Source organism: Thamnophis sirtalis, unplaced genomic scaffold, assembly GCF_051295495.1.
Source record: "Thamnophis sirtalis isolate CommonGarterSnake01/CBP01778 unplaced genomic scaffold, rThaSir2_p1.2 scaffold_7, whole genome shotgun sequence".
Classification (NCBI taxonomy): Eukaryota; Metazoa; Chordata; class Lepidosauria; order Squamata; family Natricidae; genus Thamnophis; species Thamnophis sirtalis.
The window spans coordinates 12,815,200-12,959,378 of NW_028261387.1; the positions used below are offsets into that span (position 1 = coordinate 12,815,200).

Consider the following 144,179-nt stretch of genomic DNA (forward strand, 5'->3'; position numbering starts at 1 on the left):
TTATTGGCCAAGTGTGATTGGATACGTCTTTGAATGTTGAATGTTTATTTTATTTATATGCCGCCCTTTTCCCCGAGGGAGACTCAGGGCGGCTCACAACTCAAACCAGGGAAGGGGGATACCAAACAAAAATTAAAAACGACACAAAACAACAATACATAATTAAAAACACACAGCAGTCATACCAATTCGAGACGGGGGCAACAGTTCTTTAGCTCCAGGCCTGTCGGGACAGCCAGGTTTTAAGGGCTTTGAGGAAGGTCTGGAGGGTGGTGAGGGTTCGAATCTCCACGGGGAGTTCGTTCCAGAGGGTCGGAGCAGCCACAGAGAAGGCTCTCCTCCGGGTAGTCGCCAGTCGACACTGGCCGGCGGATGAAATTCAGAGGAGGCCTAATCTGTGGGATCTAATCGGTCTAGTGGAGGTAATTGGCTGTATATGATGCATATGCTCTCAGTGTACATAAAAATTTTTTTTTGTCAAGAATCATAAGATAAAACACTTAATCAGGAAACAATTTCAATATGAATTATATTGGGTTTTTATCTTTGTAAGCGGCCCGGTGTCACCCAAACCCATATATAAATTTATTTATTTTTTATATTTAAGAAAATATAAGTTTTCTAAAATCAAATAAAAAAAAACGCCCGGAAAACAGCAACAAAATCGAATACGCTCCTCCTGAGAAACGCTGAGGCCGAACCACCTCCCATCCGCAGGCGGGAAAAAAGCAAAACTTCCCCCCTTCGGTTCGGCTCCGGGGCCCTTCCAGGAGGGCATCCCTCGCTCCCATTCCTCCCCACGTGGGGAAGGACCAGCTTTCCTAAAACTGCAAGGATCACGTGGACTCCAGGTGACGTAGCGGGGCCTCCGCCCGGAGATCTACCGTAGGGAAAAAAAACCTTTTTCTTGCCTCGGTTAAAATTCCGGCCATCCAGATGTGGCCCGAGTTTTAAAAAAAAAAAACCTAACAGTTCCTGGGCCGGTGAATAGGTTCGGAATAGGTTTATACGAGGGTCTTCGTCGCCATCAGTTACTACGCCATTCCAGAAAGCCACGCCCTTTGTCGTCCCCCCCCCTCCTTTCAATATGACTAGTGACTTCAAGCGGGACTATAATTCGCGCCGGGATTGGGATTAAAGACGGTAAGGTAGACTAGGCCAAGGGGGTCGTGGGGGGGACGGGGATTGTGAGGAGCGCGGCCTTCCTCAGGCTCCCCTGGGCCTTTTGTGTCGAAACCCACGCCGGGAATTTCGTGAATTAACATGGCGCGCCTCCGGCTGAGAGGAGAAGCCCCCCCCCCTCCTCTCACTGCCCCCCCCCCACACACACACTAGGCCGGCACGCTCGTTTCCCGCCGGCGCTGCGGTTTGTTCCCGCCGCCATTTGGAGGCCAAGGCGCTCCACGGCCGCGACGGCAAATCCCCCCCCAAAAAACCTCACCTTCCCCGTAATCCATGGCGACGACGGCCCTCGGGGGTTTTCTAAGCGCGGTTTAGAAGTGGCGTCGCTCTACGCGCGGCGTTCGCGAGTTCCCTGTGACGTAGCTTCCGCTCGAGCGACGTAGAGGAGCACGGCGCGCCACGTGCGGCTTCTGAGCACGCTTAATGGCTACGTCAAAAAAAAAAAAAACTCTGAGCCGTTGAAAGGCGAGAGAGAGGGGGTGGGGCGAGCACGAGCAGGTTTCAATCGCTAGAGATAACAGCAGCTGTAGGAAGATTGGCCGGGAAGGAAAACCGAGTAGGAACCGCTTTCTTGATCGCCCCCTAGTGGTCTGATATTTATACGCATGCATGTTAAGACTCCTGGTATCGGAATTGTGGACAATGAGATGTTGTGCAACATGTGTTTGTTGTTTTTTTTGCATAGAGAAAATTACAGAAGGTCAGGGTGGCAAGGGTGAGATCTGTTTGAACTCTCCCATAAAAAAAGTCCTAAAAAAAGTTTTGTCAAAATGGACAGTGATTAGTGTGTGTGTTTGTGTGTGTGTGTGTGTGTGTGTGTCTGTGTGTCTGTGTGTCTGTGTGTACGTATCTGTGTGTCAGTGGTGGAAACTGCAGGTATATTAATTATGTCTTCTGCCAACCTAGCAGTTCGAAAGCATGTAAAAATGCAAGTAGAAATATAGGGGCCACCTTTGGTGGAAGGTAACAGCGTTCCATGCGCCTTTGGTGTTTAGTCCTGCCAGATACATGACTACAGCGACGACTTCAGACAGCACTGGCTCTTCGGCTTTGAAACGGAGATGAGCACCGCCCCCTAGAGTCAGGAACGACTAGCGCTTTTGTGCGAGGGGAACCTTTACATTTATATATTACACTTCCCCTTTAGAGCAGACAACAAAATTTCATTTTTAATGCGGGCAGGCGTGCTCGCAGTAAAAAAAGTGACAGTTATCTTAAAACTTGTGTTGGAAGAAATGTCCTTCTGGGTTCAGCTCCAAGTGGGGAAAAAGACACTGGGGACATGGAGGCTGCTTGGAAAGATGGTTTTAATGGCTTGAGTCCTGAACAGAAAAGGTGATCACATGCTTCAATGTTAGTGGAGAAGAAGAGAAGGAAGGAAGAGAAGCTGAGTCCCTGGTTTTATGCCCTCTCTGGCCTTTCTTCTTGAGCTTGTATTCTGATTGATTGTCAGACTCCCATGGGCCCATGCAGGGGCAACTCTCTAGGCTGCATTTTGAATCCAGGTTTGGTTGAGCTCTCAGATGCCATGTGGCTAGTTGGGTAAAGGGCCAATATTATCATGCCTTAATCCCATCTCACTTTGGAGCTGAAGGGGAGAACTCTTTATTATGTAAAGTGGACTAGCTCAGGCTTTAATGGCTCATTGACAAAGGGGGATGGGCAGGAAACTGCAGGCAGCTATTCTGTCTTTTAAAACATGTTTCTTCCTTTTCACATCAAGAGAAATATTCTGCCTTTTCAATATTTCCTAGGATATTTCATTTTTTTCTGGGAGAGGGCTGGGTGATAACTTCCTACACTTGGTAAGAGAGAATTGATTGATTTTTTTTTAAAAAAAGAAATGTCTAAAAATATGCATTTATGCATCTCATATTCCACCCAAATTTCAAGGGTTACTTCGGTGGTGTTCAATCACTTGTACAGATGTCACAGGTGAGATTCCATGTAGTGCATGAGGGACAGTTGAATTGAATTGAATTGAATTTATTGCACTTATATGCCACCCTATTCCCGGAGGGACTCAGGGCGGCTCACAATCCAAAGGTAGGGGATACAGACAAGGGGAAAACAACGACAAACAACTACAAAAGGAATTTAAAAAAACAATCAACAGCCACACAATTCGAGCGGGGGCGGGAACTCGTCAGCCCCAGGCCTGTCGGAAAAGCCAGGTTTTAAGGGCTTTGCGGAAAGCCTGAAGGGTGGTGAGGGTCCGAATCTCCACGGGGAGCTCGTTCCAGACATTTTAAGTTTTAAAACTTAGCATAGATCACTTTTATGCATTCATCACATTTGTATACTGTAGCTGCCCATCTCACAATCATGCATGTAAAGGTATAAACATTCCTGGAGAAAGGGGCTTTTTGTTCCTACTTTGGTGGATCCAGGTTATTTGCTTATTTAATAGTTTTTATATGCCACTCAATCTATCCAGGATCTGGCAGCACAGGATTCAAAGTACAATATCATAAAAACCAGATTGTATTAAAGTAATATATTCAAGTACGTTTGATGGCCACCAAGCAGAGATAAAGGTAAAGTTCGCCTCACACATACTTGCTAGTCGTTCCTGATTCTAGGGGGCACTGCTCATCTCTGTTTCAAAGCCGAAGAGCCAGCGCTGTCCGAAGACGTCTCCGTGGTCATGTGGCCAGCATGACTAAACACCGAAGGCGCATGGAATGCTGTTACCTTCCTACCAAAGTTGGTTCCTATTTTTTCTACTTGCATTTTTACATGCTTTCGAAGTGCTAGGTTGGCAGAAGCTGGGACAAATAACGGGAGCTCACACTGTTATGTGGCGCTAGGGATTTGAACTGCCAAAGTGCCAACCTTTCTGATTGACAAGCTCAGCGCCTTAGCCACTGAGCCACCGTGTCCCTCCCACCAAGCAGAACAATGGACCAAAAACTCACTTTTCTGTTGCTTTTTATAAATTACTGATGAAATGTAAACAATAAAAGGAGCATACAACCTTATTTGGTGTAGGCTGATTTTATAGTTTATATAATAACCTTGAAGGAGTATTTCTCTTTCCTACTGTTAATAAATTACCAGTCAATTATTTTAGCTAATGTTAAAAATAAAGTTTTCTCTTAGTTGAATATGATTCTTGTAACAACATGTGTACTTTTCCTGGAAATACAATGGAATTGATTTGTTCATGGATGTTTTTCAACTTCCCTGTCTAGGTAAGTATTAACCAGCTCAAACCTATTTAAATTCCAAGCTCAGACAAGGTCAATCATTTGCTGTCACTTAAAGTTAGAAACATATTGATGAAAGAAATGTCCTTCTGGGTTCAGCTCCAAGTGGGGAAGAAGACACTGGAGACATGGAGGCTGCTTGGAAAGATGGTTTGTTGTTGGACAAGACCACATGGCTTGAGCCCTGAATAGAAAAGATGATCACATACTTCAATGTTGGTGGAGAAGAAGAGAAGGGCTGAGGGAGGGGCTTGCTAGGCTTTTTATAACCTGTTCAGTCCCACCTCTCTGTTTCCTGTTCCTATGTAAGAAATGTATTCTGATTGGTTGTCAGACTCCCATGGGGCCATTCAGGGGCTACTCTCTAGGCTGTGTTTTGAATCCAGGTATGGATGAGCTCTCAGATGCCATGTGCTCAGCTGAGTAAATTTCCAACATTATCATGCCTTTACTCCCATCCCCCCTGGGGCTGCAGTGGAGGAGTCTTTATTATGTAAAGTGGACTAGCCTGGCCTTCTCAATGGCCTATTGACAAAGTGGGGATGAGCAGGAAGCTACAGGCTACTATTCTGTCTTTTAAAACATGTTTCTTTTCATATCCAGAGAAATATTCTGCCTTTTCAATATTTCCTAGGATATTTCATTTTTCTGGGAGAGGGCTGGATGATAACTTCCCACAATATAAACTGCTGGATTTTGTATCATTTGGGGTCAAAGCACAATACCTTTTAGGATGAAACATGAAAAAAAAATTATTCAAAAAAATTTACATTAGATCAAGATATTCATGCAAATATAATTTGTGAGAGCGTTCAGAAAATGTTTATTACCCCAATTCTCTTCCCAATGCTCCTATTTTGCCATGACATTCCTTTTTCCTAAGCTTTTCTACCACAGCCTCTAATCCTTTTTTCCCATTTCTAAAGGCACTGTGCAAAAAAGCAAGGTTTTTTGTGTCATCTTTTTTTAATGTTCTTCTAAAGTTCCTGGTTTTAATACATCCAATTATGCCGTGCTTTAATAGGATCAACTAAAATGTAATGTTTTCAGCCAGCTTTTGAATTATCCAGAATTCTTGTTTAAGTTTGGTGTGAAAACAGTAGGGAAGGAGAACAACAGAATATGTCATAAAACACTGGGATCTGGAAGTAGGAAAGTGAGATTTGCATTCAAACTATTGATTGGAAGAAAGGGTGGAATGTATTTCATAAATTAAACGAGGGGCCAGAATTTTGCTAGCTGATTCTTATTTCTTGGAGATATTTGTCAGAAATGGTGTAAGGTCTCCTGCTTGGGCAGGGGGTTGGACTAGATGACCTACAAGGTCCCTTCCAACCCTGTTAATCTGTATGATCTGTACGAGATAGTATTTGGTATTGGTATTTGGTATTTATAGCTCTCTGACTTGCCTTTTCGCTGGATTTTAGCACCTTGCTTTTCAGTGCCATACATTCATGCAAGAAATTTGTTACTTATGACCGAAGTGTGGAGATGCATGTTGATCTTGCATCAGTGGTGGGTTTCAAAAAAATTTGGAACCTCTTCGGTAGGTGTGGCCTGCTTTGTGGGAGTGGCTTGCCAGCCATGTGACTGGGTGGGAGTGGCTTGCCAGCCCTGTGATCAGATGGGAGTGGCTTGGCAGTCATGTGACTGGGTGGGAGTGGCTTGGCAGTCATGTGACTGGATGGGAGTGGCTTGCTGGCCATGTGATGAGATGGGAGTGGCTTGCCAGCCATGTGACCAGGTGGGAGTAGCTTGGCAGTCATGTGACCAGGTGGGAGTGGCTTGGCAGTCATGTGACTGGATGGGAGTGGCTTGCTGGCCCTGTGATGAGGTGGGAGTGGCTTGCCAGCCATGTGACTGGGTGGGAGTGACCAAGACAATGTCACTGAATTTTTTGCCCCAATGAATGAACTACAAAAAGATATAAAAAAGGAAATTTATTATTTTGTGCACTTACTACTTTTATATTCCGGATGGGCGGGGCTGAGTGAGCGAGGGGGCGGGGCCGGTTCCACCAGTGGAACCGGTTCTAAACGGCTCGCTAGATTTCTGGAACTTCCTCTAGCGAACCGGTGAGAACCGGCAGGAACCCACCCCTGTCTTGCATTGAAATGATGATAATGGAATATAACTTAAGACACCAGCAAAATGTGGGATAACCACCAAAGAGGAACAAAGCCTTGATACATTCTGTAAAGGTAGTCTTCTCTTAACTAAGATAATTGGGAATACAATTTCAGTTACTAAGTGATTCGGTCATAAAGTATGGTGTCACACGACCATATCACTTAGTGACAGCAATCCCAACATTCCCTTTTCTATTGTTAAATGGGTTCCAGGTGAGTTGCAAGCATACCGGCAGGCAGGTAAATGGCTGTTGCCTGGTGAGTAAGAATGCAAGTGACTTACAGGAGCAACTTGCAAATGGTTGCAAATGGTGATAACAATAGTAATAGCACTTAGACTTATATAGCACTTCACAATGCCTTACAGAGCTCTCTCTATGCAGTTTACAGAATCAGCATATTGCCCCCAACAGTGACTGTGGGATGCTGTAAGTGCAAGCCCATTGCAAAGCATGCAGATCATGATCATATGACCACAGCTGCTGGAACAGCTGGATCTTCAAGGACTGGTCAGAAGTACCACACATTCCATGTTGTAACTATGATCATTCAACGAGGAGCTGCTAAGTTGAGGACTACTACCTGTAACTCCCGGCTGCCATGAAGTAGTCATAGTGTAGCATAGAAACAAGCCAGAGAAAGTAGCCATAATATAGCTAAATATAAAGTATGTAAAAGTATTTTGCCACCCTACTTCCTGATGCAATAAAACAGATCTAATAGGCAGGGAAGGACTTTTCGTGACCCGTCAAAAGCGCGGAGGACAAAATCGCGCTCGACGAAAGCGCGCATTTGACGTCATCACAGCGCGATGAAAAAAATTAAAAATTGAAATAAAATTAAAATTAAAGCAAGCCGATTCACATAAAGGTAAGGGTTAGGTTTAGGGTTAGGTTAAGGGTTAGGGTTAGGTTTAGAGCGTTAGGGTTACGTTTAGCGTTAGGTTAAGGGTTAGCGTTAGGTTTAGCGTTAGGTTAAGGGTTACGTTTAGGGTTAGATTTAGGGTTAGGTTTAGGGTTAGGTTTGGGGGGGTTAGGGTAAGGTTTTCACTTTATTTTTACATTTTTCGATCACAGCGCGATGTTTTTGTCGCGCTGTGATGACGTCAAATGCGCGCTTTCGTCGAGCGCGATTTTGTCCTCCGCGGTTTTGTGCTGGAACCGGATTTTTCTGTCCTCAAGAGCTCATCTGGGGCTCCAGGAGCCAGGATGGATAAAATAAGTATGATACTTAAGGAAAAGTCCATCTTCCTTTTTTATTCCATGGGAAGTAAATTTAACTGAAAAGATGGTATCTGGCCACGGATTATTCCGTTAGCTTCATGGCTGAAGAAACATTTAATTCTAAGTCCCCCAGCTCTTCAAACATTCTATTACAATCAGGCCTCGTGGCTCAAACTTATCCTCCCTAAGACCCTGATGGCGAATCTATGACATGCATGTCACAGGTGGCACGCCATGTCATGTTTGGTAACACGCCAGGCCTCCTCTGGAAGTCACATGAGAAGCCCCATGTCTGCTTTTTAGAAGCTTCCAAAAAAAACCGGCAAAGCATACATCCCTGCTTCTCTGGGGGGGGCTACAAGGCAACACAACATTCTGTGAAATTTCCAGACCTCGTGTGACCTGGAGTTGCCTCAGATGGGCATTTTGAAAAATATTTGCAATTATGTATTTATCGATTAAATAATGCATCATTTATTTTAGCACTTCTTTTTTATGAATTCTTCCTCTTTTTGCCCTGGAGGGGTAGTAGGAGTGAAACACCAGCTGGGTTAAGATAGGCATTTTATGAATTCATAACACACCAAGCAGGAAAGATTTGATTTGAGCCTCAGAGTCTCAGCCTCACACTGGTATCAGCCTGTTGTAATATAGTTGCAGAGCCACGCTGAATCACACAGGAGAAAACAAACTCCTAAAACTCCATAACATCCTGATAGTGCATAACATAACATTCTGAGATGTGCCCTACCATTGACGTCCAGGATTTGACCATATATAGACAGAACTTCTCTGAGTAGTAGATTAGAAATTGTACTTTTACAGGCTGTTTTTAAGCACATGCTGATTGCTCCTCCTGCCTTTGTCCTATCTCAATAAAAGGGGCTACCAGACCCCCAATCTGGGTCGTTGCTCCATCCCGAGAAAGGTTGTGTCCTGTCTTTTCTCAACACCTCATGGACGACCCACGGGAACATCACATCAGCCGTTTCATTTTAAGACAGGTACAGCCAGAGTTTGTTTCCATGCTGTGGCCAAAGGACATGACAACAATTAGATGGCCATGGAGAAAAAGCGTAGTTGCGCTTTGTATTTTCATGGAAGTTCAGGGCCACACTTCTCCCAGAAGGACACACAGCATCTTGTCTCTTTGCTTTCCACATAGCAGTTAAAAGTTTTTTTTATTATTATTATTCTGTTATACTATTGGTGATAATACCACGTTTCCCTGAAAATAAGACAGGTTCTTATTTTCTTTTGCCCTCCCCTCCCTCAAAATAAGTGCTAGCCTTATTTTTGGGGAGGTCTTATTATTTTTGAGGTGCAGGAGGCAGCGAGCGTGGTCATCTCATGGCTGCTGTATTGCAATAGTTTTGGGGAGGGCTTATTTTTGGGGGAGGTCTTATTTTTAGGGAAACAGGGTACATTGATTGGCATGTACTCACTGCTGTGATTTTTAATCTGCTGTAGGTTTTTTTCCTCTATCTTGTTCTGCATAAGCCATCAGAATGGGAATAGTCTACACAGATAGTATTATAAAAAGATATCCACTGTATTGCTACTTAATGTGCATCCATATGTTTTGGGGGGGAGGGGTATACATACATACATACATACATACATACATACATACATACATATATATATATATATATATACATATACATATACACATACACACACACAAATATAACAAAGGCAACAGTAAAAAACATTGGGTTTCTGTCGTGATGGACTCTTGTGACGAGCCGATTGACAGATGATGGAAGCAGTTAGCTTCCTCCCATAATTGGGGCTTACCAGGGGTTGTAAAAATCTAATAGATACCTTTCACCCTGGCTTCGCTGATAACAGATAAGAGCCTGTGGCCTAATGGCTAAGACGTCTGCCTAACATGTAATATAGCCCAGGTTCAAATCCCAGTAAGGGTATAGCTAGCTGATGAGAGCTAAATAGCTTGAAATAGATGTATACTAGTCTCCCTTTATTTATTTATCAGCACAAATAAAAAAACATTATATATATATATATATATATATATATATATATATATATATGTATATGTATATGTATATGTATATGTATATGTATATGTATATGTATATGTATATGTATATGTATATGTATATGTATATGTATATGTATATGTATATGTATATGTATATGTATATGTATATGTATATGTATATGTATATGTATATGTATATGTATATGTATATGTATATGTATGTATGTATGTATGTATATATATTCACCTATTTTTAAATTTCCTTATATATATGCACACATGCGCACAGCTATAAAAGGAAATTAAAAATAAAGCAAATTTAACAAACATTTAAATATCTTAAAAAATATAGTGCAGTAAAAAGAATAATGTTTGCTTTTTAAAAAAACTATAGATTTCTATCTCTCCTTTCTGTACATTTGCTAATTTGCAATATCTGTATTCAGTGGTTATATTTACCACGCTTTGTATTGTGTTATTGTTTTTAAGCTTTATGCTGCCCAGAATCAAACTGAGTGGCATTGATTTATAAACCTTACTACTAAATATGTAAGTCCATTTTAAATGTCTTTTAAAAAAACATCTGCTTTACTCCAGTAAACTATATTGTTCTTTCAACAGTATGTTTTATTTTTTTTTAATCGTATGTATTTTAAGTTGTTTTTACTACTACTTAAATGGCTGAGCTGGGCTATTTCAAAAGCAATAGCAATAGCAGTTAGACTTATACACCACTTCATAGGGCTTTCAGTCCTCTCTAAGCGGTTTACAGAGTCAGCATATTGCCCCCAACAACAATCCGGGTCCTCATTTTACCCACCTCGGAAGGATGGAAGGCTGAGTCAACCCTGAGCCGGTGAGATTTGAACAGCCGAACTGCAGAACTGCAGTCAGCTGAAGTAGTCTGCGGTGCTGCATTTAACCACTGCGCCACCTCGGCTCTCTTTCAGATTCTTTCATGTAATGCAGGTAAAATGTATTGACCGATGATAAGATTGCTCTTTATTTTTGTTCCTGGAGCATTATTAGAAATAGCCTTAGCATATCCTTATTTCTGTATTTGCATGCATATTTGTGTCTCAGGTTTGGATTCCCTCTTCGAAAACTAGGGCATGATAATATTTGCGTGCCTTGCAGAATTGTTGTTATAGTTAAAAGCAATTGAGGATACCATGCTTCATGGTCTTGAAAGCACTGTACAGTTCTTAACATGCTGTCACTGCCAGCAGTATTATGTGCTGTTAACTATGAGGGAAAAGGTTGTGAGATATGGCACGCAAAGACACAGGTTTATAGTTTAATCTAGGGCTGTGCAGGTCACCATAAAGAACAAGCTGTCTGTTCCACTTGGAATGCAGAAGTGTGATTACCAGCAATTCAGAAGTTGCTCAGCAATGGGAAAACTAGCTGGAGGAACACATTGGCACATGATGCACCCTGCGGGACAAGAACCGGTTCCATCACCCCAGCAACAGGGCAAGGACATCTGCAGGCTTTGATATTTAGTGTTGCGCTCTTAGATAAGCAGAAAGTTGTGGGGAGGAAGTGACTAGAAACAGTTTTTGTGGTCAGATAGAGAGCGTTGCAGGTGTATGGCCCGAGACAAAAGAAACAGTGAGAAAATGTTGTTTTAGCTTTAAAAAGTATTAGGGGGTTACTACTATGTGCAAGAAGCAGTTTGGTGGGAAAATACTGTCCACTTTTTTGTCTCCCCACAGGACCTCAGATGCAAAAAGCAGAGAAGAAAAAAATAGTTAAGAAGAACAAAAAAAACACACAGAGACACACACACAAAACCCAGAACACATAACAGTACTAGGCAGGAGAAATAATCTAAACCACAAGGGACTCAGCCAAAACGTTTGCTTTGTTTATAACAAAAGCAAAGGGTTTTTATTAGTTTAGTTTAGTTTAGTTTATTATATTTCTATGCCGCCCTATTCCCCGGAGGGGACTCAGGGCAGCTCACAACCAAGTCAAGGAGGGGGGGGGGTACAAATAAGAAAAAAAGAACACGAACAAAACAATACCACAATTTAAAACACTCAACAACCATACCATTTGAGGGAGGACAAAAACTCATTAGCCCCAGGCCTGTCGGAACAGCCAAGTTTTAAGGGCTTTGCGGAAGGCCTGGAGGGTGGTGAGGGTCTGAATCTCCACGGGGAGCTCGTTCCAAAGGGCCGGAGCAGCCACAGAGAAGGCTCTCCTCCGGGTAGTCGCCAGTCAGCATTGGCCAGTGGATGGAATTCAGAGGAGGCCTAATCTGTGGGATCTAATCGGTCTGTTGGAGGTTCAACAGTACAATCTTGTGCTCAGCTTACCAATAAAAGCTTACCATTTTGATCAATAATCCAGTTACTGATCAAAGTGGTGGTGCAGTTTTTGAAGTGGGAACTATCTAAATCTACTGCGGTCTAAACCAGCTTGAGCAATTAAAGTTGGAATGGCGGTTTTTGAATGAACAGATATACAAGCAAAGATCAGAAATAATTTCTTCCATTGCAAAATGATGCTAAAAATGATCTGTGTTGACAGATTGATAAGAACAATTGCTGCACACCAAATACATGTTGATGATACAAAAATCCAAAACATGAATTTTATCACTGTTGCCTTTCCCTCAACTTAACATTCAGTGGAATTATTTGCGGTTTGTAGCTGATCTAATTGAGGAGTCTATCCTCTTTACTAAGGATAAAGGCAGGCGTTAACTAAGGGTGTGTTGTGATTGCAGATATAGGCAGGCCTTGCTGAAAGCGGCACAGACTTGTGATATTGTTGAAGCCACATTTGCTAGTTTTGGAAAGATAATCCTCGTTCCCTCCCCTTGAGGCCTCTGTCCTCTACTTCACTTTCTTTGGTTTTCCAAAATACACAAGGAAGAACAAGGTTAGCCTCATAAAGCAAAAGAAGATATTTATCTACATTATGCAGCTTGGTAAAATCAATGTGCGTATTGGAACATAAGCAAAAGCTTAGATTTTTGTATTCAGACAACAGTGGATGGGTGTGTGTCCCTGTGGGTCTATGTCTTTCTGTGTGCAGCTGTATTATGTATCCGAGATGAATGACATTTTGATCCTGAAAAAAATCAAGGTGAAAAGTGAATGCCTGTGGCAATGTGGAGAACCCACGTTGAAACTAAGCATGGAAAGTATTGGAATGCACATTCCCAGCAGGGTCTGTGACCATGTGGACATCATTATTCTCACACGAACATTTAGGAACCCTTGGCTGTCCTTAAACCAGATGAGTAAACACTTTTCAAATGTTAAGAAAATGTATATGTAATCCAGTGGTGGGTTTCAAACAACTTTAGAACCTCTTCTGTAGGTGTGGCCTGCTTTGTGGGAGTGGCTTGCAGGCCATGTGACCCGGTGGGAGTGGCTTGCCAGCCATGTCACTGGGTGGGCATGACCAACTTGTAAAATGTGGTGAAACTCACTTTAACAATGCTCTTGCTTAGCAACCTAAATGTTGGCTCAGAAACTCTGGCATTTGAAGCACGCAAGTCTTAAAGCTGTCAAGTTACAAGACCCTTGCGCCCCTAACCATTAAGAAAAAAAAAAACCCTGGGGTGTTCAAACTTGACAGCTTTAAGACTAGTGGACTTCAACTCCCAGAATTCCTCCTCCAGTCATGTTGGCTCAGGAACTCTGGCATTGAAGTGTGCAAGTCTTAAAGCTGTCAAGTTACAAGACCCTTGCGCCCCTAACCCTTTAGAAAAAAAAACCTAGGGGTGTTCAAACTTGACAGCTTTAAGACTTGTGGACTTCAACTCCCAGAATTCCTCCTCTCGCTCTTCATCTTGATGGTGTGCGGACGGGCAGGGGGAGGGAGCTGGTTCTAAACGGCACTGTAGATTTGTGGAACCTCTTCTATAGAAGAGATTAGAACTGTCAGGAACCCACCCCTGATGTAATCGTAACGTCCCACCCTGTCTATGACTTGTGAAATGAGCAGTCCTTTGTCCGGACCAGTTCTTGGGAATGTCTCATGTTCTTTTCTCCATCACACCAAGTTTCTCGAGATCCATAGCATCCCCTTTTGTATTTTAGTTAAGCCAAAGATGCATCAAGGGGATCACCTGCTTCCTAGAAGCATTGGGTTTAAACCAAGGGTGTCAAACTCAAGGCCTGTGGGCTTAAATGTGGCCCGCGGGGCTGGCCTGGAAATAGGAAAGGACTGGCCTGCCGTGCCTCTTGCAGCCAAAACGGTGCGGGCGTGGGGGATGCACGTGCCCCCATGCCCCATTTTGGTCAGCAATGTGCTGCAGGAGGCGTCCTGGTTTAAACTGATATGGAATTGATTTCTTTATTCTTGCTAGCTTTAAAAAAACATCCATATCAAAGTTTTTAAGCGTGGCACGACATAACCACGGTAGACTAAAGCGCGCCGACAACACCGCGGTGCTAAAACCGCGATGTCAAAAGCGCTCCCACAACAGCGCGCCCACAACAGCGCGCCGACAGAAGCACAATTTCACTTAAGGTAAGGTTTAGGGTTAGGTTTTGGGTTAGGTTTAGGGTTAGGTTTAGGGTAGGTTTAGGGTTATTTTTAGGGTTATGTTACAGCGTGCTTCTGTCAGCGCGCTGTTGTCGGTGCGCTGTTGTCGCGCGGTTTTGACGGTGCGGTTTTGTCACCGCGCTTTAGTCACACGCGTTTTAGTCTACCGCGGTTTTGTGGTGGAACCGTTTTTAAGAGCATTGCCTTTTTAAAAACATTGCATATGCTCTGTGAAGAAACAGTTCATGCACACACCCTGAAAACAAGTTTTATTTATTCTACTTTAATCCTATTTTTTCTGTTGATAACAACCACGGGTTTATTGTTTTGAGGGTACAGCTCAACACGTCAGACCAAACATTTCGACTGAAGAATTGAGAAACCATAACAACGCTCAACGGGCTTTGCGAAGGTAGCCTCATTGGATTCCTTATCTGACACTGACATGCAGAGTTTTACAATGCGATTGAGCCATACCAAAGCTGGAGCGTTGTTTTGCCCTGTGCTACTCCTCTTTTGCAGCCAAATTCAACAGGAACGTTCAAGTTTCAACACTATAGTTAAACAACAATTTGGTGTTTGGCTGCTATGAATCACAATCAAGGTTCCAGGAGAAACAGGAGACATGCAGCTGGGCATAAATCCCCATTTTTCTGAACACATGGTGAGAGAGGTCTTATTCTATCTAGGAGAATGAATTTAATTCCTTTAAAGAAGTGATCCTTGCAAAGAGAGAATTATTAGAAACCACACAAACAAAATTCCTGCGAGGCATCTTAGCTGCACCCAATGGAACTCCAAATGCCCAGTTAAGAGACAGGCATGCCTCAAATTCAGGTAAGAGCCTGGAAGATGATGGTCATTTATTGGCTTAAAATGTATTTCTTTCCAGAGGGACTGTCCCCACTAGTGTTGACTGACAATTTCCCTTCCCCTTGGAAACAGGCAATTGATCACAAGCTGAGCTCTTATGGGCTCTCACCATTATTCTTAATGTCCCTAGGCTTTGAGCAAGCAAAGCAAGTAGTAATTAATAGAATGAGGGACATGGAGTTCCAAGAAGAACTAAATAGGTTGCCTCTCCACAGCAGGGACAGAAACAAACAGGGTGTGTGGGAATCGGCAAGATATCTAAATGACCTGATCTCCCCAAAACAAAGAATAGCTTTCTTCAGAGCCAGATTTAACATTCTTCCTTCAGCACTCCTCCAGGGCAGGTATAAGAGAACGCCTATAGCAGAACGGGTTTGTATATGTGGTAAAGGAGAAGTGGAAGATAATTCACATGTTCTATTACCCTGCGAGCTATACAGAGCTTGTAGGTCTGCATATATTCTCCCCTTATTAGAGAGATTGCCAGGGAGGGCAGACCATTTTTATCTAGGCTTTCTCCTCCAGGACACTAACCCGGTTACCACATATGCACTGGCAAAGTTCTGTGCTGCTGCAATGTCCATAAGAAAAAAAATGGAAGTATAGTACCATCTTGTACCAATTATCTGGACATACCTCTAACAATCTTTGGACCATTATGTTATTATCCACTTTTAATGTCAATACTTTTCAATTATATTTTAATGTTAGTATTTTTTAATATAGTGGAAAAACTAATGCGCATTGCTGGTCCTTGACCGTAATAAAGATTTTACTTACTTACCTTTAAAGAAGTGCTAGCTGGGGATTTCTGGGAGTTGAAGTACACACATCTTAAAGCTGCCAGATTTAAAAAAAACACTGCTTTAAAACATTTCGCGGCAAATAGCCTTCACCTTTTCTTGGTATAGCAAAAATAGCTACTACCACAGTTTGATTATGGAGAGTATGCCGAAGCACGTCTTTAGTCAGTTTTAAATTTTTCCATTGTTCAGCTGATTCGTTGGAAGAGTCTGGCTTCTAATGTAGGTAGTCCTTGACTTACAACACATTCAATTAGTGACCATTCAAAGTTACGACAACACTGAAAAAAGTGACTTATGACTGTTTTTCACACTTATGACGGTTGCAGCATCCCCCTGGTCATGTGTTCCAAATTCAGAGGCTTGGGAACTGCCTCACATTTATGACTGTTGTAGTGTCCCGGGGTCATGTGATCCCCTTTTGCAACCTTCTGACTAGCAAAGTCAATGAGAAAACTAGACTCACTTAACAACCATGTTGTTCATTTAACAACCGCAGTGATTATTGACAACTGTGGTGAAAAGATCGTAAAATAAAGCAAAATTCATTGAACGCTTAGCACTTAGCAACAAAGATTTTGGGCTCAATTGTGGTCGTAAGTCGAGGACTACCTGTATTTTTAAAAAAAGGCCAATGCACATTTTTCACATCTGTGATTTGAGAAACATCGACCATGTCTGTCTCACTTTATTTAAATAAACATTTTTTTAAAAAAAAAATTCTAAATCTAAGAATTTCCAAGTTTTTCTTGCAGAGCAATTGTTTCAGCTCCTCCCATCATTTTCTTTTGCTCTTTTCTAGCTTAGATAAAGGTAAAGGTTCCCCTCGCACATATGTGCTAGCCGTTCCTGAACCTAGGGGGTGGTGCTCATCTCCATTTCAAAGCCGAAGAGCCAGCGCTGTCCGAAGACATCTCCGTGGTCATGTGGCCGGCATTACTAAATGCCGAAGGAGCACGGGACGCTGTTACCTTCCCACCAAAGGTGGTCCCTATTTTTCTACTTGCATTTTTACATGCTTTCAAACTGCTGGGTTGGCAGAAGCTGGGACAAGTAACGGGAGCTCACTCCATTACGCGGCGCTAGGGATTCGAACCGCCGAACTGCCGACCTTTCTGATTGACAAGCTCTGCATCTTAGCCACTGAGCCACCACGTCCCCTTTTCTAGTTTATGAAGATGTGAAAACTAAAATGGTACAGAGTGTTCCTAGAGAGCCCGCTGGGGGTATCTGCAGTTTGTAGGGCCGGTTTGGTATAGTGGTTAAAGTCATCAGGCTAGAAACCAGGAATCCGAGAGGTCTAGTCCCACCTTAGGCATGAGAGTGACTTTGGGCCAGTCACTCTCAGCCAACCCACCTCACAGGCAGTGCCGGATTTTCCTATAGGCTAACTAGGCTTCAGCCTAGGGCCTCAAGATCAAGAGGGGCCTACATTCAAATTGTTAGCAAAATTAAAATTACACTATTCTACAAACAGTGAACACTAAAACACTGAACCGAAAATAAGGAGAAATTCTACGCATATGGCTAATAAACAAACATAAAAATGTATTGGTTAAGATCGTTCCAGCGCCGCGGCAGTTGGGGAGCCCGCCCACGTTCCCGGCACCGGTGGTCAGGTGAGGCGCGGCCGCTCCCAGTAGCCGCCCCGTCAATGCGGAGCCCACCAGCGGCCAGGCAGGTGAGGGCGAGGGGCCGAGCCGGGCAGCTGAGCGCAGCAGGGGAGGCGGCTGGCCTCGCTGCCTTTGCCGCAGAGCAGAGCCACCCTCCGTCGGGAGGCCAGCTATATATATTGATATATATTGATATATCACAGTAATGATGTATTTTATTGTCTTTCATGTAATTTACAAACTTAAAAATGGGAGGTGAAAGGGCCTCATAAGTGGAATAGCCTAGGGCCTCTTTTCTTCTAAATCCGGCCCTGCTCACAGGGTTGTGCTGTTGTGAGGAAAATAGGAGAAGGATGGAGTATGTTTCCTCCCTTATTTATAAAAATAAAGGCAGGTTGCACATAAAAAATAAAAGCGTATCAATTCTTTAAATGGAACTCACCTTTCCACTGTTGCCAGTCTAAATTGCTTGTTTCAACTGGTACTGCGCGGATTTGTGGAGACAGGTCCAGAGGAACCCTGTAAGATCCATATTCAGATAGGCTCAACATTTGCAATCCAGAAGAATCAAACTTCCCACAACTATCCAGGCATCTTTTCTAATCCTCATATACGTTCAGGCTTGTTTTATATTCAGGGTAGTCCTTCTGTTGTAAAAAGGTTAGAGAATACAACCTGAGGGGATTGGAAATGATGCTATGGCTGCTTCCTTAGGCCTTCATTTAAAAGGCGCCAACTGGGGACACAGCTATTAATTGCTGGATGCAAGGACAACACCTCCCAATTCTGTACAGGCAGACAAGTTTCCACTTGATTTGGACGGCAAGTAAAAGGCTGGGAATTCTGATTTGGAGGACATCTGCGCAGATCAAGCTAAGCCACTCCTTTTATACATTGTTTTTCTGCTTATCTTTCTGTCAAAATGCAAAGAAAGGAGGAGGAGGAGGAGGAGGTAGGAAAGAAGGAGTGAAATTATGACTTTTAGAGAAGATCTTCAGTTGTTCCTTTCCTACAGCTGGTTGAAACAGAGGCTATTCTGCGAAGAATCCCATGGCAGTTGCTACAGGTGAAATTGGTTGACCTGCAGAAACCCGTGACCCGTCAAAAGCGCGGAGGACAAAATCGCGCTCGACGAAAGCGCGCATGTGACGTCATCACAGCGCGACAAAAAAAATTAAAAATTGAAATAAAATTAAAATTAAAGCAAGCCGATTCACATAAAGGTAAGGGTTAGGTTAAGGGTTAGGGTTAGGGTTAGGTTAAGGGTTAGGGTCAGGTTTAGAGCATTAGCGTTAGGTTTAGCGTTAGGTTAAGGGTTAGCGTTAGGTTGTTCGTTACGTTAACGGTTAGGTTTAGGGTTAGATTTAGGGTTAGGTTAAGGGTTAGGTTTAGGGTTAGGTTTAGGGTTAGGTTTGGGGGGGTTAGGGGAAGGTTTTAGCTTTATTTTTACATTTTTCGATCACAGCGCGATGTTTTCGTCGCGCTGTGATGACGTCAAATGCGCGCTTTCGTCGAGCGTGATTTTGTCCTCCGCGATTTTGTGGTGGAACCGCAGAAACCAATTACGTTGTACAGCCCGAAGATTGGGGTAGATGGAAACTGAGACGCCTAGAGACTAAGGAGGCTCTGCTCCAACCAATAGAATAGTTTTGAACAAAATAACTAACCGTTCCACTATTTGACTGAATACAGACAGGACCACAATTGCGCCCCAAATCTCTGTTGCTCAGTGAGACATTTGTGAAATGGGTTTTGTCCCATTTTACAATTTTCCGTACCCCAGTTGTTAAGTTAAACACTGCCGTTGTTTAGTTCAGTAACACGGCTGTTAAATGAATCTGGCTTCCCTGTTGACTTGGCTGGCACAAAATAGGATCGCTTGACTCCGGGACACTGCAACCATCCTAAATATGAGTCAGCGGATGAATTTGGATCACATGATCAAAGGGGGATGCCGCAACAGTCATAACTGTGAAAAACTTAAGATTTTAAGTGTGAAAAGCGTAAGTCTTTAATCATTTTTTTTTCCAGTGACTTTTGAACGGTCACTAACAGTTGTAAGTTGAGGACTATCTGCACTACATTCCTTCCAGTGGTGGGTTTCAAAATTTTTTTGAACCTACTCTGTGGGTGTGGCCTCCTTTGTGGGTGTGGCCTCCTTGCCAGCCATGTGACCTGGTGGGAGTGGCTTGCCAGCCATGTGTTCTCTCTCTCTCTCTCTCTCCCTCTGTCTCTCTCTCTCTCTTTCCTTCCTTTTGTCTCTCTGTCCCTTTTTCCTTTTTTTCTTTCATCTCTCTCACTTTTTCTTTCCTTTTTTCTTTTTTTATTTCTTTCCTTCTTCCTTTCTTTCTCTTTCTCTCTCTCTGTGAGTCTCTGTGTGTGTGTGTGTCTCTGTGTGTGTGTGTGTGTGTGTGTGTGTCAGTGATGGGTTTCAAAAAATTTTGGAACCTCTTCTGTAGGTGTGGCCTGCTTTCCGGGTCCATTGGTGGAACCTCTTCTAACCGGTTCGGTAGATTTGATGAACCGGTTCTACCGAACTGGTGCGAACTGGTAGGAACCCACCTCTGATTCCTTCATACTTCTTTTTTTTTTGGTCCAGGCCAAAGCCATTCCTTTTGTCATCTAGTTGGGAATTCTGGGAAGTGCAATTCCCAGGTTAGGAAAGACTGGCCTAGAGAAACCTACTAGTATTTCAACCCCCAATTTTGTACAAGAAAAGCTTGGGGTAAATTGTAACAGGCTCCCCACTTTCCAAGGGCAGACTCTGGATTCTTCAAGGCTGGTGAACAGAATGCATTCGTGTCTGGGAGCTACCTTTCCGCAGCTGATGGTAATTGTACCCCACAGAACAGCTTAGCAATTAGTTGCCCTTTTCGAATTAAGTCGTGCTAAAACTTCCAATTAGGCAGATTATCCAAAGAGAAACAAACTGCTTCAGCAGACCCTGGATTTTTTGTCACTCAAATTAAGCATGCCGCAATATAACTTTTTTATTATACAACTTTTAGAATGTTCACTAACACCAGGTATGATTTTTCCCCCCGACACAATCTTGGTTCTAGAAGGTCCTGCCAGGCACCAGTACACACACACACACAATATATACCATACTTTTTGGAGTATAAGACGCACTTCCCCCCTCCCCCAAAAGTGGGTGAAAATTTAGGTGTGTCTTATAGACCGAATACGGGCCCATTTTGGGGCTCCCAAATCCTCTGTGCGTCGCGTTTCACCCTCCCCAGCCACCAGAACAGTGGTGGGTCCCTAATGGTTTGACCTGGTTCTGCCAAACTGGTAGTGGTTTGGCGGCCTGGGTCTCGGGAACTGGCAACAACCCATGCACCTGAACCAGTTCTCTGGGTGCCGCCGTAAGTACCATATTGTTTTTTGCTTCTGCGCATGCGCAAAGCAAATTTTATTGCGCTGCGCATGCATGCACAGCAGGCAACAAGCACGCATGTGCAAAGCGTGTGCACGGTGCGGCCATGAACAAACCAGCAGTAGCGATTGCCGGAACCCACTCCTGCTCCAGAAGCATTCTGTATGCCAAAAATAGACGCGTTTTTGGTGAAAACAGGATGCGCAGAGGGCTCAGGAGGCCAAAAATGGGCCTATTTTTGGTCTGCAAACTTCTTCTGGGGGCCGGGGAGGGCGAAAACATAATGCATGGAGGCCAAAAACTATTTTTTTCTTGTTTTCTTCCTCTAAATCTAGGTGCGTCTTATAATCCGAAAAATGAAGTATATATTGGTACCTGGCAAGATCTTCCAGAACCACTTAAAATTGATTTCATCCCATTTTCATATTAAAATCTTATTCTCCAGTTGTGTATCTAAGACCTTTTCCTCCTACACTCATTAAGCACTAACAATTTGATCACAGTTCTGAGAAGTCTCTAGAGAATTGCAGGTGGCTTTGAGGACTCGACTCAGATTTTATTCCATAGTTAGGAAAACATCCTTTGGTGAAATGGGCAGCTTATAAGACAGACAGACTGATAATAAACCCTCTCAAGTGATTTCCATTTGTAAGCTCATTAAACATGAGAACTGGAAAAGCAAGGACATCAGCCCGCCAAACAAACGTAAGGTTTGCCCACTTTATCATATTCCCTACAGCTACCTATGGTTGTGAAAGTTGGACCTTTTAAAAATGAGACAGTGAAAATCGACTCTTTTGAGTTGTGGTGCTGGAGAAGTCTCCTGCATATTCCTTGGACAGCACAGGTGGCTAACAAGCAAGTACTAAATGGCCTAAAAGGAGACTGAAAGCAAATCACAAAACTTTGTCTCATTTATTTTGGCCATATTATGCGGTAAATTCACTGGAGAAAGCAATTATATTTGGGTGAGTTAGCAATAAAAGGAAACTAAGCCACCAAAGAATACGGTGGCTGTATAGGTCTAGGACAATTCATTTTGCCACGGCCATCTCACCATAGTAGTCTCACCATGGCCACCTTACCACGGGACCACTGGTTGCTGTGGCCAACTTGCTATGGGACAACTCGCCACTCAAAATTCCACAAGGGATAACTCAACGCAATAAACGTTATTCTCTACAGTTTCTTTGTCCTGTGTCCCATGTTGGCCACGCTGAGGTGTTCCTGTAGTGACTTGGCTGCATCGAAACAGCCAGGGTGAATTGTCCCTGTGCGACATCGTGTGGTGAAATGGCCACAATGATTTGGCCACAGTAAATTGTCCCCATTTTGTAGCTGTACACCATCAAAGAGGACGCCAGCCAGAGCATGGAAAAATTCGAAGAAGTAGTGCAAGATCAGAAGATGTGAAGAGACTTGCCCATAGAATCACCAAGAGCCGAACACAACTGAGTGCTCCAACAATAGCAATAGCAATAGCAGTTCGACTTATATACCGCTTCATAGGGCTTTCAGCCCTCTCTAAGCAGTTTACAGAGTCAGCATATTGCCCCCACAGTCTGGGTCCTCATTTCACCCACCTCGGAAGGATGGAAGGCTGAGTCAACCTTTGAGCCGGTGAGATTTGAACCGCCGAACTGCAGTTAGCAGTCAGCTGAAGTGGCCTGCAGTACTGCACTCTAACCACTGCGACACCTCGGCTCTTGCAACCCTCCAAAAGGATGCAAATGACCAGCTGTCTGCAAGGAATATAAATCCTTCTATTCCCCACCATCCTGTCAGAGCTGAAGGAGCTTCTTGGATGTTAAGCAAAACGTCTTCAAATGAAAAAACAAGAAAGTCCAGTTGCCTCTTGAAAAAATACCTTCGGGATACAACTAAATGGATAACATCATCATCAACAACGTTATAACAGGGCTGGGCATTCGCTTTTTCTGTCAATATCCTCTGGAATAATCTGCTTGGCCTGGGCACGGCCAGGCACCCAAGTGGGATCAGCCGATTCCCCCTCCCTTTGGCTGACCTGCTTTCTCTCCTTCCTCAGCCAGCTGCTAGCTAAGGAGTAAATTACTTACAATTCTACAAATGGTTTTTGGAATTAAATCCAGGGGCTGCTTGTCACACCTAAGCTTTTAGCTCTACATTAGAAGCAGGAAAAATAAGATTCTTTCCTGTTTGGGAGGAGAGAAAAAAACATTAGGGCTGATGGACTATGCATTTAATAATTGGGTTGATTAAATGATAGCTGGATTAGAGCCAGATAATAGCCCCGGAAAGACTTAAGAGGATGGGCTGTAGTGTTCCGTGTTGGGAGCATATGGTCTGCAAAATGGAAATGCATCCTAGCTCAAATCCTTGGCATCAATTCAATTTAAAGGATTAGGTTGCAAGTGATTGCAAACCCTTCCTTTGTCTGAAGCCCTAGAGAATTGCAGAAATTGTCAGAAAAGACGACACTGTAATATATGGAGAAATAGCGTGACTAAGCCTGTGTTTAGATATGCGACAAAACATTTTGAATCAAATCATATTAAAGTCATACCTCTACCCACGGCAATAGTTCAGCAGTTCCCCTGTCACAAACTCATTTATTTATTAAATGGGAGGCAGAACCTGCCAAGGAGAAGGCATATTAAGCCTATTTTGTTTTGGCATTAAGCCAGCAGGGTTGCGAAGGTTAAAATTCTGGCCTTAAACTTGCTGCAACAAACCCAAAAGCTAATTAGATGACTTCAGGGGGGGAAAAAAACGAGGCAGAGAAAGCTCTGAGCTCTTTGACAAAAAGTAGAATTCAAATGTGAATCGTGTAACTGCCTCTCACATTACAACAATTAACAGTGGCAAAAGTTAGACCAAAAGATTGCTTACCTTTAGACTAAACCATTTTGATAGCAACTTTTCTCAAGGAGACATCTTAGAGCTATCAGTCAAAAAGCACCACACACATTTCTATATCAGTATGGTCAGTTGCACAGTTAGCCTGATGTTTAGTCTGGATTTGGCATTTTTGTCCATCTAGCGCAGTGGTAGTCAACCTGGTCCCTATCACCCACTAGTGGGTGTTCCAGCTTTCATGGTGGACGATAGGGGTTTGCTATAACTCTGCTTTATAAATTTTATAAAGTAAATTTACTTCCCTACTTTATAAATCACCATTACTGTGGAACCGGTGGGCAGTTAGAAAATTTTACTACTAACGGAGATACAAAAATGGACAGTAGGTATAAAAAGGTTGACTACCCCTGATCTAGCGTGTCCTTCCCAACAATAGCACTTAGCCTTATATACCACTTCAGAGTGCTTTACAGCCCTCTCTAAGCAATTTACAGAGTCAGCCTATTGCCCCCAACAATCTGGGTCCTATTTTACCCAACTCGGAAGGATGGAAGGCCGAGTCAAACTTGAGCCTGGTGAGATTCGATCTGCCAAATTGCTGGCAGCCGGTGATCAGCAGTAGTAGTGCCTGCAGTACTGCACTCTTACCACTGTGCCATCGCGGCTGGGATAGGCAATGTTTGATGGTCTTAAAGGTATCACCTGTTCCAAGTAAAGCTGCCTTTTGCAGTTGATTGATGGGGATTTTGTCATTGTTGATGGTGGTCAAATGGTGTCCAGTTGTTTTCTGAATTGCACTCAAGATGCTTATTACTGTTGGTACTATCTTTGCTTTTTTTTGTTACAGTCATTCTATACTGGCGAATACCTGTAGCTCAGGTGTAGGATGAGGAATAAGGTTCATTTGTGGATTGGTTTTTGAACATTTCATTACCAGGATAGGTAACATCTTCAGCAGAGTTTAGGGGATGTCTATGTCAATGTTCTTCTGTTTATAAAGACTTTAGGGGGCAAGTGAGGGTCTCACTTGATACACTCACAACTGAAGCCCTTATAAACATAAAAACACCAACACTGACACTCCTAAACTCCACTGAAGATGTTAGCTGTCCTGGTAATGAAATGTTTGGAAACCAACCCAAAAGCTCCGAGAATGAACCTTCATCTTCAGGTCTTTGTATTCTGTGATTTAATCCAGTTCATTCTCTTCTGCTGCCTTCTCCAGATACTACCATGTCCACGATCGGAATTCTCTAAATGTCAGATTTCATCCAAGAGCCAGTTTGGCCTAGCGGTTAAGGCACCCGGATAAAAAGTGGGAGACCCTGGGTTCAAGTCCCACCTTAGCCATGAAAGCCAACTAGGTGACTTTTGGGCCAGTCATTCTCAGACCAACACAGCTTACAAGGTTGTTGTTGTTGTGAGGAAAATAGGAAGAAGGTGTTGGATATTTTCACCGCCTTGAGTTCTTTGTCAAAATGATAAAGGAGGGATAAATAAAATGAAATAAATGAAATACAAACACCGACCTCAAGCATCAGAAGTAGTGTGTGCGTGTGATCCTCCATATCCTACTAAACTATCAACATCCCGGCTTTAACTAGCTAGGGCTAATGAAAATTGAAATGAGGGAGTTTTCTCTCCTCTCATACAGAAGAAGAAAACTACTTGTAACAATAGCCACACTGCAAAGAAGTTTTAGCAGCAGGAGACAGGGCAGGGTGGATAGAAGATTGAATTCAAGTATCCAGTGATGGAATTTGCAACGAAGGTTCTCTTGTTTAGCTTATATCACGGGTGGCTTTGTTTGGTTTGAGGCCTTTGAATCAGTATTGATTCCTAGCAAATATAGAGCAGTTCATACATTTTCTTGACATCTTTGGAACGGCTTCATTTCATTTCATTTTCATTTTCACTTTATTTGTATGCCGCCCTTTTCCCTGGGGGGACTCAGGGCGGCTCACAGTTCAAAAGGGGGAGGGGAAGGACAAACAATTTACAACATGGAGACACTACATACAATGCTTGCCATTGCATCCTTCCTAAGGCTGAGAGAAAGCGACTGGTTCAAAGTCAGCCAGCTGACTTAGTGTCTAAGACGGGACTAAAATTTACAGTCTCCCTGTTTCTTGCCTTAATCGCACCACCAAATGGACTCTCTATGCCACAATGGCTTGTATAAATCAAATGGAATGGTGGGGAAATTGTAGACAATCCCGCTTTTTCTTTGGAGGAATAGATACATTAACTAATCATAAAGAGAATGGGAATCTGTTTTAAATGCCACAGGTATGATAAATTTTAAATTTTAAGGATTCTTTTTTACTACATGTAGCTTTCCTTTCGTTGCCATGTACATTGTTTTGCCTGCTGTAAAGACAGTAGGGGTAGAATTTCATATAACAATTTCAAATAATAATTTTGTTATTTTGCAGTGAGAGCTGTAGTTTTTTTCTGGAACAAGTAGCAATAAGACAAAACTCGGGCAAGGAAGCAAACTTGTAAGAACGGAGTGCTCATTGTAAACCTTCTCCTCAAAAATAGGTCATCGTGCAGATAGTGGATTTGGAGGGGGGAAAAAACTTCTATAAGTTACATCAAGCCTGTAGTCTTATTTTTTTCAGGGAAGCATTTTGAGATCTCAGAATGGGCCAATCAACTGTTTAACTGGCAGGTACAGCAAATTGGTGAAGGATTTATCATAGGTCAAAACAGGAGCCTGATTCTAGATTAGGTTCTGCTCCAATGACATGTATAATTACAGTAAACAGTCTTTAAGAGTTCTGTGGAATTAGGTGGCGCTTCCAGCTTCATTTCTCTTAAAGGAATGCTGTTCAGTTTTGCAGATACTTCTTTAGAAATCCTTTCAAGTAACCGCGTATTCTGAGGTCATGGAAAAATACTCATGAGATGCGGGCCATTGTGTGCAAGTCATAGTTGATTGCGCAAAGGACTGGTTCACATGTCTTCCAGCACTTCTTGTCACTTCTTCATGGATTTTCAGGGAGCGCAGTAGGAGTCCAGAATAACACAGCAAGAGACTCAGAAGCAACCTTGCCCTAGCTTGCAACTCTGCTACACTTTTACAGCTGCTCTCTACTTTCTGGAAGCAACTGTTATCCAGGGTGTGAATATGGGATTTATGTAAAATCTCCAGTGTTTTGTGGGAAAGAATAATTTGGTCACAGCTCCAGCATTTTCATCTGTGAAATGGGGTGGGGGGGGAACTGGATTTTAATTGCTGTGTTCTGTACATTTCTTCCTCTGGCCCTCTTAACTGAAATGTTTTCCTGCACCCGCCGGGAATGACTTCTAGCAAATGGCATGATATTGCCTCTTGGTAGGTCCTTGATTTTAAATAGCAACAGAGCAGCGCAAAGCAAAAGAAACTAGCAGCTGCGAATAATAATTAAAGGGCCACATGATAAGACTTTTTATTTATTTATTTATGGTAACTGACCAGCTTACATAAGACAACAACTGAAGTAGTAAACAAGCCAAGCACGGATTGAGTTTGAGCGCTAACGCTGCATCTGATTTGGCTGCTGCTGATCAGAGAGCTGCTCTTTAACTGATGTTTATTTAGATTTTTTTTTTAGATTTTATTTAGCATTTATAGGCCGCTTCCCCCCCCCCCTTTTGTGATGGTGGCTGTGGTCCAGATGTGCAAAGGTGTTTCTGAGCGCCACTGAAAATGCAATGCCCACGGTCACATCTCTATGTATTGAAATGCAAGCTCATTATCATCAGGCATGTGCTCCGGCATCCCTTATTTTCATAGCATGTCTTTTCCCAGATGATTCCTTCTATTCCGATAGAGGGATTTGCTTCCTCAATTAGATTTGAATTATCACAGGAAAGTCGGTGTCTTTTGATTCGCTTTCTCCCAAGCATCCTCTTTCTTCTGCAGGTCCAGCTGTCTTTGTTGCCATATTGTAAATGGACAAATCAGCAGTATTTATATTGCAGGCATATTTGTTTTACGGCAGGGGTGTCCAACCTTGGCAACTTTTAAGACGGGTAAACTTCAACTCCCAGAATTCCCCAGCCAGCCCACAACTTGTTGAAGTCTACCGGTCTTAAAGTTGCTAAGGTTGGATACTCCTATAATGGGGAGTATAATGGAAGACAAACTCATTTAACCAGGAACCTCTGTGATTTCTTTGCCCTTGGTACCTGTGCCAAAGTGGCTTTTATATCTAAACTACTATGGCAACAATATTCTGCTGGCTGAAAATGCTTTCTCCGTGTGGTCGGGCAGAATGTTGAGTTCATTCATACTGATTTCTACCTGAGGGGTTAAAAGAGGGAGAAACCAGGGCTACCAATGCACAACTGCCTGCTTTGAAGAAATTCCACGTTGTTTTGCAAAGACACTCGAAGCGCGCTTCTTGATGATGTACATTCTGTATCATTTGATAAAGCAAGAATTCTTCCACACGCTGCTAGCACTGCAGAGCATAAATATTATCTGCCACTGGCCTAGTCAAGCCTTACTGGTTTACTTTAACCATTATGCAATTTGTTTCACTTCTTTTTAAAGATTTTCTGGATTTTAAATTTTTTTACAAGTCATTTCTATTTCCTGATTTAGAGCAAAAGCTAAGGCAATTTTAAAAAACTTTTCATGTGTAATGATATCCCTAAAACAAGAAACATCTATTTTAAATAGTCTTAAGAGGCATTTAGCAGAGAAAGATTAGGACATTTTAGTATTTTTTCAAAGTGAAGGATGGTAAATGAAAACAATTCTTTTAGTATCTACTAATTACCTATTGAGGGCAGATGAAAACTAAATTGAATTACTTACTATTGAATTATCTATAAATTTTCCTTGTTGATCAATAAGAATAATACTTGCTTGAATTATCACTCCAAATTTATCAAGTAAAGAAATATCTGGCCTTTAACACAACGCTAAATGAACAGAGCCGTTTGAAATTATTTATAGTAAGAAAAGGTCACCAATTTAATCATGTACGTTAAGCAGGCAAGCAATTTGTAAACATTCAAAAGCGGCAGCATCCATGTTACAAACATAAGGGAAACAAAAATCAAGATTGTTTTAACGATTCCCCAACCCTTCTTTGCCATCCCAAAATTTTTGGAAGTGATGTTTAAAAATACTACAAACACCAAAGGAGATTCTACCGGGCTTAACAGTCCTTTCTTACAAAAAGAAAAAAAGTTCCAAATTTTCAACACGACATTTTATTAGTGTGCTCTTTAATATGATCTATATTGGTCACCAAGTTCGAGCTCTGTTTAAATCCCATTAGCAAAGGGAATGCTTGTATCTTGATTCAATGCTTCTTTCACTTCTGAGGACAATGTGTCAAAAAGATGATCTTCTACAATTAGTCCACTTTTCCTGAGAAGCCGACACTGGCCCAAAGTAGCTGGCAGACGGTCTAAACAATTCCCCTTCAGCTCTAAGTTAGTTAGTTGCAACAGCTGGCCAATTTTTTCTGGAATTGAGGTGATGCAATTTTGCCCCAAACTCAAAGTTCTCAACTTGGAGCACTTAAACAGTTGCTTTGGCAAAACTTCCACTTTATTTCCTGTGATATGCAAGTGCTGGAGATTTTGAAGCAACCCTATTTCCACAGGAATCACCGCGATGGAGTTGTAGCTTACATCCAAGCATCTGAGTTTTTGTAAACTGAATACTGCAACAGGTAAGGATTCGAGTTTATTATTGGAGAGATAAAGCGACTCCAAGTTTTTAACATGGGTAATGGAAGAAGGAATGTTAACTATTTTATTGTGCCACAATTTCAGACAAGTTAGTCTTTTTAAATGTTGGAAGCTGATGACTTCTTCAATTGTGCGTATGCTGTTTGACTTTAGGTCTAGCTCCTGCAAGTTAGTGAGACTAAAAATGGCATGGGGAATACGTTCCAGTTCACAGTTCTGCAGCTCTAATTCTGCTACATTCATCATTTTCTTAAGGCTATTCAGTACAAAAAGCTTGGTACCATCATTGTGAATGACCAGCTTGGTTAGATGTGGTGCTACATCTGTGATGTTAGATGGAATTTTGGTCAAATTGCTTTTCACATAGAGAATCTTAAGGTGCCTTAATTCTCTAAGCGATTCAAGTCCTATCATTTTATTGTTTTCAGAATTCAAGTTGCCTACCAAATACAACTCTCGGAGATTTTTAAGTAAGTATACCCAAGCTGGTATCTCTGCAACATCAGTAAATTTCACATGCAGGCATCTCAGGTGGTCCCGAAGAAAACTGAAGGCTGTCTGCTCCACCTTGGCAGGGCAATGATAGAGATGTAGCTCTTGAAGGTTAGTCATCTGGGATATTTTAGCAGGGATTTTTGCTTCAGGAATCAGCTCAAGCTTTAACACATCTAAATCCGTCAAGTCAAAAACCGCATCCGGGACTCCCGACAGCATGAAAAGATGTAATTCTTGCTTATCCTGAGCATTGCGAGAAACGTGTTGCCTCAATTTCTCAAAAGTCCATTCGTGGTTCAAACTTATTTCCCTCAGTTTATTTTCACTGACCTCTGACAGAAATACACCAAACCTCTTGGAGTATAGCTGATCGTACTGGTCAACCATGTGCAAGAGAAAAGCAAAATCATTCTTAACATCTGGAATATCGCTGAAACTGCTCTCCTCTCTAACTTTTTCAAAAGAGTACTCCTTGAGGGGTAACCGAAACAACCAGAAGAGAGTGTACAGACAGACAAAACCATAGACACAGATGAGAGAAATATAACTAATAAGCAACTTTTTTAACATGTAAGCCATATTGTGGGTGCATTCAAATTCTTGGTAGCCAGTCAGATGTTCCACTTTGGGCATGCAAATATGCTCAAAGCTGATTTCATTGACAAAATTTGCTGTGTAGCAGAGAATAAATATGAATTTTACAGTTTTGATGACAGTCTGAACAACGTAGAGTTTATAAATCAAATCGCTGTCCTCCACGTGGGCCCGGAATTTCCGTACTTTTTCAAAGAGTGCTTTGGCTTGCTCCCCATCTTTTTTGTCCAAAATGGTCATACCCGGGACTTCAATAACTGGCTTTTCTGCTGAAAACTTGAAACCAGTCTTGTTTATCATGGGGGTACTGGCATTTGGACTTCCTTCATCACTACTAGTTGAGACATGCTTTGGCAGGGACTGGGCTCCAGTTAGTCTCTGTTTATTCTCCTCAGAGTCCTCACATGCCGTTTCAGACAACGCTTTTGTAGTCCAAGGGGATTCAAAGCATTTTCCTAAAATAGAGACAAAATGCTCAATTTTTGAGCAGGTTTTGGGGTATTTAAACCAAAAATTGCTACTGACCATCAAAATAATTGTGTGTATAAGAGCTAGGTAGGGAAAGTACTTTGAATACCAAGGAAGAGCCACATGATAACACATCTGGTTAATGAAAACATATTGCTGATAATCCAAGTTAGTCTTACGGCCCAGGAAATCTTTCTGTTCCTTCTTTACTTCCTGACTTGCAGCAGTTGAGTGTAATGGGGGATAGTCAGTTGTACGTACATCAGGCGTAGTGACAGGTGTCGTGTCAAGAGATACAGCCATGGATGCCTGTTTGTCTTTGTCCTGAATAGTTTCGGATTCTGGCATATTTGTAGCTTTGGCACTTCCCAAGGAGCTGGGTTGCATTTTCGCACTGACAGCAGACTGTAACACAGGCAAACAAACCACCTGATCTTTGGTCAACTGCATGGTTCCAGCAAAAATGGCAACCATTAGCATTACAACTGCCAGATAATCCATAAATACATCCCACCATGGTTTCAGAATTCGGTAAGTTGGCTGTATGTCATTCAGAGATGCAACTTCTGCAAGGGTAAACATTCCTGTAACAAAACAGAAATTCCTGTTATTCACTGCTGAGAAGCACAATAATAATGTATGCATTTCTTTATTTTTAAATTCTATTTTTCCTCCTTATTTTAATTTCAATTTTATCTCTTATAAATGGTGGACAGCAGTCACTTTTAAAATATAAACGGTGGACAATAGCTACTATTAAATATAAAACAAAATATATTTTAAGGTCTCTCAAGCTGTATTGACAAAAAAATTAAGACTATGGCATATGTTCCTTGAATGTATTTTAACATTTTAGTAGATGTTTTAGGGTTACCATCTTTATTTAATAGTTTAGGACAGATATGAAAGAAAATAATACAGAGCAAATGAGAATCTTCAATCAGAATCAATCTAATAGTAATGGGTGGGTTACACAATAATAATCTCTTATAAATTATAACCATTAATAGTATTATTACATCAGAGCAGTAGTCCATTAAAAAGGGACAGTAAGCAGTATATACTGGTTTTATTTTTCCAACTTCATGTATACTTATCCATTCCAATATGGATATATTGCTATATTCCTGTTTCCAAACACTGAACATTTCTTATGGTAAGGAAAAACCAATCTAATGTAATGGACAGGCGATGCTTCAATGCTATTAAATAATTAGCAGATGTAAATCCTCCCTTTAATCTTTTCCCATAAGGTAGGCATTATACTCAATGTTTTATGGTCTATCCAATAACCTGCAGGCTGATTTTAGGATTGATTGTCTCAAAACCAAAACAATCAAAGTTTGCTTTGAACTGCCAAAGAAATTATGTTTCTTTGGAATACTGGAAGGCCTAGAGAAGCAGGAGGGCAGAATTAATGTAATTCAGCATATTTTTCTGTGTGAGTTAAACACATCTTTACTCCAGTCCACTGAAATAAAAGAGAATCAAAATGTTTTCATGATCATGAACTTGAATGACGTAACTGCCCTGTCCATGTTTAGCTCAATCCTAAATCGTTTAATGAAAAAAACAATTCCCTAAATTCAGTGTGAGTTTATTTCCAAATAAGAAGGAGACAATTGGAGTCTCGATGTCTTCTGAGTTGCAACTATGATATACCGGTAAATATGAAACACAAGTTCTGAAAATGCCAATTATCAGAAATTAGCTACTTGATACAATCAAATCTTTGCAATAATGTAGGCTAACCTAATCATGACCTTACAAGAAATTCATTAAAACCAGCCTTGCTAGCAGTTTAAGAGCTCTAGACAATCCAAGAAAGAAGCATAATGTAATTTAGTTATTCTTTGTAAAGCCTTCAAGTAATAATGCTCATAAACAGGTTTTGCTTCCTCGCCCATGCTTGCCTCCAGCTGTGCAGCCCGGTTCCTAACAGGCCACGGACCAACACCGGTCCATGGCCTAGAGGTTGGGTCCCCTGCTACAATTAATAAATCAGAATGTAGCATTTTACTACTTGCTGGTTTACAACAGTGTAAATAAAAAAACATGCCAAAAACCACATGTCATATAGGCAGAACTGATAAAAGTTGGGAAGGTCACTAATCATAAGCCAGCATTCTCCAAATCATACACATACCTGACTTTTACATGCAGTAGGTGAGACTAGGGAAAAATTAAAGGTATACAGTTATTTTTCATGTTTACTGCCTAAATAACCATCAGTTTTAAGGCTGCATTATTGAACCTAGTGTAAATGGGTAAATATAGTTAAGACTTAATTGTTAATGCTGTAAAAATGCAAAACTTTGAAACCAGGAGGAAAAAACTAAAAATTATTATTTCATTATTCAAATTAGATATATTTACACGTGTAGATTTTAAGCACAATGAATTCAATTTACTATGGACTGCTGTTGGAAGAAATGTCCTTCTGGGTTCAGCTCCAAGTGGGGAAAAAGACACTAGAGACATGGAGGCTGCTTGGAAAGATGGTTTTAATAGTGGACAGGACCACAGGGCTTGAGTCCTGAACAGAAAAGGTGATCACATGCTTCAATGTTGGTAGAGAAGAGAAGGGAGGAAGAAAAGCTGAGTCCCTGGTTTTATGCCCTCTCTGGCCTTTGATCTTGAGCTTGTATTCTGATTGGTTGTCAGACTCCCTTAGGCCCATGCAGGGGCAACTCTCTAGGCTGCGTTTTGAATCCAGGTTTGGTTGAATTCTCAGATGCCATGTGGCGAGTTGGGTAAAGGGCCAATATTATCATGCCTTAATCCCATCACTCTGGAGCTGAAGAGGAGAAGTCTTTATTATGTAAAGTAGACTAGCTCAGGCTTTAATGGCTCATTGACAAAGGGGGATGGGCAGGAAGCTGCAGGCAGCTATTCTGCCTTTTAAAACATGTTTCTTCCTTTTCACATCCAGAGAAATATTCCGCCTTTTCAATATTTCCTAGGATATTTCATTTTTTTCTGGGAGAGGGCTGGGTGATAACTTCCTACACTGCAAAAATCTGCCTGTTCACTAGATGCTAGCAAATAGCTTGTTTTTTTGCATCTCCTTGTTGCCACCTAATGGTGGTCCAAAGTTTTGCAGCCCACATTTCATGATAGCATTTCCCCCCCTCTTTCACTCAAACAGATTAAGCTTCCATCTCCCACTGTCAATATGTGGAAAAGTCAAGATCACCTAAGGAACAAAACTGTGATTTAAGTAAATCAACAGCAGAAGCTCAGAACTTTAGATCTAAAGGCCAGAAATATTTTTCAGAAGTCTTGGCAATAGTTCAGAAAACAGCTCCAAAACTTGCTAAGAAAGTAAATTTTCTTATATGACAAAAAAGAGAGTTCACGTAGAGCAGGGCGGTCAAACCTGCAGCGTGTGGACCAGATGCGTCACACATTGGCCACGCCCATGCCTGGTTTAGCAGAGGGGGGTAAAATCATGATATGTCACAAGACGATGCTGTGATGAAAGCGAGTTTGACACCCCTGATGTCGAGTAATATTTATTAAATATATTGTAAACTGTTCAATAAGTTAACTATATTTAACTTAAACAAGGATTTTGTTCTGGATCTAACCACATCTTTTTCCTGTCTCTAGTTATTTTAACTGTATTTGTAGCACCAGGTATTCTACAATGTTTGAAATGCAGAAATGTGGTGGTATTATATATGCAATTCAGTATGCCAGGACTGCAAGTGTGGAAAATAGGATTAAAAATGCTTACTAATTTATTCTCAGGAGTTATGTAAAGAATGTTTCAATTTAAAGAGAACAATAGCCTAGAAGCTACGTTTCAATGAACTATGTCAGTTCTAAATGGCTCTTTTCTTCACAAACTTCCCTATACATAATGAACTGATTTACCATTGCAAATCATGCTTTAGACATATTAGATGTTCATTTAAAGGAGTTACAGTTATTCCTCGGTTAACAACAAGGTAACTGGGGCCAGAATTTCCATTGGTAAGTGGTGTAGTTATAAAGCACAACGTTGCTGGAATGTAATCCTGCACACCTCATTGCTATTGTTAAGCGAGGATCCTGGGTTGTTAAGCAACTCCCAGGTAGTTGCAAGCAGGCCTGCAGGCAGGTAAGGCATAGTGGTGCCTGGAGAGGCTTCTGTTGGGTAGGGGTAGGTGTGCAAGTGGCCTGAGAGGCTTAGCAAGATTATAGACGGGTGCCTAGTGCAACGTGGGGGAGGATGCAAGTGCCTTACTGACGTAACTTTCAACTTTTCCTGCTGATTTCCCCATTGGCTTTGCTTGCGGAAAGCCAGCAGGGAACCTCACAAATAGCAATAGCATTTAGACTTATATACCGCTTTACAGCCCTCTCTAAGCGATTTTACAGAGTCAGCATATTGCCCCCAACAATGTGGGTCCTCATGGAAGGATGGAAGGCTGAGTCAACCTTGAGCCTGGTAAGATTTGAACTGCCAAATTGCAGGCAGCAGAAGTAGCCTGCAGTACTGCATTCTAACCACTGAGCCACCGTGGTGACTATGTGGTCGCAGGACACTGTAATCATAAATGCAAGTTGCCAAGTGCCTAGATCCCAATTACATGACTCTGAGCGTGCTGTCACCACCACAACTTCAAGGGCCAGTCATAACTTGGAATAGCTGCTCGGCAAAGACTGCTTGTATTAAGGAATGCTTGCAAAACAAACACACTGCCTCAAGATTGGTATGTACTTAGCAAGCCAGTTTAGTCTGGTATATTAAATTCTGTATATATTGGTAATAACCTGTACAGGCTGGAAAACATTTAATATCTCATGACTTTCTATGATTTTTGGCAGGGATTGTGCATAATCACCTCTCCAATGAAGGAATAATAACATGCATTTTGAGTATAATTAGGTGAAAACCTGGGCTTTTATTATGATCAGAAAAGTTACCGTTGCAAACAAAACACACCGGCTTCAAAAAATCCAGTAAAAGAAAATATCCAGGGAACACTATACTCAGTCAGCTAAAGTAATTATTCCAGTTAAAATAGATTTGTTTCACATAAAGAACCTTCCAGCTGTTCTTGTATTTTCTAGGACACCTTTTCATCTTCACTTATCCACAGGGCACTTTAAAAGTAAGAAAAATAGGTATATTCTTTTCTCAGAATCCGAAGAATTGTTGTGCTTCAGGAACAGATGCAACAAAAACCTTATCAATATCCCCAAATTATTATTTCCTATAATTATACTGTATCTTCATCATTCCTCTATAAAGGATCTTAACCTGGTAAACAAATCAATTTGATGAGGGATTTGAACCCAGGAATTCTTGCTCTTAGGTTGATGCACTCTGCACTTCTGCTTAAAAACAGCCCAGTTTTAAAACAGAACTGCATCCTCGTTTTATATGAAACTAATTAAATACTTAACTGGTGCTAACTTTATACAATATAGCTGGGAGGAAAAAACCCCAGGAGTTTTTATGTTTAGAAACAGAAGTATGTTGGAATAACGGAATCACTAACTATTTATGTTATGTTAGATATTAGACTATCTGCTTCTAAAATGAAGAAGGTAAATTGCTCTGGGACTTTAGAATTCAAAAAGGCAAGCATCTGCCACACAACACTCCAGATTTAACCATGGTTTATAAAAAAGATAAAAACATCTGGATAGTGGATGTGGCATTTCCCGGAGACAACAGAAGAGAAGACAAAGTAGTGGAGAAAATCACAAAATACAAAGATCTTCAAATAGATGTAGAATGATTGTGACAAAAGAAAGCAAAAGTAGAACCAATAGTAACAGGCACCTTGCACCTTGGGTACAATCCCAAAACTTCAGGAGCACTACTCGAATACCATCAACATTGACAAAATCACCATCACCCAACTGCAAAAAGCAGCTTTTACTTGAAACAGCTTACATCCTGTTATGATACCTTTTGCTCCATCAAACAACATCTACCTATCCCAGGTTCTGGGGAAGGACTCAATAGGTGGATAAAAATGCCAAATCCAATCTGAACATCTGGCTGACTGTGTGACCAACCATAAGAGTAATAATAATAAGTTGGTGCTGACAGTGTTACAGAATTGCTGTGACTAAACACAGAAATTATGAAACTGCTTCCTTGGTTCATTTTACTTCCAAATTCTAAAAAACATTTTATGAAAAGCTGCTGTTGATCACTTTTCATTGAAATGTGGAACAAATTCATCAAAGCTGCTTGAAGAATTTATTGAAATAAATGTGTTTGAAAGCACTTCAAAGTACTCATTTTATTACCGTGTAATTCTTATTTGCTCTGAGAAAAGGAACTGTGCAGAGATTTTTCTTTGAATGGCTGGCCCCTATACAAGGCAAAGACAAGGTTGTTTTCTTTTACTAGGGGATCATATTCTTTCAAGAGTAATCTGGTGGGGCCACGTAGTGGGCAGAGCATAAGCAAACACTGCTTAAGCTCAGAGTAAAAATGAGTGCGGAAGCCTTCTTTTCTAAACTCTTTTTTCTGGGACAATATTTTTCTCTTCTCTTCTAAACATCTTGCTGTATAGAAGACACAATGCTTATCAAAGGTCTGAACTGTTTTCCTGCAGTGCTTTTAAAATTAGACCAAGGGCTCCAGGATAAATTTATCCCCAACTATTACAAAAACAAGGACAGCTCGCTCTTTCAATCTTTTGCTATTTTCAAGAGTAAAATAAAGCACCAATTGCTACTAAATGTATCTGAGCTGTGGCATTAGTTCTATTTGTCTGCAGTTCTAACAATAAAACCAGCAGCATATTAAAAGAGATAATCAATTTACTTTGTGTATTGATAACAAAGCTATGTAAATGTATTAGGAAAAATGCCAACATAATTCAGTTATATCAGAACTTGTAATAGGAACAGGGGAGGATAAATGGAAAGAAAAGTATCTTTCTTAATTGAGGTTTTGAAGTTCAAAAGCAATTGTATGCAGATAAGAGAGTCAGGTCAGAAGAAGTGTCACAACACATCTACTAAAGTAATCCTACAAACTCATTTGCAGTCTTGGGTTACTCCAGAAAGATAAGCATTATTAAGTCTGAACAGTTAAATTTCTCCTAACCAAATGCTTAGAAAATTCCTCATAACGCTACCTCCAAGAGACTAAACCCTTTAATGACCAAGCTGACATACACAGATTTCACATGACAAGTTATTGGATTACTCAATGGAATGGAGGAGAGATGACTTTGCATGAAAATAAACCTATGGATATTCAATTAATATGTTACTCTGTGGCTGTGGGCAATAGGTTTCCCATATAAGTGCATCTTTTTGAAGGAAAGTTTTATTTTCGAAGCATTGAATGTATTGTCCTGTCAATAAGTGTCATTTTATCCATATCTGCACGTGCAGTATATGCAGAAATCTATGCTCTATGGGCCCACTGAAAAACATAAGCAAAGTTAATACTTTCATCCACATCAATAATTCTAACATGGATACACATCATTTTTTTTAAAACTGTAACAATGAAGAATTTTAATTCTCATATTTCTACAATTATTCAAGGTTTATCTCCATCTCTACATAACAAAGTAGAAAATACAATAGCAACTCATGAAGAATAAATATTAATTTAAGCAGTACTCTATAAAGATATTTGGGAAAATACGTAGGTCTTATCTACTCTGTATGGCCACATGAGTCAGCTCTCGAGATTACTATCCTTCCTTTTATTTTGAGTCATTCCATATTTCTTGTACAGCATTGTTTTAGTAAACTGTGAAATCTGAAATTTTATTCTCCAAGGTACCTGAGGGTACAACGAGAAGCAATGGGTGGAAACTAATCAAGGAGAGAAGCAACTTAGAACTGAGGAGAAATTTCCTGACAGTTAGAACAATTAATCAGTGGAACAGCTTGCCTCCAGAAGTTGTGAATGCCCCCAACACTGGAAGTCTTTAAGAAGATGTTGGATAGTCATTTGTCTGAAACGGTATAGGGTTTCTTGCCTAGGCAGGAGGTTGGACTAGAAGATCTCCAAGGTTCCTTCCAACTCTGCTATTGTATTTCAGTACAAAATTAACTAGACAGCTGCTAAACTGGACAGAAGAGGATAAAGGAAATACTAAAATTATCACATATATTATTAAATAGGTGGGATTGGATTTGTCTAATTCTACCACCCCACTTATCTTAATGCCGAATGACAACCTAAAAAAATACAGTTATAAATATTCTTAAATTAGCATTTCCCTTTGGACTTTCAAATTTATTCTATTCTGATTAGAATCATAAATGCATATCCAGAATTGGTCCATGGTTCAAAGATGAATATGACAATTAGTCCTATTGCAGAGCATTGTTGTCTCCAAGTTACATGAGACAATTTTCCTGTTCTGTTTAATCATGGATGGATCATTTATAGAGGCAAAGCATAAAGTGATGTCAGTCTGTATCGGAACCCTTCTATTGGAAGAGTTTCTCTCTCCATACAGTACAGATTGAATCTTGAACCAATCCATCTAAGGAAAACGGCCAAGTCCTGGAGCTGTCAATGCAGAAGAGAAAAAGACATCCAAGAAAACAGAATGTGCAAACACAGCAATTTAAGAGATTAAAGTCCAATATAATCACTCTTCATCAACTTTGTAAGGAAAAGTAGTTGCTTATGTTCTACTGAAATAGCTTTTAGAAAGAAAGTATGACACTAAAGCAGTTTCTAGTTCTGCATCTCTTGTATTGCAATTTTGAATGTATTTTCCTTCTTCCTCACAAATAACCATTCCCAAGATTTGAAAAATGAAAAACATAGACATACCTAAAATGAAACATTTTGATTACTGTGCCTAATAGTGAATTACTTGTAAAATATTTCCTTCAGGTGTTACGTATGCACCATTTTGTCTGAACATCTAAAATAGCTTGTAAATATCATCAGCTTACTACCGCCCGGGCCCTATGGAATGATCTCCCCGTAGAGATCCGGACCCTCACTACTCTTCCGGCCTTCCATAAAGCCACTAAGACCTGGCTGTTCCGGCAGGCCTGGGGCTGTTGATCAGCATCCAGCCCCATTTTAAGTGTATGTTTGTTGTGTAATTTTAAAATGATTATGTCTCTATTTTTAATTTTTTAATTTTTAATCCCCTTGTTGTCTGTAAGCCGCCCAGAGTCCCCTGGGAGTGGGCGGCATACAAATACCAATAAACTTCAAACTTCAACTATGAAAGCCTATCAACTTTTTCCACTCTATACAATTACAGAAAAAAGTAAATATTTTAGTTTTTGTTTGAACAGGTGTTAAAATGCAACCAGGGAATCAAAGAAACCCTTTGGGATTGAATTAAATCTTTTCTGGAAATATTATAAAAGCGAGGAACGAGGAACTATCCTGCCATTTGGTTAGGACCAGAACGATGGCAACCGCATAAGAAGGGAGTGAATAGACAGAGAAGCAGAGGAAATCGGATACTTGTTACTATTGCTGACAACCCAAAGAGGAAGGCAACGTGAAACTGGCAGGGAGGGTGAGCTGGAAAGAAGAAAGCGCCGGGAGAGAGGCTATTTTTGCAGCTCAATTTTGCCGAAAAGAACTGGAGCAAAGAATTTCAAAGCAGTGATTCAACTTCCTTACAAGAGCTTATCTACATAAATTCATTATTTCTACATTAATCATTCTATTTTTTTTTTAAAAAAAGAAAGAAGACATTTTTAATTCTCTGTCATCACAAGTATTTAAAAACATTTTAAGTAGAGCTGGCATTAATCAGCCTATCCCACAATTTAAAGACAACAGTATGATGCAGTGCATTTTTTTTCAAATGAAAGCACACCAGGGAAAATTCTCATCTGCACACTTTTCCTTTTCCTTTGTCCATAAACTATAGATATCCATGATCATACAAAGGAGATTTTGCCTGCCTTGTACTCACAGGACTTTCCTATTTTATACCATAAATGACCAGTTAAGATAAAGTATTTTCATTGCATGTGATTCAAATGTGTTATTTCAAAAGTAATCCTGCTAATCCCTACATTTGTAGGTATTAAAATTAAAATACATATTAGTTTAGCCAGTATTCTGAATGATGGAAACATGATGGTACGGAGGCCCAGAAAGGTTGTGGAATCCGTTTAGTTATACTCAGATCGCTATGAATACTTGCTAGACTTTTGGTTACAACTGGAAGGACAACAACAGATCAATGACAGATTAAAAAAAATACCATCCTCCTAAGCTAATTTGTCACTCATTAATTGCTACATGAACTGCACTTTGGACCAGAGCAAAAAATAGTAACTGGTGAGGCAGCAGTAATCTTATATTGAACAGAGAAACTGGGAGGTATACTCTCATCTACAAAAGCAGCTACATTTATTTAAACAGCTTCTGGAGAAAGTGTCTTTCAGAAGAACCTAATTCTATTTTCTTTTTCTAACTTTTATAGGTTTTGTTGGATCTCTGAATGGCAGGTATACTTAAAATCAGTTTGAAAGCAAATAGTTTTCCATGATGACTTCTACTTCAAGCGGTTAGCACCAAATTTGTAACTGGATAAGGCTTCTTTTGAGTCAAGATCAACTATTGGTGAATCTATGATCAGACACTTACCCCTTCCTTGACAAAAGTATGGAAATGGTTAATCATTGTCATTTTTCCATGTTCTTCCATTTCCCAGCCTAGCCTACAGTTTTGCTACCAGACAATGTCAGGCATAAGCTATCCACTTTCTTCAATTTCAGTTGTAATCTTTTATTTTGGGGTCGACATTCCAAATAAGTTGATCTTTTCTTAGTGTTAGTCAATACTGACCTATCTGGGACGGCCACACTAAAACAAGAGTTTTCTTGTAATTCTTTATTACTTCTGGTCCCACAAAATATTCACGTCTCAACATGGTTATCATTCTTACTTATAACTAGCCAGTGACCATAATATAAACCAACAACTCATCAGAAACGACTATAACACATTTAAGCAAAGAAGGGCCATCAACTATAGTTAAGGAGCTATATGGAGTGGAGACAAAATAGCAGCAATCCAGACTGGGTTATTTATTCAGCTTTTTACAAAACAAAGCTCAGCCAAAGACATAAAAGTACAGAACCCAATTAGCTGGCTTTTACAAGATACAGTGAGCAACGAGGCATCGATATTTTAAACTAATTTGTTGTGTGAATTCAGCCAATATGCTTAACTTATAGTAAAAATAATGAGTTAGTTGGGCGAATTATGGATTGGCTATCTATGGGTAAGCATGCTGTGAATAAGAATTCATTTATCTTACTTTGCTAGACTTACCCAAAAGGAAATCAATTTAAAAAATGAAATTAGATTACCCAAGGTGAACTTTATAAAAGCTGTATGTTGTTTATTTATTTATTTATTTACATTTTAAAATGAGAGTGTAAGCCATTTTTCCTTGGGGAGACGGGAGACTGATAGAGACTGCTCTCTCTTGCCACACTAAAATGCTTTAAAGAATAAATGGAGTGTGATCTCTTTTTCCCCCCATATAAATTTCTATATTCCAATCTATATATCTAAAGGACCATAATAGATTCTGTTTACTAAAGTTCCCCCGCTACCAAATAGTGTGGCAAGAGGGGGCAGTCTCTATAGCAGCCTCCCGTCTATGAAACATCCAAACTCCCTCCATAGCTTACAGTCTCACTTTAAAATATAAATAAATAACATATAAATAATGACCTTCCAGGCACTGGTTAAAACCTGGCTTTTTCATATGGCTTTTAGAATTGTGGACCCACAGGCATATATTTAAGTAAGAATATGGTGGGCCTCAAGGGAAACATAAATGTACAGAGTGGTAGTTGTGAGACCTACACTATTTAATGGTGCTGTTTGAAATGTGTTTAAATGTCTTCTAGTCTCTGCGTACAGTAGCTTTGTTCAAATATTAAGATCCAAGAAAGTTTAATTCAAGTTTCTACTTGATTATAAATTATAGTCTGCAGATGGTCTGGACAAGTCCTTAGGTGTTTTAAGAAAATCTGAGAACTGGTGAAATTACTAGAGAAGGAAATGGTATAAAACCCTAAAGAAAAGCAAATGAAGTACAGTGCTACTTAACTGATTATAGATTAATATACAGAGTGTCATTCCCTTGATTATATGTCTTGTTCTAACTATATTTCATTCTGCATAAAATAAAATACCTCAAAGGAAACAGAATTATAATCAAATAGTTAAATAGTCCAACATATCCTGGATTTTAACACATCTTTTAAAGTGCTATTTGATTTTTTTACATTAAAAATCTGCTTATCAATTCTTTGCTAATGCAAAGCATCATTTCTGCTTATTTTACCTCATTTTCTCAGATTTTCTTTCTCTAAATGAATGCATACAATTTGTATACAAGAATAAAAAATGGATTGAAAGAACACAAGCATTTTTTTCATCAAATCTTCTATATGATAGGATGCAACTTATAGAAGAGGACAACAAGCCTGAAGAGGCTACATGATCAAATATATGGAAATATTAAACTATCAGATGTATTTCATTAAAAGATTTCTAGTATTTCACACTTTTTTCCAATATAGTGGTGCAAACTGGAGTTAAATACAATAATAGCAAGTTTTTAAAAGCTCAGGCGTTTTAAAAACAAAGTTTTATAGATATAAGTGGACATTTTCATCAAATCAGGTAGAAAAAAATCAGGTTAGTATATTTCAACTAATTTTTTATTTGATTAGAAACGCTTAGCCCTAAAGAATGCATAACGCAATTCTAATCCCATAATAATGAATTGTTAGTCAGAATATACTAGAAAGCCAGTGGTGGTAGTCCCATATTACTGTTTTCTTAGCTCAAATAGCAAAAGCACACATATGAAAGATGCAATCTATTTACTGAATATATTTTGTATTCAGTAGCTTCTGCAGTGTTTATTTTTATTTACATTAGCAAAAGACCAAAAGTATGAATGCAAATATAACCGAAATAAACTAGCTATTACATTAATTAGTGCTCAATAAACTTATGTTTTTTAAAAGTTGGACAGTCTATAAAATTTGGTTGGTCACTGGCAGGAAAAAAAATGATGGACCAGATCGAAGAGAGTTCTTAATGAAAAATATTGAGTCATTATATACTCAGTACTCAAAAAAATGTATGTCACATCTCAATTATATTGTAACAGATTACTACAGCTATAAGGAAACATACTAGGCATGAACACAATCTTTCTTTTAACAGAAAACAGGGATGAAAACATGCTCCAGTACAGTGGAGTGGTTCTCTCTTATCAAGTCGTGTTTCTTTTCTGGTATCATATTCCTCAGAGCTAAGAGTGACAATAATTTGACTCTCGGTGCTGCAGAGAATTGTACATAGGTTCAATCCAACATCATGATGCTCCAGTCAAGTAAGGAACTCAGAATGGATGCTTAGGCTTCTTGATAAATCTTTGTGCATACCCACAATATATCCTCATAACTCTGTTCTTTCCAGAGGGATTCTTAGGCTCTTTATAGATTTAAAGTGGAATTTCTAAAGGTTTTACTTCTACACATTAAGAAGCAGAAACAAGAAAAATGTTTCAACTACTATTATAATAAAAAAGGATAGTTTACGTCCGCTCAATAAAGGGAATAAATTTGCAATATAAAATATCTTTCAAGATGTAAGAATCTTGAAAGATACTTTATATTGCAAATTTATTCCCTTTATTGAGCGGACGTTTCTTTAATTTTACAACTCATCGCATCACATCTTTAAAAGAATTTCTTTAAAAATAATATTGCATTAAAGGAAAAAGAGCCCTTCTAAATATCTATCAGAATTCTGATTAACAAAACAAAAACAAAAAAATAAATTGGAAAAAAACATAAAAAACAAAAGCACATAAATTATTCTGCAGTTATTTTCATTTCCTTAGCACTAAATCAGTGATGGGATTCAAAATTATTTACTACCAGTTCAGTGAGCGGGTTTGGTGGGCATGGCTTGGCTTGGTGGGCGTGGCAGGGGAAGGATACTGTAAAATCTCCATTCCCTCCCGATCAGTTGGGAGGCAGAGAATAGATGGGGGTGGGGCCAGCCAGAGGTGGTATTTACCCGTTCTCCAAACTACTCAAAATTTCCGCTACTGGCTCTCCAGAACTGGTGACAACCTCTGCACTAAATCCAAGTTTATTTCTTACTCAAATATCTGCAGGTTTTACAAAATGCCTTCAGAAGTGTTCCAGGGGCTCTTCTAGATCTTTATCACCTTTCTTATTGTATCTCCTTAATATACTACAGGTAAAAAAGCAGCATCTACATCTTCTGGCTAACCTGCAGCTCAGGCACATAATCAAGCAGAGAATCAGTCCGCAGTGTTTTCTTCTCCTGGCAACAATTCTTGTAAGCACATGTTACTCACTGAAACATGTTCCTGCAAGCAAGGATTTAACACTCCATATAAACTAACAGAACAACAGTTGTCACTGAATGAGTTTTTGAGAGTTCTTTAAAGGGTATTTAGTTCTTTTCTATGAAAAAGATGAAAACAGTACATATAGTCCTCAACTTACAACAGTTCGCTTAGTGACCATTTGAAGTTACAATGGCACTGAAAAAAGTGACTTATGAAGTGTTGCAGCACTTAACTGTGTTAGTGATTTAATAACTGCAGTGATTCACTTAACAAAAGTGGCAAGAAAAGTCATAAAATGGGACAAAACTCACTTAGCTAATTTCTCACTTAGCAATGTAAATTTTGGGCTCAATTGTGGTCGTAGGTTGAGGACTACAGGTACCTGTATTCGGACAGATTCAGTTGTTAATGGAATCTGGCTTCCCCATTGACTTTGCTTGTCAGACATTTGCAAGAGGATCACGGGACCTTCGGACAAAGCAACGATCATGAATATGAACCAGTTGCCAAGCATCTGAATTTTGATCACATGATCATAGGGATGGCTACTAAGGTTGTATCTCTGAAAAATGGTCATAAGTAACATTTTTCAGTGCCGTTGTAACTTTGAATGGTCACTAAATGAACTGTTGTGAGTTGAGGACTAACTGCATGTTGCATGTATGTTGTTTAACATACAGATGAAACCAAGTAATTCTTCTATATAAAATATTTCTAATTATTATGAGTTATTAATTCATTTTCTGTACAAGACCACAGCAAATTAAATTGTAGGATGACTGATATATATTCCTGGTGATTTTTTGCACTTTCCTCAGTTTCTTCTTTTACGAAAACAATGCAGATGTTTACAGAGTCCTTAATATTTAGAATAGTACTTGGTTAAGGTTTGAGAAAGGAACTGAGTAGATACCAAGGCATTTGATAAAATGGATGAGAGCTGATGCTTTTCCTACTGTCCCTCACATCTGTCATAGTACTAATTTTGGACTCTAGTAGTAGCACAGCTGCAATGCATCTCGATCCCATTCATATAATCTTACTTGGTAAAGGGTTGGAAGCTGAGCAGTTGTGTTATTCAATATGATTAAAGATGACCAATTTTTATCTACCATAATATTCCTGAGCTTAAAAAAATGGTGACCTGCACCAATCAGATGTGAAAAAATATGTAGAGACCAGTGGTGGGTTGCTAACCAGTTTCCTACTGGTTCGCTCATGTGTGCGCAAACCTTCTGCACATGCTCAGAAGCATCCAGGTGGGTGGGCGGAGCCTCCCACCGCCGTCATTACCAGTTTGGCCGAACCAGGCTGAACTGAGAGCAACCCACCTGGATCCAAAGCTTTATTGCCAGGTTGCTCAACGAATAACTGGAAAACTGGTAACTGAAGCAACGCTGCTGGGGAACACACATACCAGATACTTTGGGGAAAGGTATACAAAGGGCCCTGACTGCTTTTTAGAAGCCCAGATCCTGAAGATGAAACTCAAATACTTTGGCCCCCAAATGAGAAGGAGGGACTCACTGGAGAAGAGTCTGATGCTAGAAAAGATTGAGGGCAAAAGAAGAAGGAGACAACAGAGAATGATGTGGCTGGATGGAGTCATTGAAGCAGCAGATGTGAGCTTAAATGGACTCCAGAGGATGGTAGAAGGCCCGAGTAATGTTGTCCATGGGGTCGTGATAGGTCAGACATGACTTCACAACTAACAACAACAACATACCAAGGGCCATTTGCCAAGGATCCTCAAAAACCAGGCCTTCAAAAATGAGAACCATAAGTTGAAAATGAACTTGACTGACTTTGACTGCAAATTGTGTACATTCTGTAGGCTACGTGACTTACGTTGCAAACCAACTGCACATTGCAACTGCTTTTCAAAAAACAACAACATATTTCATCGCCACTCTTCAGATGAAAAGGGCTGAATGTTTACATAAGTAATTGTACACTAAAGTATAGAAATCCATTAGATTGTTTCCCATCAGAAAAACATTGCAGAACAGCACAGGTTTATATATACTGTATGTTCGAGTTCTCAGGATTCAAGGGCAAAAACTAGAGGTTCAGGAACATATCTACAATGAAGCAAAGCAGATCCCAGTGGCACTTGTGCTATATTCCAATCCATACTCACAAAAAGTTGCAAGACTCAATGAAAGATGTAGAGATCATATTGCCATGATGATAAATACAGCTAATTAATTCAAAATCAGCTTTAATGTCAAATGCTTCAAGAAAAACAGACAACGGGCACTGAAAACCTGGAAGTATTTTCCTCCAGTCTGGTATATCTAAAGGTCCTGGACTGCAGTGACCCTCATCCTCCTCAGCACATATATTTCAAGGATGCTCGTTCACAAAAGAGTTCTCTTCTACCTTGTATAGCTTCAAAACATTCCATATTATATATAATCTACTACTTCCAATATATATATTTTCAAAAACCCTAATAAATACCAAGGAATGTATTATTCAACTTACTCAAAATCTTAATTATGAGTTGATTGTGTAAATGTTCAAGATTTGATTGTGTAAATGTTCAAGATTTAAATGTGGATGTTCTTGAAGACTATTAACATCATTTCCACTGTCCTTAAGCTTTGTAGTTTATAATCATTACAAAACTAAAAAAGTATATGTAATATTTATCAAATTTATCACAGCGGTCTCCATAAAAGGAAAAAAATATCCCATTCAAACTCAATTTTTGTGTAGCTAATTGCATTACAAAGAACAAGTATATCAGTGCCTATTATAGATGTTGCCTCACACCCTTAAGTATAATGATTATTTTCAAATTTGTTTATTGGAACTAATAATTAACAATTACAACAAAACTAATAAATCTCCATAACTCATTTGTTGTCAGAATACTATGATTTTAGAGGTTTGGGTAAATAATAATGTTAAAGGTAAATTAAAGCATTATGAAAATTTCTTCAGCAACTTGATATCAACAGAGGAAAGGAAAATATAACAAAATTAAAATTAGTGTTAATCTCAAGAGTTCCAACATCTGTGAGCACATTCCAAAACTGGCCATACCATCTCCTTTTAAGATAACTGGCAGAAAATGCTAATTAACCATGATAAAAATCTGATGATCAATTTATTTATTATTAGAAGGAACAGAAAAGACAAATCTAAACAAAACCATAATTGGGACCAACAATTGGGTCATTAAGCGAAGTGGATACTAAAAACTGCCACTGGGCTTATGATCTTATGTCTTTTGCTTTACAAACTTAACAAAGGTCATAAATGCGAGGACTGGTCACAAATCTACCTTGTTATCACATATCTGTGAACGGTTGCTAAATGAAGACTACCTTACCTTCCATTCACGCCCACATTCCCAAGTACACGCATACACACGCTAGTGAGAGAAAGAGGCTTTGTATTCTTATATTCCACCATTACCCTAGTGGTAGAAAATATTGCCATTTTTAAACCGCTGAGATCCTGAAGAACAACCAACAACCAACCAAGATGTAGGTGAGGTGAGCTCGTCCTTGTAGTTTCTTATGACTAAGGATTATGTGGTTAGAGATAAGATTGCCCTCGGCCGCCATTATGCTACTGTACCATTATGCTGTTGTTTTATTCTTCTTCTGGTTTCTTGATCTTGTGTTCAAGAAGAACGAGAAGCAAGGCTGTGTAAAATCAATATAATCGATCAATAAATGATTGCCCCAGCTTATCCCTCTCAATCTTACCCTCCTTCATCATTGTTCCTCAGCAAGAAAACACAGTTGCTGACAAAATTAGTTAGGCCCAACGGAGTAACCACTCTTGCCAACCATAGAGTTCTGCAAACTCTATGATGGCAACAGAATCTGCCACCTGCAGGCTCAGAGTTTTGCAAAGCTGAATCCCAGCATCTTCTGATGCTCTCAGAATGCTTAATTATGGCTGCAGCGGGGAAGGGGGGGGAGGGAAAGGGGGTGCAAAAACAGGATATTGAGAATTGCGTGAAATCTAGTGGGTTCCTTTCCTAGATGTGCGGTACAAGGACGCCGATTTTCTCCAGCCAGCATAATCATTTCAGATGGAAATAGTAGAAATGTTGAGAGACGATGTTTGGGAAAGTTTACATACAGTTGCTCTGCTGTCATTACTCCATCTCTCTGCCTTCCTTTCCCTTTGATCTCATAGAGCTATGGTTTAAAAAGTCCAGACACAAAGCCAAAACCTATTGGATTCCAGATGCGTTTTATATTGTTTTATTTTCTTGATGTACACACCCAGTCTTTATTTTGCATCTCTCAAGGCAATTAATGTTCCCTCTTCCTATGGAATCCTGTGAGGTGGGTTGAGCTGAGCAAAAGTGAGTAGCCTAAAGTCACCCGGCTGGCTTTCCTGCCTAAGGGAGGACTAAAACTTACTGAAACTCCAAGCAATACTGTTTATTCTGAGCTAAAGAACTGAAATCTCTTCATGTAAACAAGTCAAGAGGTTAATTGGAGGCTGCTGGAGTCATGACTCAACTGTTTCATCTCCAGATATCTCATTCTGTCAATGGAATTGAGGTCACCATCTTGAATACAGCGTTCCCTGCAAAGAAAATAGTCGTGAAAAAATAGTTGTGGGCTAATGATATGCAGTACATGGTTCCACAACAAGTAAAAGGTAGCTCTAGATGCACTATATAGAACACCATTTCTGTCAACACTAGATCTCATGTTTTCTTTACTCTTGCTTCATTTTCTGAAAGTTAACTGTTGGCTCCTATTAATGTCTTTCTTAGTGAGAGATTACACAACCTATTTTTTTAAGGAATAGAAATAACATTAAAGATTTATCAAGGACACTTTATTCAAGGGGAGAAAACACTACACATACATCAATTATTATTTTTGGGCCATAAGTCAAAGAAAATCCTTTAAAATTTCATTTGTTTTAATGGAATATACACTGGTAAGGTTACTGTATATACTCGAGTATAAGCCTAGTTTTTCAGCCCACTTTTTGGGCTGAAAAAAGCCGCCTCGGCTTATACTCGAGTCAGTGAAAAATTTGCCCGAAATGGAGGAGAAAAAGGGGCGGGGCCATGCCGCTGGGTGACACTCGTGAATGGCCCAGTGCCCCTGTGAGTTTCCCCTCCCTCTGTGTCAGTTTGCCGCGCAGCGCGCACCACACCATCCCCCCTCTTCACGTTCTAATGTAATGCAGGGCTGTCTTACGATTCCCCTTCCTCCCCCTCCTGCCGCTCTGCAACGATGTCCCACCTCCTCCTTGTTATGGCAAGCAGCCACATAGCGATGTCCCACCTCCTCTGGTACAGTGATCCAATGATAGGAATCACTGTGCCGTGTGTCATAGGAGGCGGGACATCGCTCCCGCGGGCTGCACGGGACATCATCATCACAGCGGGACATCAGCATCATGAGGTGAGTGAAGTATTTCATTGAATACACCGCTAGTTTACTGTTTTTCTTTGAAATAAATATTCAAAAACATTATTGGTATCTATTTTTATTTTTGAAATTTACCGGTAGCTGCTGCATTTCCCACCCTAGGCTTATACTCGAGTCAATAACTTTTCCAGTTTTTTGTGGTAAAATTAGGTGCCTCGGCTTATATTCGGGTCGGCCTATACTCGAGTATATACGGTACTCCCACTACAGTTAATATACAAAGTGCTTCAAAAACAGACAAAGCAATGCATAGGTTTCTATACTTTTAGGAACCTTAAGTAAGATTGTCAAAGATTTTTATCTGAACTGCACAAAGAACAGACTTGTTTGTTCCCCAGTGAATTCTGGGGGCAGGAGTTACAAAACACTCTGATCTTATCTGTTTGGAACAACAGCAATATTACTAGCTTGCTCACTAATTTATCTGTCTACTGAATAAGTCTGTCCCCATACAGAGTTCCTGTTTCCAATATTTATTTTAAAAGATGAGCCATTCATTCCAATTCACTTTTTGAACTACACTAATAGCTTACCGTATATACTCGAGTATAGGCCGACCCGAATATAAACCGAGGCACCTAATTTTACCACAAAAAACTGGAAAAGTTATTGACTCGAGTATAAGCCTAGGGTGGGAAATGCAGCAGCTACCGATAAATTTCAAAAATAAAAATAGATACCAATAATGCCATTGCCCATTGAATAACATATACAGCCTGCCTGTGCCCATTAAATATACAGTAGCCATTGTAAAAATTTGCTCTGCATAACAAATTATCATCACACAATACCGGTGTATTCAATGAAATACTTCACTCACCTCATGATGATGATGTCCCGCCTCCTATGACACACGGCACAGTGATTCCTATCATTGGATCACTGTACCAGAGGAGGTGGGACATCGCTATGTGGCTGCTTGCCATAACAAGGAGGAGGTGGGACATCGTTGCAGAGCGGCAGGAGGGGGAGGAAGGGGAATCGTAAGACAGCCCTGCATTACATTAGAACGTGAGGAGGGGGGATGGTGCGGTGCACGCTGCGCGGCAAACTGACACAGAGGGAGGGGAAACTCAGGGGCGCTGGGCCATTCACAAGCGTCACCCAGCGGCATGGCCCCGCCCCCTTTTTCTCCTCCATTTCGGGCAAATTTTTCATTGACTCGAGTATAAGCCGAGGCGGCTTTTTTCTGCTCAAAAAGTGGGCTGAAAAACTAGGCTTATACTTGAGTATATACAGTAAGTGTTTTGTCTTATTTTTCAGTTTCTTGTCCTTTTAATCTATTTCTAAATTAAATGCATACATTATTTATTTTTTGAAAGCTTATCAAATGTATCAAGGAGAAGAGTTGACCGACATTTCATTGATTTATCTGAAAGAACGGCTATTTGAGTTTTCACAGCTGTAATTGTAAGGTTGGAAACTTTTCAGAGTTCAGATGTGGGACCACTGACCCCATTGTGTAAAGGGGCACATTCAAAAAGAAAGTGAGCCCATGATATAAAAGTGGGACAGGACAAAAACTATATTTAATTTAATGTAAATTTATTTGACATTAAGTTCCATTAAATAAAGTTAATATGATTCCCCCCAGACATGTTTTATTCAACCTGCCATATTAAAAATGAAGCTTGGTAAGCAATTTTTGGAGGATGCATGTGACTCTGTGACCTCAGTTAATATAAACTTTAATTCAAAAATAATTATATATACAAAAAGAGTTGTAAAATCAAAAAGAAATCAATCAAAGCTTTCAGGGTAGGGGGGATATTATAGATCAGTGTTTCTCAACCTTGGCAACTTGAAGATGTCCGGACTTCAACTCCTAGAATTCCCCAGCCAGCGAATGCTGGCTGGGGAATTCTGGGAGTTGAAGTCCGGACATCTTCAAGTTGCCAAGGTTGAGAAACACTGTTACAGATCAACACTTTTCAGCTGTATTGGCCAGGATTAGATGTGCTGTAATTCAATATATTTGGGAAATGTATACTTGAGGAATCCTGCCAGATTTATAATCCTTTCACTTCTTACGTAGTTCCTTTTAATCAGCAAGGTTGCCTTGGATCTGAATTCTCTAAGATGGAGAATCTGTCAAAGGTTTGTTTTTGTTGCCTTGAGTAAAGCAGATTTACAAATGATTTTTTAAAAAAGCTTCCACAAAATCCAGCCCTTGCTTCTAAAACCCTTAAACATTTTTAATCACTGCTGCAAATGTTATATAGCTCGTCCCTAACATAATGCAGATCCAGAAATTTCACTGCTGTTATTGACAGTGATAAATAATTCACTATTATATAATTTTATATTAAAAGCAATTATATTTTCCACTGCTTTTGCACTTCAGAGAGAGCGTAAACGGCAGCTATTATTCACTATGAAATGCACATTTTTTTCAGTTCTGAGAACAATATTGCACACATCCATTTATTAACAATAATGTTTTATATTTAATGCATCACTGAATAATTAAGATTGTACGGAAGACCTAACTTGATGGATTAGACACAAGACCTACTATTAAAAGATTCTGATCTGAAAAAAAAGTGGTTAGCTGGAACGTATTTGTAAAGCCAGAAAAATTTCAGGTCCTGAGTCTGCTTTTGAAAACAAATCCATCAGCAGAAATATCTGATTAGACTTTGTCCTTAGATTTTTCCTGCGATAGCATTTTCATTGTATTGGTTGCCTATAAATTTTAACAAGCTCTATGCACTCTCCCCCCACGTATGCCCACGTGACCCCCCCACGCGACCCCCTCTTTTGGCGGGTGATGACACAGTGGACCCATTTTTCGTCCTCCACAGGCTCCAGAGGCCTCCCTCCGCCTCCCGCAGGCCCGTTTTCCAACTTCCAGTTTGAGCATTGGGCTGTTTTTCGGTCTCCTGAAGCTTCCAGGGGGCAAAAAATGGCCCAAAGTGCAACCCAAAAGTTCAGGAACAGACTTCCGGGTTGCCCGTTGGGCTGTTTTTCTCCCTCCAGAGGCTTCAGGAGGCTTCCCTGAAGCCTCTGGAGGGCAAAAAACAGCCCAATGCGTAAACCTGAAGTCTGTTCCTGAACCACGCTGGGCGGTTTTTCACCCTCTGGAAGCTTCCCCAAAGCCTCCAGAGGGTGAAAAATGGCCGAAAATCATGACTGAAATCAGCTGGCCAATGTGTGCATGCGCGCTGGAACTGACAGGGCAACGCTTCACGTGCCCTCAGAAATGGCTCCACATGCCATAGGTTCACCATCACAGTCTTAGATTCTGGAAACTGCAGGCTCCTGATTTAATCATTCTTAAGTTATATCAGTCCAATGGGTAATCTATACTCTTTTGCTCTGCATTTAGAGCAAAAAGTTGCTGAAGAGTTGAACCCAAAGGTGCTTTTTCAAAAGACAACTGGACTTCCTGGTTTATCTTTGAAGATATTTCCCTTCTCATCCAAGCTTCTTCAGCTCTGGAAAAGCACCTTTGGGACAACCATGATCTGGATGATTGAGAATCTCCATAGACATTAAGAGTCAAACATTTCATGTTTATAAGGTCACCAGCTATTAATCTAAAAAATAAAATAAAATTAAAGCCACTATACTACTGTTCTAGCTTTTCTTCCTTAATTTATGTTTTTGGTAACAATAAAAATAATAGAAGCAGTTGGATAAATGTAAGGCATAAAAGCAGCAACAACAGGACTCTTGCAAAATGCTGTTAATGTGACCAGGTAATTATACAACAAGGAAATCCCTTGTGTGACCTGGCAACATTTATTAATAAGGATATGATTACATTAAAAAAAGAAACAAGCGAGTCACCATCCCTGTCACCTGAAAGTTTAATTTCTATACAGAATAGAGACAAAATAAATTTTTCTTAATAGTATGGAAGGTTTTCAGGAAACCTATCTCAATAGTGCACAATTTAAGAGGTCTTGTGGAAGTGCAACCACCCAAACACTCAAAAAGAGTTGCCAAAACCTTTCCGTTGTGATTTTAAATATGTCAGAAAATCATTCACTACCTTAACAGGGCAATATAAAACAAAAACACATAATTCAGTTCCGTGACCCGACAAATGCGCGAACGTCAAAAGCGCGCCGACAAAACCGCAGCGCTAAAACCGCGATGTCAAAAGCGCGCCGACAACAGCGCGCCGACAGAAGCACGATTTAAGTTAAGGTAAGGTTTAGGGTAGGTTTAGGGTTAGGTTTAGGGTTAGGTTTAGGGTTAGGTTTAGGGTTTGGTTTAGGGTTAGGGTTACAGCGCGCTTCTGTCGGCGCGCTGTTGTCGGCACGCTTCAGCGCTCATTCGTCAGCGCGGTTTAGTCAGGCGCGCTTTTGTCGTTCGCGCATTTGTGGTGGAACCATTCAGTTCTTTCCACAAACTCCTTTTAGATTTTTTTTTTAGACTCAAACATTTTAGCTTTTGTCAATTATGAAGAGGTATTTTCAAAAGTGAGAGCCAGTTAGGGGTAGTGGCTAAGGTACCAGACCAAAAATTATGAGTCTGTAAATTCGAGTCTCATTTTAATCACAATACCATCTGGTTGGCTTTGATCTAGTTTCTCTCACCCTAAGAAGGAGGTAATGGCAATCAGCTTCTGAAATCTTGCCAAGAAAAATGCAGGCAGTTGCCAAAGTTCAATAATGACTCAAAGGCACACGCACGCGCACACAGACACAATCAATAGTGCAAGGTTAGCAACAAAAACAATAGAACACAACAATCATCAAAGTCTGCAAAAAAAAGAAGTCTAATTTCTAATTCTATCTTAGTTTGAGTAATGATTTTTCATGCAAGCAATAGCTTTGACTTCCACAGGTATGCTTCCTCTGACAGTTCATTATGATTCATGACACAAAATGGGGGGAAAAAAGATTTCATGTCCTACAGCACCCAGCTGTTCTCCCACAAAAAACACCCTTCAAGCCAAATCAGAAGTCCAAAGATGCTTTCATTTCTCCTTGGTTTTACTATATTGTTAACATGCAAATACACCTGCCATGCACTCAAGAATCTTTTATTCAAAACCAAAGAAATATAAATAAAAGAATTACTTTGTGAGAGTGTTTTATAAAAGAATGCGGTGTTTCAGAAAGGAAGTTTTTTTTAAGCATGATACAGAAAATAATATTTTCTCCGGCCATCATAAACAAAACAAATTTGATATTGAAGCTTACACACACTGAGAGGGCTCTCGGGTGGAATAATTTATTCAGACTGAAATTAAATTTAAATTTTTATCTTTGTGTATTGTTATGTTCATCTTTTTATCCCCTGTCTGTACCCCCTTCCCTGACTTGAATTGTGAGCCGCCCTGAGTCCCCTTCGGGGAAAAGGACGGCATATAAATGTAATAAATCCAATCCAATCCAATCGTTTGATGTATAACAAAGTTTTATTCTAATAGAACCCAACATATCTATTATAGCCAACTGCTTTTGTTTGACAGTAACCAAACAAGGCATTAAATGATTAGTTATCTAACCCATTATTGATCCCGAATTTGCTGCTGGTAGGAATTCTAGTTTCTTGTTTTCAAAATTGGGCTTCACTTTCATTCACTATATTTTCCATGCATTTATATCACAAAGTCCCACAGTCTTAAGGCTGCAGTCAGTCTTGAGAGCTCATGTTACGCATCCTTGGCTGGAATTAAAGCCTAAACTTCCATCAAGCCAACAGTATTACTTTACTCAGCTACAGTGTTGTCAATTTCAGATAAATTAACTGACTTATTATGCTGACTTATTAATGTGGCTATTTTTGCAAAGAAGCATTTTTTTCTTACAGTTAGTCAATACAGTCTATTCGTTGCAAACAGCTCCTCTTCTGGATTATGGTAACTTAAGGCACATATTTCTTTTCCATCAAGTGCCTGGTTGAGATTGCTTTGCACCTTCAACAGCTTTTAGGACTCTCTGAGATTGAACGGCATCTTTTAAAAAAGGGGGATCTAAGGAAGCAAAAGTTTATGAAGGATATTGGGGGGGATGTCTAAATCTCTGGCAAGTGATATATGGAAATAATCTTTGTACAAGGGAAAACCTTGATACTAGATAGCAAAAATATCTTTCTGCTGTGCCAGTACCAATTGCAAGCTTAGGGTTGGTTATGTTGAAAGGTGTCATTTATGCTGAAATATAAAGGTAGTTCTCGAGTTACGACCACAACTGAGTCAAAATTTCCAATACTGAGCCCGGTAGTTGTTAAGTGAGTTTTGCCTCATTTAGTGTTAAGCAAATCGCTGCAATTAAGTGAATTGTGCTGTCGTTAAGCTTTCCCCATTGATTTTGCTTTTTGGAAGCCATCTGGAAAGGTTGCAAATGGTAACCACCTGATCCCAGGACAAGGCAACTATCATAAATAATGATTTAATTATGCCCAAATTTAATCACGTGACCATGTTACAACAGTCATTAAGTGTGGAAAATGGTTATAAGTCACTTTTTCAGTGCTGTTGTTACTTTGAACAGTCACTAAATGAATGGTTATAAGTTGAGGACTATCTGTAATGGTTATAAGTTGAGGATTACCTTTAATCATTTAACCTAACGGCAATAGGAAAGACCAGGAGAAAGCTTTTTCCTGAGAAGGTGTTGTTCCTGAGAAGGTATGCCATGCATTTGAAATTCCCTTCACTTGTTCCTATCCAAGACAATCTCAGACATTTTTTTTAATTATTCTGATATTTTCATTCCCTTCTGTATTTAATTTACAACTTGAGTTGTGCACATGAAACATCTGCAACAGACAACAGTGGAATGCAGTGTCCCAGACTCACTAGGCAGAAAAGGTCTCTTGGCAGAGACACAATGACGTTCATGAATTCATGCGAACTGCAATTCTACAGAATTATAAGCTTAATAGAATTAAAATTGATCGTTACAGGGTGCCAAGTTTTATTTTCCAGCTACAAAACATGGGCAACATTATACATTGGTGGGCTTTGGCAGCTAAGCAGAATTAGAATGGACTCTTGCATATGCCAAGTTTTAGTTTCTTCTAGTTACAAAACTTAGGCAGCATTAAACTTTGGTGGGCTTTGTCACAAGAAAACGATATGAAATGCATATTAATCATACAAATCTATGCATTCCACATTCAAACAATTTCTCCAATTTGTCCATGAACTGCATTAAAATTGAATTAAAATTCATTTTTGTACCATAACATTTGAGTTCCTTATACATAGAATAGAATAGAGTAGAATAGGATAGGATAGGAAAGGATAGGATAGGATAGGATAACAAAGTTGGAAAGGACCTTGGAGGTCTTCTAGTCCAACCCCCTGCTTAGGCAGGAAATCCTACACCACTTCAGACAAATGGATATCCAACATCTTGAAAACATTTTATTCACAATTTGAAGCATTCACAGCTTCTGGAGGCAAGTTGTTCCACTAATTAATTGTTCTAATTGTCAGGGAATTTCTGCTTAGTTCCAAGTTGTCTCTCTCCTTGATTTGTTTCCACCCATTGCTTCTTGTCCTATCCTCAAGTGCTTTGGAGTATAGCTTGACTCACTCTTTTTTGCGATAACCCCTGAGATATCAGAATACTGCTGTCATGTCCCCTCTAGTCCTTCTTTTCATTAAACTAGACATACCCAGTTCCTGCAACCGTTCTTCATACGTTTTAGCCTCCAGTCCCCTAATCAACTTTGCTGCTTTTTTTTTGCACCCGAGTCTCAACATCTTTTTTACATCGTGGCGACCAAAACTGAATGCGGTATTCCAAGTGTGGCCTTACCAAGGCATTATAAAGTGGTATTATCATATCACGTGATCTTGATTCTGTCCCTCTGTTTATGCAACCTAGAATGTGTGTGTGTATTCCATACTCATATTCCATACTTGCGGGTTTTTTTTTTAACCAATTGTAAGGCAGGTATATCAAAGTGTCCAACTGGGAAAGGAATTCCATAGAAACATTGGGTTAGAAAGGAGCTGGAAGGATTTTTAATCCAAACTGCCGTCCTTTCTACGGAAGGACGTTACAAATTATGTTCACAACTCAAGAGAATAATTAATATGAGCTTCTCTGACTGCAAGACTAATAGGAATCATTTTTACATACTAGCAGTACTGTCTTTTGATTCTGCCAAAGGCATGGAAATCAAAGAAAGATTATATGGAGGAAAAACAAAGGCGGACTCTACAAGTTTACAGAATGCTTTCAAGATGTCAAGTATCATAACAGCCTGCTGAATTTGTATCAAACACTGCCGTATTGTCATAAAATTATTTGGTTAAGCAAGCTGTGGTTTTCAAGCCGTAATTTATGGCTTCCCATGTCTTGTGTATCCAACCATTGTGGTTCAGTTCATAAATCACAGTAAAGCAAACTATGGCATAACTTTATTCACAACTAGGCCACTAGCTCTTATTCCTAGAAATAATCAGTCCCTTGATTTCTTGTTAGGGTTTTTGTCCCACCTTCCAGTTAGAACCATTCTGTAATGTTTTGTCCTCCCAGTTTCACAACAAGCATCCCTCCATTGGTGTTCTGACCTAGGTTTCACAAGAGCATGAAACAAACTCCTCGTCCCGACAAAAACTCCTTTTATTAACTTACTGTGAATGACAGTTGGTCTTACCTGAACTGTTATTTTCGGGGTTGTTTGCAGGATGGTCCAGAGTTGGTATTATTGGCCTTGAGACTGAAGCCACGCCTCTGAGCTCCTCTCTTCTGACTCCAGTTTCAATGCAGTGTGCGCTCCCAAGATCCTGAAAACAAGTCACGAAGGAGACACCTCCACTCCCAATACTGGGTGGGAACTGGACCATCCTGCAAACAACCCCGAAAATAACACTTCAGGTAAGACTAAGTGTCATTGGTCTTACTGGCAGGATGGTCCAGAGATGGGACATACCCAAGTTGCCATCCCATGGGGTGGGCCGTCACTGATCAGACAGGATCCGTTGAAGTACCCTGCGGCCGAACGCCACGTCAGAGGATGCGAAGGCATCCAGCCTCTAGTGCCGGATGAAAGGCGACAGGGAGGCCCACGTCACTGCCCTGCAGATATCTTCTATAGGGGCCTGGGAGGCGCAGGCCACTGACGTGGCCATACTCCTTGTGGAATGTGCCATGATATTGACCAGCACTGGCAAGTTTTGTGCCTCATAGCCGAGGGTGATAGCCAAACCAATCCAGCAACTAATGGTAGAAGAGGACCCCCTCTTCCCTAACGACAAGGGTTGGAACGATACAAACAGAGCCTCAGACCTCCGGAACTCAGCTGTCCACTTCAAGTAAATCCGCAATGCCCATCTTACGTCTAAGCAGTGCCACCTGTCCTCCTGCTCTCTGAATGGGCCTGGACAAAAGTCCTAAAGAGAGCCGAGGTGGCGCAGTGGTTAGGGTGCAGTACTGCAGGCCACTTCAGCTGACTGTTATCTGCAGTTCAGCGGTTCTAATCTCACCGGCTCAAGGTTGACTCAGCCTTCCATCCTTCCGAGGTGGGTGAAATGAGGACCCGGATTGTTGGGGGCGATATGCTGACTCTGTAAACCGCTTAGAGAGGGCTGAAAGCCCTATGAAGCGGTATAATAGTCTAACTGCTATTGCTATTGCTAAAGGACTACCTCCTGCGCACGGTGGAAAACTGAATTAACCTTAGGCAGGAATGCCGTGTCAAGGCATAACACTACCCTGTTGCTGTGGAACACACAGAGATCCTCCCTGGAAGAGAGGGCCCCCAGTTTGGAAACGTGCCTAGCCGAGGTGATCGCCACCAAAAACACAACCTTACAAGTGAGTAGCTTTTGGCTGACCGTCCGCAATGGTTCAAAAGGCTCAGCCATGAAGGCCTGTAACACTGCGGGGAAGTGCCACATAGGAAACCTATGGACTGGTAGAGAACGTAGATGGGACACCCCCTTGAGGAACCTTTTAACTAAGGGCAAACAAGACAACGGAGTGGAACCCTCCCCAGGAATTACCATAGCTAGTGTCGCCAAATGTCTCTTGACAGTTGCCAGGGACAGGCCCTTATCCAAGCCATCCTGGATGAATTCCAGTACCTGAGGAACCATAGCCCTGGAAGGGGCCACATGGGCAGACTGACACGAGGAAACGAACGTCACCCAGGTAGAATCATAAATCCGGTTGGTTGACTGTCTGCGGGAAACCTTGATGGTCCTGATCACTCTCTGGGATAGGTGGGCGCCTCTCAGGCACTCCCGCTCAATCTCCATGCGGCTCGAAGTGGGATCTGTCCCAATTGAATCCCGTCGGACTGCCTATCTGATCTGCTGGGAGGGTACCTGTTCTGGTGAGTTTCCTGTTCCTGTGGTCGCTGTGTAGACCTGCGATAATAGGTTGTGGTCCTCTGCTTCACCTTCTTAGTCGATGTCGGTAGCACCTTCTTGTTGTTCTTGTCCTCCACCAGGATTGGGTCAATAATTTTTAATCTCTTCTGGCCAAAGACTGAATTGAAACTGGAGTCAGAAGGGAGGAGCTCAGAGGCGTGGCTTCAGCTTCAACCCAGTCTCGAGGCCAATTGGCTGTGATAATACCATCTCTGGACCATCCTGCAAACCCACTCTGGAAAATTCTGCTCATTCACATCCAGCAAAGTCTTTCAAGGGAGGATTTACAGTCACAGACCTTATCTGGCTTGGAGAGCTGACAGACCGATATCTGCAAAACTTGGCAAGGAGATTGGAGAGACACGAACCAATTGTCTCCTGCTAACTCCGCTCCCCTTTTGCTCCTCTTTGATTTCCTCTGGGAGGGGCCATTCATCATCCACCTGTAGCCTTACTCCCAAGTCGACCTCTGTTCTTTAGCTGTTCCCTTCGTCTGGCAACTCTGCACATGCGCACACTGGGAACAGGCTCCAGCTGTTCGTCTGACTCTGATAACTGGCATACGGCTCTGGCCCCCTTTCTGCCTCCGACACAGAGCCCTCATCAGAGGCTTTCCCAGATGCAAGAATTGGCCCATGTTCCTCCCCAACCACTTGAGAGACTGCCTACTGCCAATTACCTCCACTAGGCCGATACGATCCCATAGATTAGGCCTCCTCCGAATTCCATCAGCCGGCCAATGTCGGCTGGCAACTACCCGGAGGAGAGCCTTCTCGGTGGCTGCTCCGACAAACTGGAACGAGCTCCCCGTGGAGATTCGTACCCTCACCACCCTCCAGGCCTTCCGCGTAGCCCTTAAGTCCTGGCTGTCCCGACAGGCCTGGGGCTAAAGATTTTAACCCCACTCAAATTGTATGACTGTTGTTTTTAATGATGTATTGTTTTCTCATGTTTGTGACTTGTTTGTCCTCCCTCCCCTTGAGTTGTGAGCCGCCCTGAGTTCCCCCAGGGAAGAGGGCGGCATACAAATAAAGCATCTCAATCTCTCAATCTCAATCTCTCCTCACTATCTGAATCTGCTGCCAGCTCTGCTGGCCATTGGCGTGCCACAATAATTGGCCAACCTCAGAGAGAATGACTGGCTGAAGTTTACCCACTGAATTCTGAAGAGGGATTTGGATCTTCCCAGAGTTATGTTCACTACTTTCATTACCACACCACATTGTGGTGGGGGATTTTCCAGACATTTTCAGGAGGGTGGAACATATTGTTCAATACATTGATACTAGAGTCTGCTAAATATTTATATGCCTATTTTAAAGATCTACTGATGTCTTTTATAACACTAGAAATAGGCTAATGACTCAACCCAGTATCTTATATCTGCAATCTTTTATAGCCAAATTTAGAAGCATTCCATCTCCATCCCAAAAATATATCCCTACGGTTTTTATTTTAACACCTGAAAAAACGTGTCAGCACTTTAGCAGAAAAATGTTAGCATAGTGGATGCTGCATATATCTTGGAATTAGAAAATTGTAAAATATACGCTAGAAAACCCGGTGTGAATTTCATTCAAGCAACAGGCAGGGAGTAGCTGTTGATTAGCTTTCTTTCGCAAGATGAAATGGTTAAATAATTACATAAATCCTCTTTGGCAAAGTCAATACAGAGGGCAAATGTAGTCTCCAAATGTCAAATGCTTGTTCTTTCATCATCATCCTGTAGTCTTGTAACAGTTTGGAAATAAGCTGTTTGGACAGGCAAAAATTGTTGTGATACCGTAAGAGAAAAAACGAAACAAAATTTCTCCCGCAAGAAGAATTCAAGAAGAAGAAGGCTTTTAAGATGTCTTTTTTTTTCCAAAAGTTTTTTTTCCCCTGTTATATGAAGAGAAAGGAACATGAAGTATCTAGAACTAATCTGGTTCTTCCAGTTTTTGTCAGGCACACAAGTTAAAGAGAAGCCTTACTTTAATTATTTCAATATTTTCTGCTGTGGCTGGAGATACACTGTCCCTTGAACACAGCAAATTCTTCATTTCATTGATTGACGAGCTGAAAACAATTTTTTTCATAACTACATAAGACTGCGCAATCCTTTCAACTTCAATCAAAGACAATATTCATAGAAGTGCTTGACCTTTTCAGCAAACAGGAACACTTTGCTACTGATTGCAGAATGAAGCTGAGAAAGATCAAGCCAGACACCTTTGAAACATCATTTTAAAGCTTTGTTGAATATTTGAAGCTCTGATTAGATCTCAGATTTAAACAATTATACATTTAGGAGAGGGGGGAGAAAATTGCTGGACTTGAGAAATGTTGCGACAATGATTAATTTTTGAAACAATTGCTTTATTTTTTAAAAAAGGAGAAAGCTTCGAAAAGGTTCAAGGATTCACATTTGAAATGAATTTTTGAAACCCCTATTACTGCTTATGCGATTACAACAGAAAGAGTTGTCATAAAGAGGCTTTTGATCTTGCTGGAATCTGTTCCTCAAAGCCTGTCTGACAGTATGAGTTAATATTCAAAAGGCAAGCTCACCAGGCTGAATTAATTCTCACCCAAATCCCTATCAAAAAATACTGGCAAATTAAAGACTGTTTTTTCAGAATACCAGCGAGATTATTTTTCATGTTTGGGGGGGGGGGGGGAACACACACAAAAAAACCTTTCTCATAATAATATCTACATCTTGACCAAAAGAAAACAGCAAAGATCAGCAAGTTCCATGAAGATATGGACAACCTTATGATTCTTGACGAATGTATCTTGTCTTTTTATGTATACTGAGAGAATACGCATCAGAGACAAATTCCTTGTGTGTCCAATCACACTTGGCCAATAAAGAATTCTATTCTATTCCGTTCTATTCTATTATTTTTATTTATTATTATTATTATTTATTGGTTTTGTATGCCGCCCACTCTCGGAAGACTCTGGGCGGCTTACAATAAAAAGGGAAGGGGGATATAAAAATAAAAACAACAATTTTAAAATTACAACAATATTCATAACTTAGAAGTAGGGTAGTAAGGGTCTGGATCTTGATGGGGAGATCGTTCCAGAGGGCCGGAGCAGCTACAGAGAAGGCCCTCCCCCGGGGGGTCGCCAGCTGACATTGACCGGCAGATGGAATCCGGAGAAGGCCCAATCTGTGCGATCTAATAGGTCTCTGGGGGGTAATTGACAGGAGGCGGTCTCTCAGGTAGCCAGGTCCGATGCCATGTAGGGCTTTAAAAGTAATGACTAGCACCTTGAAGCATGTCCGGAGACCAATAGGAAGCCAGTGCAGCTCGCGGAGGATAGGTGTAACGTGGGTGTACCTAGGTGTACCCATAATTGCTCGCGCGGCTGCATTCTGGACTAACTGGAGTCTTCAAACACTCTTCAAGGGCAGCCCCATGTAGAGCGTTATTCTATTCTATTCTACTCTATTCTCATCCTTGCCATTTCTATCTACTGTGCTTCACTCTGGTTCAGACTACAGGTCCCACCTGTAGAGGATCTCCTTTACTGGAGTCCGAATCACCCTTAAAGCTTTACCTGGAGCAATGAATAGGAAGAACCTGACAGATTCAAAAAGGTCTCACAACGCTAAAGCATATCCGCTGAGACCAGCAATTGTTTTGCTACCCTTTCAAGGAATATTGTTAAAAATGTCTTTAAAAATTCAAGGGTATTTCTTAAAAGCCTGCCCAGATTATGGAATTATTGTAATCTAACTTGAATCATAGTTGCTCACTATTCAATTGTTACTACCTTGTTTCCCTGAAAATAAGTCCTCCCCGGATAACCAGTCCAATTGAGCTTTTGAGTGCTAAAATAAGCCCTCCCCCGAAAATTAGCCCTCCCCAAAAATATTACAACATAGCAGCAGTCATGAGGTGAACCACGCTCACCGCCTCCTGCACCTCAAAAATAATAACTCTCTCCCAAAATAAGACCCACGAGCTTATTTCGGGGGGGGGGAAAGAAAATAAGACCCTGTCTTATTATCAGGGAAACACGATCACATTATGATCCTTGCATTGGTTTCGTTTCGCGTTTCTCTCCCCGTATCAATTTCCTTTTGTGCTGTACCTTTCAGTAAAACTCCTGAAACTCAACCCCAGTGAGGTTAGAAGGGACTGAGGATCTATTGGCTTGTTCATAGTGCAAAATAAAACGTAAACAATATGGTAGGATTAAGCTCTTGCTGCAGTGGAAGAGTAAGGCATAAACAAACTGAGTGACTGGCTGAGTAAAATAGTAGCTTAATAGAGACTGCATCTCTTCTCAAATGCCAAGAAGATTCCTAAGACATGAATGGCCCCGATGTTTACATGAAAGCTCTGTTTATTTGTTTGATCTGTGGCAAATGAAAGGTCTAGCTGTACGTTTTATCTAAGATGCACACATACTGTATAAGCACCATTTGATATTATCAGTCGTCAACAGATACATCCTGAGATTGAAACAGACAAAAACTTTGCATTTCAGGTAAAGGAGAGGAAAGAACCAGAAATTATTCAAAAGAACACACAATTCAGAGAGAAGAGACTTACAATACAACTCTATCTGCCTATTTCTATTTGTGATTTTCTTGCTTTATTTCTTATAAACTGAAAGATGGCTATTGTTAAATTATTAGAGAACCACATGCAATTCAAGGGGTAAAAGGGCTCGAAATAGTAATAAAGCCATCATAGCCATTGATTAAAAAAAATCCAGTTTGGTAGGCATCACAGTCCTACCTTAAGCATGAAGTCCTTCAGCCAGTTGCCGTATTTCAGCCCAACCCACTTCACAGGGTTGTTGTTATGGGGAAAATAGGAGGAGGAAGGTGTGAGTCATTTGTAAAAAAAATAATAAAGGCCAGATACTAATAACTATACAAATATAAATATATACCTAAATACATAAGTAAATAAATATTTAGGATTAAATTTAGCATGAAACACCAAACATGAGAGAAAGAAGTCTACCTTGCACTGTGTATAGGACCAGGATTTTTACTCGACAAACGTTTTTCAGGGGGTCAACTTTTCTTCTTGAATGAATAAGATAAAGGGATCATTTTGCTCATGAGGCAAAGACAATAATTTAGGAAAAGAAAAATAGATAACATTTATCCTGGGAAAAGCATCAAAGTACACTACAGGAAATGAAGGATAGGGAAGTAATAGTTGAATGTCATTCAGTCTGGGCAGCCAAAATTATTGCTGAACACACTTCCTGGAAATACTGGGAGGGCTTATATCCGGTGGCTCCTAAGCTGGCAGCTGCTGTCCTGGAACAAATATCTAGGAGCCTTTTAATAAAGCTAAGCTTGATCTGAAATCTCTGTAATTTGCGGGATGGAATTTGCATCTCCCAGTTGTGGATTTGAATCTTCAGTGACACAAACTGGTTACTTGTCACGTTGCTTGTCTTTCAGGAGTGTTGGAGACAAACTCATATTAGTAGCAATAGCACTTAAGACTTATATACCGCTTCATAGTTCTTTACAGCTTCTCTAAGGGGTTTACAGATTTACTCCCATATTACTCCATATTACTCCCAACGATCTGGATCCTCGTTTCATTTACCTCAGAAGGATGGAAGGCTAAGTCAACCTTGAGCAGGTCTGGATCGAACAGCTTGACCATTTTTTGGACTCGGAGTTTTCTTCTTCAGCAATCTAAGTTAACTTACTGTAAATGGACGAAGTAAATAAGGGATTCTTTTGATCAATCCACTTTCTTTTTATTTGTATTAAATAATAAAGTAAAGATAGAGATAGAGGTCTGCACCGTCAGCAAGCTTTGCCTAGGCGCAAGATCTGCAGTCTCGTTTTTTAAAAGATCTCTTCCTGGCAACTTTTGGTGGTAAAAGTTGGAACTGAATATTCTGTAGCTGCTCCAGAAGAAAAAACTGTTCTGTCTATATGGAGCCCAGGGAATTGGGTTTCCTGCTATTGTAAGTGGATTGGTCCATTATATTTTCATCCTGCGAGTCCCAATTCAACACATCATATCTATTTGGAGAATACCCAGCCATGGTTTATTAATAATTACTTTCAAAATAAGGGTGGGATATACATAAACAAAAATAAATAAACCTTTTTTTCTTTTTAAGTCCCACGAAGAGCTAAAAGAAAGTTGGAAAAAAAGAACTGGTGTCATTTAGGTTGTGGTGGTGGATGTACAAGAAAGTAGGAATAAATTGGGGATAGTTGCATAGCACACTGCAGAAAATGGTGATATAGATCAAATGGAAGTCCGTCTGAGGGACAGCTGTGCAACTTTCTAATTATTCTTATGAGACAAGAATCAAAGGATAAAAATGAGGCAATACAAATAAAGCAACTCAGAGACCAAAGAATGAAAGAGAACTGTGACAATATTGTGAGTCACTTCTTATCAGAATATCTGTTTCAAATGAAACCATATATGTGAAAGTCTATTCATGTATGTATACAGATCTAAATGAAGCAAAAAGCATGGTTAATTTAATTGTTTACAATGGAAGATTCAGAGGAGTTGTGAAGGATAGAAAATGAACCAAACCATTATTTACAGTGTCAAGAGTGTATCAGAGCTGCTTGAAACACGATGGCTAGATAAATGTTTAAATAAATAAAATCATAGAAGGAAAGAAATTAAAGTGAAAGCAGAACAACGGCAGGAAGAAAACGTATAAATTCTGCATGAAAGAGTATCAAAAGGATGGATTAATCTCCCAACAGGCTGAATGGAAAGCAGACATAAGAAAAAAAGGAAGGAGCAGCTGCTTGGAACAGAGTGAAAAGACTTGTGTTACAAACTGCTATAGAAGTGTATGGAGTTACATTAGTGGGAACTTTGAAATAGAATGCTGGGATTGGAACAAGAGGCTATGGAGGAGAAAAAAGTGTGTTTAACAGAATGACTGCTACCAAAACTCTTTTAAAAAAAAAGACATTGTATACTTCAAAGAGAGGGGAAGGAAGATATAGTCAAAGAGTGCAAAAATGCAGAAAAATATAAATATGTATAAATATGGCTGTGGATATATATATGGGGCATACCAGGGGTTGTGACTTTAAATATATACCTTTCTCCCTGGCTCAGCTGATAACGGATCAGAGCCTGTGGCCTAATGGCTAAGACGTCTGCAGGTTCGAATCCCAGTAAGGGTATGGCTAGCTGATGAGAGCTAAATAGTATGGCTAGCTGATGTATGGCTAGCTGATGAGAGCTAAATAGTTTGAAATAGATCTATACTAGTCTCCCTTTATTTATTTATCAGCACAAATAAAACACACACACACACACACACACACACACACACACATATATGCTTGTTTGTTTGTTTGTTTGTTTTCTGAGGTTTTCGCGGGTGTTAGTATGTAGGTCTTTGGTTATTCGGATTTTCTCCCGCGTAAAATTGGAAGTGTCTTGGTGACACTGGGGGGGGGGGGGCTTCTGGTGTCATTCCTCGTGTTAGGGACACACCCACACAGCATGAACAAACGAGATGATACCTCCTGCCTACCAGCCATTTGGAAACCCGCCCTTATTGACAAACTAGTCCCTAACACGAGGAATGACACCAGACCTACACTCACAAGAGCCACACAGGATGCCACTTTAAACTCCTCCAATCCTTACATGAAGCACAAACCCCCAACCAATCAGAACACACCTCCACCCAATCAGAACATAGCCAAGCTCCCACCCAATCAGCTCAACCCCCCCACTGGCAGTTAAAAGGAAGAAACAGCTGAGATCTCACATTGCTCCTGGAAGCACGAAGCCGAGCAAACAAGGCTGAAGATGACGAATGAGACTTCGTCGAAATGTCGCCAAGACACTTCGAATTTTACGTGGGAAAAAACCCAAATAACCAAAGATATATATATATACGTATGTATGTATGTATGTATGTATGTATGTATATGTATATATACATGTACATGTATATATATGCACTTTTATAATGCAGATGACTGGTTTTTGAGTGAAAGCCAAAAAGTTAGTTTATGTGATATACAAAGGATGATATGAAATTCATTTGTCAAAGACCAATGCAAATCTGTTTGACAAGAAAAACTGTCATAAAACAGCTATACATAAATGACAAAAATAAGTGCAAATACAGGTAATCCTTATTTGGCGACTAACTTGTTTAGTGACCATTCACAGTTGCAATGGTGACGAAAAGTTAACTTTGCAGCCAATCCTCACATTATGATGTCCATGTGTCTATAAAGGAAAGGTGAAATAACAACATAAATGAAGTCATGGCTTCACTTTGCAACCTCTTTGCTTAACTACCGAGTTGCTGGTCCCAACTATGGATGCTAAATAAAGACTACCTGTAGTTGAATTTGTGTAGCCAGGCAGCATATTTATTAAAGATAGGAAATAAATGGGAAAATGTACACGTCCCAATACCGATAAAGAAGTAATGGATAAAATTGGTGTTCTGCTCCTGCTACCTAGCAGTTTAAAAGCATTCAAATGCGAGTACATTAATAGGTACCACTTTGGTGGGAAGGTAACAGTGTTCCTTGCACCTCTGGCATATAGCCATGCTGGCTACATGACCACAGAAATTGTCTTTGGACCAGGCTGGCTCTCTCGGCCAAGAAATGGAGATAAGCACCATGCTCTAAAATCAGGCAAGGAAACCTTTATCTTTAATTGCCAGGGATGAGTGACTGTTTAAAAAAAAGACAATGGTTGTGTATTACCAAGGTCATCCACACATTCCCCAGTACAGTAACCCATTTCTGCTACAAGATACTTTACAGATAGTCCTTGACTTACAACAGTTCATTTAGTGACTGTCCAAAGTTACAATGGACCTGAATAAAGTGATCTAGGACCGTTTTTCACAGTTACAACCTTTCCAGCATCCCCATGATCATGTGATCAAAATTCAGATGCTTGGAAGCTGGTTCTTATTTATGACCGTTGTGTCACAGAGTCACGTCATCCCCTTTTGCCACCTTCTGACAAGCAAAGTGGGGAAGCCAGATTCACTTAACAACCAGGTTATTAACTTATCAACTGCAGTGATTCACTCAACAACTGAGGGACGAAAGGTCATATAATAGGGCAAAATTAATTTAACCAATGTCTCACTTAACAACACAAATGTTGGGCTCAATTGTGGTCATTAAGCCAAGGACTTCCTGTATTTTTACCCTTCTGTATACCAGCCCCATTCTGCCCATTTTGTTACAGAAAACTGAGGACTGGTATATGGAAGGATAAAAATAAACCCAGTGTAGCAGAAATGGGCGTAAAGGAATGTGTGAATGACCTTGGGGAAAGAGGGAAAGAGATGCCACCTCGGAAACAATCAGATAAGAGAGGCTGGGGCCCCCAGTGGCTTCCTGGTGAGACAATGAAATTTAAGAAGAATTCGTCTTAATTGATGAAGCAGTTAAAATTAGTGGCAGGAAATTTGTTCTTTCAGACTTGCCAGATTCTGTTAATGTAAGTCTTACCATAAACTAGAATTAGTTCTTCTAGTCATGTTTCAGGTCTGGCTTACCTACAAGGGCTAACAGTTACTTAAAGGTTTATCATAAACCATGAAGAGACCAGAGTCAAAAAAGAACGTACCGTATATACTTGAGTATAAGCCGAGTTTTTCAGCCCACTTTTTGGGCTGATAAAAGCCGCCTCGGCTTATACTCGAGTCAGTGAAAAATTTGCCCGAAATAGAGGAGAAAAAGGGGTGAGGCCATGCCGCTGGGTGACGCTCGTGAATGGCCCGGCGCCCCTGTAAGTTTCCCCTCCCTCTGTGTCAGTTTGCCGCGCAGCGCGCACCGCACCATCCCCCCTCCTCACGTTCTAATGTAATGCAGGGCTGTCTTACGATTCCCCTTCCTCCCCCTCCTGCCGCTCTGCAACGATGTCCCACCTCCTCCTTGTTATGGCAAGCAGCCACATAGCGATGTCCCACCTCCTCTGGTACAGTGATCCAATGATAGGAATCACTGTGCCGTGTGTCATAGGAGGAGGGACATCGCTCCCGCGGCTGCACGGGACATCATCATCACAGCGGGACATCAGCATCATGAGGTGAGTGAAGTATTTCATTGAATACACCGCTAGTTTACTGTTTTTCTTTGAAATAAATATTCAAAAACATTATTGGTATCTATTTTTATTTTTGAAATTTACCGGTAGCTGCTGCATTTCCCACCCTAGGCTTATACTTGAGTCAATTTTCCAGTTTTTTGTGGTAAAATTAGGTGCCTTGGCTTATATTCGGGTCGGCCTATACTCGAGTATATACGGTATGTTGAAAAAAAGGTTGATTGAGTGCAAACCTGAATTAACAGTGGAAAGAAATATCTCTCTACGATGACCTCACCTCAGAGAGTTGTTGTTGTAGGAAAATAGGCAGAAGCAGCATTAGGTATGTTCACTGCCTTGAATTATTTATAAAAGTAATAAAGAGTGTGTGTGTGTGTGTGTTCTCAACTTACAACCATTCATTTAAGGATGGTTCAAAGTTACAATGGTGCTGAAAAAATGTGACTTATGACCAGTTCTTACATTTATGACCACATTGCCATAGTCATAAGATCAAACTTCAACTGCGTGGCAAGTTAGCAACCATCATGTATTTACAATGGTTGCAGCGTCCCGGGCAGAGGTGGTATTCAGCAGGTTCTGACCAGTTCTGGAGAACCAGTAGCAGAAATTTTGAGTAGTTCGGAGGACCGGTAAATATCACCTCTGACTCGCTCTACCCCCATCTCTTCTCTGCCTCCCAAGTTCCAGCTGATCGGGAAGTAATGGAGATTTTACAGTATCCTTCTCTTGCCATGTCCACCAAGCCATGTCACGCCTACCAAGCCACGCCCACAGAATCAGTAGTAAAATATTTTGAGTCCCACCACTGGTCCCGGAGTCCTGGGATTGTCATTTGCAACCTTCCTAAGGACCTTCTAACAAGTAAAGCCAATGGAGGAAGCCAGATTTTGTTAATGATTGCATGATTCACTTCACCGTTATAGTAATTTGCTTAACAATCATGGCAAAAAAGGTTAGGAGATATGAGTCACTTAACAACTGCCTTCCTTAGCAGGGGACATTTTGGGCTCAAAAGTCAAAGACTACCTGTGTGTCTGTATGTGTGCATCTGTGTATATTCCACCTTTATTATTATTTTTTTAACTAAACAATTGTATAAATATGTCAAGGCCCTGGTATACCTAATACTCCTTCCGCCTCCTATTTTCCCCTATGAGGTTAGTTGGTCGGAGAGAGAGTGATTGATCCAAAGTCACCCAGCCTGCTTTCATGGCCAAGTGGGAACAGAGCTCACAATCTCCTGGTTTCTAGCCTAATTCCTTAACCACTAGACCAAACTGACACTCTCTCTAAAAATATAATATAAGGCTAATTCTATAGAAGGAATGAGTAACGATTGAATCACAACATAAATATGTGAAAGAGGCGTCAACGGCTTCAGAGGAAGACAAAAATCATGAAAACTAAGTAGACAGAACAGATGAAATCTTAAAAATAAATGAGAAAGTTGAAGAGCAAAAATCAAAGTATGAATTGCATAAAGATGTGGTAGAAGTAAGGATGATTTGCATGAATAGAAAAGTACAGAGAGTTTCAGTGCATGTCAGTGTATTTAATAATTTACACTTCTTTTGCTTTTGCTTACTTCATTTTCAAAATAGGTGCACTGTGTTCTGATTCCCTCCCTCGTTGAGTCTCTTCTATCTACTATCTTGTATTTATATACCTAATTTTGGATAGATAATTTTTTGAGGAAAGGACCTATCCTTCTGTATCATCTCCAATCTCGCACTTGTCCGTAACATTACATCAATAATACTAAACAGCTTCACTGTGGCAATTGGTGCTAACTTCTGTGTCCTCATATTGGACCTGGCATGATTATGGGGAAACTGATGGCTTTGGGAAATCATATATGGATGTTTAACAAAGTCCACACTGCCAGTTTGGCACTCCTGATCACGGCTTCTTCTCAGACATGGCATAATAAAAGTTGAAAGTCAGGATTTAGAACAGATCTCCAGGTACAAGCAGGCTTGCTTGAAACCTCAGAAAAATATTCTTCTCCTTTTATAAGGGGGGAAACAGTCAGTGCATGTTTATAATTGGGAATTTAAATATATTATAAACATGATGATCTTTTGTTTCCCCAGTCCCAATTTATATTCAAATCACAGTCTCATCACAATTGAAGAAGTTAAGAAGGATAGAGTTACATTGATCTTTTTCCGCGCTAGCCAAAATCGGGGTGATAAAATCGCAGCGTTAAAGCCGCGACGTCATCACTGCGCATCATCACCGCCGCGACAACAGCGCGGCAACAGAAGGGCGCTTTAAAACGGCGCCGCAGCAGAAAGCCGACTTCAATTAAGGTAAGAGTTAGGATTAGGTTTAGGGGTTTGTTTTAGGGTTTGTTTTAGGGTTAGGTTTAGGGTTAGGGTTAGGTTTAGGGTTAGGTTTAGGGTTAGGTTTAGGGTTAGGTTTAGGGTTAGGTTTAGGGTTAGATTTAGGTTTAGGGTTAGGTTTAGGGTTAGGTTTAGGGTACTGAGTGCTTGGGAATGCGCGATTTTGCCCTCCGCGATTATGTCATCGCGGTAGGGTCGCGTTTTTCCTTAGCGCTTAGAACGGCGCGAATTAGTCTTCGCGCTTATGTCTCCGCGGATAAGGGCTTCACGGATTTGTGGTGGAACCATCTTTTTCACTCTCCTGTTCCAAACATTTCTGCATAAATGCTCGAAACAAATAAGATGATTTAATCAATTATTGATATAGGAAGGGTGCATTTTATTTAACGGCTATAAGTAACTGAACCTTATAGATTCCTACTCCAAACAAAATACATTTAAATAGCAAAAGAGGATTCCAATGTACAAAACACTGTCCTAGACAGTTTTTATAATTTAATAGAATACTTTTATACCAATACAGGTAGTCATTGACTTACATTATTTCATTTAGTGACTGTTCGAAGTTACAATGGCACTGGAAAAAGTGATTTATGGCCATTTATCATCCTTAGGACCATTGCAGTATCGCCATACTTGGAAACATGCTCATGTTTATGACAATTCCAGTGTCCCAGGGTGATGTGATCACCTTTTGCGACCTTATGGCAAGCAAAATCATTGGGGAAGCCAGATTCACTTAACAACCGTGTTACTAACTTAACAACTACAGTGATTCACTTAATAACTGTGGTAAGAAAGATCATAAAATGGGACAAAAATCACTTAACAAATGTCTTGTTTAGCATGGAAATTTTGGCCTCAATTGTGGTTGTAAGTCAAGGACTTCCTGTATTAGCACTTTGATGATACTGGGGGTTTTCACACAACGACATTACTCAGTAATGTAAGCAAAGTGTTCTGCAACATAAAGCTATAAATCAATGTTTGGAAACCACACTGCTTGGATTCATATCGTACCAGGTCCAAACCGAACAAGCCCCATTAAGATTAATCATAATGTATGGATCCAAGAATGGACAGAATGTTCCAAGCAGATTCTTCCATTATAATTAATGAAATTAATGTATGTCTGTCCTGTTCAAGATAAGGTATAACGTTGCCAAAGTTGCTTCTAGAAATAGAGTTAAAACTATAACATATGAACAAGGCCTCTAAGATTTATTATTTGACAGAGAAAGATCTTGCTGATGGACTCATTTTCACCTCTATTCCTCTTTTTTGTTATTAACAACAAAGTCTATGGCAGGGTATATTTATATATTTACAAAATATATAGCAGCTATATCTTCTGCTAACCTCCTTTGAGTTTTTTGAATGAATGGCAGACAGTAAAACAAGCAATCATTTAAAATAAAAAAAAATAGAACATGTTTAAATTATGGCTAGCACCGGACAGACAGAAGACAGTAGAAATGCCCCTGTTCTATGGGTTAAAACTTGCAAAACTAACTCTGCCCCTTTTCTTCATCTTGCGTCATATATTATGAAACTTCTAGTCATGTAACTCAGGATGAAAACAATAGAGGGAAAGACAAGGAAGAAAAAAATGAGCAATGAATGGGAGGGAACTTTCTACTTTTCACTAGTTTCAATTGTTATTTGTTGAGGTTTCCCCCCCACCCCCAACCCCCCTTCTTACAAGACCTGGACAAAGAAAAAAGAAAACACATTGCATAAACTGTAGAGCTATATTTCAAATTAGAGTTTTCACAAGCCATTGAGCAAAACCCAACATTATACAAACTGAAGTCTTTTAAGGTTAAGAAACTTAATCCTTCCTTCCTTTCTTCTGCCTGTTCCCTAATCGGGGGGGGGGGGGTGTTCCCCAAATCTTCATAGTTAGTTGTGAAGTCATGAAGATATAAGAAAACTCCCCTGCTAATGGGAGCAATTATATCAATAGAAGGCTTTGGCTGGCTTCTTAAGTCTTCTTCCCATGACAATACATCTAAACGTTTATACTAGATTATATAGGTAATCCTTGATTTACGGCCACAATTAGAACCAGAACTTATCGATAAGCAATGCAGAGAATCAGCGTGTCACCACACTCAACTTTATCACCTTTTTTTTGCCATGGTCTTTAAGTGAATCCAACTTCCGCCCTTGAGGCCAGCTGGGCAGGTTGCAAATGGGCATCCCGTAACCCCTGGGATGCTGCAACCATCATAAACACATGCCTGTGTTAAGTGCAAGGACCAGTTGTAGGTCATTTTTTTTCAATGCCAGCATAACTTCACAAGGTTGGTAAATGAAGGGTCATAACTTGAAGACTACCTATAATCTACGTTCACGTAGATGAAACTGAAATTATTAATGGCCTGTGTTTAGCCACACATAAGAAGCATTCAGAAAAACACTGAGTAATTAGCTTTTAAAACAATGCATTAATTAGCATTCCAAACCCGAAAGTATGTATTTCTTTTGAAACTACTAGAATTACAACCTTTAACAATAGGGCAACTGAGATACATATCAATGCTTTTGAAATAGCAAACAATTTCTGCTTTGTTTGAAACTCTTCTATGAGCCCACTCTTAAAAAAATCTTCAATAGACTTTGTATGCTTGGATATAAGACTATTACAGCCTTCTGAATGAATCGCAGTTATTCATATATATGCATGCCTTATATTTACATGCATGTATGCAAACACATACACAATGCACATAAAGTTGCCTAGGTTAAACGTTCTGCTAATACGCCTCCCCTTAAATTTTAATGATCCTTATGGTAAACTGCAAGGTGTCTCAGAAAGGATACTAAAACACATAGCTCATTGGTCACAAAATTCTTATCTTTATAACGCATGTTATCATCTCTTCCACTCACAATTAAAAAGTATATGAAGATGAAAATGTGATAACGTGTCGCAATCTGACCACATCATCAAGATTAGTTTTAACCTTCTCCTAACCTTCTTTAAGGTAAGTCTTTAGTCTTCTTTCTGCAATTCAGAGGCATCAGAAGTCACATCGGCTGTGGCATTCCCTAATCTTTCACCAGGACTTATACCTAAACAGCGTCTGGGCTACCTGTACAACACAACCATTTTAATGTAACCCAAATGCTGAACTTAAATCAGAATTGTTTCAGACATTTCCAAACAAAAATAGCTCAACGGGTTTACAATCAGCTCTCTTTTTATTCCTATAACCTGGCAGCCATTTCTGTTCAGTAGGCGACTTGCCTACAATATACAATGGATGCTTCGGCATCTTGAGCTGGTTGCTTTAGCTTATCTTCAGATGTGATAGCAACAATATCAGCTAAAGGCAGAAATTCTCAGCAGTTTTTGAAACAACTGCATTTCTTCAGTATCACTGAAAACTAGTGCAGAAACAAACAGTTTAATAATACATGAATGTTACTAAAGTGGTTTGCCTTGTGTCAGGCAAACTTCCAACTAAGCTACCCTGTTCCCCCCAAAATAAGACCTCCCCAGATAATAAGTCCAATTGAGCTTTTGAGCGCATGCGCTAAAATAAGCCCTCTTCTGAAAATAAGCCCTCCCTGAAATTATTGCAACACAGAAGCAGCCATGAGCTGACCCCACTTGCCACCTCCTGCACTTCAAAAATAGTAAGACCTTCCCGAAAATAAGGCCAAGTGCTTATTTTGGGAGTCAAAAGAAAATAAGACCCTGTCTTATTTTCGGGAAAGCACAGCACATATTTAACAAATAAAAATGCAATGCAAGGACAAATTAAGAATTCCTTTCCTGAAGAAAGGCATTCCTCAAGGGCACCATGAGTTGATCAGAGAAGTGTCTTGATTCCGACTTGCATATTTACAAGAATCTCACCAGACTAACTTACTCTCTAGAGCAGGGGTGTCAAACTCTATTTCATTGAGGGACGTCTCAGGATTGTGTTTGACCTCGGGGGGGGGGGTGTAGCCAGCTCGACGTCACTCGTATTGGGGGCACCTGTGGTGGCCCAAAAGCTCTGCCAGAGAAAATGGGCTCTCAAGCTCCATTTTCGGCTGCACCAACTTCCTGCAAGCCTCTGATAGTGAAAACGGAGTTCGGAAACCCGTTTTCGTGTCCGGCCGTCCCATGCTCTGTTTTCACTGGCAGAGGCAATAAATGCCAGTCCTTCGCTGTTTCCAGGGCGGCCCCACAGCCCAGTTCTAAGCACCCCATGGGCCAGATCCAGCCCCCCAGGACTTGAGTTTGACACTCCTGCTCTAGAGAAGAACCAAATAACCCCTTCAGGGATATAAGGAAAGTCAGGTCTTCCATCACTTCTTTTCCTTCAGGGATTTCATGCTAGCCAAACTCTTAATTTGAGCCAAGGTGGCGCAGTGGTTAAATACAGCACTGCAGGCTACTGCTAGATCAGCAGTTCAGCGGTTCAAATCTCACCGGCTCAGGGTTGACTCAGCCTTCCATCCTTCTGAGGTGGGTAAAATGAGGACCCAGATTGTTGTTGGGGGCAATAGGCTGACTCTCTGTAAACCGCTTAGAGAGGGCTGAAAGGCCTATGAAGCGGTATATAAGTCTACTGCTATTAATTTCACCCACCACTTCAGAAGACTCCATCACATCTACCACCTATTAACTCAACTAAAAAAGACTTTTAAAAACTGCAATTTTTTTTTAAAAAAAGGCAAGAAAGCAATAATAGCACATTCTCTGCGCCAGCAATCCTGCTGAAGGGTTAGATACAATTTTGTGGAATGTTTGACATAGAATAACAATGCACGTTGATGGAAATAAAATTATGGACTCTGATTCCATTCAAGAAAAGAAAAAAAAATGTTGAAGGCTGAAAATTGAAAGCATAACACTCAAAAACTTGAGGAGAAAAAAAAAATCCTCCAAGAAGGCAACTTTTTGAAACAAAACGCTAACAAAATCAGATGATGAAGTGTACCATAGGGGGCGCCAGAATATGTTTTTGCCAAAACGTCTGAAGACAGCCCTGCTTAAAGACGAATTGCATCATGCAAAATACACAGTAACTATAAATATGAATAAATGCTTCCTTATATCCCTGGTTTCAATGAAAATATAATTCTACGAACAAAATAGAAACAACACGTTTGAAAACCTGGAAAGCTGAAGAAAGCAAAACAAACAAAAGCAAGATAAGATGCTAGAAGCATTCACCTACTTTTCCTCTTTTCTATTTGACAATAACCTTACCCCCCACCCACCCACACACAAAATTTAAATATATTTATGCAGCTGTCTCTTTAGATGTAAACTTTTATACTGTAAAATCCTTTAAATGTTAAGATTGTATGCATGCATATAATGCTTTAAATGTTAAATTATCCACCTGTCCATCCGTCCATCGGCCTAACTATCCCCCAGTATCTGAAATGTTGAACCTGGCAATTTTATTCAGGGGTTTTATTCAGGATTATCCTAGTTCTCTCTAACCCAAGGCCTCATTAAAAAGCCAAATCAAGATATAAACACAGGTAGTCCTCAATTTACAACAGTTCACTTAGCGACCATTCTGTCAAGTGCAGGGGAAATCAGACGATTCGGGGCAGTTCAAAGCTTAAGCTCTCTACAAGAATCTGAACTACTAATAGTCAAGAGAAATTGGGAAATGCAAGAGTTAAGAAAGGAATTCACGTTGGGCTGGACTTAGATTTCTTGTGGGCCTGCAGGGACTCATCACTGATGACACACTTGACCCCTCCCTCAGGGTCAGTCTGGTCATCTCTTACATACTCAAAATTACCGTATTTTTCAGAGTATAAGATGCACCGAAGTATAAGATACACCAAGGTTTTGAAGAGGCAAATAAAAAAAAAGTTTTTGCACTCTGCAAACCTCCCAAAAATGGCCCAGTTTTTGCAAAAACGGGCCCTCTTTTTTTTTTCAAAAAAAGAGCATGATTAGCCTTTAGGAGGCTTGTAGAGTGCTCCTAGGGAGTGCGGGGACCCAAAAAGCTATGCATGGCCATTTTGGTAAAGGGGGTGGGGTTTCGGGAGGCAAAAAATGCTGTATTCAGTGTATAAGACGGACCCAGATTTTCAGCCTCTTTTTTGAGGAGAAAGGTGCGTCTTATACTCCGAAAAATACGGTACAATGGCACTTTAAAAAGTGACTTATAATTGATTTTCACACTTAAAACCAGATTTTCACACTTAAAATCAGACCACTTCATTGAACTGGTAGCAGAAATAGCGGGTGCCCCCCCTCTGCCCCTATGGCATCCCATTTAGGCCTTTTTTTTAGCCAAAAGCGCATGCGCGGATCCTGTTAAAATCTCAGAAATAAATGCCGTAAAGTTTTATCTAAGGTCTATCATCAGAGACAATATAGATTCATGCATTACATTATGCCATGCTTTCTTTCAGGCATCACCTGTAAAAATAGTTATAATGGCCTAATTCGCATGTAAATTATAGTTAATGTACTACATGGGCTGGCTTCACATCTGAAACAAGCCACATATGAGCTCAGGATGATCCATGAACATAATTACTGTCCATTCTTAGTTGGAGACCAGAGGGTGGAAGAATCATCCCTAAGGGTTCAAGAGTTAAGTTCAAAGAACTACGCTTATGCATAATAACACAACATTCTGTAACTGAGATGAACACGAAGGGGGTAATTACATTTTTTAGAACTTTCTGGTAACATGCAAGTTATTCTGATAATCTGATAAGCCTTGAAAAGAGCAGGAAGAATGTAATGAACTCTTCTACTAAACAAAATATTTTGTCAGGCAGGTTGGATAACTATACCCTATTCTACTGTCTGCAACAGGGGTGTCAAACTCAAGGCCCTGGGGCCGGATCCAACCCTCAAGGTGCTTAGATCTGGCCTGCGGGGCCTCTCTGGAAACAACGAAGGACTGGCCTGCGGTGCCTCTGTCAGCAAAAATGGAGCTCGGGAGGGCTGTGCACGAGTCTCTCCAGCTCTGTTTTTGGCTGCGACAGCCTCCTGCAACTCACTGCCAGGGAAAACAGAGCTCAGTTTTCACTGGCAGGGTGCTTGAGCCACCACAGGTGTCTCCAACATGAGTGATGTCGAGCTGGCCACGCCCACCCTGGCCACACCCACCTGCCCCCCCCCCAAGGTCCAAAACAACCCTGATGCGGCCCTCAATGAAATTGAGTTTGACACCCCTGGTCTACAACTCAGATGGGTACTACCAAGATAAGCCTGAGAAATTACTGAGGGCTAGATTTAGCTCTGTAGAACTTTCCCAGGATATTCTAATCAACAGCTTGAGTGCAATGGGGATTCAAAATGTCATCATTGCCCTGTATTTTTTACCACCAAATTCTCCAGGAATTTCCCTCACTCCAAGAATTTTCCAACCTCAGTCCCACTAATGGCATTAAAAATTTTTTTCCTGAGAGTAAATATGAAGGAAAAAGGAATGCACCACCTTTTTCTAGACTTCCCTGCCAGAAATGAATAACAGAACTGCGTAAAACCAAATATGGCCTTAGAAGAAAAATTAAGGCATAGGACAGATAGTTCAAAGGACATAGATATAAAATGTCTCAAAAAATGAAATTACTACAGAGGCCAAAGTTAAACAATTTTTTTAAAAAAATTGGGTTCTATCAAACTGAAATAGAAAATAACGTTTTTTTCCAAGACAGGGAAAAGGATTGATTTTGGCTATTCCTTCTGACAGGAATGGTCGCCTATCCCTTGAACAAGATACAGGTTTTCAGGGAACAGATTTGCCATCAAACTATCTAGCTTGGTGTTTGGAGAAAGAGTTGGTATGTTAGTTCCTACAATGTAGGCCTCAGATATCTAAGGATGGAATAACTATTCATAAATACTATACCCAACTCACTCTTCCTACTAAGAGTGGTAAGCCTTGATATCATTTTCATTTAACCTGTGACAAATCCAACCAACAGCTTTCTTTTTAGACACGGCAAACTCAAAACAGTCTCGACCATTTTCGCCATATTCTGCACCGACTAGCGGAATACACATTCCTGAACCAGAGAATGTCAAACATCTGCTTTTATCTTCCAGAAGGGATTGAGGTAGAGGATAAGCAACTTGAACTCACTTTCAGAAGTACTGAGTATCTCATGGCTGCAGCCTAAACCAGCAAGAATTCCAGCTCCAAGCTAATCTGGAGAGGAGATTATAACATTAGTATTTTATTAACAGAGCAAAAAGAAAAAAAAGGAACTCAAGAGCACTCAAGAGGGAATACAACATATTTACTTGGACCAAGTTTTTGTGCACTTACTATTAGCTTGCTAGGTTGACTTATTTATTGACTTATTTATTAAATAAAACCGACTGGCTGAATACCGCACAATTATTAAAGTCAGAGAAAAGAATAACCCAATCATACAATTAAAAATATTTAACCTGTATGACGCCTGCTTATCAATACATCAACAACTCTCAAAACAAAAGCCATTGTTGCAAAGGGCTATACTGTTACACACATCAGTTAAGCAAGATAAAAGTAGACAGGCAGGCAGGCAATCACCTTTCTTCATTTATATTTCAATGGGAAAATGGGACAGCTTTTCCCCCCCACCAAAGGCCTTGATATTTTTTGTATCAACTATGTTCTTCTTACTCTGCCAGGCTGAGAAAGCAGCTTGCAAAAAGGGGGACATGAACAGTCCTTGCATCAATCGTGGTGGAGGCTTCCCACCAACCACACACACAACCACACACACACACGCGCACACACACACACACACACACACACACACATACATATATTGGTCATTCCTTAGGGATCATATCCAAGGATCCCTATAAAACCAGGATTTTACACGAGGAAAGGGGGTGTATTTTCTATCCTGCACGTTGCCCCCCCCTTCAATGCCAAAGACAGTGATTGATACACTCCCCACCTTTTGTTTCCAAAGCCCCCAAGCGCATCGCACACACATGTCACCGAGAGCTTCCCTTCCCGTTAGGACAGGATGCACGCTGGACAATCCCAGCTCTCCCCAAACCCATCTCAATGGCTGAGCCGAAAGAACTTCCAACACCGGAAACCTTCGTCGTCCTCCTCTCAACGTCCCCCCCGAAAGGCGGCTCTCACTCCAACACCCTAGCCCGGCCGGATGGCATTTCCTTCCAACTGATCGAAGGCTGAACTTACTGCCAAAGAGGGAGGAGATGTGACAAAGGCGACCGCAGGCCCTTCCCTCTCTTTTTTCTTTTCTTTCTTTCTTTCTACGGTTACAAAAATAAAAAAAAGGATCCAGGAGAGCAAAGCCACCATCCACCCCTCAGTTGCGCCTGCTCTCCTTGGGGAAACCGCTCTCGCAGTCCGGCGTCAATTCAATTCCCCTCCTCCAGCGCCTCCCCGGCTAAAGCCGGTTTTGCTCTGATGCTCCTACTTTTCGGTCTGCTTCGTGAGCGGCTCCACCATTGTCTGCTCCGGGCTCCCCGGGATCGCGCGAGACACCAGCAGCTCAGGTGGCCCCGGCGAGCGAACAAAGAGCCACCGGCGCTCGTAGGCTGGAATAAGCCGGTCCCCGGAAAAAAGCCCCACTCTGGGCTCTGGGAAGCCCCGACCGAAGAAAACAACGTGCCTTTTACCCCCGCCCTTCGTCTCTTCCCCCTCCCTCCCTCCCTCCCAACCAGACTTGTCAACTGCGCATTTGCGCCGAGGCTGCCGTTGAGCAAGCAGGCAAGCTGGGGCCAGGCGGGCACGCACTGTATATATATACATTAATATGCATGTATATAGACATGCTCGCTATTCAGGCTCCGGGGTCGGGGAAGGGGGGGGGGTGGCGAGACTAGTCCGTACCTGACCGAGCCGCGCTCTTTTCTACTCCTCCTGCCTTGCTGAAAGCTGCGGTTTCCTGGAGGATCGGGGGAAGCCGAAGGCAGCGGCGGCGGCGGCGGCGGCGAGCCCGAGATGATCACTCAGTCATTGTGGTCGGTCCTGCAGAGACGCTTGGGGGTCTCCTAGAAGAGAAGAGAAGCAAAGGGTGCGCTGTCGGGCTTTCCACGGCAGCGCGGACGCTTCTACGGCGAACCTCCATTTTCTCCCTCTTTTCCCATTTAGCCCCCCTTCCTAGCCAACCGGGTTCCCCTCCCTTGTCCCCGAACGCGAGAACCTTGCCTGATCTTCCTTCTCACCCCGATCCAGCGCCGAGCTTTTTGAGATGGGCACCCGCGATTCTCTTGCAAAGTCTGCAAAGTTTCCCCTCGCTTGGCGGCGCCGCTTCTCAGCTCTCTGGATCGCCAACGCAGGCTGATTCACCTCGGCACCTTGCTAGCTGGTATGAGGCGGGAACTAGGAACCTTCGACGTATTACAGTGAAGGGCTTTTTTTCTCTCCCTCCGTTCAACCGGCTCCCCGTTTTGTATAAAACGCGAGATCCGGACTCTGCGTCCAAGTATCTGCCTGCATTATTGTTTTTTTAAAGGGGGGAGGAATTCAACCGTTCCCCAGGCGGGATTAATCGTCCGCCTGCTAGAGCCAAAAGGGGGTGAAACTTCACGCCGCGGAAACGCTCCGCTCGGTCCCCATCCACGCGCGAGCCAGAACGGACTTTATCCACTCTGGATATTTTCATCCCAGACTCCAGCACTCAAAAACGGCGCTTTCTCTCTGGTTTATCTTCGAGGTGAAGATGGTTGTCTATGGAGATTCTCAGTCATCCAGGTCATGGTTGTCCCAAAGGGTTTTTTTTTTTCCAAAAGGCAACTGGACTTTTTGGTTTTCCTCCGAAGACGTTTCGCTTCTCACCCAAGAAGCGAAACGTCTTCAGAGAAAAACAAGATTCAGAGCTGAAGAAGCTTCTTAGATGAGAAGCAAAACCTCTTCAAAGAAAATCAGAAAGTCCAGTTGCCTCCTGAAAAAGCACCTTCCCCCCCCCCAAGGAGGAGCCGAGGTGGCGCAGTGGTTAAATGCAGCACTGCAGGCTACTTCAGCTGACTGCAGTTCAGCAGTTCGGCTGTTCAAATCCCACCAGGCTCAAGGTTGACTCAGCCTTCCATCCTTCCGAGGTGGAGGACCCGGATTGTTGTTGGGGGCAATATGCTGACTCTGTAAACCACTTAGAGAGGGCTGAAAGCCCTATGAAGCGGTATATAAGTCTAACTATTGCTATTGCTATTGCTATTGAAGGCTTTGAATGTTACCCTACTAGAAACCCCTCCCCTGTGGCCACAGATCTGAAGGTGGTTTAGCATGGGTTTAGCATGGGTTCAAAGCGGACACATTAATCACAACAGACTGAGTTAAAATGGAAATAAGCAACTCGAAATAAGTGTTGTTATTATTATATTATCTATATGCTGTGATCCTCTTGCTCTCCCTGCCATCTACAGCTTATCTCAGAAACAGTTGCTATTCTACTCCTCCTCAAGGTTATCCATTCCTCCAATATTGTGGACAAGATAAGGCTATGGGCAGGAAGTTTTACTGATATACAGGGGAACAACGCAACATTAACTACACTTCCTGTTTGTTGGGCGCAACTTGGGAGCTCTGGTGTTTACTGGATCCATGAGAGAAAGTCAAATCTACTTGAATACTTTGGAAATTAATGTGCTTGTGCCATGCAAGCAACCAGAGCCAAGTCCTCCACTCCACACACGTGCTAGTCGTTCCTGACTCTAGGGGGCGGTGCTCATCTCCATTTCAAAGCTGAAGAGCCAGCGCTGTCCGAAGACGTCTCTGTGGCCCTGTGGCCGGGATGACTAAATGCCAAAAACACACGGAACGCTGTTACCTTCCCACCAAAGGTGTTTCCTATTTTTCTACTTGCATTTTTTACATGCTTTCAAACTGCTAGGTTGGCAGAAGCTGGGAGAAGTAACGGGAGCTCACTCCGTTATGCAGCGCTAGGGATTCGAACAGCCAAACTGCCGACCTTTCTGATCGACAAGCTCAGCATCTTAGCCACTGAGCCACCGCATCCCTTTTCCTCCACTGGTTAGGAATATCTGTTTTATAAAGTCCCTTCTTTGGCACCTTTTTTCTTCCCAAATAACAAACTGCAGAATTGGGAAAGAGACAATGTGGTTTAGCCCTTCTAATGTTGGATTAAATCAGGACAACCCAGGTTTTAGTCTGCCCTCTAATACACGCTAGTCTGCTCCCTCTAGAGGGAAGCAGCTCAGGGGGCGCCTTTGTCTAAGGAGAAGAATAAAAGAAAACACTCTATATCTTCAACTCCTTTATACTGTACAATATACATGTGTTTGTTCTGAGAAGAGGGAATGTGCCTTCAGGCCATTGTTGACTCCTGGTGACTATCTGGACAAGTTGCTGCAGTTTTCTTGGCAAGATTTTGGAAGTGGGTTGCCAGTGCCTCCTTAATAACTGGCCTAATGTCACCCAGTTGTGCCTAAGGTGGAACTAGAACTCACAACCTCCCAGTTTACCAAAATGGTAGGCTAAACATAATACTGTATTTTTGGGAGTATAAGATGCACCTTTTCCCCCCCAAAAAGAGGGTGAAAATCTGGGTCCATCTTATACACTGAATACAGCACTTTTGGCCTCCTGAAACTCCACCCTGCGTGTCCCATTTTTCACAAAAATGGACGCACAGAGGGTTTGGGAAGCCTGTAGCATGCTCCTGGGGGCCAGAGATGGCAAAAAAAATAATAATTAGCTTTTCAAAATCTTGGTACGTCTTATAGTCCGAAAAATACGGTAGTCTGCACAAGTACTTGTGCTATACTATACTGCATTGCCTAGATGTAGTCTTCAACTTACAACTGTTATTGGACCTAGAATTACAATGATAAGCTGTTCCCATACTCAAGCAGGTCACTAGGTAACTGCACCTGACTTCATTCTTTTTTCCCTTTTTATTTATTTATTTATTTGTCTTGTATGCCGCCCACTCCCGGAGGACTCCGGGCAGCTCACAAAAGACAAGGGAAAGGGGGAAAATGAGACAAAAACAACATATTAAAAACAAAACCAACATTCACAATTTCCATGGAGGTAAATGCTTCTCAGCCCCCCCCCCCCCAGCCTACTGGAACAGCCAGGACTTGATGGCTTTGCGGAAGGCCGGGAGGGTAGTAAGGGTCTGGATCTCCACAGGGAGCTCGTTCCAGAGGGCCGGAGCTGCAACAGAGAAGGCTCTCCCCCGGGGAGTCGCCAGCCAACATTGGCTGGCAGATGGAATCCGGAGGAGACCTAACTTGTGCGATCTAATTGGTCTGAGAGAGGTAATCGGCAGGAGGCGGTCTCTCAGGTACCCAGGTCCGATGCCATGTAGGGCTTTATAGGTAGCGACCAGCACCTTGAAGCGGATTCGGAGACTAATAGGTAGCCAGCAACTGTGAAGCAAATCCATTGTTGGCAAGCAGAAGCATTGGTTTCCGCAAAAAAAGTGTCATAAATTGTGGTCATATGACCACAAACAACTGTAAAAGTTGGGGACTATCTGTATATTTTTCCTACTCTGATACATCTTCCTACAGGAACTGGCTGGATACATCTGATACTGTATGGCTGTGCATACAGGGAAAATGCCTTCACAAGATTTTCCAGAGTTGCCACGTTGTTGAAACATCTAAAATGTTCCAGCTTTTACTCTCAGCCCTAAGATGTGCATAATGTGCAATTATTCCTTTAATCCAAGTTGGTCTGTTTCTGAACCAGAAGCCAGACTTTCCTTTTATAACATAGATATTTATCACTTTTTAAACATTTCTTGTCTTCTTTACTAATTAAATATAATTTTAAAAGCAGCAGGGTTTTTCACTATAGTGGGCGGTGCATAATGAGTGGATAGTTCAAGACCAATGAAGTGATACAAACATTCATAAAGTCCATTTAGCATTGTTTAAATATCTCACTATTGCCATGACTGTGAACCAGTTTTACTTTAGTGATCTTTGCATCATAAAAAGATTCTGGATACAATCCTATCCAACCTGTAGGGGAGCAAAGTCTATAATTGGGCACCTAAACTGACTGGAATATATCAAGAGAGCAAGAAACGGGAAGTTTAACTAGTTTTAAATCTGCTTTGTTCATTCCAATGGAGTAGGAAAAAAAGGCTCACACAGCTATTATCTAGGACTAGCAAAAGGAAGTCTGTTCAATTGAAGACTCCTCTAACATCCACCATTCTGTTTGCCGTGACCCGTCAAAACCGCGGTCCACTAAAGCACGCCCGATTAAAGCGCGTACGTGACGTCATCAGCAGCACGACAAATACGACCGCGGAGAAAAAAGGGCGCTTTAAAAAGCGCTTTTAAAGCAAGCCGATTCACATAAAGGTAAGGGTTAGGGTTAGGTTTAGGGTTACGTTAAGCGTTAGGGTTAGGTTTAGGTTTAGGTTAAGAGTTAGCGTTAGGTTTAGCGTTAGGTTAAGGGTTAGGTATAGGGTTAGGTTTAGGGTTAGGTTAAGGGTTAGGGTTAGGGTATAGGGTTAGGTTTGGGGGGGTTAGGTTTAGATTTACGCGTTAATTTTAAGTTTACCGATCACAGCGTGCTGTTTTCGTCGCGCTGTGATGACGTCATGTACGCGCTTTCATCAAGCGCGCTGTAGTCTACCATGGTTTTGTGGTGGAACCCTGTTTGCTAGAGTTTCTGCTCTTCTACTCCACATTATTCTAACAGATTAACAGAGTTGTAAGGGACCTTGCAGATCATCTAGTCCAACCCCCTGCCGAAGCAAGACCCTACATCTGCCTCTACATAGGATAGAACTCACAACCAAGCAAGATCTTACTCTTCTTGAGAGATGAGCAGTTGTTTCTACACAATCATAACTCTCAGAGTAGAAGGCCTTGAGATCTAGACACGGTTGCTGTGCATTCATCAGGGTTGAACCCCACTGTCTTCTAGCACAATGTTACCTGGTTTGGTAGTGAAGTGCCTGCAAGAAAACAACCAAGTGCAGAGAATACCAAGGACTCCACAGTTCAACTCTGTGCTACAAATAATCTGTTGGGATTTGCATCTGCTACCCATTCTCCAAGCAGGAAGACTCGATAAACCCTCCAGTCGTAACAACTGCACAGTTGTATCTGGTAATGTGGAAAATGGATACTTGTACTTTTTTGTGTGTATGCCATCAAAACCCACAGAGAACTGTACTTTCTCTCATTCCATGAGAATGAACTGGGGGGGGGGGGGTTAAATGCAGAACAACAAACTGTTTGCTGTAAATTCTACCCCTTTTATAAGTGCATAAGAGACATTGCATATGTATCTCCAAAACGCAGACTTACAGGATTCTTTATTGGCCAAGTGATTGGACACACAAGGAATTTGTCTCCGGTAAATATACTCTCAGAGTACATACAAGCAACAAGTAATAAATCATGGTCATAATCAACATAAAAATACATTTATTGTGCATCATAAGATACAACACTTAAATGATAATCATAGGATACTACATAAGCAACCAACAATACTAAATAAAACAATATAAATCGTAAGATATAAGCAACAAAGTTATAGTCATAAGAAGATAAGGAGATAGGTAATAGGAAAGATGAGTATAATAACAATAATACAGCCCTACCAGGTAGCTTGACAGTATTATGGGAATTGTTTAGCAGAGTGATGGCATGGGGAAAAAACTATCCTTGTGTCTAGTTGTTCTGGTGTGAAATGCCCCATAGCGTCGTCTTGAGGTTAAGAAGTTGAAACAGTTTAAGTCTAGGATGTGACGTGGCACGACATAACCGCAAATGTCAAAAGCACGCCGACATAACCGCGGCGCTAAAACCGCAATGTCAAAAGCGCGCCGACAACAGCGCACCGACAGAAGTGCGATTTAAGTTAAGGTAAGGGTTAGGGTTAGGGTTATGTTTAGGGTTATTTTTAGGGTTAGGTTTAGGGTTATTTTTAGGGTTATGTTACAGCACGCTTCTGTCGGCGCGCTGTTGTCGGCGCGCTTCAGCGCTCATTCGTCTCCACGGTTTTGACGGCGCGGTTTTGTCACCGCGCTTTAGTCACACATGCTTTTCTCGTACGCGCATTTGTGGTGGAACCAGGATGTGAGGGGTCTGTAGATATTTTCACAACCCTCTTTCTGGCTCATGCAGTATACAGGTCCTCAACGGAAGGCAGACTGGTAGCAAATGTTTTTTCTGCAGTTCTAACTATCCATTGAAGTCTGTGTCTGTCTGTCTGTCTTGTTTGGTTGCAGAGCCAAACCAGACAGTTATGGAGGTGCAGATGACAGACTCCATAATTCTTTTGTAGAACTGTATCAGCAGCTCCTTGTCGCAGAAAGAACATTCATTCTTTGGGACAAGTAACAGGAGCTCACTCTGTTACGCAGCACTAGGGATTCGAACCGCCGAACTGCCGACCTTTCTCATTAACAAGCTCAGCATCTTAGCCACTGAGCCACTGCCTCCCTTTTGATGTACATGCAACATGTACAGCACCACAATTCCATACGCTTCCCTAGGCAGAGAGGGACCCGGAGGAAGACTATCCCATTAAGTAAGTCCCATGCCCACAGCTTGAGATATATGGACTAGATACAAATTTTCAGTAGAACTGGGATTCTACAGGGGAAAAGATTCCTGATGCTATTTGACAACAGAGAATCCTACAATTGGTCATTGATGCACCCCTCCCTCCAAAAATAACCCCGGTATTCTTTGAAGAGGAATCCTTTATTCATCCTTTCTCATGAAAACTGTTTTATTTCATTTTCATTTTCATTTTGTACAATCACTTATATACTGTGCAATTAAGAAAACAATAAACACAACTCATCTTCTATTCCACCATAGAAAACCAACACTTCAATCCTCCATGCACCCTTTCTTCTCCCCCTCCAACTTTCATTTCTCCCCTCCAACATTCCCCTCTTCTACTTCCCCTCCCCCTCAGACATTCCTTTCTCCCCTTCCCTCCATCTCACCCTCCTTACATTCCCCTCTCACTCCCTCTCTACTTCTCCCTCTTCTTTCCCTCTACTCCTCGCTTCGGTGTATTTCTACTATTCATTAATCTATTCGATTTATATTTTATACTAAAGTTGAAAGAAAAGGAAAAAAAAGGAAAATAAAAGGAAAAGAGAAAAAAAAGAAAAAAAAGCAGCAGTATACAAGTGCATTCTTATTGTTTTGGAAATTGAAACTATATTTCCCCCCTCCCCCCTCCCCCCATTAAACCCCCCTCCCTAGCCCCCTTCCGACTTCCCAGATCCCATACCCGGCATAGCTTTTTATCAAACACAGTCTAGAGTATATTAAAACCTAATAGATTAAAAATTATTCATCCTTTCAGCAGAGAGTAAGATTTGTGCGCTGCTTACTGGTATTCCCATCGTCCATTCACCAGTTAGTTTTTTTTAATGAGATTGAACCTCTCAGGATTCATATTTATGTAATCATCAAAAAAAAAAGTAAGCAGTTCCACTCTTATATAATGGCTTTAAGTTCACATCTGACTTGCTGAGGTTATAAGTGAATCTTCTAATCTTTTGGCTCTCTGCAATATCAGCAATTACGTGGCTTAATTCCATAGTTAGCAGGACTTTGTGAAACGTTCTTGCGAGTTGTTCAGACAGTAAGGGATTCATTTTTTTTTTCCAAATCACTGCATGAGATTCTTGCTGAACATTTTTCATCAATTGAGAGTGATGGAACGAAAGTTTTAAGTAAATCAGAAAAGCTGCAATATAAGGTTATTGCTCTCGTGAAAAAAGAACGAAATTAAGCTGACCACTGAAGAGAAAGCACTGACTGTACAGCAGTTATTTGTTTAGCTGTTTAACAGATTTTCTTTGTTGAAGAAGGATTAGCTACTGAAAACACACAAAAGTTAGCCTCATAGAAGACTTCTAACACCACCTTCCTCACTAACAAAAGTTATTAAAAGGCACTCTATACCACTCTAGATCTGATGAAACGAACCAGTTCAAAAATGCTACGCATTTTAATACAAGTGGTCCTTGACTTACAACCACAATTGAACCCCAAATTTCTGTTGCTAAGCGAGATGGTTGTTAAGTGGGTTTTGGCCCATTTTACCATTTTTATTCATTTTTCTTGCCACAGTTGTTAAATGAATGACTGCAGTAATTAAGTTAGTAACCCAGTTGTTAAGTGAATCTGGCATCCTCCGTTGACTTTGCTTGTCAGGAGGTCGTAAAAGGGGATCACGTGATGCTGGGACACTGCAGCTGTCGTAAATACATGGTAATTGGTAAGTGTCCAAATTTTGATCACATGACCACGAGGATGCTGCAGTTAAGTGTGAAAAAGAGCCATAAATCACTTTTTTCAGTGCTATTAAAGGAACTGTTGTAAGCCGAAGGCTACTGTGAAAGTTATCACCTGGAAAAACTACTACCTGTTTTTTGCCTATTAAATCAAATATAGAATTATAGGGACATGGTGGCTCAGTGGCTAAGATGCTCAGCTTGTTGATCAGAAAGTTTGGCTGTTCGAATCCCTAGCAGATTTGATTGAGTGAGCTCCCGTTACTTGTCCCAGCTTCTGCCAACCTAGCAGTTCAAAAGCACGTAAAAATGCAAGTAGAAAAATAGGTACCGCCTTGGGTGGGAAGGTAACAGCGTTCCGTGTGCCTTCGGCGTTTAGTCATGACCACATGACCACGGAGACGTCTTCGAACAGCACTGGCTCTTCGGCTTTGAAATGAAGATGAGCACCGCCCCCCCTAGAGTCGGGAACGACTAGCACATATGTGTGAGGGGGATCTTTACCTTTACCTAGAATTGTATACCTGATTAGACTAACAAGGTTTCCTTCTGCAACATAAAAATATAACTTCTGAATTCCATTAAGTTTTGATGTATCAAGAGTGAAATAATTATCTATCCGCTCATTCTGTACCACGTCTAGTTTCCAACATCAAGAAGAACAAACATCAGGTACACGCATGGAAGATTTTGCCTCTTCAAGAATATTGTTTTCCATTTTTAGAAGATAAGAAACTAACAAGCATCCATGATAGCTTGGCATGCCCCCGTTCTGCAGATACAGTGATGATGGCTAAGAACAGCTCTGTTTGCTTTCACTGCTGTCACTGAACAGGACATCAGGATCCATTCTAAAGTCTATATCAGGTCTAGCTATTGTTCCAAGTGCTATTGCTATTTATCATTTTTACCTTCAACCGATTAAAATAGCGTGACCCGTCAAAAGCGCGTTCCACAAAAGCGCGGTCGACGAAATCGCGTATGTGACGTCATCACAACGCGACAAAAAAGATCGAAAAATTGAAATAAAAATTAAATTACAGCAAGCCGATTCACATAAAGGTAAGGGTTAGGTTAAGGGTTAGGGTTAGGGTTAGGTTAAGGGTTAGGGTTAGAGCGTTAGCGTTACGTTTAGCGTTAGGTTAAGGGTTAGCGTTAGGTTTTTCGTTACGTTAAGGGTTAGGTTTAGGGTTAGGTTAAGGGTTAGGTTTAGGGTTAGGTTTAGGGTTAGGTTTGGGGGGGTTAGGGGAAGGTTTTAGCTTTATTTTTACATTTTTCGATCTTTTTCGATCTTTTTCGTTGCGCTGTGATGACGTCACATACGCGCTTTCGTCTACCGCGATTTTGTCGTCCGCGGTTTTGTGGTAGAACCTAAAATAGCCCTGTAAACCAGTGGTAATTATTATGCAATAAGATGGCTAAATTGTTACATATCTCTTTCAAGAGCTATATCTGGAAAAGAACAGAATGGTTGTGTGTGCGTGAAGCTCATATAAATCCTTTGCCTAAGTACCTTCAGATGCAATCGGAGAGACTCGCCATGCAAAACACATAAAAGCAGCTCATATGAACAACCCAGGTCCATGCTGTTCAAAAGCTTTTTATTGCAGTTCTTCCCATTAGATAAATAGTCATGGGCCAATATTATTTGAGGCTCAACCAATTTGGGGACAAAAGTCTTTGGGTTAAAACAGCAGGAGGAAGAAAACCCAAGAGATTCATGTTTGAAAGCTATCTGGAACAATAGTTCCGTGGAGTGAAATGTTTGTATATCGAGGTTTATACAAATCGGGTGGTTTTCAAAATAGCAGCTTTTTTTTTTTTTTTTGTAGTGGCCAGGCAGAAGGTATGGAAATTTCAATGTAAATGACATACTTCTTTTTAAAATCAATATATGCAATGAATTGCTGGTTAGGGCGAGGTAATTGCCATGGGTAGCAATTAAAAGTGCTGACTGCTTTAGGAGACGATCTTTATTTGAAACTGGATAGAAAAAGAGTACAGCCTTGCCAGTCTGCTAACTGATCTGTGTGTTTTTGTATCAGATTACCCTTCCGGGCTGCTTAACTGGTTTGGGATTTGGAAGCAACTGTTTTATTATTCTATACAGTTCATTTGAGGCTGGACTAGACGCCTATGGGGTCATTGGCCAGGAGAACGTCCCAGAGTTCTAACTTAACCTTCCAGAAATTTAATTTTTCTGTTGAACTGCTGTGAGAACTAGTGGAGGATTTAACCAAATGTTAATAAAAATTTCCATATAAATATAAATTTCATATAAACATAGGTGCATAATTACATAATTAAATCCATGCCTTTTAGAAGGAAGCTGCTTAAATTCTGAACTGCTGCCTTTTAGTGACAATGGACTGAAATAGAGAGAAGAACCTAACATGGAATCCGGATAAATTAATGATGTTTTTAATCATTCATGGAACAGATTCAGTTTCTCTTAGATGGATTTGCCCACCTGTGGAGGCTTGGTAAGCAGATAAGTCAGTCTCTCTCTCTCTCTCTCTCTCTCTCCTCTCTCTCTCTCTCTCCCTCCCTCTCTCCCTCTCTCTCTCTCTCCTCTCTCTCTCTCTCTCTCACACACACACACACCAATTCGCTTAGGAGATCTATGAGTCTATTCTATAAGGCAGAGATTGATAAGGTAGATATCCTGTAAGTTCTATGAAACTATTCTGTAAGATACTCTCATTCTCATAAAAAATGTGATGAGGTGAGCAGCAAAAATGGAAGATTCAGTGAAATTATCTGTGGCCCCAGAGTCTAGTTAATTTGACAAAAACAAATATGTAATAGTTTTCACTTAAGAGATATGCTGTAGCTAGTCCTAGCAATTTTCTTTTCTTTTTAATTTGTTCTCCAGGCATGTTGTTTTATGTATTCCTAATTAACAATGCAAATTTTTGAAATGGCCACTTCATAAATACAAGAACAAAAAATACCCGCTGCATATGCGTTTTGGAAAAGACAATATTTTCTATTAACCAAAGGATGTGGAAATATGTATTAATATGGCATGGGTTTTGTGATGTCTTATACTGACTGTATTGTATTAATCATATTATAGTAATGAACTCATGACTATTGGTAAGTATAAAATGTTTCTTTGCTCCATAGTTTGTATTTTTAACAGTTTTAATTCCCCCCACCTTAAAGTTGAAGATTATCTTTTTAATGCATGAATTACGATAATTAAATTTTAAAAAAAGATGAAATAATATTAAAATATGTTGAAATTTGGTATTCATTCAATATTTCTGGGATACCATTATAACTAACAACCTGTTATTAAAATAAACATTCAAAATTATCCTGGTTAGCTACTTTTTAATCTTCTTTGCTATAATGATTTTGAATCTTCTTACTTTAATAATATTGGGCTCTATGATTCAGTGGCATTTTACATGAAGTTAATAGGTAATTTGTTCTGGAAAAGATATATAGACCAATATTTTTTGGCTAGGTATCTCTTATCAGATTATGTTTTATGAAATAATATAAAAAAATGGATCTGAGATTTAACATTAACAAACTTGTTAAAATAATTATGTGTTTAACTACTCTTCTGAAATAAATGTGATAAATAGAGAATAGCTAGGATTTCCTGGGAAAATTTGTAGTTGGGGCAGAGAATATTCAGATTACATTATCTTCAAGTATTGAATTCCATTATGAAATTAGGAACCTTTAAATAGAACAGGGCTAGATCATTCTTAACATTTTCTGCTGTAGGACATGTGATAATCCCAGATTTTTTAGCAATGTGTGTTTCCCATTAAGCACTGAAGCTCTTGGGATTGCCTTCTGAAGCCAGCTGGAAATGCCTATAGAAAATGTTCCCAGCCACAAACTCTATTTTTCTTTATTAATGCACAAATTAGAATGTATCATGTAATTAGAGCATTTATTACATAAGTTATTTATCAGATCATCAACAAAATTAAAGTTATTACCTTGAGGGTAATATTAGAACAAATAACTGAAAATGGATATCTGGCTTTTTCATTAAATGGGAATTACTTATTCTGTATTCCTGCTTTCCTGTGACCAAAGGAGGAGATCCAAAACTATTGAGGTGGTGGCTCCTCCCCTAGAAAGCCAATCAAGTCCAAAATCTAGATGCACCCATCCAGATCACACTAGAGGGGCAGAAGAATCCTTCAACCTCTTACAATGCCCACCAGTCAGCTGCCAATGTGTTTTCAAAACAAAGTGGAAATGGGAAAAAAAATGTAAGCTTCCCTGCCATACCATTGCATCAGGGGTGGGTTTCTCACCCCGTTCCAACCGGTTCGGTTGGAACGGGGCTGGCGGCGTCCTCGTGCACGCGCGCAGTACACACATGCGTACTAGCATCTGTGCGATGCTCCAGCTGCTCCTGGAGGATCGCGCAGGCGCTGTATGCGTCCTGCACATGCGTGGAAGCACAGAACTCGTCAAAACCGGGTAAGAAACACGGGCGGGCGGGTAGACCCTTCGGCGTTCCCGGAAGTTACTTACTTCCAGGTTCGCTGACCAACCGGTTCGCGGGGACCACCACGAACCGCCTGAAACCCACCCCTGCATTGCATGGTTGCACTAGGAATGGGAGACCAAGATTTTAGGCCTGGAAGTTGCCTAAGCCACTCATCCTCTCTTACAGGATTTTGGTTATGGAAAAAAAAAAGTCTTGCATTGTACTTTGATATAAGGGCATACCAAATAAAAAATACCAGGCACTATATATGGAGATAAATGAAACTAATAGTTTTTTTAGTTTATTTTCAACGCACAGATCCCAGAAAGAGGTGCACGAAGTGCCCTTGGTTAGACCAAGAGGAATACAGCATAAATATCATTTGCAATTATGGACTTACGATCATAATGGAGCCCAAAATTTATGTTGCTAAGTAAGACATTGGTTAAGGGAGCTTTGCCCCCATTTTACGATCTTTCGTGCCACAGTTGTTAAGTGAATCACTGCAGTTGTTAAATTAGTAACATGGCTGTTAAGTGAATCTGGCTTCCCCGTTGACTTTGACAGAAGGTCGCAAAAGGGGGTCACATGACCCTGGGTGAACGCAACCCCCTGATAAATATGAACCAGTTGCCAAGCATCTGAATTTTTATCATGTGACCTTGGGAATGCTGCTGCAACAGCCATAAATGGGAAAACCTGTCATAACTTTTTTCAATGCCATTATAACTTTGAACAGTCACTAATAAATTATTGTAAGTCCAGGACTTCCCATATTTCTCTCTTTTCTGTAGGAGCACATGAGATGCTTTTCAGAAAATCGAAGTGTAGTTTCAATACAAAAGAGGACCTGAATTTCAACAAACTCTTTGCTACAAAGCGTCATTTGCTAAAGAGAAATATTCATTTGTAATACCTGGAAAACAGGGGGATAGTCAATTTCTGTAGTCACTGGACAGTTTCAAATATTAGTTGATGTGATGGTTCCTTTCAGCTAATCAAAAATGTATTCTGGGATCCATGTATCAGGAGAATGGCAGGCCAACAAAGACACAATAGCTCAGCCTTTCGAGACACAGATGTTTGGGACACATTCCTTTCTACATGAAACAATTGTTAGGATATGCCCATAGATCCTACTTTGTAAAATGCCGTGGTCTTGCTAAAGTTTAAATATAGTGCACTATTACATTCAACCTGGCTTTTAGTTTTTCTTGATAATGTTTATAGGCTGAAGGAAAGACAAAACCCTAATCCTAACGCTAAACCCTTGGGAGAAGACAGCAAATATTGAACCATTAATAGGAAAAATATTTGAAACCTGATACAGTAGAACCCCTGGTCACGACCATAATTCATTCCATAACTATATTCACAACCCAATTTGGTCGTGACCTGAATCTAATTTTGGAAATTTGGCACTTACCAAAAAAAAAAATGGCACAAAAGGAGAAATCGGCCACAGGGGGGGGATGTGTCTGTGTGTGTGAATTTTTTGGTCAGAACCTGATTCGGTCGTGGTCAGAGGCGTTCGTAACCAGAGGTTCCACTGTAGTTTGAAAAGAAAAAATGTTGATAAATGCAGCATATTGGTCTTGCAAGAACTAAAAACAATTTCAGATCGTCGCCCTTATTAAATTCAAAACCTGTATTGATAAATGGTAAAATTATTAAAGAGTGTAATTATAGTAAGTGGGTTTAATGCAATAAGTACAAAAAGAAATTCAATCTAGATTAATATCTATCAAATAAGTGCATATTTGTATGAAATATGATACAAATGATTGGAATCTCTGTAGTTTCCTTATGGTAATTTAATACCATATACTATAATAATAAGTGGTACAGATATCACCCCTCAGCACCTGGCCATCCTTGTTTGGGATCAGAATCTAAGCATGATAAAATCTGGGAGGCTGCCAGGAAATATCAGGGCTGTAAAGTAGATTGGGAAACTGGGGGAAAAAATCTCAGAAGAAAGCAAAGCCAAGATAAATATTGTTGCCCAAAATTATATGTCAATGTCTATGGAGTCATCGTGAATCAAATTTGACTTGACTTACCTTATTAGCTGCATTAAGATTGTTAATAAAGTTATATATGGTATAATTTCATTATAATTTCATTAATGCTACATTGTGGATCATCCACAACTGAAATTAGGTTTTCAGCTTTGAGTAAAACGTTCCCTGACACTTGATGTAACACAGATTCCTTTCATCTCCTTGAAAATATATTGTCTGGATCCATGTTTCAAGCCAAGCCACAGTTTGTTAAGTAAGCCTCAAGAGTTGAGCTTACACGTTGCTCTAAGCCATTAAACATGACTTATTAAAACACAACCGACTGGATTCACATACCACATTTAACCAAAAACAAACAACGTGCATTATGGCTTACTTGGAGGTATGAACTACTAAACCACAGACTGACCGGGCAAGAAGTAACAACAGAGTAGAAAAATAAAGGAAGTCAGTGGCCATACTGACAAATAAAGCCATTTCTTATACACCCCCCACCCCAAAACATGAGGGACGAGTAGAGGTGTAAGGAGTTGATATAACAGACAATAATTTTGAACCAATTATTCTATTTCTTAAAATATGACTGCAAAAGATTATTAATAGAAGCATTTCAGGAAATACATAATTCACTTCCTCAAAGAACATTTCAAGCTTTGAAACTTTTTTCCCCCTCTCAACCGTTGTAGCCCTTAAATCCTCTCGGGCAGATTTCCATGGTTGTTTATAAGAGGATGGAAAATGCTGTTCTGAAGAACAGTGAAGCCCTATACTTCAACAACAGTGTTGATTCCTCCACATTAAAATAACTTTTACCACTAGAGACAGAGGGGCTGTGTCAGTTAAAATTAGTAATGGGGAAGTGAGCATTACTTACTGTGCTGAACGGCCAGCTTGACTTAGGAGTCACATTTTGCCAAAACACAAAAAGATTATTCAAGTTACATCTGAATAAAGCTGGATTGTTCCATTACAGCAGACATACTATTTCAACTAGCCTAATAATTGCATATTCTAAAATGTCAAATTATGCATACAAAAAAAAAGAATAATTATTATTTTTAATTAAATGCAGCTTCAGGGAACTGGAATTATTATTTTAAAAAGTGATTCTGAGAAAAGGATGTGAAAGAATTTCCTGATTAAAACCAGCCCCATGAGAGAGCTTCTATCTGCTCCTCAAGGCAGGAGGTGAATAAGAAAGATGCTCATTGCAATTCAAAGTACGTAGATAAGATAGCTGGGTTAAAGGTAAAAGTTCCCCTTGCACATATGTGCTAGTCATTCCCGACTCTAGGGGGTGGTGCTCATCTCCGTTTCAAAGCTGAAGACCCAGCGCTGTCCAAAGACATCTCCATAACCATATGTAAATGTCAAAGGCACATGGAACACTGTTCCCTTCCCACCAAAGGTGGTTCCTATTTTTCTACTTGCATTTTTTATGTGCTTCCAAACTGCTAGGTTGGCAGAAGCTGGGACAAGTAACAGGAGCTCACTCTGTTACGCAGCACTAGGGATTTGAACCGCCGAACTGCCAACCTTTCTGATTGATAAGGTCAGCATCTCAGCCACCAGGTCCCTTTTGATAGCTGGGTTAGCATGAAGCTAACTTGGTTTGTTTGTTTTACGTATGACCCAGGCCTCTGTTATATATTACATAATGACTTAATTTGACATGTAAACCCAATCAATGTTTGTCATATGATTTGATCATATGTGGCCACATTTTTAAATTTACGTTACATTATTTTTTGTAAAAAAAAAAAGGGGGGGGAGAAACTAATTCCATCTGTGTTTACAAAAGCAAAAACAGGGTTGAAAACTATTGAGCCTGCTCTACAATTCATACCAACGATTTACTAAGCAATTAAAACAAAGAGCCGTGTATACAACACAACACCAAGAATTACAGTATATCTAGTTTGACATTAAAAAAGGGAAAAAAATATGCATTATATGATAAAGCTCCAAAGCCTAAATCAACAGTAGTAGATAGGCTTTTAACAGAAGCAATGGAGGATTCAAAAAGGATCATCTGGCTGACATTTGCAGTTGCTGGATAATGTAGAAAACAACCAATTTGCTTGTAAAACTTGAGATTTTATATAATATCCATAACGGGGAAAATTATACAGCTCAATCGATCTAGAAATAAGCTGTTCATAGAGAGTGTATTAGGATTCTTCCCAATGAAAGAGCCCAGAGGAGTTCCAAGACACAACTACCTAGGTCACATTTTAAATGTGTCAATCAAATGCCCAGGTCCTTATCTCAGCACATTCATGTCAATATAAGAACCAGAACCACAACCATGTGTCCTATGCATGTATGACTGAATACTAGTATTATTTTTTTTAAAATTATTTATATATTTTTCTTTAACATATATGTATTTAACAGACAGTGTATTGTCTGGGTCATTTTAAATAATAATAGTAATAATGATATTCTTTACTTGTATATAACAGTATTATTCCAACTTCTAATTTCTACCTTTATTATCTAACCATTGATAAAACAAATCCCGTTAAAAAAATATTCTGCATCTTCATTATCCTTTATCTTTAGCATTAACCTATCCATTTCTACACAATCAATTTCTTTTATTTTTTTACATTTTCATCTGAAGGAGTTTCCTCATTTTTCCAGTGTTGTGCAAATACAGTTCTCTCTGCCGTTAAGATGTAGTATTATATATATATATATATATATATATATATATATATATATATATATATATATATATATATATATATATATATATATATACATACATACATACATACATACATACATACATACATACATACATACATACATACCCTTTATTATATTTTTCTGGCAAAATTCCTAATAAAATATTTCTGGCTTTAAATCTATATGTTGCTTTATCATTTTCTCTAACCATGTATGTATTTTCATCCAAATTTTTAAGCTTTTGGGCAAGTCCACCACATATGGTAGTATGAGCCCGGTATCTGGTTGCATTTCCAACATTTGGTGGATATGTTTTTGAACATCTTTGCTAGCCTTGCTGGTGGCAAATGCCACCTATAAAACATTTTATTCAGGTTTTCCTTGTACGTAGTTCCCTTTGTCAATTTGTAGTTTCTATCCCAAGGTTTTTGCCATTTATCTAGTTCTATAGAATATCCAGTATTTTGGTTACTCCAAGTCAATTTTGTGAAAGGAGTGGTCTGGATTATATAAATAGAACTGCTTGCTCACTATTGTGAACAAAATCAGGGTAGACCACAGCCTTCCATCAAATTATCATAAAACAATAAACTTGAACAGCATCAATATCAAAACATCTCTCAAAGTTCAAAAGGTTTGAGTTATATAATGATCGGGTTAAAAGTTAATTGCAAATGAATTGATTACGAACAATAAGTATTTTTTATTTCCTTGTATGAAAGGAAAGGTACAATTAAGCTTCAGTAGAGTATGCTACCTTAACTGGTAGCTGAAATGAGGATCATATAAACTCAACCAAGTTCTTGAACTTTTTGACATTTCTCCAGTAATAAAAGCAGTTAAAGGATTATCAAATTACTTACCTTATTCATTCCAAATGCTATATTATAACCTAAACATTCATAACAATCATTGCAACTTAAATCACCAAGCCAGAGCACCACGCTAGAAAATGTTATGTGTTAATGTAGTGTTATTGTATAAATGTAGTTAAGAAGTAGCTACAAGGAGGCAAGGAGGAATAATAGGTGATATCATAGCAATTGAGAAAAAGTATTACAATACTTTTCGGAATATAAGATGCACCTATTTCCCCCCCCACACACACACACACAAAGAGGGTGACAATCTGGGTACATTTTATACATTGAACACAGCATTTTTGGCCTCCTGAAACCCCGCCCCGTGCATCCAGTTTTTCACAAAAATGGACACACAGAGAGTTTGGAAGGCCTACAAAGTGCTCCTGGGGGCTGGGGAGGGCACAAATAAGCAAAAAATGGGGCCATTTTTTCATTAAAATGGGGGTGTTTTTGCCCTCCTGGCCCCCAGGAGCTCTTTGCAGGCCTCTCAAACTCCCTGCATGCCCAGTTTTGACAAAAAATTGGCAATTTTTTTTTAATTTACCTCTTCAAAATCTTGGTGCATCTTATACTCCGGTGCATCTTATAGTCCAAAAAATATGGTAAATCTCTTTCCCAATTATAATTTGCAACAACAGGGAAACATGACTTAGAGAAGCGGGTCAGGAGTCTTGAATATCCAGCTGTCACTCCAAATGGACACATTTTTCTCACAATACCAAAAACTCACTTGAATTGATTACACCAATTCTGGCCAGCAAAGCTGTTTTGAACTTAATTTTTAAGAGATGTTTCTCTTTGCATTGATATTTTAGAAACTATTTTTCAGGCTTTATTTTCTTTTTAAAATCACCATGCTGGAAAGATCAATCCTGAAAGAAAATCACATTAAAATTCAAGAAATGTGTCACTGTTTTACTTGAGGTCAAAAATATTTAAATTTAACAAGAAACCCAAATACTACAGTATAACAAAAATGACTAGCAATTTACAAATGGTTAAGCCAGGCAAAGAAATCATGTGGCAAAACTCCCTCAATATGAAGATAGCATTTAAAGGCTTTGATGTACAAACAATGTGTTATATATATTTAAAGACAATATGAAGGCAAAGATTGAAAAGGTTCTACTTGTTATGTCAAAAAAAAAAATAACTTTGTTTGCGAGTGCTACAATTTTGCACAGAAAATATTGAGCCTAAAGTATTAATTAGCAAAACATTGAAGTATTGTATCATTTTCTTTCTTGTTAACAAGCTATATGCTTAAGATCTGAACAAGATAGATCATGGTAATTCAGAATGGACGCGGATTACTTGAGAAGAAATCGTTTCAATTCACTATGATATAATTCAAAATTCTCTGCAAAGGCCCACTGTCCTGAAATTAGTGGTGTTGCAGCACTAGCCAAAGAGAGGAGAGGAGAGAGGAGCATAGCATAGCATAGCATAGCATAGCGTAGCGTAGCGTAACGTAGCGTAGCGTGGCGTAGCGTGGCGTAGCGTGGCGTAGCGTGGCATGGCATGGCATAGCATGGCATAGCAAAGGAAAGGAAAGCGAAAGGAAAAGCTTATTTAAAAGTTCATGATGGGGATAGGGAGGAGGAGGAGAACTGGACTAAATGATCAACCCATCTGTCCTCTCCATGAGTGGTGTCTTTAATAGATAGCAATTGTCATCAGGAAAGGGTCTGTCATCAGTGAGCAATGCCAATCATTCAACGGCAAGCACAAATAATTTATTAGGAGTTTGGAAGACACTGCAAAAGAAACCAGAACATGTAGCTGCTGTGGTTTGAAGGCAACTTTACTTCCCCGAAACAGTGAAGGATGTCTCTACAAAATCACATCTGATTCAAAGGGTGACTATTTGGGCTGGGGGTCAAGCTGGGTCACTGAATTAATTAAACAATTTTTCCTCTCCTCCTACTCTTTAGCAAGTTTGGTAGCAAGACTTCTGGGTTATCTGAGGGGTGGCAGCTTATCATGCAGCACTTTGTTTAATGTTTCTTGAGAGACTGTGGTGCATGGCATTGATTGCCCAACAGGGACAGGTTTTAACTGGGGATGACCTCATAATTCTTTACACTTAAGCATCTCTGGGAAAAGGCAGACACAGCAGCTGGTCTCAGAGTCATATCTCAATTAGACTCAACAGAGAAGAAGAATCAAAATCACCTGAGAGAGATGTTATGTTTCTCTAGTCCACACCATAGGGAGAATTGTCCCCCAGAGAACACGATTCTGTTTTCCAAATCATGCTGCGTACCCGTGTTTGATCATACCAACTCCCATTTTAGGGAGCATTTTCATTTTAGTCCTAATGAAATTGTTCTCTGCCCATGCATAATATTATACACCTTCCTTGACCATATCTTCCTTGAATCATCTTTTCTTTTCTAAAAAAATTCCAGATATGGCCATCTTTTCCTGTAAGGAAGATGCTCAAATCTTATTTTTCCAGCTTTATGGTATCTTTTTTTTCCAGATCTAGCAATCAAAATTGCATAGATGCATATACTGTATTTTAAAAATTGTTATAAGGATATTACAATGTTGGCAATTTTATTTTCAGTTTTTCTTTGCTTCTGATTCCTAGTTTGAAATCCCAAGTTTGATTGAGCAGGCTATTTCTGCAGCCACAGACTTTTACAAAACTCCAGTAATATTAGTTACCTAATTCTGGTTACCTGATAGAAACAAACTTATTTTTTACACATTAAAATAAAACGTTGGTCTAATGTAGTCGCTTAGCACCCAGAAATTAATCTTGGACTGTAGTGTTGTATTTCACTGGAAAATTCTGCAATGTTTAAGAAATCCTCAATTTTTCAAATGTAAATCCTGATTAATATTTCAGGACTACAGTAAGGCAATGGAAGGTAACAATATTTTTGAAAACTGAAAATAATGGGAACTAAAAAAAAGTAATTTTAGTTATATTTTCCTTTTCTTCCAAAATCTGCTTCTTGTAGGGTCAATTTTATCAGATAAAACTATATACCATGTTAACATCTAACGTCTTGCATTTTCAAGGATTTTTGCCTTTTCTCAGTATTTCCCAGCCTGGGCAAATTGCAGGTGTGTAGATTTCAAAGCCTTTTTTTATAGCCAGTAAAGCCCGTGCCTAGAATTCTGGGAGTTGTAGTCCACATACCAGAGATTTACCAATTTATCAGGTTGCAAAATTCTGGAAAGTAAGGTCCCAGGCACAAAATCAGGCAGATGATGATGACAGCAGCCAGGGACTGATTTTTGAATGCCAAGAACCTTTGCTTGTTTTACCAAGCAAAGGTTCTTCCTGTTCCCTATACCCAGAAATAACAATTGTACCTTCTTGCTTCTGACATTTACACTAGAAAGGGACCATCGTTTTCTCTTTGTGCAATCTTGCTAAGGTAATACCCACTCGCTCTTAAAACCATGTTCTTTTCAACTTTGTATAGTGTATAATGAACTATAAAGCCAAATGTAAACTCATATCCTAAACAGATGAGTTTCATAGCATAGGGCATAAGAGTATTTTTTTTTCTTGACTGCCTCTATTTCCAACTATTGTTTAAACTAGTTTATACTTTTAGATTATCTACAATTAAAAAACAACCATGTTTTTTTCATTTAACTCTGACCATAGGTTGGTGCCACACTAATGCCAGCTGGGTGTTATTTGCAATGCCCCTTAGGGCTGAACAGAGTGTAATGGCCTTTTTAGTCTTTTTACTTCTGGTGGAAGGAAGAAAAACATTTTTCCAATGCCAAAAGGAACAGATGCAATTTGTTGTTAGTTACATCTTCAGCAAAAGCTATGATTGTAAAATAATGACTAGATAGTCCTTGAGGACCAACTATGGCCTATTTAACCACATCTTAGAGTGGGGCTGGTGCACAGCTGATAAACAGAAAAATCTGCAGAGGACAGAAAAGTGATAACTAAGGTTAATGAACAACAACTTTCAAGGGCTCCAAAACTACAAGGTGTACACAATATTTATCATGCACTAATATTAAAAAAATTAAAATCATGATCATTGGGTAGAAGATTTATCGGCTTTCATGTCTTGTAATGCCAGTAATAATGCAAAAAACATGAAAGGCCACATTAATCCTCTCAAGGAAGGTTGCAAGAAAAGCAGAAAATAGTTTTCTTCCTTTAATGCCCTTTAAAAAGGCCATGGAAAAAGTAGGTTAAAGACCTATGTACAGGGAAGTGGTGTGAATCATAAATCAAGGAAGAGATCTGGCTCTGATTTGCTAAGATGAGAGAAAAGAGTTTCTGAAAAAGCAAACTCCTTCCTAGGTGAAACAGCACTGGTGAGAAAAAGTGAAATGGCCCTAGAGTGGCCGTTCCTATATTGCCCAAAAAAGAAAGATCGACCCATTTCCATTTGCAGATCTAAGACATACAGATGCGAATTCAGGATTAGCTGCTGTAAGTTCAATAGAAACACAACATTTTTCAACACAGTTCAGCCGGCGGAACAGGGAATATCAAGATGGCAACCATAGCAAAAGCCCTCCCACTGTTAAAAGAGGCAAGACTTTTATTACTGTAGCTGCCATTTTGACTTTTTTTTTACTCCAGCCAAGGATATCCTTAGCATAGTGGGAATACTGTAAACAAAGGATATATGGGCTGACTTAAATGGGTAGCCTAAGTTCCTGCTTTTCTTTCCTTCTGATGATTTCTGTTTTAAAAATGATCGCTGTTCAGGAAATACTCTTGAGTAGAAAACTCTTCCCTGCAAAGTACTTACTTCTTTTAGTAGGCTTACCTACCACTTCAATTGTTAGTTGATTTTGAGGGGTTTACAACCCTTCCGTGCGTAAAACAGATTAAGAACAACAAAGAAACAAACCAAACGAACAACAATACACAGTTGAATACTCCTAGGTTGAGGAATAATTAATGTAGGTATATATGTATGTACGTACATTTGTCCGCACGAAGTATCTCCCTCAATTCATCTCCCCCACAAAGACCTGCTAAAATAACCAGACTGCTTTCTTAAGCCCCTCTAATGTTGAGGGCAATTTCACAGGGATGCTATAGAAACAGCTATCCCATCTCATAATTTGGGCCAAACTCCCCATAAGACAGCTGCAAGAGATAATTATGATTGATCTTAGGAGCTTCTTTCTGTCTTCGCCTTCAGCCTGCTCATTCCTTGACTAAGCTTGGTCTCCCTCTTCCTTTTTTTTAATTTTTTTTTGTGTGTGTGTGTGTGCTGTTCAAACCCTGTTGGCAGCTGTCTTGGCTTCCTTAACATACTTCTTTTATTGGATGTTTTTATTTGAGATGTAAAAGCTTAATTCTAAATACGGTTATTTTATCCACATGTTATTGCTAACTGCCTTGACTGTATATTTTTACTGGAAACAGGGGATGTAAACATTCTATTTAATAGCTATCAACCTACTGGATATAATGGACTTCATGGTACTATTAAAGGATCATAAGTCATACCTTCCTAAATCGGGACAGGGCCAACAGAATTATCTGTACTGTGATGTTAATGGTTAAACAATCCACATGCCTAATTCCTCATCTTCAAGAGCCTTTGCTTACTTATTAAGAAAAACAGACATGTTATTGCCAAGGTAGTTGCAGCTTGGCCTACAATACGCCGGCTGAAACCCTTTTTCCTCCTGACTTCTTTCTGGAACAGACTTGATTGTGCCACAATGCTCAACCATAACGTAACTCAAGCAACTTCTGTTCCATGAATTCCCAGCAGTTTTAGCCTTCCAGATGTTGCTGAGTAAGGTTCCCCATCTCCAATGAATAAAGACACTTAAGATTACAGAGAAAAACTTGCGGTAGGCCAGTGATGGCTAACCTTTTGGCCGTTACGTGCTAAAAACGGGGGGAGTGCAGGGGGGGGTCATGCCACGCATGTCCACACCCATAATTCTATGTGCCTACTCTCGCCGATGTGCACCACTCCCCCTGCTTTTGCACACAATAGCACGGTGGAGCTGTTTTTCACCCTCCCCAGGCTCAGGACCCTTTCTAGGAGCCTAGGAAGGGCGAAAACAGCCTCCCCCCTGGAGGCCAAAAACAGCTTGTTTTGCCAATTTTTCGCTCTCCCCAGGCTCCAGAGCCTTTCTAAGAGCCTGGGGAGGGTGAAAACAGCCTTCCCCGCCCCCCTGAAAACCTCCGGAGGCCGGAAACTGCCCATTTTCCTACTTCTACTTTGTGTGTTCGGCCGTTTTTCACCCTCCGGAGACTTCCAGAGGCTTCCCTGAAGCCTCCGCAGGGTGAAAAATGGCCCAACGTGCAAATCAGAAGTTTGGGGATGGACTTCCGGGTTGCCCATATGGCTGTTTTTCGCCCAATAGCCCAATGGGCAAACTAGAAGTCAGTTCCTGAACCGCCGGTTTACATGTTGGATTGTTTTTTGCCCTCCAGAGGATTCAGGGAAGCCTCTAGAGGGCGAAAAACGGTAAAAAATGAAGGCAGAAATCAGCTGGCCAGCGTGTCCATGCCCGCTAGAGCTGACAGGGCAGCGCCTCACGTGCCCTAAGAAATGGCTCCACGTACTCTTATGGGATGTGTGCCATAGGTTTGCCATCATGGCTGAAGGCCCTGTTTGGCAGGAGTCCCCAACCCCAGTGCCAGGGACCAGTATTGGCCCATAGTCTGTTAGGAACTGAGATGCACAGCTGGAGGTGAGTGTGGGGGGAGCGAAATTTCATCTGTATTTGCAGCCGCTCCCCAACTTCTTAGCATCAAGGCCTTAGATTAAACCTCAGATTATGTGGCATTAGATTCTCAAACCCTTCTGTAAACTGCACATGCGAGGGATCTATGTTGCACGTTCTCCCCCACCCAAAGGTGGGTTCCTATCAGTTCGCACCTATTCGGTAGAATAGAAGAGGTTCCACCAGTGGACCCGGAAAGCAGGCCACACCTACAGAAGAGGTTCCAAATTTTTTTGAAACCCACCACTGGTCCTTGGATATGATTATCCTACACTATCATGCTCATATTTATAAAACTCAGTGCCTCTGTGAAAGGTAAGGATGACTACTGCGTTTGTGGTGCCAAATCAAAGATGCCTTTTAAAAAACAAGTTGGCATCATAAGAGCCGAGGTGGCGCAGTGGTTAAATGCAGCACTGCAGGCTACTGCTAGATCAGCAGTTCAGCGGTTCAAATCTCACCGGCTCAGGGTTGACTCAGCCTTCCATCCTTCCGAGGTGGGTAAAATGAGGACCCAGATTGTTGGGGGCAATATGCTGACTCTCTGTAAACCGCTTAGAGAGGGCTGAAAGCCCTATGAAGCGGTATATAAGTCTACTGCTATTATGCATGCCAGTGCTGTGTGTGAGGTAATTTAAGGTGGTTCTGACAAGTGTCGTCGGCATCTTCATATCCGGTCACATGGGCAGCAAGCCACTCCCATCCGGTCACATGGGTGGCAAGCCACTCCCACAAAGGAGGCCACACCCACAGAGTAGGTTCGAACAATTTTTGAAACCCACCACTGCCCCCACCCCACAAATTAGTGGAAAAATTGTCTTCCACAAAACCGCTCCCTGTTGCCAAAGGTTGGGGACCACTGCTATATGGTATTGATGAATCTTGATTTATTTCCAAGGTTTCTGTCCTCTCTGCGCAGACTCCAGCCATCTCCCCAACATGAGTGCGTGCCTCCCGCCAGTCAGCTGGTCTTCGGGTCTCTGCCATGCATGCGTGGGGGATGGAGCACTTGGCACCAAAAAGGTTAACTATCACTGATATAGTTCATTTTTTAAATAAATAAAGTTGGCTTCTGCAAAAAAAAAAAAAACCTATAGCCTAGTGAATTTTATTTCATTAGTTTGCAACATATGAAAGGGCACAAGTTGTGCACCCCTGATGTAATATTACAGGTAGTTTTCAACTTACAACAGTTCATTTAGTGAGTGTTCAAAGTTACAATGATACTGAAAAAAGAGACTTACGACCATTTTTCACAATTACAACCTTTGCAGCCCTCCCATGATCATGTTATTAAAACTCAGATCTTGCTGTGTCCCAAGATCATGTGATCCCCTTTTGTGACCGTTTGTCAAGGAAAGTCAATGCAGAAGCCAGGTTCACTTAACAACTGGGTTACTAATTTATCAACTACAGTGGTTCACTTAACAACTGCGGCAAGAAAGGTCGTAAAATGGGGCAAAACTCACATAACAAATGTCCCGCCGAACAATCAAAATTTTGAGCTCCATTGAAGTCGAACGTTGAGGACTACTTGCTCACAAATGAGATACAGGTAGTCCTCAACTTACAACTCTGAAGAAAGTGAGTTATGATTGGTTTTCACAGTTACAACTGTTGCACCATCGTGTTCAAAATTCAAACACTTGACTCGTGTTTATGATGGCTACATTGTCCCGGGGTCATGTGATCGCCTTTTGCGACCTTCTGACAAGCAAGGTTAGCAATAGCAATAGCAGTTAGACTTATATACCGCTTCATAGGGCTTTCAGCCCTCTCTAAGCAGTTTACAGAGTCAGCATATTGCCCCCAACAACAATCCGGGTCCTCATTTTACCCACCTCGGAAGGATGGAAGGCTGAGTCAACCCTGAGCCAGTGAGATTTGAACAGCCGAACTGCAGAAGTGCAGTCAGCTGAAGTAGCCTGCAGTGCTGCATTTAACCACTGCGCCACCTCAGCTCTCCAAGGTTAATAGGGAAGCCAGATTCACTTAACAACCTGGTAATTAACTTAACAACAGTTAGGGTGGCAAAGCAAGGGAACTCTCAAATAGTGTTTCATAATATTTTGAAATGTTATGTTTGAATTACAGGTTGTTCTCGCCTAACAGTTCATTTAGTGACTGTTTGAAGTTACAACGGCACTGAAAAAAGTGACTTATGACCACTTCACACTTATGACCATTGTTGCATTCCCATGGTCACGTGATTTGCATACGGATGCTTGACAACTGTATGAACTCCCCGCGGAGATTCGGACCCTCACCTCTCTCCAGGCCTTCCGGAAAGCCGTCAAAACCTGGCTGTGCCGGCAGGCCTGGGGTTGATGAGTTCCCCTCCCCTCTCGACTTGTATGGCTGTATGACTCTTGTGTATTTTAATTACGTGTATTGTGTTTGTATCCCCTTTTCCCCTTTTGAGTTGTTCGCCGCCCTGAGTCCCTCCCGGAGAAGGGCGGCATACAAATAAACTAAATCTTAATCTTAATCTAATCTTAATCTTAATCTTAATCTCACATTTATAACTGCCGCAGCGTCTCAGAGGCATGTGACCCCCCCCTTTTGCGAACTTCTGACAAAGAAAGTCAATGGAGAAACCAGATTCGCTTAACATGTTACTAATTTAAGAACTGCAGTGATTCACTTTAACAAATATGGTGAGAAAAATGGGGCAAGTTCACTTAACAAATTTCTCAAAATGTACATTTTGGACTCAATTAGGGTCCTAGGTTGTGGACTACCTGTATAGAAATATTGTGGAGCTGCCATTTAAGAGCAAACCAAAGAATCTTTCATCCAGGGGAAAACTGTTACATCTGCAACAGTGGTGGGTTTCACATTTTTTTTAGAATCTCTTCTGTAGGTGTGGCCTGCTTTGTGGGAGTGGCTTGCCAACCATGTGATTGGGTGGGCGTGGCCAACTTGTAAAATGTGGTGAAACTCACTTAACAATGCTCTTGCTTAGCAACCAAAATGTTAGCTGAGAAACTGGCATTTGAAGCACACAAGTCTTAAAGCTGTCAAGTTACAAGACCCTTGCACCCCTAACCCTTTAGGGGAAAAAAATCCAGGGGTGTTCAAACTTGACAGCTTTAAGACTTGTGGACTTCAACTCCCAGAATCCTCCAGTCATGTTGGCTCAGGAACTCTGGCATTGAAGCACGCAAGTCTTAAAGCTGTCAAGTTACAAGATCCTTGCACCCCTAACCCTTTAGGAAAAAAAAACCCCAGGAGTGTTCATACTTGACAGCTTTAAGACTTGTGGACTTCAACTCCCAGAATTCCTCCTCTCGCTCTTCATCTTGATGATGTGCGGATGTGCGGCGGCGGGGGGGGGGAGCTGGAACAGGTTCAACACGGCACTGTAGATTTGTGGAACCTCTTCTATAGAAGAGGTTAGAACTGGCAGGAACCCACCCCTGATCTGCAAGATGATACTACCTAAAGACATAGTACTGAACTATAAAAGGTCTTTATGACGCTTTTCCCAGCACAAAATGGACATGAATGCATTTGCTGCCACCCGAGGCTTCACAAATTAAAAGAGCAATGCCTGTAGGGCATGGCAAATAACATTTCATATTTATGGCCTTTCATCTCTACCACACCTAGGCTGCAACACACTTCCTCCTTTCTCCTGGCACATACAGTAAGTACTCAGCTATGGAGAGATTCATCTCCCTCCAATTACTTTCCTTCCCATATCAGCAGTACAATTAGTTACTTTCTGTTCTCAGCAGCAGCTGCTATCCTCAACTATTATGGATGCCTTTCGGCAAGTCGCTGTTGGCAGCCAAAGGAGGGGGGGGGGAAGAAAGGGGGGAGAACAAACAAAAGACTTTTGCAATGGAATTTAATCTGAGGATATTAGCCTTCCCGATTTCAGTGGTCTTGCTACAATTCTGGATGCATTCCCACTTTCCATTCATAACTGTCTTTCTCATGAATGAGAAGCATCAGACCTTAGTAACAAGATATTTTACTGTATTTTCTATTGGTATGGCAAAAGCCGTAAGCATTTCTCATGCATTGGTATCCTATGTTTTAGAATGCTTGGGCTTTGCGGTTGATGTCTTTCTAAGTGATACTAGCACCTTCATTTATTTTGACACCTTTAGATAGCACTTACATCAACTTTGAACTCTGTTCTTCGGGCAAAAAACAACAACAACCCACTTCTCTTACATCTGCCCAAAGAAACAGGGGAAAGGAGTGACCTGAGGATTCCCTTAAATTAGAAGGTGAAGTCACACAACTGTGTCACACAGTACATCTTTCTGGATAAGATTTAACTTAATCCAGCATTGCAAGGCTCGTCTTTAAAATGCAATATCTTCTTCAAAGGAAAAATCACTAGTATTTTATTTTCTCCTATGATGAAGGAAGTTGGTTTCTGGAAAAAAGAACACCCCCAAAACTATAGACTATAGTTTACAAAGGAGATGAAGTTTCATCTTCACCGTGAAAATCCATTTTCATTCAGATAGTTAATACCATCTAGTTTATACAGGAGCACAGAAGATAGTTTACAGACCTTGTCACAAGCCTTCTAGTCTGTTAATATTTCATATATTTCTTAACTTTTACGAAAGGAGAGGAGAGGTATGTTGCCCAAGAAACTAGCAGCCTAAGCATCCTTCTGAAGCAGTCAGAAATGTGAGGAAAAGACCCATTTCTATTTGCAAAAGAGAGCTAGTCCAGCACAGTCCAAAATAAAAACCAGAGAATTTATGTGCAGGAATAAACACGTCTATTAATACCAGCAAAAGTTGTGTTCAGTATCACACACTGCCATATTGTGGCTTTGTCAATATTGCAACCGTTTGCAAGCAGTCAATCCTGACTCATTAAATAAACCGCGCGTAACCTCCGCGGTGTTTACTACTTGCACTGACTTCCAGGTAAAACAGGTGCAAGTTTAAAGTCTTAAGGCTATCATCTTACCTTCACTTACCTGAGCACAAGACTCACTGAAGGCAAAGTCTGACTTTCCAACCTTCCCCCGAGACCTGAGCTTTGTGCTTCAAACGAATCGCTTTCTGGCGAAGTCAGCGCCTCTTCCCCACCGCCCCAAAGGGACGCCAATACCGGCCCACCGGCCAAGATTGTTGTAAAAAAAGGATGCCCCGCATTAGCGTGACGGCTTTTGCCAACCTCATCACGGGTGAGACTGCACAAAAAATCTCTGATCCGCAACACAACCGGCCGAAGACCGTAGACCCTCCAGTTAGCAATAATATCAAATCAGCCGGCAAACCGGGCATTTTTTACGCACCTCACCTAGCAGCAACAGCAGCAGCCGCGGAGAAGAGACTCACTCTAGCAGCCGAGCCCATGCAGGCGGGGCCAAATGCACCGGGCGAGGGAACGCGGTCCAAACCCGGGCGAGGCAAGCTTTAGACGAAGCCCCCGAGCTTACCTCTTCGGCCTTGGCTGGAGGAAGGAAGAAGCAAACCTCCACCATTTTTTTTTAAAATCACGCCCGGTCTGGCTGCTACCCTCGTTTCTCTCAAGGCAGAGCGAAGCGAATGGCTAGGCCCTATCCAATGGCGCCAGAAGCAGAGAGCCCATGTGATTGCTGGCGACGCCTTTCCTCCCCGCCTCGCCGTTCAGGTGCGGTTGCAGCCAAACCGAGTCAGGGCCCCCCCGAAAGGAAAGTCCGGCACGGCCCGGGTGCTTTTGGGGGTGGGTGGGTGATGGGTATTTGTTATTTTCTTTTGACAGATTGGCCTCCAATGCCCCTCTGCACCATCCCGGAGGACAGGTGAACGGGGAAGAGCGCGGAGATGCGCCTAGGAGGAGGGGGGAAATTGCCGGCTAACCCTGCAGCCCGAGATATCTCTTGACGGCGACCCCATTGGATTTATTTGATTGACTTGATTTGATTTGTCAATCGTTTACAAGATAATGGGTTTAAGAATAAACCTGAGTATGGATGAAGTGGGTTCGAATCAGTGGTGGGTTTCAAAAAAATTTCGAACCTACTCTGTGGGTGTGGCCTCCTTTGTGGGAGTGGCTTGCCGGCCATGTGACCTGGTGGGAGTGGCTTGCCGACCATGTGTTTTCTCTCTCTCTCCTTCCTTTTGTCTCTCTGTCCCTTTTTCCTTTTTTCTTTCATCTCTCACTTTTTCTTTCTTTTTTCTTTTTTATTTCTTTCTTCCTTCCTTTCTTTCTCTCTCTGTGTGAGTCTGTGTGTGTGTGTGTGTGTGTCAGTGGTGGGTTTCAAAAAATTTTCGAACCTACTCTGTGGGTGTGGCCTCCTTTGTGGGAGAGGCTTGCCGGCCATGTGACCTGGTGGGAGTGGCTTGCCTGCCATGTGTTTCTCTCTCTCTCTCTCTCTCTCTCTCTCTCTCTCTCTCTCTCCTTCTTTTTGTCTCTCTGCCCCTTTTTCCTTTTTTCCTTTCATCTCTCTCACTTTTTTCTTTTTTATTTCTTTCTTCCTTCCTTTCTTTCTCTTTCTCTCTCTGTGTGAGTCTGTCTGTGTGTGTGTCTGTCAGTGGTGGGTTTCAAAAATTTTTTGGGTGTGGCCTCCTTTGTGGGAGAGGCTTGCCGGCCATGTGACCTGGTGGGAGTGGCCTGCCTGCCATGTGTTTTTCTTTCTCTCCTTCCTTTTGTCTCTGTCCCTTTTTCCTTTTTTTCTTTCATCTCTCTCTCACTTTTTCTTTCTTTTTTTCTTTCTTTCTTCCTTCCTTTCTTTCTCTTTCTCTTTCTATGTGTGAGTGCTGGGTTTCATAAATTTTTGGAACCTCTTCTGTAGGCGTGGCCTGCTTTCTGGTGGAACCTCTTCTTACTGATTCGGTAAATTTGACGAACCGGTTCTACCGAACTGGTGCGAACTGGTAGGAACCCACCTCTGGTTCAAATAAATGGGGACAGTAGGACAGGGACGGTAGGCACGATGGTGCGCTTATGCACGCCCCTTACAGACCTCTTAGGAATGGGGTGAGATCAATAGTGGACAGTTCTAAGGTTAAAGTTATGGGGATTTGAAGATGTGACAACATTCGGGTGGTGCATTCCAGGCATTGGCCACTCTGTTGCTGAAGTCGTATTTTCTGCAGTCGAATTTGGAGCGGTTTTCATTGAGTTTGTACCTGTTGTGTGCTCCTGTATTGTTGCAATCCAGGCCGGGCCTTTCTGTGAGGCAGAGGAGGGCAGCTACAGTTGGTTGTCTACCCTGGTTCCACCACAAAACCGCGGTAGACTAAAGCGCGCTCGACGAAACCGCGTACCTGACGTCATCACAGCGCGACGAAAACAGCACGCTGTGAGCGGTAAAGTTAAAATTAACGCGTAAACCTAAACCTAACCCCCCAAACCTAACCCTAAACCTAACCCTTAACCTAACTCTAAACCTAATGCTAAACCTAACCCTTAACCTAACGCTAAACCTAACGCTAACCCTTAACCTAACCCTAAACCTAACCCTAACGCTTAACCTAACCCTAACCCTTAACCTAACCCTAACCCTTACCTTTATGTGAATCGGCTTGCTTTAAAAGCGCTTTTTAAAGCACCCTTTTTTCTCCGCGGTTGTATTTGTCGCGCTGCTGATGACGTCAGGTACGCGCTTTAATCGGGCGCGCTTTAGTGGACCGCGGTTTTGTCGTGCCACGGTCTACCCCAGGGGTAGTCAACCTTTTTATACCTGCCACCCACTTTTGTATCTCTGTTAGTAGTAAAATTTTCTAACCGTCCACCGGTTCCACAGATATGGTGATTTTATGAAAACCTAATGAAAATGTTTAAATAATGCTATGATTTTTTTTGAAAAAGTCAATTAAATTTAAAAAAAAGAAAAGTGCTTCAGTATCGGACAAAACCCCCACCGCCCACCATGAAAGCTGGAATGCTCACTAGTGGGCGGTAGGGACCAGGTTGACTACCACTGGTCTAACCCAACTTTGATTGAGTCGAGGGGAGGGAGTTGTCATTCCTTTCAAGTTTCCCTCCAATAGATTTATTTTTTTTATTTATTGAATTTATAGGCCGCCCAATCCTGAAGGACTCCGTGCGGCTTACAAGAGAAAGAAAAAAGAAAGAAAAGTAAAGAGAATAATTTAAAAATCACAACACGCATTCGATCTAATCGGGGCTGGACCTTAACAATAGGTTCCACCACAAAACCGTGGAGGACAAAATCGCGCTCGGCGAAAGCATGCATTTGACGTCATCACAGCGCGACGAAAACATCGCGCTGTGATCAAAAAATGTAAAAATAAAGCGAAAACCTTACCCTAACCCCCCCAAACCTAACCCTAAACCTAACCCTAAACGTAACCCTTAACCTAACGCTAAACCTAACCCTTAACCTAACGCTAAACGTAACCCTAACGCTCTAAACCTAACCCTAACCCTTAACCTAACCCTAACCCTAAACCTAAACCTAACCCTTACCTTTATGTGAATCGGCTTGCTTTAATTTTATTTTTATTTCAATTTTTAATTTTTTTCGTCGCGCTGTGATGACGTCAAATGCGCGCTTTCATCGAGCGCGATTTTGTCCTCCGCGGTTTTGACGGGTCACGTAACAATAAGGTCAGCAGCCCCAGGCCTGGGGGAACAGCCAGGTTTTAACAGCTTTCCTGAAGGCCATATGAAGGCCTGATGCCCTCTGAGCCAAATAAGCTGGAATCCAGGATCCCGGGATCACCCGATGCATTAAAAGGGTTAAGAGAGGATTTGAGTCTAGGCCTGCCTTTAATGGGTGATTTCCAATGGTAGCAGAATTTGATTCCTGCAGAGTGACATGATTGTTGGCTTCTCTTAAAAAAAAAATACTTTTTGCCTTGGATGCCAAAATAGCTGGATTATCCTTGGATTGTATGGAACTTGGTTTGAGAAAAGGAACAGAGTGGCATTTAATGTTTCCTCTTGAGGCTTGGGCTGACTTGGGGCCAATATGATACTCCTTAAACTGGGCCCATCTTCCTTTGAGAAAGCTATGGTTTTTAAATCATGGTTTGTTTCCCCATGTTTTATAGAAAAGCCATGATTTGGAGGCAGAGGTGGGTTGCTGCCAGTTCGCCCCAAATTGGGCGAACTGGTAGTGGCAGCAGTGGCAGGAGGCTCCGCCCACCCACCCGGTCATTGCGCAATTGCACGCGGGCGCATGAGCAAACTGGTAGCAAAATAAATTGCAACCCACCACTGCTTGGAGGATTCTCACAATATATTAAACCGTGGTTCAGAATCATTGTGCCAAAGTCAAATAATTTCTTCAGAGCTGAAAAAGCTTCTTGGATGAAAAGCGAAATGTCTTCAAAGAAAAACCAAAAGGTCCAGTTGCCTCTTGAAAATGCACCTTTGGGGCAACCATGACCTGGATGCCTGACAATCTCCATGGGCAAAAATCAAATAACCTTGATTAGGCCTGAGCATGCTAAAACAAACAGGCCTACCTTTTTTGCGTGACCCGACAAAAGCGCGCCAACAAAACTGCGTCGCTAAAACCACGACGTCATCAACGCGCTGACAACAGGGCGGAGACAGAAGGGCGCTTTACAACAGCGCGGCGACAGAAAGCCGATTTAACTTAAGGTAAGGGTTAGGGTTAGGGTTAGCGTTACATTTAGGGTTAGGGTTAGCGTTACGTTTAGGGTTAAGGTTAGGTTTAGTTTTACAGCGCGCTTCTGTCGCTGCTCTGTTGTCGGCGTGATTCAGCGCTCATTCGTCGGAGCGCTTTAGAACACGCCGTTTTGTCGCTGCGGTTTAGTCGGGCGCGGTTTTGTCGTTCGGCCTTTTGTCAGTGAACCCCTTTTTTTGATATGTTAAAAGTTTTAAGAAATAGAATGTAGCCGGGGTTTTTTTCTCTGTTCACTATAAAGCAGAAACAATTCTGACGGAATTCGGCATTATTATTTCTAGGCTGAGTTCACCCAAGGTATCCAGCTAAAATGCAGTTGGCTTGCTTGCCGAATAGAATGCAATTTCACAATAACTTTTTCAAAAAACAATATTTAACTGAACCCGTTAAGCTGAAACCCATATATATTCAACTGGCAATCACAGTTCATGTGAGTGTGTTTGTAAACCTAGACTATATTATTAACATGCTGTCAGATTAATTCAAATGTCAAGTTTCCTTCCATCCAGAAGAACTGAGAAGTCTGTTTGCCAGATCCACGGAACCACAAAAGAATTCAGTATGTTGTCTCAACCTAGCCTATGTTGAAGGTTCAGTGGGTTGTATGAATACAGAAAACAAGACTGAATATATGATACGTGAAATATAAAAAAGCATAGCATGCATACATACAGTACATAGCAATGTAATAAAGATTAGGTAACAGAGTTACCTTTTTTTGCAATGGTTGTTAAGCAAATCATTGTGGTTAAGTGAATTAAGCAGTCATTAAGTGAATCTGGCTTCACCCATTGACTTTGCTTGTTGGAAACCAAACGGTGATCACATGACCATGGGATACTGAACCTTTGTAAATACAGGTACTCCTCAACTTATGACCATAATGGAGCCCAACATTTCTGTTGCTAAGCAAGACATTTGTTAAGTGAGTTTTGCCCCATTTTACAATCTCTTTTGTCACGTTTGTTAAGTGAATCATTGCAGTTAAGTTAGTAAGCTATTAAGTCAGGCTGACTTTCCCTTTATATTTGCTTGTCAAAAGGTTGCAAAAGGTGATGATATTATCCCGGGATACTGCAACCGTAAAAAATATGAGTCAGTCTGAGTGTTCTGAATTTTGATCACATGAATCATGTGGAATCTTCAGTCATAAGTGTGAAAAATGGTCATAATGGAGAGATTCAGGTTCTCTAGTCTACCGTCAGCTGTGGAAGCACACTGGTAATTTTTTGATCGATCATTTTTTCTTAGTCCAACCTACCTTGCAAGATTATTGTGGGAATCCAGTGGAGGGAGGTCTCCAGTGGTGGGTTTCAAATTTTTGGGGAACTTACTCTGTGGGTGTGGCCTGCTTTATGGGATTGGCTTGCCAACCGTGTGACTGGGTGGGAGTGGCTTGCCGGCCATGTGATTTGGTGGGAGTAGCTTGCTGGCCATGTGACCAGATGGGAGTTGCTTGCTGGCCATGTGACTGGGTGGGAGTGGCTTGCTGCCCATGTGACTGGGTGGGAGTGGCTTGCTGCCCATGTGACTGGGTGGGAGTGGCTTGCCACCCATGTGACTGGGTGGGAGTGGCCAAGACGATGTCACTGAATTCTTTGCCCCAATGGGTGAACTACAATAAGATTAAAATAAGTGCAAAAACAATAATAGAGCTACTTATAGAAGAAAGATGACTGTTCTTGCCAGTCTTCAGTATCACTGACTCCAATGAATGGGCTGTACAAAGAAGAGACACAGAAATGAACTCTTTCATTGCATGCATTGTATCAAAACCAGCACACAAAACAATAAAGACAGCTACTTACAGAGCAGTGGTAGGTTTCAAAAATTTTTGGAACCTCTTCTGTAGGTGTGGCCTGCTTTCTGGGTCCACTGGTGGAACCTCATCTAACCGGTTCGGTAGATTTGACGAACCGGTTCTACCGAACTGGTGCAAACTGGTAGGAACCCACCTCTGGAGGTCTCCCACATAAACTGTCTTGAACTTCTGGAGGAAAGGGAGAACAAACATAAATAATGGATAAGCAAGTGCCATTGAAAGTACTAAATGTATTTTAAATTTCAATAATAAATATTAACTAACAACCTGGGTATGAGATAAAAAAAAGTTCAAAGTTCCAAATTACCATAACTCCGCACAAAGCATTAATAGGTAAACAAATTGAAATTACAAAAGCTCAAAGATTAATTGGCAGCTCGAAGTCATCAAGAATGACTTTAACTTTATTAACTCTTTAGCAAAACTGACTATACAAAATACATTAAAACATTGAACTATTTTTTTCCCATGAACACCATCACTCTGCTAAACAAATAATTCCCTCACCACTGTCAAACTATTCACTAAGGCTGCATTACTATTACTATTAGTTTTCTCATCATTCCTATCACCCATCTCCTCCTCCCACTTATGACTGCATGACTATAACTTTGCTTGGATCCTTACGATTTATATTGATATTGTTTCCTGATTGCTTATTTGTATCCTATGACTATTGTTAATCATGTGTACCTTATGATTCTTGACAAATGTATCTTGTCTTTTTATGTATACTGAGAGCATATGCGCCAAAGACAAATTCCTTGTGTGTCCAATCACACTTGGCCAATAAAGAATTCTATTCTATTCTATGATGCACCATTTCGTCCAAAAAAGGTTATGACAATGAGAGTTTTAGTAGCATAGTCATAAACGCTGAAAGATAAACTTTATTAACCCTGCATTAATTCTTTACAGAATAGTTTAAGAACCCAGGAGGATTCTCAGCTATCTTGAAAACTACCCTAGTATAATGTGCCATTAGAGTTTTCTCCTATCACTGCCTGGGGGGAGAAAATGAAACCAAAAGGGAAGTGGGAGATGTTTATGTCATGGGAAAAACTTGACAGACTTACTTTCCAAGCTGTACATGACTTGGGAAATACCTAAGATATTTCTGCACTATTGTAGGGGGTGCAACAAAACTTAACTATTATATGTCCAGTTGAGAGCCTAAATATATTTTGTGGACTGTTCCTCCTTCAAGAGGGCCCAGCACACAAGAGTTACCAGATCTGGGCAGCAAAATCCAGAATAAATAGCAGAGATTTTATCTATCACCATGTTGCCAAGGTGGCGCGGTGGTTAAATGCAGCACTGCAGGCTGACTGCTAGATCAGCAGCTCAGCGGTTCAAATCTCACCGGCTCAGGGTTGACTCAGCCTTCCATCCTTCCGAGGTGGGTAAAATGAGGACCCGGATTGTTGTTGGGGGCAATATGCTGACTCTGTAAACCGCTTAGAGAGGGCTGAAAGCCCTATGAAGCGGTATATAAGTCTACTGTTATTGCTATTATTGCTATTATTAATGTTCATTCCAAATATGGTTGCCTTACCAATGCAGTAAACGTTTCAATAATTCAATTTGAATGTAACTACAACGTGTAGTTTGTGATAGGGACGCAGTGGCTCAGTAGCTAAGATGCTGAGCTTGTCAATCAGAAAGGTCGGCAGTTCAGCGGTTCAAATCCCTAGCACTGCGTAACGGAGTGAGTTCCTGTTGTTTGTCCCAGCTTCTGCCAACCTAGCAGTTTGAAAGCATGTAAAAATGCAAGTAGAAAAAGAGGAACCACCTTTGGTAGGAAGGTAACAGCGTTCTGTGCGCCTTCGCCGTTTAGTCATAGCAATAGCAGTTAGACTTATATACCGCTTCATAGGGCTTTCAGCCCTCTCTAAGCGGTTTACAGAGTCAGCATATTGACCACAACAATCCGGGTCCTCATTTTACCCACCTCGGAAGGATGGAAGGCTGAGTCACCCTTGAGCCGGTGAGATTTGAACAGCCGAACTGCAGTCAGCTGAAGTAGCCTGCAGTGCTGCATTTAACCACTGCGCCACCTCGGCTCTTATAACCGACCATGGAGATGTCTTCGGACAGTGCTGGCTCTTCAGCTTTGAAACGGAGATGAGCACTGCCCTCTAGAGTCAGGAACAACTAGCACATATGTGCAACAGGAGCCTTTACCTTTGCAGTGTGTAGAATGTTAAGTGCAGTGTTAAATGCAAAATCTGATTTTTCTTTGACTTGCTTCTGCCTTTATTCTTGCATCCTCAAACTCTTCAAATTCAACTCTGTTGAATTTTTTTTTTTAAATCACTATTCGATCAATTAGGATTAAAAATAATATTTTAAATTCAACTAGTCAAATTGCTGTTTAATGACTTTTGCAGACTTGACTTTTCTTCTTCTCAAAGAGCTCCCTCTGCTGACCAATGTCGGTGTATAAAGACCACAGCCACAAGAATTGCAGCACCAATCTCAATTGAAACAAATGAAGAAAAACGATTACTCCAGAAGACCTGCTCAATTAAATCACACTCGTTGATCTGACTTTAAAACTTTTAAGTGACATTAAGCATTGTGGTTATATGGCATATGCCCCCCTACAGTCGGACATGACTGGGCGGTTCCACCACAAATCCGCGAAGCCCTTATCCGCGGAGAGATAAGCGCGAAGACTAATTCGCGCCGTTCGAAGCACTAAGGAAAAACGCGACCCTACCGCGATGACATAATCGCGGAGGGCAAATCCGCGCATTCCCAAGCACTCAGCATCCTAAACCTAACCCTAAACCTAACCCTAACGCTAACCCTAACCCTAAAACAAACCCCTAAACCTAATCCTAACCCTTACCTTAATTTAAATCCGCTTTCTGCCACCGCGCTGTTTTAAAGTGCCCTTCTGTCGCCGCGCTGTTGTCGCAGCGGTGATGACGTCGCGGCTTTAGCGACGCGATTTTATCACCGCTATTTTGACGAGCGCGGTTTTGTCGTGCCACAGACTGGGCAGAGGAAACCTTTACCTTTTTAAAGTAATAAAAAGCTAAACTGAAGCCATGTGAAAACCTTTATGGATTTACTGAGACCTTGTTTCTGTTTATCAATTACTATTGCATAAAGCTATGCATAAAAGTTACTTTGTTAGGAGATTTTTGTGTATTGAATGTTGCTATTGAACATTATCTGAGCTTGGTGTTGGTGTCTCTATCTGTCTGAACAAATAAAGCTACAATTTATGGACAACGAAACCAGTTTGTGCATAAGGCAGGAGTTGAATGAACTAATCATTACAAATTTTAGATGCAGCTTTGGTTTAATTTAGTTATGCCATTAATATTATAAACCTAACCTTTACACTAAAAATTAGGAAAAAGTAAATATGAGAGAGAGAAGAGTCATATTCTACTGCATTTCCTTTAGATGGAAAGCAGAAATTTACTAGGAAATCAGATTGTTCCTAGAATTTTTTGCTATTTCCACACACATGATGTGTAAATTACCAAATAGATTAATGGTGACTTGTGCCCTGCTTTCTATTCTTTTTTATGAGTAAAGGATGACATGGAAAATAAATTCTCAAAGGAACAGGACAGCATATGCTAAAATAGTATCCGCTGAAACAAGAATAGAAACATGGATTTTACAAAGACAGTCAAGGAATGAGAAATGACGTCTGAGCTAATGTAATATTCTTATTCCAAAATAATATTCCTATCATGTCTTATTAATAAATCTGAAATAAATACAATATTTTCTAGTTGACAAATGATATCTTTATTCTTTTACTACTCTTATTTATCTTATTTCTTATTTATCTATATGTACTACGCTATTTCCAGTGTAAGAAGAAAGTAGAAAATAGCATGTGGATAGGCATTTCAAACAAAATGGAATATGGTTGATGACTGATACCCAGAATTGGATCATAAAACAGCTGAAGTGAACATGGAAATAGGTGACGAGCCAATAATAAGAAAGTGAAAGTTGGTGCTGCAAAGTAGAATGGCAAATTACAACTACCAAGCTCCAAAAATAACAACGGGCACAAGATTGGTCGATAAACTCAATGGGAAGTAAAGTCAGATTTAAATTAGAACATCTCAGCAGCTTTAAAAGAAGGACAGTACAAAGTAAACTAGGTCAGATGAGATCCCTGGCCAAATTAAAATCAGGAAACCCAAAGAGTGTGACAGATGTTGGTATCTGGTTTATGGGTTTCAACCTTGTATGTCAACCTTTATGGTCCACTGGGCACATTGTCATGAGAGGTTTTACAAAATGATAGTCACGGGTGGAACAGCAAATCATGAACCAACATACCAGAAGGCAAAGTGATGCTATTTCTCCCTAGCTGCCCCACAGATATTTTCTATCTAATTGGTACCTTCCAAACAACACACTTGAGATCCATCATTGTTTTAGTTTCAAAGAATGTGACCGTGGTTCATGGAGGATTCAGGAAAGTTCTGACAATAAAATTCAGTCAATGAGCTTTTATTTATTTTTAACAAAATCTAATATCAAATCAAGTAAATCGTGGAGGGCAAAAGATATGTTATCAAGTATATTGATATACACGCACACCATAATGGATTCGCAGGATTGAATTAAAGTTATCCCAAGTGACGCAGATCCAGACAGCAAGGATAATTATTTCAACTTGTTTTGTTCGATAGCATTATTTGACTTCCAAGCTCAAATGTTGCAAGTCCCAAAAAAGGCCTAAAGAATAATAAAAATGCAACACAGCTTCCTACGGTCATTAAAATGCCCATTATTTCATGCGCTGCAATTATTCATTTTTAAAATGTCTTCATGTATCAGGTTTCAGAAAGTCCTCGATACTGCAGTTGGTAGAACAGAACATACTGCTATTCATAGACTTGAACAGCATATTAAACTATGAACAAAGCCAGAACCAAATAAATCATATTATATAAACTAGGTCATTTATCCTGCAACTCAGGCTAATGGGTCTTGGAACTCTAGTGAACATATCAGCAACAGATACATACATCTCAGTGTATCATGCATTTTATCCTTATTGTATCAATAACACTGACTGTATCTTCCATGTAACTTTAAATTGTTAAATTGTTTAGCCAATTCCATTTGTCTTAAATCCCTGCCCCCCCCCCCCCCTCCATGGAATCAGTAGCCTTTGGGAACAGAGGTGGTATTCAGCAGGTTCTGACCAGGGGTGGGTTCTTGCCAGTTCTAACCTCTTCTATAGAAGAGGTTCCACAAATCTACCGTACCATTTAGACCGTACCAGTTCCAGTTCCCTCCCCCCCTCGCCCGTCCGCACCATGCTTGCCCCGCCCACCGCTCACTTATTGGCTGGCACCCCAATCACCCCCGCCCGCCTCTAAGAGTCCTATCTAAACCTTAAAGTCTTAAAGCTATCAAGTTTGAACATCCCTGTTTTTTTTAAAGGGTTAGGGATGCAGGGGTCTTGTAACTTGACAGCTTTAAGACTTGCACACTTCAATGCCAGAGTTCCTGAGCCAACATGACTGGAGGAGGAATTCTGGGAGTTGAAGTCCACAAGTCTTAAAGCTGTCAAGTTTGAACATCCCTGAGGAGTTTTTTTCTAAAGGGTTAGGGGTGCAAGGGTCTTGTAACTTGACAGCTTTAAGACTTGCGTGCTTCAAATGCTAGAGTTTCTGAGCCAACATTTTGGTTGCTAAGCAAGAGCATTGTTAAGTGAGTTTCACCACATTTTACAAGTTGGCCATGGCCACCTAGTCACATGACTGCCAAGCCACTCCCACCCGGTCACATGGCCGGCAAGCCACTTTCACAAAGCAGGCCACACCTACAGAAGAGGTTCTTAAAAAAATTGAAACCCACCACTGGTTCTGACCATTTCTGGAGAACCAGTAGTGGAAATTTTGAGTAGTTCGGAGAACCAGTAAATATCACCTCTGACTGGCCCCGCCACCATCTATTATCTGCCTCCCGAGTCCCAGCTGATCGGGAGGAAATGGGGATTTTGCAGTAACCTTCCCCACGAGTTGGGAGGGAATGGAGATTTTACAGTATTGTTCCCCTGCCAAGCCATGCCCACCAAGCCACACCGCACCCACCAAGCCGAACTATGCCCACCAAGCCACACCCACATAACCAGTAGTAAAAAAAATTTGAATCCCACCACTGATTGGGTGGTTTTCAATTCTGGGCTAAAAGGGGGAGGAATCAATGGAAGACACTTTCTCCCCTACAACCAGTTATTTAAATATTTTGGCTAACTAGAATAAACAGCTTATGCTTGAGCTATTGTCAAATTAGAGAAGGCTTTGCTACCAGGTCACTATTCCCTCCTCACCAATTAAATATTTTGCTAGCTCTTTAGAATGGCCAATCAAGGATGTTTTCCTTCTGGAGCTGAACCTTTCAATAATTACTGCTGTTTCTTAGCAACATCATCTGTATATTCCGCACATCCCTTTAGATTTGATTTCAGAGTCCTTTGGGAAACCATTACTGCCTGTTTGTTGTACTTCATCTCACGTTGATGCAGAATTATGGTTCATTAGCACCGTGACAACATTTGTTACATCTGTGTCCAATTCAGTATTCACCAGGCATTGGGGGAGAAATAATCCTTATAAACATCTGACGTTTATATCCCTGATGTTTTTGATGTAGATCCTGCAGGGCTGATAACGGATGCTTTCTCAGGAGGAATCTATTGTATTTGATGGGTGTGTTAATGGTATTTCCTAGATTGATGGGGTTTTTTTATTTTTTTGGTCAAACATGAACGACATAACAGGTATAAGTATAAACATGGACATGAATACAGGAAATGGGTACGAATAAATGGGGACAGTAGGACAGGGATGGTAGGCACAGAAAATGGGCCCATTTTTTTGTCCAAAAAAAGGGCATGAATAGCCTTTAGGAGGCTTGTAGAGTGCTCCTGGGGGCTGGGGGGGGGCAAAAAATAACAAAAAAACTCCATTTTTCTCCCATTTTTGCCCTTCCCAGCCCCCAGGAATACTCTGGAAGCCTTCTAAAGGCTATGCATCAGGGGTGGGTTTCAACTGGTTCGCGGTGGTCCCTGCGAACCGGTTGGTCGCCGAACCCAGAAGTAAGTAACTTCCGGGAACGGCGAAGGGCGCGCCCGCCCGCCCACGGTCCTTACCCGGTTTTGATGAGTTCTGCGCTTCCACGCATGCGCAGGACGCATACAGCGCCTGCGCGATCGTCCAGGAGCAGCTGGAGCGTCGCGCAGACGCTAGTACACATGCGTGCACCGCGCGTGCATGAGGACGCCGCCGGCCCCGTTCCAACCGAACTGGTTGGAACGGGGCGAGAAACCCACCCCTGCTATGCATGGCCATTTTGGTGAAGGGGGTGGGGTTTTGGGAGGCCAAAAATGTTGTAGTCAGTATATAAGACCCACCCAGATTTTCAGCCTCTTTTTGGAGGGAAAAAGGTGCGTCTTGTACTTCGAAAAATACCGTAGAAACATACATTTTGGACTCAATTGTAGTTGTAAATTGAGGGCTACCTATAATAGGGTAGTTAGAAAGGAATTAAAAGAGGTAAAGCGAGACCTTAGTAATATTCTGGATCCTCCATATCTCTTGTCCGTGAACTGTGCTCTTTCCTGAGCCAAGATTCACTCAAAAAGCAGATATGGTAGCTCAGTCTGCCTTGCAACAGTATTTCCCTTGGAAATTTCGCTGTACTATAGAGAACATTCTGTACCTCTAATAGCCCTGGACATTTAATAGTCTTATTGTTTTTCCATGTGAGGACATGACCCTCTAGTGATAGAATTCTTAGCATCTCAACAAAAAAACAAAAACCAAATGAACGCCCAATATAATAACAGCATTTGATGTGTGGCTTGGTTTATTAGGTTCAAGTAGTCCTCAACTTACAACAGTTTAGTGGCCGTTCAAGGTAACAACGGCACTGGGGGGAAAAAATGACTTATAACCATTTCTCACACTTACGATTATTGCAGCATCCCCACAGTCACGTGATTTAATCTTGAATGCTTGACAAACTGGTTCATATTTATGATGGTTGCAGTGTCCTGGGGTCACGTGATCCTCTTTTGCGACCTTCTGTCAAGCAAAGTCAATGGGGGAAGCCAGATTCACTTAACAACCGTGTTACTAATTTAACAACTGCAGGGATTCCCTTAACAATAGTAGCAAGAAAAGGGGTAAAATGGGTCAAAACTCAATTAATGAATTTCTCACTTAGCAACATAAATTCTGGGTTCATTTGTGGTCGTAAATCAAGGATGACTTGCATACCCAAACCAGTGGAAATACATTCCCTAAATCATGGTTAGAACCATGGCTTGATATGGTAGGGGAATATATTTCTGTTGGCCATTTGTCTGACTGTTTTATAATAAATTGCAAATGGAATGTTATTCGTTTCAGCATAATGGCTAATATATCGCTGTCTCTGCTTGCTGGAGTCTATTAGATGCACTAAAATAAAGGTTTATATCTACAAATAAAGAAAGGAATATGCTTCCCTGGAGTAGATCAGTCACCTACAATGATCTCTGGCCACATTCACTGAATCCAGAGATACCCATGCGCTGATGTAATGGAAAAACGGCCTGTTTCCTTGCCTTGCCAATAACTGTAGCAGTCTGCTTGAACCTTGAGTTCCTTTGATGAAGCTGCCTTGCTAATTAATTTCTCATATATTTATTTTTGAACAGGAATGAGAATTATGAAGCATATGTAATACAATGTGGAATTTTAGAAACAGACGTGAAAACAGACATAGAGGAGATAATTTCCTCCTTGTTGTTGTTGTTGTTGTTGTTAAAAGAAAAAGGGTGCTTTGAAGATTATATTCTTGGAGAATTTTAGTAGGCAAAGTGAATAGGATAGTGGAATCTTAGAAGGAGCCAAAGGATTGGTTAACTGTATCTTCCCCAGCACCACTACTTTGCTTTAAATGGATAATTCAGATCATTTAAGTAATATTACAAAAAAATAAAATTGTACTTCAGTCATATGAATCTCATCTAATAAATCTAATATATCTAATAAACCAAACCAATCTCAGGGTTCTGGCTCAGGGACTGACTATCTTTTTGTCCAAAATGTAATTTAGAATGTTGAGAACAGGTTGCAAAAAAAACCTCTCCAAAAATGAATGTCATGAAGGGGTTGGCCTGGACAGCTATCATAGTGACTACGATTAGTCACAAAACAATCATTTTCCAGAAGGCAAACTGGAACTTGGGCCCTGCCCTGTCTTTTAACCATCCAGCATCTTCTGTCACCTCATTTATCACTTAATTTGTCTTTTGGTGATAGGAGTAGCTAGATACACTTGCAAACAATGTTCTGGGCTGCAGTTCCCTATCATTCTTCTTTTCTAAAGCTGTCTGGGGATTCACAGGCATTCTTGTAAATATGGATATCATTACAGATAACAGTTTTGCTTGTTTACAAAATATTTTTCAGCATCCTAGCTCCATTTATTTATACATACATACATACATACATACATACATACATACATACATGTTCTGTCCCCCCTTCTCCGCTCGTTAACAAACGGCAGGCAGACAAACTTAAAAGGAACTCTCTTTATCAGTTCTTGGCTCAAACTGGCTGCGAGCCCAAAAATAACATAAATAAAGTCTCAGACTAGATAACAGAATACAAAACAAAAACTCTTACAAGCAGTGAACTTCTCCAAGTGTATCCTTGAATCAGGGTTACAGAAAACAAAGCACTTTTCCAAGTGTATCTTACATAAACCACGACTGATGATCAATCAATGTTGAACGAACCAAGGAACGTTGACTCCTGCAAGTAGGGCGTGGCACCATCTGTCCTTTTATCCCCAGAATATGCCCCTAACGAGCCCCAGCTGCATAATTAAACTTGCATCCCGAAAAGACTCACAGAAGACTGCTGCTGAGTCACAACACATACATATATATATACATTAATTTTAATACGATTATTTTACTTAAACAGCACATGCAGCATTGGCCTGCCAATATATCAGGGCTGCAGAGTGGTTAACTCTCCATATAGTTTGAAATCATGGTTAATGGCTTAAAGTGATGTGTGAAATGAATGGTAGCTTAATAAACCAGATTTATGCCGACCAGGACAGAAGAAGAACAACATCGTGGCTTCAAAATCTAAGGTTCTGGGTTGGACAAAACTCAGCAGCACTTTTTTTGAGTGGTTGTTGATAAAATAGGATCGCCAACATGATCTCCAATGTCAGATAACGGATACAGCACAAGTAGAAGAACACAGAACAGGTTTGGATCAATGGGTAAACCAATTCAAAGAAAGCAAAATCGCCCTGTCTGGGTTTGTCATCAATTTCTAGCCTTTTGTCAAAAAGATGGAAACCTTCACTTAGGAAATCGAAAACAAATGCCCAAAAAGGAGACTCTGTAGTTTTTTCACTTGATCAATCATAAGGTGAACATGAGTCAGCAGTTATGATGTAATTGCAGCACAGGGCTGCATCAAGAGAAGCACTGCATAGTTCCCAAATTGCCAGAAATAGTTATTCCACTGTTTTACACGGGTCACAGTTTATAATAAGAACTCTCCAGTTCTCAGCACCAGGCTTTAAAGAGGATTTAGCAAACTGGAAATGGTGCAAATGCAAAAAGCAGGGAACTGAAAATTACCGTATTTTTCACACTATAAGACACACTCCCCCTCCCCCCCCCAAAGTGGATGGAAATGTCTGTGCGTCTTATAGAGTGAATATTGTGGTGGCGGAGGGGTTGGTGCGGTGGCAACATGCCTTTCACCACTGCTGCTCTTCGCTGCCGCTGGGGAATGTTGGAGCCTTTGCTGCCGAGCAGCTGATTGGTGGTTGGATTGCCCTCCTGCAATACCACTGAAAAGCTATTCTATGTGGCAGCCGCCGATCGGCGCTGAATGGCGGCGGTGGTGAATGGTGGTGGTGGCGGCGAGATGCAGTGGTGAGCGGTGGCAGCAGTGGGAGGCCACTCCAACCTGGAGGTTGATCCAACCACCAATCAGCTGCTCAGCAGCGAAGGCTCCAGCATTTTGCAGCAGCGGCAGCAGTTCAGCTCAGTTGACCAGTGGTAGACGCAACGGAGTGGAGCCATGATGAGCTACGTTCTGGGGCTGCGATAACATGCTGAAGCTGACCAGGTTGTTTGCTGTTTGCTGCAAGGATGCTTGTTAGATGAATACTAGATGGATGCTGGGAGGCGAGGCAGATTTTTTCCCCTTGTTTTCTTCCTCTGCAACAGAGGTGGGTTCCTACCAGTTCGCACCTATTTGGTAGAACCAATTTGTCAAATCTACCAACCTGGTTAGAAGAGGTTCCACCAGTGGACCTGGAAAGCAGGCCACACCTACAGAAGAGGTTCCAAAAAATTTTGAAACCCACCACTGGTCCTTGGATATGATTATTCTACACTATCATGCTCATATTTATAAAACTCAGTGCCTCTGTGAAAGGTAAGGATGACTACTGCGTTTGTGGTGCAATCAGAACATTGAGTGTGTTGAACTTGTTTTAACGCAAACCAAAGATGCCTTTTAAAAAACAAGTTTACATCATATTCTTATGCATGCCAGTGCTGTGTGTGAGGTAATTTAAGGTGGTTCTGACAAGTGTCGTCAACATCTTCATATCCGGTCACATGGGCGACAAGCCACCCCCATCTGGTCACATGGGTGGCAAGCCACTCCCACAAAGGAGGCCACACCCACAGTGTGGGTTCGAACAATTTTTGAAACCCACCACTGCTCTACAGCTAATGTGTATATTATGGTCCGGTGCATCTTTACAGTGCGAAAAATACAATAAGTCTTAAGTAAAGAATTTGAGGAAATGAACTGGGTATGTTTAGCCCTAAGCAGAGAAGATTGAAGGGGGAAAGGATGACATTCTTTAATTACAGGAAGAATGTCACACAGACATCAGGCCTATCATCAGAGAGTTCAGGACATGGAATAATGGCCTAAAATTACAAGAAAGCAGATTTTAGTTGAACATTAGGAAGAACATTCTAACAGCAAAAACATGTCAACCATGGAATTGCTTTCTAAGGAAAATGAATGGGCTGCTCCTGACCAGATGTATACAAACAAAAGGCAAATAGGCATTTGTTGGGAATGTTTTCAGTTGTGCTCTTAAACTAAGCAAGTGTTTGAATTCCATGGACTAATTTCCTCTGTCCAATTCTTTGATTCAGCACCCAGAAGGAGAACAGAAAGATGTATTTTTAATTATCTTTTAAAGAAATATTTCTGCTAACAGCACAACCGGGGATGGAGGCATTGAATGGAGCAAATTATTAGTAAGGGGATGAGACATTTCAAATCTCTTACCAGATGATTTCCATACCAATTGGATACAGAATCTTGTGTTTTTAATTTAAGACAGAAGTTCACATTCTAATAGGAAAGCTCATAATAAAGTTCATAATAAATATTAAATATAATTTAACATTAATTATGCACTATTGAGAGATGGTTTGGTGTAGTGGTTAAGGCAGGGGTGTCAAACTCACATTGTCACAACAGCGTCACTTGAAGTATCAGGACTTTTCCCCCCTTCGCTAAATGGGGCGTGGGTGTGGCCAGTGCATATTATTGCTTGGAAATAAGAGGTTTTGTATGTACAGCTACTCCTTGATTTAACAACCATCCGATTAGTGAACTTTTAAAGTTATAACGGCATTTTAAAAAGCGAATTATGATTGGTCCTTTTACAACAATTGCAGTATGCTGCTGTGAGTGCCGCATCGCAACCTTTGCTGATAATACTGATTAGTAATTTGCACTCAATTTAAATTAGTGCAATTTACTGATCAGTATTAAATCTACTATCAAAAAGAAACCAAACCAAACCAAACATAAAAACATGATAAATATTATTCTTCAGTGGAACAAGTTCCCCCAAGTTCTGGGTTTAAACAAATGGGATACTGAACCTTTCTGAACCTTCTTTAAGGCAGGGCCCCCCAATTCCTGGGCTGCAACCCACTACCAGGCTGTGGTCTGTTCGGAACTGGGCTATAGAAGTGGCAGGCGAGCGTGGATGTGTAGCCCCACTTCCCTGGGGCAAGCTTGGATGTGCAGCTCCATCTGTTCAAATGGTGGTCATCTGTGCCCACCACTCACCTGAAACCATTCCCTTTCAGTGGTGGGTTTCAAAAATTGTTCAAACCTACTCTGTGGGTGTGGCCTCCTTTGTGGGAGTGGCTTGCTGCCCATGTGACCAGTTATGAAGATGCCGACGACACTTGTCAGAACCACCTTAAATTACCTCACACACAGCACTGGCATGCATAAGAATATGATGTAAACTTGTTTTTTAAAAGGCATCTTTGGTTTGCGTTAAAACAACTTCAACACACGCAATGTTCTGATTGCACCACAAACGCAGTAGTCATCCTTACCTTTCACAGAGGCACTGAGTTTTATAAATATGAGCATGATAGTGTAGAATAATCATATCCAAGGACCAGTGGTGGGTTTCAAAAAATTTTGGAACCTCTTCTGTAGGTGTGGCCTGCTTTCTGGGTCCACTAGTGGAACCTCTTCTAAGCGGTTCGGTAGATTTGACGAACAGGTTCTACCGAACAGGTGTGAACTGGTAGGAACCCACCTCTGCCTTTCCACCCCCCAGCAGTTAACAAAGCCAGAAAGTTTGGGGACTGCTGCTTTAAAATCACTGTCATTTAAAGTATGTATGTATGTATGTATGTATGTATGTATGTATGTATGTATGTATGTATGTATGTATGTATGTATGTATGTTTATTAGATTTGTATGCCACACATCTCGCTAGAGGTGACTCTGGCAACTTACAAACATGAAAAGCCAATACAATATTGGAGCAATCAATATTTAATAATTTACAATTAAAAAGAAGGAGAGGAAGGGTTCAGATGCCCACGGAGGAGAGGTGGGGTTTTGTCTTAATTCTCTCAGCCCCCTCCATCTTGATGAATCCCTGTTGGGTCCCAGGCCAACCGGCAGAACCAGGTCTTCAAACCCTTAAGGTACAGGTAAAGGTCCCCCTCGCACATATGTTCTAGTCGTTCCCGACTCTAGAGGGCGGTGCTCTTCTCTGTTTCAAAGCCAAAGAGCCAACACTGTCCAAAGACGTCTCCATGGTCCTGTGGTTGGCATGACTAAACACCAGAAGCGCATGGAACGCTGTTACCTTCCCACCAAAGGTGGTTCCTATTTTTCTATTTGCATTTTTACGTGCTTTCAAAATGCTAGGTTGGCAGAAGCTGGGGCAAATAATGGGAGCTCACTCCATTACGCGGTGCTAGGGATTCAAACCGCTGAACTCCAAACCTTTCAGATCGACAAGCTCAGCATCTTAGCCACTGAGCCACCGTGTCAAAAGGATAGCTGCGGATCTCACCTTGGGGGCCACTATGTCCCAAAGGGCAAGAGCCACGGCAGAGATGGGTTACTCCTGGACACTGCCAACCGAAATTCCTTAACCAATGGGATGCCCAGCATGCCTCTTCCACTGGCATGGGTGGGCTGAGCCAATCCCAGTGGGGTGAGATGGTTCCTCAGATAGGTTCTTTTTATAGATCATGCCCTGAAGCTTGTGCAAAAATATTTGATTTCTATCTTAGGGAAAAAAATAAAAAGCCCTTTGCCTTGGGGCTATAACTCAGTCCCACTGGGAGCAGAAAGGAAGCAAACTTTATTTATAGAGACATTCCAAGCACAAAGGAAGGACGTAAGAGAAGGATTACTGAAAATATAAATCCATATATAAATATAAATCCATATATAAATATAAAATATAAATCCATATATAAATATAAAGCGTATAAATCCAACAAACAAACAAACAATATGTGACACGGCTTGAACCGTGGCAAAAGCTTAGTTGCCACTCATATCAGAGGAGATGAAGAAGTAAGGTGCAAGATGAAACATTTCATTTTTGAACCCTAATATTTCTCTGGTTACTCAGTCTGTATATACATACATACACACCGATATTTCTTTTTTTTTTTGACAGATTTTTTTTTTATTATTTTTTCCCTTCTACAACACCTTACAGTCGGTTCCACCACAAAACCGCGGTAGACTAAAGCGCGCTCGACGAAAGCGCATACGTGACATCATCACAGCGCGACGAAAACAGCACGCTGTGAGCGGTAAATTTAAAATTAACGCGAAAACCTTACCCTAACCCCCCCAAACCTAACCCTAAACCTAACCCTAAGCCTAACCCTTAACCTAACCCTAAACCTAACCCTAAACCTAACCCTAAACCTAACCCTTAACCTAACGCTAAACCTAACGCTAACCCTTAACCTAACCCTAAACCTAACCCTAACGCTTAACGTAACCCTAAACCTAAACCTAACCCTTAACCTAACCCTAACCCTAACCCTAAACCTAACCCTTGCCTTTATGTGAATCGGCTTGCTTTAATTTTATTTTAATTTTAATTTAATTTATTTTTAATTTTATTTGTCGCGCTGCTGATGATGTCACGTACGCGCTTTAATCGGGCGCGCTTTAGTGGACCGCGGTTTTGATGGGTCACACTTACAGTCATTACATCAACATTGTTATGTCATCATACCTGTACATGTATATAATATTTCACTTCTATATTTACTTCACTTTATACACAGTTCTCTATATATTTATATATATCGTTTTTGGGGTTAATTAATTTTGTTCCTGTTTTGCAGCCATTTGTACCAATTGTTCCAAATTTCATAACATTCCGACTCTTCTTTATCTTTTAATTTCAGTGTTAATTTGTCCATCTCTGCACAATCTAAAGTTTTTTTTTATCACTAATTCATCCGAGGGGGTATTATTTTGTTTCCAGCATTGGGCAAATGCTATTCTAGCTGTAGTTAGCAGATGTGTACTATGTACTTAATTTTCTTTCCATATTTCCCTTTGATTATTCCAGTGGTGGGTTTCAAAAAATTTTGGAACCTACTCTGTGGGTGTGGCCTCCTTTGTGGGAGTGGCTTGCCATCCCTGTGACCGAATGGGAGTGGCTTGCTGCCCATGTGACCGGATATGAAATTATGAATTAGTACTTAGATTGGTCCAAGTAGCTATTCAGAAACTCTGGCATTGAAGCATGCAAGTCTTAAAGCTGTCAAGTTACAAGATCCTTGCCAGTGGTGGGTTTCAAAAAATTTTGGAACCTCTTCTAACCGGTTCAGTAGACTTGACAAACCGGTTCTACCGAATAGGTGCGAACTGGTAGGAACCCACCTCTGGATTATTCCCAGTAGAAAGATTTCAGGTTTGTATTTTATCTGTTCTCCTGTAATTTCTTGCACCCATTTCCAAATTTTTGTCCAATATTTTTGTGTTTCCGGCAGTGGTGGGTTTCAAAAAAATTTCGAACCTACTCTGTGGGTGTGGCTTCCTTTATAGGAGTGGCTTGCCGGCCATGTGACCTGGTGGGAGTGGCTTGCTGGCCATGTGTTTCCTTTCTCTCTCTCTCTCTTTCTCTCTTTCCTTCCCTTTGTCCCTCTGTCCCTTTTTCCTTTTTTTCTTTCATCTCTCTCACTTTTTCTTTCTTTTTTCTTTTTTTCTTTATTTTTTTCTTCCTTTCTCTTTCTTTTTTTTCTCTCTCTCTCTGTGAGCCTGTCTGTCTGTCTGTGTGTGTGTGTGTGTGTGTGTGTGTGTGTGTGTCAGTGATGGGGTTTCAAAAAATTTTGGAACCTCTTCTGTAGGTGTGGCCTGCTTGCCGGGTCCACTGGTGGAACCTCTTCTAACCGGTTCGGTAGATTTGACGAACCGGTTCTACCGAATAGGTGCGAACTGGTAGGAACCCACCTCTGGTTTCCGGGTAGGTCCACCATATGTGATAAAAAGTCCCTTGTACTTTTTTACACTTCCACACCAATATTTCAATGGGGAGAAAGCAGAAGCAAGATGAGACAAGCTGATCAACAGAAGGCCTTCACTCACCAAGGCCTTTCTAGTCGCCCAGGGAGTTTTATGAAACAGCTTCCTTTGATTTGGGGTATTCAGAAAGTAAATCGAGACTTCATGATCGTTCCCTGTATATAACAAAAAATGGTGAGTGAAACAATATATGATACTAAGCCATGACTGTATAGTTTATACAGTCATGTATATATATAGTTCGCACATATGTGCTAGTCGTTCCTGACTCTAGGGGGTGGTGCTCATCTCCGTTTCAAAGTCGAAGAGCCAGCGCTGTCTGAAGACATCTCCGTGGTCATGTGGCTGGCATAACTAAATGCCAAAGATGCACAGAACACTGTTACCTTCCCACCAAAGGTGATCCCTATTTTTCTACTTATAGTTTTACATGCTTTCGAACTGCTAGGTTGGCAGAAGCTGGGACAAGTAACGGGAGCTCACCCCGTTACGCAGTGCTAGGGATTCGAACTGCTGAACTGCCAACCTTCTGATTGACAAGCTCAGCATCTTAGCCTCTGGGCCTCTTCTCTTTATATATCCCACCATTATTATTTTTATAAATAACTCAAAACACCAAACTTACCTAATACTCCTTCCTCCCACTATTTCCCCCACAACAGCAACAACCCTGTGAAATGGTTTTGACCGAGAGAGTGTGACTAGCCAAAAATTACCCAGCTGGCTTTCATGGCTAAAAAGGGACTAAAACTCACTGTCTCCCACTTTCTACCCTGGTGCCCACTAAACCAAACTGGCTGTCTATTAGCTGAGTTTTCAGAGCCTAATATTGCACCGATGACCACATGAAGCCAAAAACAGCAAAATTAAAAATTAAAACATCCTGGCTAGTTGCAGTGTGTGAACTCAAGCAATATGTCAGTGGTGAAATGTAAAACATTTTGCCACCGGTTCTCTGGGCGTAACTTAGTGGGCGTGGCTTGGTGGTGGTGGGTCATGTGACTGGGTAGGCGTGGCCAACTTTTTTACTTCTACAGCATTTTTTACTACCTATTCGTCCGAACCGGTAGTAAAACATGCTTTAAGAAGTAAAAGAAAAGGTTCAGCTGTGCCGTGCGATTGTGGGAACCTTCCACACCCACACTTTTAAAAGCATTTTTTTTATTACCGGTTCAGGCAAATAAGTAGTAAAAAAATTCTTTAAAAAGTATTTTAAAAGGTTCTGACGATTGTGCCGCACAGCTGATTGTCATGGAACCTTTTCTTTCCCCACTTTTTAAAGCATTTTCCCCCTGCCTTTTTGCCCGAACTCCTGGCAGGGAAAAAATGCTTTAAAAAGCGGGGGGGGGGTTTCCGACAATTGCGTGGCTCAGCTGTGAGCCGCACGATTATCGGAAGCTTTTTTTTTTACTACTGGTTCACAGAATCAATGACAAGCATCCCTACCAGTTCGCACAAACCAGTGCAAATTGGTAGCATATCACCCCTGCAATATGTGTATTGTTATTTGGGTGATCACGAGAGAACCTTCAAAACTCCTACACCATTTTTCTTCTTATATAGAAGATCAAGGTAATTTGTTGGTTGCTCAATCTATACTTCTGAAGATATATCTTCTCAATAGCAAGTTTGCCAAGCCAGTGTAAGCTCTAACCTCTCAGTTGCATCAGCAATCTTTCCCAAGCCAGACAAAATTATGTCCTGGCTGATCTTCATCATGCCATTCCTTCTGATGATCATCCGTGTCGGCATTTAAGAATGTACTATGTTCCATGGGAGTGATTTATTCTGAGTCTTTCAGTGAGCAGATAATGGAAACATCTTCCCACCAAAGTGATGGAACCACATATATATTTGTATTATCTGCTGTTTCTTGATTGTTTGATGCCAGACTGATGTTGGAACAAAGACAACGTTTTCCCAAAAATATAGAGGGAGTGCTTAGGTTAATAATAACTTGTATTTCAGTACAGTCATTTAATTTCTCATTTTGGCCTGAGCCTTGTAAGTTGTTTCGCTGCTGTTAACCCTTGTGACAGTGGTGGGTTTCAAATTTTTTTTTGAACCTACTCTGTGGGTGTGGCCTCCTTTGTGGGAGTGGCTTGCCAGGCATGTGACCTGGGGGGAGTGGCTTGTCAGCCATGTGTTTTCTTTCTTTCTTTCTTTCTCTCTCTCTCTCTCTTTTTCCTTCTTTTTGTTTCTCTGTCCCTTTTTCCTTTTTTTCTTTCATCTCTCTCTCACTTTTTCTTTCTTTTTTTCTTTATTTCTTTCTTCCTTTCTTTCTCTTTCTCTTTCTCTTTCTGTGTGAGTCTGTCTATCTCTGTGTGCGTGTGTTGGGTTTCAAAAAATTTTGGAACCTCTTCTGTAGGTGTGGCCTGCTTTCCGGGTCCACTGGTGGAACCTCTTCTAACCGGTTCGGTAGATTTGACGAACCGGTTCTACCGAACTGGTGCAAACTGGCAGGAACCCACCTCTGCTTTGGGAACACAGCAAGTAGCAACTGGCCAATGTGTTAGCCACTGCTTAGTGATTATTGCTGAACTGCAACTGTAGGAGACACACTTCTACATTGTGCACCACAACATTTTATTTATTTATTTACAAATTCCTAAAGATAATCCCCCATCTGCTCTTTCCTCAATTTTTATCCCCAAACGCTTTTGTATCTCCCTTTTCTTGCAGTTATTCTTGCATTCCAAGCAGAGGTGGTATTCAGCTGGTTCTCTACGGTTCGGGTAAACCGATAGTGGCCGTTGCGGGAGGTGTTGCGCATGTGCAGAAGGCGGTGTGCATGTGCTGACATGGCGCATGTGGGTGAAGCATGCACATGCTCTCACATTTGCGAACCAGTAGGGAAGGTAAATGAATCCCACCACTGGTTCCAATTAACTCTGAAGACGTCTTGTACAGGTTTTTCTCATATACAATTAACCCAATTAACAAAAGGGTTTACAATGGCAGAAGGGTTTAAAGTGGAGAAAAGGTTTTAGGAATGCTTAAGAATGAAGTCAAGCATGAATCTGATTCTGCATTATAGGTGAGTTCCTCTACTTGAGATGTTTACTTGCAGATATTCAACCACAGACCTGGGGCAAGGCTGGAAGAATTTGCCCTGCTGAGTCATATCCATCCCAGGCTCCGGAGTAGCACAGCATAGTTAGAGACTGAAAGAAATGTCAAAGTTCAGAATGATTAAAGGAAGTCTCGAAATAGCCAACTCTTCCTGTCAGGGTGTGTACCATTTCCTTAAATAAGTTCATATTGTAACCTCCTTAGCTGCTCATATAGACAGTGATTCCCCCCCCCCACGCAGAACAGTAAACAGAATTTCAACCATGTTTTGGAAGGGACACTGACAAATGATTCCTCACCACCTCCTTTAATTTTATTTTTCCAGGCATTGGTTCTGCTGATAACAAATCCCATGTTGCATTTGCTGTTGCATAAGCATTCTTAAAATGCAAAGGGGATCAATCTCTCCCCCAACCGGTTGGCTTTTTTCTGTATTTGCTGCTCTGGGGAGTAGCAGATAGATAGAGTGAGGCCCTTTTCGTTGATTTTTGGAACTAGTGTGTATGAGGAGAATGAGTAGTAATAGTAATGTTAGCCTCTATATCGCTTGCTTGCTATTGCTGCCATAGTAACAGGGAGGGAGGTTTTTTTTTTGGTATTTGGGAGGGGAGATATCTCCAAGAGGGAGTTTTGTTCTCACCATCTTCTGCGCCTGCTGAATGCTCATGTTTAGGTCTGGTCAAGGCCAACCATCTCTGCATACCACCTGGATGAGGCCCACGTGACACCCTTGAGGGTTGGAGATTGGACATTCAGCTTGGGTTTGTTGGGGGAGAGTTTGGGGTAAACTTTTGATATGCAAAAGTTCGCGCCTTTTAGCCTCAGATCTTGCTTCACTTTCGCTGTTTTCACTTCATGTCCAGTAAAAGTACCTTTTCTCTAAACCAATGGAGTTGGGGGGGTTCCTTTCTTGGATATTGAAGGAGGCACATCTGACAAGTAAGAGCCGAGGTGGCGCAGTGGTTAGGGTGCAGTACTGCAGGCCACTTCAGCTGACTGTTATCTGCAGTTCAGCGGTTCTAATTTCACCGGCTCAAGGTTGACTCAGCCTTCCATCCTTCCGAGGTGGGTGAAATGATGACCCAGACTGTGGGGGTGATATGCTGACTCTGTAAACCGCTTAGAGAGGGCTGAAAGCCCTATGAAGTGGTATATAAGTCTAACTGCTATTGCTATTGCTAAGATCTACTATACTTACAAATACATAACATAATGTATAAGAAAAGAGCAGGGAACGATCTACTACTACAAGGATTAAAAGAAAATAGAATGGGTGTCAGCATTCCAAGTATCATGTAGAATTAAATCAGAGTCCAAGGCAAAATGATCCTTAAAGTTCCAATTTAATAAAGCAGACATCTTAGCACATCTGTGTCAATCCCAATTCTGGAAATGACATCAGAATCCCACCCAGTTAAAAGTTCATGATCTTGTCCCCACACCCACAATCTATCACATGGTCCAATCTTCTTCTTCCACGCTGGCATCCACACCCAGCTGCTTCCGGTCAGGTGTAAAAGTATGGAGACAAAAGATGACCTTGGCTTCTAGTAAAGAATGAAAACAATACATTCCACAATCCTACTCCTTCTATTCCCCCCTCCCATCAACTATACTAATGAAACAGCATAATGAAATAAGAGAAAGTGTGGCAGGCCAAAATTCTAAAAGGACTATAATTGCAGGCCTGACAATGGGATTTACTATTATAAAAGGAAGGATTCAGCTATTTCAGAAATTAGCAGAGCCAGTTTGGTCCAGTGTTTTTTTTTTTTTTTTAATAAATCAAGGTTGCAAAGATATCTAATGCTCTTCCTCCTCTTATTTTCCCTGCAACCCCATGAAATCAATGGTGGCATTCAGCCGGTTTGGACCAGTTCAAGCAAACCAGTAGTGGTGACCTGCAGGTGGACCCCCACACCCACTTGGGCACTTTGCTGTCCTACTTAGCCACATTTTCTAGGCTGCACGCATGCATGCAAACCACGTGCGTAAGTAAAGCGCATGTGCAGATGGCACGTGTGTGCTCACATTTTTGGTGTGCGGTGAACTGGTGGTAAAATTATGTGAAACACACCTCCGGATGAAATGATTCGCCCAAAGCCACCCAACTGGCATTCATGCGTAAGGCAGTCTACTGATTTTTAGCCTGGTCTTAACTAGACCAAATACCGTATTTTTCAGAGTATGAGACATACCTTTTTTCCTCAAAAAAGAGGCTGAAAATCTGGGTGCATCTTATACACTAAATACAGCATTTTTGCCCTCCAAAATCCCACCCCTTCACCAAATTGGCTGTGCAGAGCCTGTAGAAGGCTTCCAGAGAGCTCCTGGGGGCTGGGGAAGGCAGAAATGAGCAAAAAATAGGTCGTTTTTGCTCATTTGGGGGGGGGGGACCACCCCCAGGAGAATTCTGCAAGCCCTCTAAAGGTTATTCATGCCTTTGGGGGGGGGAATGGGCCTGTTTTCACAAAAAACGGGCCATTTTGGGAAATTTGCAGAGTGCAAAACCTTTTTTTAAAAAAATTGCCTCTTCAAAACCTTGGTGCCTCTTATACTAGGGTGCGTCTTATACACCAAAAGATATGGTACCTTTGTACTGTAGTCCTTGAGAATCTCTCCCCTGAAGGATATTCTTGCCTATGTTTTTCTTATATGCAATGAACAGAAGGGTTAAACAGAAATGGACAAAAGATTTATGGTTTTGAACAAAGTAAGACTGAATTTGGAAGAGAATTATGTACTCATGATGAATATATTGTTGCTAAAATGTATGCACTTTTACTGAAATATGAGACAGAAGAAGAACAAGTGAAAGAATGTATGATAAAATCAGCTAAACATTTTGGCTATGATACACAAATTGACCAATGGGAAAATGTGCAGTTGAAAGGACTGAAATGCACATTATGTTTTAGCCGTAAAAAGAATTTTTATAAAATGAGGTATCCTTGTAATTTGTCAGCAGAGAAATTGTCAAGTGGAAATGTTTTGCAGATGTGATCAATCTGAAGTGACATTTTATCATGTTTAGTGAACATTTTTAAAAAGCCGAAACATTTTGGATACAATCACATGCATTAATTAAGAAAATTTTAAAGGCTAAATTACAGCTGAAACCAGAGACTTTACTTTTTTTAGGATTAATGAACAAGCAATTAAAAAACGTCACAGAACATATATATATATGTTCTGTGTATATATATATATATATATATATATATATATATATATATATATATATATATATATATATATATATATATATATATATATATATATATATATATATATATATACTTAAAGTCACAACCCCTGGTATGCCCAAATGTGGGAGGAAGGTCACACTTCCACTCTCTGTCATTAGGCTCGTCACAAGAGTCCATCCAGACAGAAACCCAATGTTTTTACTGTTGCCTTTGTTATATTTGTGTTTATATTTGTGCTGATAAATAAATAAAGGATATTTTATTTATTTATCAGCACAAATATAAACACACACACACACACACACACACACACACATATATATATATATATATATATATATATATATATATATATATATATATATATATATATATATATATATATATATATATATATATATATGTGATAACTGCAATGAGACTATTATATGCTCAAAAGTGGGAAGGCTTAATACTACTGGTAGGTAAAGATGATGGAACTTGAAGAGATGGCTAAATTAAGTGCTTTGATTAGAGACAAAAACAATAATTACACTTATGGTTGACTGGAAATCCCTTAGACACTTTTTTTGCATGAAACAGAAAAATGCACAAATGATTTGTGGTTTGATGTTTTTTTGGGGTGGGGGAGTAATACGGTAGAAAAATGAAGTCTTTTTTGTAATCATAGAGTAAGAGGTAATTTTGTAATTGTACTAATATTTGCTACAAAGGAAATTTGAAATTCTTTTCTTTCTTTTAGTTTACATTAATTTTAATGTTTAGTAAAACTTCAATAGAAAAAAAGAATCTCTCCTCTCAGTTCTATTCTAGCAGCCTTATTTATCCTTTAAGTAAGAGAACCAAAGACCTATAGTTCCACTTCAAATTTCAGTGACACCAATATGATGCCATAGATGCAGTGACACTGTCAAGTAAACAGCATAACTGTGTACTTACATGGGGTGACTGATGCAATTGTGTAAATTGTGACATTGCTGTGCTTACATCACCATATGTATGATATTGTTGCTTTTCCAGCTCCTTGTGAGATCAGCAGATCTCAAGATTAATTGTATTAAAAGCATCAATCTTCCATTGGATTATTTCTCCCCAACAACCCGGGAAGTGTTCCTAGATATTCCAGCAACATCCAATGAACTTTCTATTCATCTATATTCTACTGAAACTCTTGAGTCTGTTTGATTGTTTGAAAACTTCATTTGGGCGAAACAGCA

The 144,179-nt window shown here is 40.8% G+C and overlaps 2 protein-coding genes across 10 annotated transcripts in view; both read right to left on the reverse strand.

Moving 5' to 3' along the window:
- ZNF326 (zinc finger protein 326) overlaps positions 1-1,570 on the reverse strand; it is a 26,131-nt gene extending 24,561 nt beyond the window's left edge. For all 3 annotated transcript variants that reach the window (XM_087719326.1, XM_087719325.1, XM_087719324.1), the window contains exon 1: positions 1,442-1,570. In XM_087719326.1, coding sequence (XP_087575452.1) covers positions 1,442-1,457 — 16 coding nt within the window. In that variant the 5' untranslated portion in view covers positions 1,458-1,570. The remainder of the gene's footprint in view (positions 1-1,441) is intronic.
- Positions 1,571-28,707: 27,137 nt separating this feature from the next.
- On the reverse strand, positions 28,708-113,904 carry LRRC8D (leucine rich repeat containing 8 VRAC subunit D). 7 transcript variants are annotated; one of them, XM_014069385.2, is made up of 3 exons: positions 83,606-83,696; positions 83,271-83,431; positions 28,708-31,604 (listed from the first exon to the last, which is right to left on the reverse strand). In XM_014069385.2, the coding sequence occupies exon 3, from the start codon at positions 31,600-31,602 to the stop codon at positions 29,032-29,034; it is 2,571 nt and encodes an 856-aa protein (XP_013924860.2). In that variant the 5' UTR covers positions 31,603-31,604; positions 83,271-83,431; positions 83,606-83,696; the 3' UTR covers positions 28,708-29,031. The 7 variants fall into 7 exon arrangements, with proteins under 7 accessions (XP_013924860.2, XP_087575455.1, XP_013924864.2 ...); XM_087719329.1 differs by lacking the exons at positions 83,271-83,431; positions 83,606-83,696 and adding an exon at positions 113,809-113,904; XM_014069389.2 differs by lacking the exons at positions 83,271-83,431; positions 83,606-83,696 and adding an exon at positions 82,855-83,035.
- Positions 113,905-144,179: the final 30,275 nt, after the last annotated feature.

Coding starts and splice junctions, on each gene's coding strand:
- LRRC8D (XM_087719329.1), bottom strand. CDS start 31,602: ATGTTTACCCTTGCAGAAGTTGCATCTCTGAATGACATACAGCCAACT.